The sequence below is a fragment of the Choloepus didactylus genome, chromosome 9 (assembly GCF_015220235.1).
Source record: "Choloepus didactylus isolate mChoDid1 chromosome 9, mChoDid1.pri, whole genome shotgun sequence".
Taxonomy (NCBI): Eukaryota; Metazoa; Chordata; class Mammalia; order Pilosa; family Megalonychidae; genus Choloepus; species Choloepus didactylus.
The window spans coordinates 7133510-7275543 of NC_051315.1; the positions used below are offsets into that span (position 1 = coordinate 7133510).

General features: G+C 50.0%; 1 protein-coding gene and 2 long non-coding RNA genes across 14 annotated transcripts; 2 read left to right on the forward strand and 1 right to left on the reverse strand.

The window, feature by feature from the left end:
- The first annotated feature begins 44747 nt into the window (after positions 1 to 44747).
- On the forward strand, positions 44748 to 53617 carry LOC119544026. 4 transcript variants are annotated; one of them, XR_005218733.1, is made up of 7 exons: positions 44748 to 44965; positions 46706 to 46811; positions 49162 to 49260; positions 50497 to 50555; positions 50687 to 50868; positions 51304 to 51521; positions 53433 to 53617. It is a non-coding gene; the product is annotated as an uncharacterized LOC119544026 (long non-coding RNA). The 4 variants fall into 4 exon arrangements; XR_005218730.1 differs by lacking the exon at positions 53433 to 53617 and having other exon boundaries at positions 51304 to 52639; XR_005218731.1 differs by lacking the exons at positions 46706 to 46811; positions 53433 to 53617 and having other exon boundaries at positions 51304 to 52639.
- Positions 53618 to 54786: 1169 nt separating this feature from the next.
- Positions 54787 to 113655, forward strand: BIN1 (bridging integrator 1). 9 transcript variants are annotated; one of them, XM_037849003.1, is made up of 20 exons: positions 54787 to 55338; positions 84458 to 84538; positions 91619 to 91673; positions 91953 to 92047; positions 92417 to 92512; positions 93234 to 93341; positions 94262 to 94354; positions 97862 to 97947; positions 98169 to 98244; positions 99527 to 99609; positions 102832 to 102979; positions 104295 to 104423; positions 107198 to 107305; positions 107681 to 107704; positions 109816 to 109926; positions 110593 to 110682; positions 110883 to 110993; positions 111214 to 111315; positions 112962 to 113092; positions 113252 to 113655. In XM_037849003.1, exons 1-19 carry the CDS (start codon positions 55255 to 55257, stop codon positions 113067 to 113069), a joined length of 1788 nt encoding a protein of 595 aa, XP_037704931.1. In that variant the 5' UTR covers positions 54787 to 55254; the 3' UTR covers positions 113070 to 113092; positions 113252 to 113655. The 9 variants fall into 9 exon arrangements, 1 of the variants encoding a protein (XP_037704931.1); XR_005218722.1 differs by having other exon boundaries at positions 54791 to 55338; positions 112962 to 113123; XR_005218723.1 differs by lacking the exon at positions 54787 to 55338 and adding an exon at positions 79715 to 79784 and having other exon boundaries at positions 112962 to 113123.
- LOC119544027 lies at positions 76006 to 81042 on the reverse strand. The gene is made up of 3 exons (XR_005218734.1): positions 80751 to 81042; positions 78342 to 78443; positions 76006 to 77840 (listed from the first exon to the last, which is right to left on the reverse strand). It is a non-coding gene; the product is annotated as an uncharacterized LOC119544027 (long non-coding RNA).
- Positions 113656 to 142034: the final 28379 nt, after the last annotated feature.

The following is a 142034-nucleotide window of genomic DNA, read 5'->3' on the forward strand; positions in this document are numbered from 1 at the left end:
CCAAGAAGCACATGTTGGCCAGCTGCCCTTCTCCCGGGAAACGAACTGCCTCAGATCCCTCCCTTCTGCAGCCCTCCCTTGGAGGATTTGGCCCCAGCGTAGGAGAGCTCCCAGCTGGCTTTCGTCATGTCATCCCATGGGTGACGGCTGGAGCAAAGGGGACCACATGCTTCTTATCTGCTCTGCTCCGAACACCTCGTGGGAACGTCAGGATGAAATGAATAAACAGTAATATTAAAACCCCAAATGCCCCACCGCGATGGTTGCTAACATGACCACAGACATAGGGGACTGGTGGTTTGATGGGTTGAGCCCTCTACCACAGGACTTGCCCTTGGGAAGACTGTTGCTGCAAAGGAGAGGCTAGGCCTCCCTATAATTGTGCCTAAGAGCATCCTCCCGAATGCCTCTTTGTTGCTCAGATGTGGCCCTCTCTCTCTAGCTAAGCCAACTTGGCAGGTGAAATCACTGCCCTCCCCCCTACGTGGGATCGGACACCCAGGGGAGTGAATCTCCCTGGCAACGTGGAATATGACTCCCGGGGAGGAATGTAGACCCGGTATCGTGGGACGGAGAACATCTTCTTGACCAAAAGGGGGATGTGAAAGGAAATGAAATAAGCTTCAGTGGCAGAGAGATTCCAAAAGGAGCCGAGAGGTCACTCTGGTGGGCACTCTTACGCACAATTTAGACAACCCTTTTTAGGTTCTAAAGAATTGGGGTAGCTGGTGGTGGATACCTGAAACTATCAAACTACAACCCAGAACCCATGAATCTCGAAGACAGTTGTATAAAAATGTAGCTTATGAGGGGTGACAATGTGATTGGGAAAGCCATAAGGACCACACTCCACTTTGTCTAGTTTATGGATGGATGAGTAGAAAAATAGGGGAAGGAAACAAACAAACAAACAGACAAAGGCACCCAGTGTTCTTTTTTACTTTAATTGCTCTTTTTCACTTTAATTATTATTCTTGTTATTTTTGTGTGTGTGGTAATGAAGGTGTCAGGGATTCATTTTGGTGATGAATGTACAGCTATGTAATGGTACTGTGAACAAGCAAATGTACGATTTGTTTTGTATGATTGTGTGGTATGTGAATAGTTCTCAATAAAATGAATATTAAAAGAAATTAAGTAAACAAACAAACCAGAAAAAAATGTTACATACTTTGAATGACTAGTTACAATTAGGCAAAAAAATAAAATAAAATAAAGAACAAAACAAAACAAAACAAAACAAAAATAAAAACCCTATAAATAGGAAAAAAGATAAAAAGGAAATGGATTAAACTATTAATAAGGAGGCTTTTTGGGGGTGACAAAATTGTCGATTTTTAATCATTTTCTCCTTTGTCCTTTTTTTTCTAAACTTTTCTTAGAGAACACATATTCATTTGACTATGGAAAAAATAAAAGAGAACGTATCTTTTGCATGAAGGTCAAAATAGAGAATAAATATCTCTGTATGGGTTGTCTATTGCCGCATAACAAATTAACTCAAAACTCAGCGGCTAAAAAAGACACCCGCTTACTGTTTTGCCGTCTCTGTGGGTGTGGGGTTTGGAACCAGCTTAGCTGGGTCACCTCCCCCAGGTCTCCCAAGCAGCCTTTTCTGGCCGTCCCAGCGGGGGCTCAGAGTACCCCACCCCCACTCCCGAACAGCATGGTAAGCAAATATTACAAACTGCACGTGTAAAATAAATTTATGCTAAATGCATCTAATATCTTTGAGTGTCTTGTGGCTCTGTTCTGTTTTTATATTTGGGGGTTTCATGCAATGAGGACGGCACTCGAGCCTCTTACTGCTAACCAGGTAATCTGTTCATGCTGATTTCACAGCACTGAGGCTTGTGTTGAAATGCTTGATCTTCTTGGCAGCGCTTATTGTGCATTTGGAATCAGTGGCAGGAGTGACTGGAGAATGGTTACAGAATTTCTTGGTGTAGGTGTCTTCTTTAATGGTGAGCTGTGTAATCAGGCATGGTAGTGTGGGGGAGGCCTGTCTTGTACTTTCTATGAAGACTGAAGAATGAGAATGAAATAGGAAACCCATTGTTTGGAAACACAGACACGGACTACGCAGCCACGGTCTCTTCACCTCTTGGCCTCCACTACACAGAGAAGTCCCTGGAGATATCCTCCGGGTTCCCAGCAAGGCCTCCAGGGACTTGGCTCCTGGGCCTCCCTGCCCAGTCCTGGCTCCAGCTGACCTCCCTTTGGAGCAGACGCTGGAGGGCAGCAGGAGGGCCCAGGAATGAGCTCACATTCTCCGTTGCCTTAGATTTCCAAGCTGCTATGACCAGCACCAACACATTGGGTTGGCTTGAGCCCAGGGAATCTATTGTCTCATGGGTTTGGAGGCTACAAGTCCAAAATCAAAGTCCTGACAGGCCATGTTTTCTTTTGGAGTTGGTAGCAGTCTGGTGCTGGCTTGCTGTAATCCTTGGGGTCCCTGGCTTGCATCTCATTCTTCATCACATGGCTTCTCCTTCTGGCTTCTACTTCTGCTCAGTCACTTGTGTCTCTTTCCAGATGTCTTCTTCTCATAAGCACTTCAGCGCCAGGGATGAAGCCCATCCTGATTCAATTTGGCCTCATCTACATAGGATCTCTGAAGACCCTATTTACAAATAAGTCCATGCCTTAACTAATAATAGCATCTTCAGAGGTCCTGTTTGCAAATGGGTTCAAACCATAAGAATGTAGACTGAGACTTGAACATGTCTTGTAGGGGACATGATTCAATCCCTAAGACCCAGCATCAGCTCTTTTTGCCTTTGGGAAATCCCACAGCTGTCTCTCTGGTCAGATTCCTCCTTTCTACATGCAGGAGAGCAGTTTTGCTCCAGGGCTTGCAGGAGGGTCCTGGTGTCCCACCCCTTACCAACACCATGGTGTCAAGCATGGGCCAATGTGGTTACATTTGTGAGTTCTGCTTTGAGACAAGACTTAAAGGCTCAAGGAGTGGAGGTAGGTTGTAGGGAATAAGTCCAAGCAGAGACTGGACAAACCAGCATTTTTAGACCCAAATAAGCTTTTGGAATCCAGAGGACATATATGTACATTGGGGTACATAGACAGAAACTTGTGGTGCATCCTCCTTCCCCAAAAGCTTGAAACTCCACTATTAACTCAGGATCTCACATCCTATGCCAGTGGGTTCTTGGTTCTTAATTGTTAGGGAAGTATACAAGAATGATTATAATAAAAATGGGGAATGGTCAAAGGTCTGAGAGCCGGATGAAGCACAGCAGGAGTTTGTTTGGAGAGCATTACAGGCTCAGGGAAGGCTGGGGAGGTACAAGGAGAGTGGACAAGGTGGCCAGTGGGTCTGAGCATGGCCCAGACCCTGCTGCAGCAGCCATCTGGAGAGGGCACCACTGGTGGTACCACTGCCCGTTGACCATCATTTCCTCCCCTCCTGGATTCTCAGCTCTACCTCTCTGATCAATGATTTCCCACTGGTTCTGTGACTTTGGTGAAAATATCTGCTCAGCCAATCCTGGGTAATGAGACCTCCCTCTGGCTACCAACAGGTCAATGCCTGATCTCCTTCAGCCATATAGAGGGAGGCAGTTTCCTAGGCTGCCCAAGCAAATACCATGAAATGGGTTGGCTAAAACAATGGGAATTTATTAACTTATGGTTTTGAGGCTAAGAGAGTCCAAATCAAGGCATCCTCAAGGTGATGCTTTCTCCCTGAAGACCAGCATTCTGGGGCTTGTCACATGGTGTGATGGTTAAGTTCATGTGTCAATTTGGCCATGTGATGGTGCCCAGGTGTCTGGTCAAGAAATATTGGCCTGTTACTGCAAGGACTTTTCCTGGCTGGTTTATTAAATCATCAGTTGATTGCATCTGTGGCTGATTATATCTATGATCAACGAAAGGAGTGTCTTCTGCAATGAAAAAATCTCATCAGTTGGATTTAATCCAATCAGTTGAAGACTTTTAAGGGAGAAGAGAGAACTTTCACTTCCTCTTCAGCCAGTCATCCTCTCCTGGGGAGTTCATCAAAGACCTTCCTCAGAGTTGCCAGCTTGCTGCCTGCCCTATAGAATTTGAACTTGTGCATCCCCACAGTTATGTGAGACACTTTTATAAAATCTCATATTTATGGATATCTCCTGTTGGTTCTGTTTCCCTAGAGAACCCTAACCAATACACATGGCAAGGCACATGGTGGCATCTTCTGGTCCTTTACTTCTCTTCCAGGTTCCGTTTCAGCTTCTTACTTCCTGTGTCTTTCTATCTTGGTCTCAATTTCATTCTGCTTTTATAGGACTCCAGTAATATCATTAGATTAAGACCCATCTGGATTGAGGTGGGGTCACACCCTAAACGAAGTAACATCATTGAAAGGGCCTACTTACAATGAATTTATACCCATAGGAATGGATTAATTTTAATAACATGTTTTCCTGGGGTACATACTTGGCAAAGGCAAAACACCCCCCAAGATAGGGAGAGAGCTCCCTTGGTTGAGCAACCACCAAGTATAAATGTCCACTACAGTGTCCAAGCAAATTGTGGTATTTCAACCACAATTAACCAGCATATATTTAAAATGACTGGTCAAAGAACTCTGTGGTTATATATACATGTATGTCTATGCCTACATATACATGTATACACATCCACATATATACATCCATATATATGTATATACATGTATTATATATATACAGAGACACATATAAATATGAATATGTATAATGTTCAACAATAGCAACAAAGCTGGACATAAAAGTTCATTTCTTGCTGGTTTTATAATCTTAAAAAAACACACATATGTGCTCTGGCTGGAAGGTTATTGAATTGTGGTAAGCCATTGGAGTTTACCATTCATATTGGTCTTTTGAGCAGCTGCTATTTAAGTTTAAAAAAATAAGCTGGTTGGAAATGTCCATGGAAATAGCCATTCTCTGGTCCACATGATTTTATTTCATTTTAAAAGAAATGTCTCTTCTGGTAGCACCAGAGGCTACTAACCTAGAATTTAAAGATGGTGATTTCCACCAGGAAACCTCTTAGAACTCATGGCAGGTAACACACATTTTGGGGATGACCAGTACTTATACAAGAGCTTGGAAATAAGTATTGAATTCTGTCTAGTGGGGTTATTCAGGCATTTGCCCCAGGTGCTAGTATGCTGTCCTGCCCAATGTTGGGACATTCAGATAAACAAGAATAAATAAGATCATTCATTTTTGTTTCACATTTACAGTTATTCTAGCCGCACTCTGTGCATTATAACATAATAAATATAAATACATAATATTATAATATGCATTATAACATAATAAATATAATATACATAATAAATATAAGTATATTTGGAGTATGCTGAGGGATATGAAATCCCAGATGGACTCAGTGTACCTTCCTAGCAAGTTGATTTCATTTCACACTGAATTTAAAATCTTATTTTTATATGAAAATACTAAAATATTTTGTGGGGTAGAACACAAAATACATATGAAGTGGACATCAGTGAAAATGGTGGAACAAGGACTCTGACAATTTTCTCCACAAAGACAATGAGAACATAGGACTCTAGAAATTAACCAAAGGCTTGCAGCAATCTGGGGAGCATTCATTGAAGAAAAATGGCTGAATTTCAGTAAGAATAGTGAGCTTCATAGCATTTTAACTTATCCTAGTCCCAACCCCTATGGTAGCCTTGAAAAATAACAGTCCACATGTGTGGTGAAAACCAGCAGTGGGGCAGCCACCTGAGGGAGCAGAATGGAGCTGGACCTCTCTCAAAAACTCATTCTCAGAGAACTGTCATTATTTTCCCTAGTTCCCTGGAAGACGCCACTTGCCAGGCTACCAGTATCTGACCTGATTCTGATCTTACACAGTGCAAAAAGTCACACACAGTGAACACACACACACACACACAAAACAAAAAAACAAAAAACCTCTCCCAAGGTCATTTGTTGAAAACAGTTACAGATATTTGAAAGCTTCATGGCTACCTGAGGCAGTGGATAACTGTTGGAGCAAATAATAGAGTATACAAAAGGAGCTAATGATGTAATCAAGATGCCGGTGTAAGACATTTCCATAAATGTTCTCACTTAGAGACAGCTAAATGAAAGGGCAGCTTCAACTAGTTTAGAACTCTGGAGGACAATTGAAACTTGGAAACAACTCAATGAGTGCTGACTAGAAGAAAAACAAACCTTAAAAAGATATGAGAACAATGGGACAAAGTTACCAGTCTGAACCCCTCCCTCACTCTCAGCCCTCTGTGGTTTATGTGCCTCACAGTGGTGATTCTCTGGCATGGTCACCTTCTACCATGGTCTTTGTAGATAGATTCACCCATGGCAGTAGCTTAACAACACACATGCATTCAAACACAGGGGACTGAGGCCATATTGACCCATGTTGGTGCTTCAGTGATCTGCATGTATACATTCAAAGAGGCTCCTTGCAACCAAAGTGATCCATTGTGGAGCTTGTCGTAAACTGGCACACTCCCAGCCTGGACCCTAATTGTTAGTGCACCTAAGTGAAAATATCAGATGTCTTTGTAAATTGATCCCATTTGGCTCCAAGGAGGACAGACTCAGAACAATGTCAGGAATCCCCTTAGCAAGAGACTGCTAGAAGGAGAAAAGCTGCTGGAAAAGAGTGTGTGTGGCTGCTGAAAGGCAATGCAGACTTGGGGCTGATAGCTGGAGTTAAAGAGGTGATCTACAGTGCAGAAGTAGAGCTAAGCAAATTGTTGCTGCCAGAGAGGAAAAAACTTTATTAAAAACAAAGTGAACTCCTGGAGGTGAAACAGTCAAACAAACTGTCACACAAACATCTTGAAAGTTACTGTGCACACCCAGGTGCAGAAAGACCTGAGAAAAGACAAACTTTTAACCCCTGGCTGCTCTAAAGGTTCATATAAACCAGTCCAAGCATTGAAGAAGAGCCTTAACACACAGCCAATCTACACTAAAACATTAGGCAAGAGGGAGAACATATTTGTAAAGTTATCACATCAAAATAATCAAATGCCCAGCTATCAACAAGAGATCACAAGTCATACAAAGAAACAAGCAGAGATGGCTCTTTCAAGATAACAAATCAAAACAGAGAAAGCACAGACATTGGAACAACTAATCAAAGACATTCAGTCAAATCTAAAAAAGTTCAGTAAGCTAAAGGGAAACATGGACATAGAACTAAAGGGTATAAAAAAAAGATGATGCTTGGAAAAAAATAGAGTGTTTAAAAAGGAACATAACAGAATTATGGGGATGAAAAACAAAATAATGGAGATTAAAAATACATTAGAGGTGTCCAATAGCAGATTTTAACAGGCAGAAGAGAGAATCAGTGAACTTGAAGATAAGGCAGTTGAAATCATACAGCCTGAAGAACAGAAAGAGAAAGGAATGAAGAAAAGTGAGCAGAACCTGAGGAACCTGTGGGACAACATGAAGCATACCACTATGCATGTTTTGGGAGTTTCTGAAAGAGAGGAGAAGTAAAAAGGGGCAAAAAGAATATTTGAGGAAATAATGGCTGAAAACTTCTGAAATCTGATGAAAGACAGGAAAATACACATCAAAGAAGTTCAATGAATTCCGAACAGGATAAATCCTAACAGACCAACTCCCAAGACATATAATAATCAAAATGTTGAATCCCAAAGACAAAGAGAGAATTCTGATAGCAGCCAGAGTGAAGCAATTCATCATGTATAAGGGATATTCAATAAGATTAAGTGCCTATTTCTCATCAGAAACCATGGAGGCAAGAAGGCAATGGGATGACCTAATTAATGTACTGAAAGAGAAAAACTACCAGTAGAGAATTCCATACCAGAAAAATTGTCCTTCAAAAATGAGGGAGAGTTTAAGAAATTCACAGATAAACAGAAACTGAGAGAATTTGTCACCAAAGATCTTCCCTAGAAATGCTAAAGGGAGCTCTACAGGTTGAAAGGAAAGTGTGGTAGATAGTTATTTGGAGCAGTATGAGAAAATAAAGATCTGCAATATAAGTAACTACATGGGTAAAAGCAAACCCCAGTAGTATTATGTTCTCTGTATATAACTCTATTCTTTGTTTCCTACAATATTTAGAACACAACTGGGTAAAAAATAGTCATATTTAAATATTATGGACATACAAAATATAAAGAGGTAATGTGTGACAAAACAACATAAAGAGGGGGGACAGAGGTTTGTAGGAGCAGAGACTGTGCCTTACTGAAGTTAAGTCAGTATCATAAGAAATAGTAGGTTATTTAATAAAAACCTCATGATAACCACAAAGTATTTTAAATATATACAGAAATTGAATTGAGAAAGGGATAAGTTAGATCACAAAAGATCAACTGTACATAAAAGAAGCTGCAATAAAGGAAAGAGATACAAAAAAGATATAATATATATATATAAAACAAAAGGCAAAATGGCTGAAATAAGTCCTACCTTATCAATAACTACACTGACTGTAAATAGATTAAACTGTCCAATCAAAAGACATAGATTGGCAAAATAAATGAAAAAGCATGATCCAACTATATGTTGTAGACAAGACACTCAACCTTAGACCCAAAGACACAACAAACAGGTTGAAAGTGAAAGGATTGAAAGAATATTCCATGAAAATAGTAATGAGTTAATTATACTAATACCAGAGAAAATAGACTAAGTCAAAAATTGTTACATGAGACAAAGTAGGGCACTATATATTAATAAAATGGTCAATCTGCCAAGATATAACAATTATAAACATTTATGCACCTAATCACAGAGCCTCAAAATACATGAGCAAACATTGACAAAACTGAAGTAAGAAACACACCCTTATACAATAGTGGTTGGAGACTTCAATACACCACTTACAGCAATGGATAGAACATCTAGGCAGAAGATCAATAAGGAAATGGAGAACATGAACAATATTATACACGAACTAGACCAAACAGACACATACAGAATTCTGCACCCAACAACATCAGAATACACATTCCTGACACTTGCACATGGATCATTCTCCAGACTAGACCATTTGTTAGGTCACAGAACAAGTCTCAATAAATTTTAAAAGACTGAAATTATACTAAGCATCTTCTCTGACCACAGTGGATTGAAGCTAGAAATTAATAACAGAAGGAAAACTGGAAACTTCACAAGTAGGTGGAAGTTAAACAACACACTCTTGATGGGTCAAAAAAAAAATCACAAAGGAATTTAGGAAATATCTTAAGGCAAATGAACAAGGAAACACAACATAGCAAAACTTATGTGACACAGTGAAGGCACTACTCAGAGGAAAAGTTATAGCTATAAATGTCTATTTTAAAAAAGAAGAAAGTTCTCAAATCAATAACCTAACTTCAGATCTGGATGAACTAGAGAAAGAAGAGTAAATTATACCTAGAGTAAGTAAAAGGAAAGAAGTAATGAAGATTATAGAGTGTATATAAATGAAATAGAGAATAGAAAAACCATCAAGGGGATTAGTGAAGATAAAGTTGGTTCTTTGAAAATATTAATAAAATTGACAAAACCTTAGCTAGACTGACAAAGAAAAAAAGAGAGAGGGCATAAATAATTAAAACCCCAAATGAAAGGGAGACAACTGATTCCATTGAAATTAAAAGGATTGTAAGAGAATGCTAATAGCAACTATCTGCTAATAAATTAGATAATCTAAAGGAAATGGACAAATTCCTAGAAACACACAAGTTACCTAAATGGACTCAAGTAGAAATAGAAGATCTCAACAGACCTGTGACAAGTAAAGAAAACAAATTGGTAATCAAAACATCCCAACACAGGACAGTCCAGGGCCAGGCTGCTTCACTGGTGAATTCTAGCAAGCGTTCAAAGAAGAATTAGCACAAATTCTTCTCAAACTTTTCCAAAAAATGAGGAGGAGGGAACTCTTCCTTACTCATTTTATGATGCCAACATTGTCCTAATATCAAAGCCAGATAAAGACACCATAAACCAATTTCTTTTATGAATACAGATGAAAAAGTCCTCAATAATATACTAGGAAATGGGAATCCAACAGTGTATAAAGGAATTATATGTCATTTCTAATTGGGACTTATCCCAGGAATGCAAGGGTCGTTCGATATAAGAAAATCAGTCAGTGTAATACACCACATTAACAGAATGAAGGCAAAAAATCACATGGTCATCTTAATTGATTGATACAGAAATGGCTTTTTTTTTTCTTTTTTTACAAAATTTAATACACATTCATGATAAAAAGTTCATAAAAATAGTAATAGAAGGAAACTTCCTTAACTTGATGTTCTAGTTTGCAAATGCTGCCAGAATGCAAAACACCAGAGATGGATTGGCTTTTATAAAAGGGGGTTTATTTGGTTACACAGTTACAGTCTTAAGGCCATAAAGTGTCCAAGGTAAGTCATCAACAAACGGGTACCTTCACTGGAGGATGGTCAATGGCATCTGGAAAACCTCTGTTAGCTGGGAAGGCATGTGGCTGGCATCTGCTCCAAGTTCTGGTTTCAAAATGGCTTTCTCCCAAGATGTTCCTCTCTAGGCTGAAGCTCCTCTTCAAAATGTCACTCTCAGTTGCTCTTGGGGCATTTCTCCTCTCTTAGCTTCTCTGGAGCAAGAGTCTGCTTTCGATGGCCATCTTCAAACTCTCTCTCATCTGTAGATTCTGTGCATTCTTTAAAGTGTCCTTCTTGGTCATAGAATCTTGCTACTTCTGTCTGAGCTTGTATAGTGCTCCAGTAATTTAATTCAGATTCACCCTGAATGGGTGGGGCAACACCTCCATGGAAATTCTCCAACGAAAGTCATCACCCACAGTTGGGTGGAGCGCATCTCCATGGAGACCCTCAAAGAATTACAATCTAATCAACATTGATACTTCTGCCCACACAAGATTACATCAAAGATAATGGTGTTTTGGGGGACATAATACATTCAAACCAGCACACAAGATAAAGGGCATAAACCCATAGCAAATATACTCAATGGTGAGAGACTGAAAGTCTTCTCTCTGAGATTAGGAACAAGACAAAGATTCCCACTTTCACCAGTGCTATTCAACATTGTACTGGAAGTCCTTACCAAAGCAATTAAGCAGAAGGAGGAGGAGGAGGAGGAGGAGGAGGAAGAGAAATAAAAGGAGGAAGTAAAACTATCTCTATTCTTAGATGAGATGATCCTTTACTTAGAAGATCCTAAAGAATCCACAAGAAAATCTCTAGAAATGATAAATGAATTCAGTAAAGTTGCAAGCTACAAGATTAATTCACAAAATCATTTGTGTTTCTATATACCACCAAAGATTTTTCTGAGATGGAAATCAGAAAAACAATTCCATTCACAATAGCTCAAAAACAAGCAAACAAACAAAAACAAAAACACATTAATCACCTAAGATTGAATTTAACTAAGGAGATGAAGGACTTGTATACTTAAAACTATAAAACATTGCTGAAAGAAAAAAAAAATGCCTAAATAATGGCAAGACAGCCCATGTTCATGAAGACAATTCTAGTAAGATGTCAATTTTACCCAAAGATGCCTATAGATTCAATGCAATTCCTAGAAAATTCCCAGCAGCTTTTTTTTTTTTTTTTTTTTCAGAAATGGAAAACCCAAGCCTCAAATTCATATGGAGTCAAAAGGGTCCCCAAATAGCCAAATCAATACTGCAAGCTTTGGACTTTGGAGTTGGAGGTCTCACACTCTCAAATCTCTGTGCAACTCACAAATAAGCTAACAGAACAGAGACTTTGGTTGCCATGTGTGCCAGTTTGAATATATTATGTCCCCTAAAAAGCCATATTCTTTGATGCAATCTTGTGGGGCAGACATATTAGTGGGGATTAAGTTGGAACATTTGGATTAGGTTGTTTTCATGGAAATGTGCCCCCACCCAACTGCAGGTGATAACTCAGATGAGATAATTTCCATGGAGGCATGGCCCCACCCATTCAGGGTGGGCCTTGATCAGTGGAGCCATATAAAAATAAGCTGACAAACAGAAGGAAATCAGTGCAGCTGTGAGTGACATTTTGAAGATCAACTGAGAGTGACATTATGAAGAGTAGCTACAGCCAAGAGGGACACTCTGAAGAACACCCAGAAGCTGAGAGAGGAACTGCAGTTTGAAGATGGCTGTTGAAAGCAGACCCTTGCTCTGGAGAAGCTGAGAGAGGACAAATACCCCAAGTGCAACTAAGAGTGACATTTTTGAGGAATTGTAGCCTAGAGAGGAACATCCTGGGAGAAAGCCATTTTGAAACAAGAACTTTGGAGCAGATGCCAGCCACATGCCTTCCCAGCAAACAGAGGTTTTCTGGACACCATTGGCCATCCTCCAGTGAAGGTACCCATTTGTCGATGACTTACCTTGGACACTTTATGGCCTTAAGACTGTAACTGTGTAACCAAATAAACCCCCTTTTATAAAAGCCAATCCATCTCTGGTGTTTTGAATTCCAGCAACATTAGCAAACTAGAACACCATGCATGTCAAAGAATAGAGACTATGCAGAATTAGTTCAGAAAAGTCACTAAGAAAACAAACAAAAGCAAGTAAAATGCACAGTTATAGCAAAAAGGACCTGGGGAGAGAGGAGAATCTGATCTCCAGAGGTGCCATATTATATTATTTGAAATATCTGGTTTTGTGCAACACATTATGACACATGCACAGAAACAAGAAAGTATAACTCATCCACAGGGAAAACAGTAATCCATAGAAAGTATCCTTGTGGAAGACTGGAAATTGGACTTAATAGACAAAAACTTTAAATCAGCTATATTAAATATGCTCTAAGAACAAAAGGAAACCATGTTTAAAGAACTAAAAGAAAGTATGAGAACATTTTTGCACCAAAAACAGAACATCAATAAAGAGATAGAAATTATACATAAAAATAACCAAATAGAAATTCAAGTATATAAAGAACCAAGTAGAAATTCTGGAGTTGAAGGTACAATAACTAAAATGAACTCTTCATTAGAAGGGCTCAATAGTAGATTTGAGCAGGCAGAAAAAAAAAGTCTGAGAATGTGAAGATAGGTCAATTAAGATTATTCAGTCTGAGGAACAAAAGGAAAAAAGTATGAAGAAATAGGAAAAGAGCCTTAGCGACTTGTGGGCTCCATCCAAAGTACCAAAATATGCATAATAGGGGTCTCAGAAGGAGAGGATAGACAGAAAGAGCAGAAAAATATTTGAAGAAATCTGGTGGAAAACTTCCAAATTTTCTGAAAAACATTAATCTACATATCCAAGAGCTCAGTGATCTTCAAAAAGGAGAGCTCAAAAGAATCCACATCTACATACACAATAATCGAACTGTCAAAAACCAAGACAAAGGGGCAGTCTTGAAAGCAGGGAAAGAACCAACTCATCATGTGCAAGAGATCCTTAATAAGATTAACAGCTTATTTATCATCAGAAACCATGAGTGCCAGAAAGCAGTGGGAGGACATCTTCAAAAAGGCAAAACAACAGCAAACCACTAAAGAAAAATTTTATATCCAGCAAAACTATCCTTCAGAAATGAAGGAGAAATTAATACCTCAGATAATTAAATAGTGAGAGAATTCATGCCATACAAGAAAATCTAAAGGGAGTCCATCAGGCTGAAATAAAGGAGCACTGAACAGTAACTCAAATCTACATAAAGAAATAAAAAGCACTTGTAAAAGTCATCACTTAGGTAAATATAAAAGCGAGTATAAATGTATATTTTGTTAGTAAATTTTTTTTCTATCTGATTTAAAGGACAACTGCACAAAGCAATAGTCATAAATCTTGTTGATGGGCATACAATATATAAATATGTAATTTGTATGAAAATAACACAACAAAAGAGAGTGGAGGGAATGATGCCATGTAGGAACAAAGTTTTGTACACTATTGTAATTAAGTTTGTTTTAATTTGAGCTGTATTGTTGTAATTTAAGATGTTAATTGTAATCCCCAGAATCACTAAGGCAAAATCTTGAAAATTTATTGTAAAAGAAGCAAGAGACTGAAAATGGTATATTGGAAAATAACTAAACAAAGAAAGAAGTAAAAGAAAATTAATGGAATGAAGAAGACAAAAATATAGAAAACAAAAAGTAAAATGGTAGATGAAATTCGTTATACTAATGATAACATTAAATACATGTAGATTAAAAATCTAATCAATAGATAGTGATTGTCAGACTGGGGAAAAATCCCCACAAGATCCAACAATGGGCAGCACGTCTATAGATTCAGAGATTCAAATTGAAAGTAAAAGAATGGAAAAATATATATGATGTAAACATCAAAGATAAGAAAGATGGAGTGACTATGCTAAATATCAGACAAAAAATAGACTTTAAAACAGAAAAATATAATTAGAGAGGGAGTTTTATAATAATAAAAATTTCAATCAATTAAGAAGATAAAACAATTATGAACATATGCACCTATCAACAGAGCCCCAAAATACATGAAGCAAAAATCGACATCATTGAAGGGAGAAACAAACAATTCAACAACAGTAGTTGGAGATTTCATATACTGCTTTGAGTAATAGAACAACTAGACAGAAGATCACCAAGGAAATAGAAGACTTGAACATCACTGTAAAACAACTAGACTGAACAGACATCTACGTAACTCTGCACCAAACAACAGATTACAGGCATACCTCATTTTATTGCACTTTGCAGATTTTCATTTTTTACAAATAAAGGTTTGTGATTATCCTGCATTGAGCAAGTCTATTGGTGCCATTTTCCCAATAGCATGTGCTCACTTCGTGCCTCTATGTCACATTTTGGTAATTTTTACAAGTTTTCAAACTTTTTCCTTATTATATTTGTTATTGTGATCTGTGATTAGTGATGTTTGATGTTACTATTGTAATTGCTTTTGGGGCACTATGAACCATGCCCATATAAGATGGTTAACTTAATCAATAAATGTGTGTATGCTTATTGCTCCACCAACAGGCCATTTCCCCATCTTTTTTTTTCTCTCCTCAGGCCTCCCTATTCCCTGAGACACAACAATATTGAAATTAGGCCAATTCATAACCCTACAATGGCCTGTAATGTTCAGGTGAAAGGAAGAATCACACGTCTTTCACCTTAAATCAAAAGCTGCAAATGATTAAGCTTGGTGAGGAAGGCATGTTGAAAGTTGAGACAGGCCAAAATCTAAGCCTCTTGCATGAAACAGTTAGTCAAGTGGTGAATGCAAAGCTGGAGACTTAAGTTGAAGCCAAACACTAGGGCCCCTAAGAATTAGCTAAATCTACTCTGCTTGTGCTCTATGAATAGAACAGCAAAGCCTGGATGACAGTACATCTCTTTACAACATGGTTGAGACCTACTGCTCACAAGAAAAAGATTCCTTTCAAAATATTTCTGCTCATTGACAATGCACTGGTCACCCAAGAGCTCTGGTGGAGATGTACGACAAGACAAATGCCTGCAAACACAATATCCATCCTGCAGCCCATGGATTAAGACATCACTTTGATGTCTAAATCTTATTTAAGAAATACATTTTGTAAGGACAAAGTTGCCATAGATGGTGATTCCTCTGATGGATCTGGGAAAAGTTAACTGAAAACCTTCTGAAAAGGATTAGCCATTCTAGATACTGTTAAGAACATTCATGATTCAGGGGAGGAGGTTAAAATATCAACATTTACAGCAGCTTGGAAGAAATTGATTCCAAACCTCAGGGATGACTTTGAGGGGTTCAAGATTACAGTGGAGGAGGTAACTGCAGATGAGGTGGAAATAGCAAGAGAACTAGAGTTAGAAGTGGAGCCTGAAGATGTGACCGAATCGCTGAAATCTCATGGTAACACTTGAACGGATGAGGAGTTGCTTCTTATGAATGTGCAAAAAGAGGTGTTTTTTTTTTTTTGGGGGGGGGGAATCTACTCCTGATAAAGATGCTGTGAACATTGTTGAAATAACAAAGCATCTAAAATGTTGCATCAACTTAGTTGATAAAGCAGCAGCAGGATTTGAGAGGATTGACTTCCATTTGAGAGATGTTCTACTGTGGGTAAAATGCTGTCATACCGTGTTGCATGCTACAGGGAAGTCTTTCATAAAAGAAAGAGTCAATCAATGTGGCAGACTTCACCGTTGTCTTATTTTATGACATTGCCCAAGCCACCCCAACCTTCAGCAACCACTGCCCTGATCAGTCAGCAGCCATCCACATCAACGCAAGACCCTCCATCAGCAAAAAGATTATGACTAACTGAAGACTCAGATGATGGTTAGCCTTTTTTTTTAGCAATAAAAGATTTCTTCAGAAACTCTTCAAAAAATATAAGAGGAGGAGACACTTTCCAAATCATTCTGTGAGGCCAATATTTCCTTGATACTAAACCAGACAGGGAGAGAAAACCACAAACAATATCTCTTATTAATGTGGACACCAGAATCCTAAAATGAAATCCTAGCAAAGCAAATCCAGCAACTGTAAAAAGATTTACACACTATGACCAAGTGGGATTTGTCACCAGAAGGCAAGATTGGTTTTAACATTGGAAAGTCAATTAATGTGATACACTATCTTAGTTTTACAGTTCTTCTATGACCAATACCACACATTGATTGCCTTAAGCAGTGGGAATGTTTTATCCCACACTTTTGGATGTTAGTCAAGGTATTGGCAGGGCTTGCTTTTTCCTGAAGTCTATAGTGTTCCAGCTATACTTGTCACTTGGTCCTTCTTTTCTGCTCCTTCTCTTTGTCCTTCTCTTCTGCTCCTCTGATTTCTGATGACTTCTGGCTTCTACTAATGTGCTGGTTTGGATGTATTATGTCCCCCAAAGCACCATTATCTTTGATGCAGTCTTGTGTGGGCAGGAAATGTATTGGTGTTGATTGGGTTGGAGACTTTTGCTTGGATGTTTCCGTGGAGATGTGGTCACTCAGCTGTGGGTGAGATCTTTCATTGGATAATTTCCATGGAGGTGTGGCTCTGCCCATTCAGCATGGGCCTTGATTAGTTTACTGGAACACTGTAAAAGCTAAGACAGAAGGAGCAAGCTTGCTACAGCCAATAGGGACACTGAAGAATTCACAGACGCTGAGAGAAGCTACAGCTTACAGAGACATTTTGGAGATGGCCTTTGAAAGCAGACTTCTGCTCCAGAGAAACTAAGAGAGGACAAACACCCCAAGAGCAACTGAGAATGACATTTTGAAGAGGAGCTGTGGCCTAGAGAGGAATGTCCTGGGAGAAAGCCATTTTGAAACCAGAACTTGGAGCAGACGCCAGCCATGTGCCTTCCCAGCTAACAGAGGTTTTCCAGATGCCATTGGCCTTTCTCCAGTGAAGGTACCCTCTGTTGATGGACACTTTATGGCCTTAAGACTGTAACTGTGTAACAAAATAACCCCCCCCCTATATAAAAGCCAATCCATTTCTGGTGTTTTGCATTCCAGCAGCATTAGCAAACCGGAACAACTAACTTCTGGCTTCTACTTGACTGACAGCATCCGAATTTCCTCTGCCCTATAAGTACTCCAGTCATATGGATGAAGGCCCACCCTGATTCAATTTGGCCTCATCTAAATAAGATATTCAAAGAGACTATTCACAAATGAGTCCACACCTTAACTAATAATACATCTTTAAAGGTCCTGTTTACAAATGGGCTCACACTCACGAGAACTCAGATTAAGACTTGAACATGTCTTTATGGGGACAGGACTTAATGCCCAACATACACCCTATGAGTAGATTAAAGACTAAAAGCACACCATCATCTCAACAGGCACAGAAAAAGCATTTGGCAAAATTCAACACCCTCAGATGATAAAAACACTCAAATTAGGAAAAGAGGAGAACTTCCTCAAACTGCTAAAGGGCTTCTACAAAAACCCCACAGCTAACATCATACTTAATGCAGTAACCATACAAGGTTGTCTGCTCTTGCCATTTCTGTTCAACATTAGAAAACAATCTGGTAGTTCCTCTGTAAGTTACCACATTAACCATTTTATCCAGCAATTTCACTCCTAGGCACAGACCCCAGAGAACTGAAAACCTATGTCCAGACAAAATCTTGTTCATGAATGTGTGATGCAGCATTATTCATAATCACCCCAGAGTGGAAACAACCCAAGTGCCCATCAATTGATGAATGGATAAACAAAATGTGGTCTCTCCATACAAGGGAATATTATTAACCTGTAAATGTGTACTGATGCACTCTATGACACCGATGAGCCTGGAAAACATTATGCTAAGTGAAAGAAGTCAGTCTCATATTATGTGATTAAATGATTCAGTTTTAATCAAATTCTTGAAGAGTCCAATCCATTGAGACAGAAAATATATCAGTGGTTCTGTAGGGCTGCAGTGGATGGGGCAATTGGGGAGGGAGGTGATAGCTTAAAGGGTAAAGGGTTTCTTTGGGAGGTGATGGAAATGTTCTAAAATAGGTTGCACAACTCTGTGAGTTTACTGAAAACCTTTGGACTGTACAATTTAATTGGATGACTTATATGATATGGAAACTCTATCTCAACAGCACTGTTAAAAAATACAGATGAAAATTTTTTGGAGAAAACTTGAGAGTCTAGGAAACAATGCCTTTGGGGAGGAGCCATCAATCTATATTATCCAGACTTTTTAGCAGAGACATCTGAGAATTTCTTCAGGACCCTATAACCTGTGCCAGTTGAGTGGTGACCCTGGGAACTAGGGTCCGGGCAAGTATGGTGATGAGGGTTAAGTTGCTTGTAGGGGGTGGCAGATGGGCAGGGGCACTTTGAGCTGTCGGGATGAATCAGGCTGGTCCCTCGGGCTCTAAGAGGCAGGTTGGCTGGACACACTTCCAACTCGGGAGTGTTGGGGGCCTCCTGGAGCCCCTTGGCTGCCACGTGAGTCAGGGACTAGAAGGCTCGGAGCTAAGCAGGGCAGCACAGCTGAAGGTCCAGCTCATCTTTCTCCTGGGACGTGCAGCCATGGGGATCCTGAGCCCTTCCTCAACCACACCATGCAGCTAAGAATAGCTCAAGTACAGTATTTGTGCCTCCAAAGAGCTTCCTGTGGAGTCATCAGTATTTACAGCCTTTTCTGGAACAGGTTGGTCCTTGGGCTGCAGACCTGCTTGGGGAGTGGCCAGTGGCCTCTCCCTTCAAAAGCCAGCCTTACATTTGCCTCCTCCAGGAAGCACACCTTGATTTAACCAAAACCTTTCTGGTTGGATTTCTCGAATGACTACACCTGAATTTGGCTGATAAGAAAATCAGTGCTGTTTGAGAAGGAGGTCTGTTGGGCAGCGAGGGAGGGCTCTGGCATTTCCTTTCCAGTCTATTTACCCTCTATTTGAATAAATTGATGTATAGCATGGACATTAGTTATAAATCTTTGGTTGCAAGTGACCGAAACCCAACCTCAACTTCCAAAGGCAGAGGGAGTTTGTTGACTTATTTCTCTAGGAAGAGTAGATCAATAGCTGGGAACCGGGAACCCAGTGCTTCTGGGACATTCTCTCCTTCACAGCTCCTGCTTCTCTTTGAATGTGGCCTTCATTCACTCCCGTGGCATGCTCTTTTCTCCATGTCATGGGCATGGGCGAGGCACCTTCTGGGTTTACCTCTGCCTATGGTTGCCACCTTTCAGAAAATCCCCAATCGCCCCAACCTGAGCAGACTGCTCATGTCTGAGTCAATTCCTGAGGCCAGGAAGATGGATGAGACTGCACACCTGGAGAGGGAGGGGACAAATCCTCAAAAGGCGGGGGTGACTTTTTGAGGGAAATGGGGAGCCAAACAAATGATGTGCATCCCATGGTGTGTATCAGATTCTTGGAGGCTGAAGCTGCCGGGGATGATACACCCCCGGACATCAGACTGAGGGTGATTTGCTGGATTTTACCTGTTAAGCATCCATGCCCCTTTGCCATAACAGTAGGACCACATTTCCTTTGGGAACCCCTCACTCTCTCACCCCTGGGTTTTGGATAGGACCCCCCTGCCCCAGGAGTGGAGCACCTGACCCAGGCTGGCTGACAGCACAGTTCATTCCTTCGGGCCATGGTGGTTCCTCATAGACTGGGAGCCTGCTGAGGATGGGGCGCTGTGTCACTTAGCTCTGAGCACCTCTCCCGGCAGTGGTCTCCTGACTGGGCTTGACCGGCAAATGCCAGATGTACTGAATCATCATGCTGGGTTGATCCTGGGCATTGATATTTTTAATCAGCTCCCAGGGAATAGAGATGGTGAAGTTTGGGAATCATTGCTCTGCTGTGTTTGTATACAGGTCTGGGGTCTGCTTTCTTGGTGTAATCACAGTGAGTGGTCTTTATGTTGCCCCATGACTTTGAATTCCCTATTTTTCCTCTATTGGGACAAACTGATGTACAGTATGAATGTTAGTTAAAACTCTCTGGTTGCAAGTGACAGAAACTTCGTGTGTTTGGAGGTGGTCCCGCCTCCTTTCAGCCAGTGACCGGCTCCCCCCTGTTTGTGAGATGGTTCCTGCTGATGGGAACAGGGCTTCCAGGTCCAGGAGCTGGCAGAACCCCAGACGCCTGGGACACTTGAGAAGACAGCTGGCCTGAAACGAGCTCGCCCGATTAGTTCCAATCAGGCCACCTCAGGATGACTCAGATAGAATGTCAAGGCCTTCTAAAATTAATCGGCAGCTACGTGTAAAATCAGCATCTCGTGTAAAGCCACCGGTCCCCTCCTCACCCCACCAGGGGGGCTGGGGCCTCGGGAGCTGGGCCTGGCCTCTGTCCATCTTTCAGCCCCTCAGACATTTGTCTGAATTTAGACTTCTCACAGACAGTTTTCCTTCTGCTTTTCCTTTTTCTTTTTTCAAATTCTCTGCCTTTTAACTGCAAGCAGAGGCTATTTTTGTGACCAGGGGTTTCATTTCTCAAAAGGAGCATGACAGGAGGTAGATATTTTAGTAGTGTCCTTAGCTCTTGTTAATGGAATTTGGGTACAAATTTAATCCAAAATGTTCAGGGATTTTTTTAAAAGATGTTTTTAAAAATTTCATTACTTAATTTATTTTTATTAGAGCACTTGTAGGTTTATTTAAGATGGTTTTTTTAAAAAAACTATTCTGATTATAAGTTTGAATATGATCATTATAATAAACTTCAGTGAATACAGAAAGCTCTAAAGAAGCAAAAAAATAATCATTGGAAATCCCACCATACAGAAAGAAACACCATTAACAATTTCGAGTATTTTCTTCTAATGCTTTTCAACAGATCTTAGATATTTAAAACAAAATAAAAATGCTTAATTTGCATATGTGGAAATAAATGTCAGTGGTTAAAACACCAGGAATTTCCTTGGATTCCTTGTGATAAGACAGGCATTCAGAGGAAAGAAATTAGCTATTTGGAATCCCTCCATCAGTGTTGCTTCTAAACTGTCTTTCACTGTCATGGTCTTAGTTAGATTATGAATTAAAACCTCTGGAAGGCAATCTGTACTTACATGCAAAAAGTCAGACTTGCCTTTCGACTCAGCAAATACAATTATAGGAATTTATCCTAGAGCAGAGTTTCCCAAACTTTTTCAGTCCTGGGAAATTTTTACACAGCCCCCTCGGCCAAAAGCAGCACCTGATACTTCCATTCATTAAATAGTTACATCCCAACCATTTAACAACTTAATAGCTGTTTGAAAACCTAATACACATAAATTGAAAGAAATATGTTTATTTCATGCTTAAATCCTACCAGACATCCCAACAGCAAACCTTGGCAGCTGGAAGGCAATGAAACAATGCCTTCCGCATCCTGAAGGAAAACGATTTCCAGCTTGGGATACTAGGACCTGCCAGACTTTTCATCCAAGGTCTCATCTCTGTATTGCCAGCTCCCAGCCAGTTCTCACTGTGTCTGTGTTGAATAAATGAATGAAAGAACAAATGGACAAATGAATGAACTTTAAGGGCACATCACAGTTTCCAATTTTTCTTCAAAGTCCTTGGAGAAAAGGGTATCTATCATTGAGTCCTGAACTTCAGAAAGGCTTCTGTGCATTGGCTGCCCTGGGGTGTGGTGGAGGTGGGGATGTCATGTGCAGAAAGCCCCAGGGGGTGTCCGATGACAGTAAGGGGAGGGACCTGAGTGGGCAGTTTCTTCAGGGAAGTTAGGCCCAGGAAATGAAGGGCTCTTTGCTTTCAAAGCCTGGTTTGGAGGAGAGTATGAGTCAATGGTCAAGGAGGCTACAGACCCAGTTTCAGATTCTCCCTCTTAGTTAAACGAGTTGTGGAACAGGGGTGATGACAATATCTGCTTCCATAGTGAGAATTAAATGAGTTTAGCAGCAGGCATCCTGGCATATGATAGTAGTTTATATTCCTGGTTAATCTCCTAGAATGACTTTCTCATTGCTAAAACGGACACGGCCTCTGACCCAAGGTGAGAAGTCCATGCTTGTAAAGCACTGGAAGTTTCCTGGCTCACAGCGGGTGCTCACTCCTCACCCCTCATTTCACTGTGGGGAAACTTGCTGTGGCTCCCTTGTGCTTCCTCTTCCTGGCTGTCTCTCTTGTTTACTTTCTCTCCTGCCCCTCCTTCTTTCCACACAAAGAGGAACAGGAAGTGAAAGCAATAAAAGTAGAAAAAAAGAAGAGTCTTTTCCTTTAAATTAGGGATGTTGTCTTTAACACTTGGCTCCCTGGGAATCAGTCCTGATCTGCAGCCTGTGGGCCTTCCCGGTGTCCTGAATGGAATTTCCTGGATAGCAGGCTTGATCAGAGGGAGCTGGCTCCCGTCAAACCCCGGTCCTGGCCGACCATACTCACTCCACGCACACTGGCTGCTCCCTTCCGGAGATGAAGGACTTCTGCAGGGCACTGGGCTGATGCCTGGGAAGCTGGTGACCGAGGACCCCTCTTAGCCTGGAGCTGGCTCTGTTTTGTAACAGCCCCCGACAATGGGTGCTCACCAGCTGATTCCTTTGAGGGATGTTTGAAGGAGAGCAGAGTTCTCATTATTTATCTCTTCTACACTGGACAGGACACTTAGGAGATAAAGCGGCAAATCATAATCATCACCATCATAATAGCAACTGTGCATTTAGCACATACCATAAAACAGGAGCCGTGCCAGGCCGTTTATAGACCTTATCTAATGCAATAATGATGAATATTCTGTGTCATGTATGTGATTTTTCTCATTTTACAAATGAGGAAACTGAGACAGGAGGAAGTTGGGATTTGTCCAAGGTCACGTGGGTGGAAAAGCTAATATTAAACCACAGTCTTTCTGGCTTGAGGTTAATATGGAGAGTTAGGAGAATATTAATTGAAGGGTTGATCTGTAATAGTGAACAACAATTAAGAATGATGTTGTGGCAGTATTTATTGACATAGGAATATTTGCACAGTATTTTCTTAAGAAGATACATTATATATAGTGAGATCCCATCTTTATAAAATAAAAACAATGTAAGACCTAACAAATATTGCTAGGAAAAAAATTACATGTGTGCATAGGAAAATGCTTAGAAAGATAAACGTCAAAATGTTAATCCTAGACCTTTGCAAGGTGAGATTATGGGTAATTTTCCCTCATTTCTTTATGCTTACCTGTATTTTTAAATTTTTCAATGACATCCATGTGTTACATATTTAAAAACATGAGGGGGTTAATGGGTACTGGACTGAGATTAAGGAGATTCTGTTTCTAATGTCAGTTTTGACCCTGACTGTGTGATCTTGGGCAAGTCCTTTCCTCTTCTTGGTTTGGCCTCTTCATCTGTAAAGTGAGGGCGTTCCAGGTACACTGGAACCACAACACAGCATGCTGGGGATCCATGGGGCAAGACCTTCAGAGACCTGGGAGAAAATCATTTGAATTGGCCAAACTATCATTTAAGTGTGAAAGCAAAATATATAAAGACAATTTTAGATATCCAAGGATGAGAAAATGTAGCACCCTCAATCATATCTGCCAGAGGATATACTCCAACAGAGTGGAACTAAGCCAAGAGAGTGGGTAGATTGAGGAAGCAGTGGTGAGTAAGGAAATCAGCCAAATTCATTGATAAGTGTAAATAAGTGTTAACTGAAAAAGAAAAAATTCCCATTGGGAGCTGAAATCCCAAATAGTATTAATATTGCAGGTTTGGAGGCAAAGAGAGGAAGGAAGCACACAGGACCAAGGTTTGTGCTTTGTTCAGTGGGCAAGGATGAGAGAAGCTGTCTAAGTGTAGGCTGTGAAAGGAAAAAGTCAAGTTCAAATACTGGAGTTAAAAATTTAGAGGTGCGCATTTGGACATCAGAAATTTAATCAAGGAGAAGGAATCAATTGATAAAGGTGGAAAAGTGACAGAAAAATAAAAACTATGATAAATAAAAAACACAAAATAGGATGGCACTAATGAGTCCTAAGTTATCAGTAATCACAAGGAATGTGAATAAGTTAAATTGCCCTATTAAAAAACAGATAGCAAACCATGAGGAAAAGAAATCTCCAAAATACAGCTATGTGTTGTTTATAAGAGAGATAGCTAAAATAAACTAGCACAGAAAAGTTGAAAATGGAATGGAAATAACATATGAGTATATGTTAACAAAAAGCAAGAAATTATGATATTGATGACAGAAAAACAGATTCAAGGCAAAACAAACATTAAAAAGATAAAGAAAAGTATTTCATAGTGATATAACAATTACAAAGTTTTATTCACTTAACAACATAGCATCAAAATGTAGAAAGGAAGGCATGTACTAAAAAAACTAAAATCATAACTGAAAAGGATTTATTTATTAAATGCAGTATTTGTTAATGGGTAAAAACTTTTTAAAATTATAAGAGCTTTCTTGTACATGCTGAAAAGAAAGTTTCATATTCAACATTCCTTACTGATAAAATAATTTAATAAAATAGGAGTAGATGGACAATTACTTAACATGATAAAAGGCATACACATACACATACACACACACACGATTCCCAAAAAAGGGAAAACACTAGAAATGCTTTTCTTACAGTTAGGAGAACTCAAGGCTGTCTTAGCACCAACATGATTTGACATTGCTCTGGATATATATAGCCAACATAACTGAATTGGAGAATGAAACAAGAGCTCTAAAAATGGGAAGGAAAGAGGTAATTTTATCATTATTGGTGTACATTATGGTTGATTCTTGAGAAAATTCAAGATAATCTTTTGGAAAACTATAACAAATGAGAGAATTCAGTAAGTTGGCTACATACCCAATTAACATAGAGAAGAGAAATCAAAATCTTCTTAAAATCAAACAACAATCAGAAGATATAAAGGAAGAAATGGCCCCGTTTTCAGCAGGGATGAAGAGATGAAAGGCTAAGGAATAAACTTTAAAAATTTGTAAAATGTAGGAGAAAAACTTTAAAATGCTAACGAGGGACATGCAAAATGATGAGCAGATCGAAAGGCGTATTGTAGTTTGGCTAAGAAGTCCACGCCCCTCAAATCATCTGTAGTTTTAGAGCAGTCTTGGGGTTGATGACACTAGTTGCTGCCCCAGTATCCATTCTTCCACTCTTCCTTAACTGACAGGACCTAGCTTTGTTCAGAGAGACCGTGTGTTCAGTTTAACACACCCTCCCAGACTCCCTTGCAGCTAGGATAGCTGTGTGTCCCAGGTCTGAAGTGGCTGGGTGGGGCTTTTTGAAGAGTTTCTTTTATAGTTGCAAGTCTCTCTTTTGCTTTTTGCATTTCTCTTTGTTCCTGCTTGGAGTGAAGACTGGAGGCCTGTGGGTAGAGCATCACCTTGACACCGTGAAGATGAACCACCAAGCTAAAGATGGCAGCACAGAAGACCAGAAATGGTCAAGGTTCTTGATGACTTCCCTTGGCTTGCTTACCAGAGGAGAGTTAACTCCCCATTTTGCTAAGTAGTAAGGTGTTTGCTCCCTGCAGCTAAATTCATCCCTAACTGATGCACAATCAAATCAAAATGCCACCAGAATATTTTTGAAAAGTAGATAAGATAATTTTAAAGTCTGTAAGGAAAACTAGTCAAGTAAGGATAGCTAGAAAAATTTTGAAAAAGAAGAATGATAGAGACCTAATTCTACTAGTTATTAAAACATATTATAAAGCAACAGTAATTAAAATGGTGTGACATTACCACATGACTAGTTCAAAGGAACTAAATAGAAAGTGCAGAAATAGAACTAACTCCACATGGGGATTGAGTATATCGTCAAAGTGGCATTTCATACCAGTCAAGAAAATATGGAATATCTAATAGAATTTTTTGTTGTTGTTGACTGGGGGGCTTTTGGGAAAAAAAGGAAGCTGGATGCTGACTTCATAGTTATACTAAAGTAAATTCTAAATGGATCCAACATTTAAATTTGAAAACTAAAACCGTAAAGAAAGCATAGGAGAATATTTCTAAAACTTTGGAGTGGGAAAGTCCTTCTCAGTGTGACACAAAACTAGAAGTCGTAAAAGAAAACATTAGCGTCAGCTATATAAATATAAAAACAAAGAATATTTTAGTTATCTATTCCTGTGTAAAAAAATTACCTCAAAGCCTTAGTGCTTAAAACACTAATAATTTATTACCACTCATGGATTCTGTGGGCACAGCAGACTTGGCTGCTCCCTTGCTGGGCTGAAGGCTCAAGAGCTGGGGCTGGGGTCACCTGAACGCTCCATCAATGGATGGCTGCCTGGTGATGCTGGCTGTGGGTTGGGGGCCTAGTGGGGCTGTTGGCCAGAACACCCACATGTGGCTTCTCTGTGGCCTGGGCTTCCTCATACCATGTGGCTGGGTTCTAAGAGCATCCGTCCTCTGAGGGAGAAACAGCCAAACGGAAGCCAGATTTCTTCATATGGCCTAGATCTGGAAGTCATGCCATATCCCTTCTGCTGCATTCTGTTTGTTGAGGTAAAAGAAAAAGGCCCATCCAGGTTCTAGTGGAAAGAACCAAGACCCCACCTCTTGACAGGGGAATATTAACATCACATATTAAGGAGAGCATGTGGGGCAGAAAGGGGATATAGATATATATATAGTGGTCTTGAAAAATACAACTTGCCACTTGTGTCAAAAAACCACCATGAACAGAGTCAGAAGACCATGAATACACCGTATTGTAACTCACATCCCAGGCAAAGAGCCAATATCCTCCATCTATAAAGAGCGCTAATCATTCAATAAGAAAAAGACCAACATCCCAACAGTGAAATGAGCAATTCACAAAGAAGAAAATACAAAGGACTCTTGAACATTTGAAAAGATGCTCAGCCTCACTCATGATAAGGGAAAAACAAATGAAAACTACAACAAAGTTCTTATTCACCTACCATATTGGTGAGGATTAAAAAGTTCAGTAACACGCTAGATTGGAAAGAACGTGGGGAAGCAGTCGCTCTCACATGCTGCTGGTGGGAATAGAAATTGGTGCAGTCCCGGTGGAGAGCAGTTTGCCAACATCTATCAAATTTAATTATCCTCCAAATATACTTGTGGCATGGGAAATGACATGTGGGCAAGGACATGCCTGGTAGCATAGTAAGGATAAGCATTTAGCCTTGTAAGGATATGCATTTAGCCTTGTAAGGATATGCATTTAGCCTTGTAAGGATATGCATTGTGGTGTTGTTGTGAGAGTAAAAGACAGAAAACAGTGCCATCAACAGGGACTGGTTAAATAAAGCACAACACTTTCTCACAATGGGCTACCGTGCAGCTGTAAAAAAGAATGTTATCCCCATATCTTGGTGATATATTAAGTGAAAAGATATATTAAGTGAAAAACAAAACAAAATGTTCGGAATATTGTGATAGTTTGCTACCTCGGATGGTTTAAAAACATGGCCACCAGTTCTCTGATGCTTCTCCCCTTGACCTATGCCCCACCCCCTGAAGCTGAGCAGAGCTTTCTAATCATCTCCACCAGAGCGATGCTGTGTGATTTCTGAAGGTAGAGCTTAAAAGGCTGTTCTAGTTTCTCAGCTGCTGAAACAAATACCAAACAATGGGTTGGATTAAAGAATGGGAATTTATTGGCTCAGATTCAGAAGCTAGAAGGCTTGCTTCCTCCTGGGGTGCGAACCTTTCTGGCTGGGCAGCAATCTTTGGGGTTCCTTGGCTTTTCCAAGGGGTCTCATGGCAATGCACAAGGCAATGTCTTCTCATCTCCCAGGTTCTATTGGCTTCTGGTTTCTGGCTGCTCCCTGTGGCTTCTCTCTCCATCTGGCTTTCACTCTCCTATAAGATAGGACTCCAGGCATCTGGATTAGCACCAACCTGATTCAGTGGGGCTGCACCTTAACTGACCTCACTTCTTGAAGGGATCTTATTTACAATGAGTCCACACCCACCAGAAGGTGGCCCAAGACCAAAACCATGTCCACACTGGGGTCCACAGTTCAATCCCCAACAAAGGCCATTCAGCCTCTGCCTTGCTCACTGTAACATTTGCTCTTGGAGTCCTTTGTCTGCATGCTGCAAGGAAGCCCAAGTCACCTGGCAAGCCCATGTGGAATTCTGGTCTATAGACCCAACTTTGAGTCATCCCAACATTGGGGCCACGCATGTGAGCAAAGAAGCCTGCAGACCCAGTTGAGATCTCAGATGTAGTTGGAGCAGAGATAAGCCATCCCCCAAAAGCCCTGACAAATTCCTCACCAAGAGTCTGAGACACAATAAAATGGTCATTGATCTATGCCACTCAGCTTGTGGTGTATGTTACCCAACAACAGACTACTTTATGTGTATGTGTATGGGGGTGATGGGAGGGTAGAATACATACCTGTAGGTGTTTGTACATGCATGGCTATCTCTGGAAAGATTCAAAAGAAACTGGGAACAGAGGCTGTTTTGGTTTGTTAAAGCTGCCAGAATGCAAAATACCAGAAATGGGTTGTTGGCTTCTACAATGGGGGTTTACAGCTTACAGACTCACAATTCTAAGGGCAAGAAAATGTCCAATTTAAGGCATCAAGAGTAAGATACTGTTCCAGTTTGCTAATGCTGCGATTTGCAAAACACCAGAAATGGATTGGCTTTTATAAAGGGGGTTTATTTGGTTCAGAGTTACAGTCTTAAGGCCATAAAGTGTCCAAGGTAAAGCATTAACAACAGGGTACCTTCACTGAAGGATGGCCACTGGCATCCAGAAAACCTCTGTTAGCTCGGAAGGCACGTAGCTGCCAGGTGGCGTTTCAAAATGGTGTTCTCCAAAGTGTTGCTCTAGGGGCATTTTGTCCTCTCTTAGCAGCAGCTGCTCTTCAAAATATCACTCTCAGTTGCTCTGAGGTCCTTTTGTTTGTGAATTCCTTTATAGCACTCCAGTGATCCAATTAACACCCAACCCTGAATGTGTGGGGTAACACCTCCATGGAAAGTATCCAATCAAATGTTTCACTCACAGTTGATTGAATCACATCTCCATGGAACACTCAATCAACGGATTCCAATCTAATCAACACTAATAGGTCTGTCCCCACAAGAGTGCATCAAAGACAATGGCATTTTGGGGGATGTAATACATCCAAGCTGGCACAGATACCTTCTCTGAGGAAAAGGCCGATGGCACCCAGGACACCTCTGTCAGCTGGGAAGGCACATGGCTGGCATCTGCTGGTCCTTCTCTCCTGGGTTTTGTTGCTTTCAGCTTCTAGCTTCAGTGGTTTCCTCTCTCAGATTCTGTGGGTGTGTCTTTGTCTCTCAGCATCTCTGGAGCTTCTCTGAGCTTTCTGGGTTTCATCTTTTTTCCTCTGTTTGTGTTTTATCCTTTTATAAAGGACTTCAGCAAGAGGATCAAGACCCACCTTGAATGGGCTAGGTCACATTTCAGTTGAAATAACCTGATCAAAAGGTCCCACCTACAATAGGTCTGCACCCACAGGAATGGATTAAAAGAACATGGCCCTACTTGGCAGGCGAAATCACTGCCCTCCCCCCTACGTGGGATCAGACACCCAAGGGAGTGAATCTCCCTGGCAACGTGGAATATGACTCCTGGGGAGGAATGTAGACCCAGCATTGTGGGATGGAGAACATCTTCTTGACCAAAAGGGGGATGTGAAAGGAAATGAAATAAGCTACAGTGGCAGAGAGACTCCAAAAGGAGCCGAGAGGTCACTCTGGTGGGCACTTTGATGCACAATATAGACAACCCTTTTTAGGTTCTAGTGAATTGGAGTAGCTACCAGTAAATACCTGAAACTACCAAACTACAGCCCAGAACCCACGAATCTTGAAGACGATTGTATAAAAATGTAGCTTATGAGGGGTGACAATGTGATTGGGAGAGCCATATGGACCATACTCCCCTTTGTCTCATTTATGGATGGATGAATAGAAAAATGGGGGAAGAAAAAAAAAAGGCACCCAGTGTTCTTTTTCACTTTAATTTTTAGTCTTATTATTTTTGTGTGTGTAGTAATGAAAATGTCAAAAATTAATTCTGGTGATAATGCACAACTAGGTAATGGTATGGTAAACAATTGAATGTATGCTTTGTTTTGTATGACTGCACTGTATGTGAATATATCTCAATAAATATGAATTAAAAAAAAAAAAAAAGAACATGGCCTTTTCTGGGGTACGTAACAGCTCCAAACAAGCACAGTGGCTGTGATAGTTAAGTTCACATGTCAACTTGGCCAAGTAATGGTGTCCAGTTGTCTGCTCAAGCAACCACTGGCTTGATTGTTACTGTGACTGTATTTTGTGGATTTAAATCAGCAGTAAGTTGCTTGCATCTATGGCTGATTACCTCTACAATTAAAAAAAAAAAAAAAAAAAGAGCTTGCCTTCAGTGATGAGAGAAGTCTCATCCAATCAGTCAAAGGCCTTAAAAGGAGAACTGATGATTTCAGCAGACAGAAGAATTTCTATCTCTATTTCAGCCAGCCATTTTCTCCTGGGGAATTCACCAGCACCTTCATTGGAGTCCCCAACTTGTGGCCTGCTCTATGAAACTCCGATTTCTCAATCCCCGTGGTCATGTGAGCCAAGTCCTAAAATAAATTTTGAAATAGTCCCATATATTCATATATGCATATATTTACATATATATCCTGCCAGGTCTATTTCCCTGGAGAATCCCAGAGAAGGGGACTGATTTGGGTGATAGGGAGTTGGGAAGGAGAGCCTGTCCTTCCACTGTCTACCCTTTGACACCTCTTAAAATAGACATTCCTTTGACCAAAAAAGAAATAAAAGACATGGGAAAGATAAAAATAAATAGATAAATTAAATGTACTGGAAAGGAAGTGACAAAACTCTTTTTGTTAGTACACAGTGCAACCATCTCCCTAGGCAACCCAAGAACATTATTTGATAAATGATTAAAATTAAAAAGAGACTTCGGTAGGCTGGCCAACTTATAATATCATCAAGCTAACAGAGGTGTCTTTCCCGTGTTCCTGTAATAACCAAGTAGAAAATGTCAGGACAACAATCCACCATTAGTGGTTTATTTTCTTCACCAAGCTGCCCTTAGAACATTAAATTCTCCAAACAAGTAAGCTTTAATCGCCTGTCATCCCAGTTTAATGTCTTTTTTTGCAGAGTGGTGGGAACAGCTGAGGGGCAGAAAGCCCAGGGTGGACAGCAGGGAGGATGGATGAGGAGAGAGGGGGTGGGGCTAAGGAAGGTAACCGGGGTGTTCCCCTGAATCTCCCCTACCCCTGAAGAGTTGCCATTTCAGGGAGGACCAAAGCTGGCAGCGCAGAAGAGCACTTGGCCAGCAGAGAGCCGGCTGGGAGGCCCCAGAAGGAAAGAGAAGAGGTTAAAGGACCGGGGGCAGGTGTGCAGCAGCGCTCCAGTCACCCGCCTCGCTGAACCTGACTCCCCCAACTCCATGTTTTAATTAGTGCCGCGGGGCGGTGAGGCTGTGGGACCCTAAATGCGGGGCAAGGTCCCAGGAAGGGAAGGCGCGTCCAACAGAAGGGTTAATGCCAAAGCCGTGGTTCTCAACCTTTGGTAACCGCCCCAGGACGGTCGGGGGAGTGCACCCAAAATGCAGATGCCTGGCTTGCATTTCCTGCACCCCTTGACCCTAAAGGAGCTCCCTGGGGTTCCCGTGCGCAGCAAAGCTGGGCAGCCCTGACCCTGCACTCGTGCGCAAAGCAGGTTGCTTGAGGCCAGCTGCGATCTGGGCTTCTTCCTGCCCCACCGGCTTCGGGAACGGGCTGTGAGGGGTCAAGCCGGCAGGCAGGACTCAGCAGCCTGATGCTGGACTCTCCTGTCCTTCATGTGACATCTGTCTCCTCTCTCCTGCGGGCCCACCATCTGGTTCCTCCTTCCCCAGGCTCCTGATTTAATCTTCTCATCATTTTCTCATCAGCTCCAGCGTTACTGGTGGCAACGACCCCCATTTTAAAAAACCCCAGCACCCCGGGACGCCACCCCGGCCCACCACCCGGGTCCACGGAAAGTCAACCCTCTGGGGGCGGGGCCCAGGCCCCAAGGTTTTTATAGCTCCACGGGGCACGTGACCAAAGCACCGCCCAGAGAACCACGGGAGTGTGACCCCGTCTCCCTGGCCAGCGATTGGCTGGTTCAGAGTGGGCACGTGACTCAGTTCAGCCCAATGAGACATGAGGCACCTCCTTGGGGGTGGGGCTTCTGAAAAGGACATCCGTTCTCTGCAGAGACCCTGAGGAGACGGTTCCTGTCTAGCTGTGAGCCTGGGCGCTTCAGGGTTCCCTGAGGGGAAAACCACCCCTGAGGATGGCAGAGCAGAAGGACGGGACACACCTAAGGCTGAGACGACAAGGCCACGCTGCCGGCCCGCGCCTCCAGGCATCCCGTTAGACCTGATGATAAATGTCCTTATGGTGTAAGGCTCTTTGGGTCAGGGTTGGACAGCAAATGCTTTAAAAGGTTTATCTCCTCGTTTGTGGGTGCTGCTGCCTGATTGGGCTCAGTCTGCCTGCTGGGCGATACGGCATTGAACCCCGAGGCTAGTTCGTTGGACTTTGACATACTCCCTTGCCCAGGAACTTGGAAAAGCAGCCATCCTCTAAGAGTGAAGCTGATGAAATCCCCCAAATGAGTGAGGTCGTCCATCTGCAAGTGTGGCTGCTCCGTGCAGCCCGTGCCCCAAATCTGCTGGCATGGGCTGAGCATGGCCTTGGAGCAAAGGGCCTGGAAATGAATGCTGCCCAGACAGCTGATGTGAATTACCCCCTCAAACTCTTGTGCCTCAGACACTGTCATTTTGCAACAATGCTGAAGGAGGCCTGTGTCGTCACATGGGCAGTTGGCAAATAGGGTCCGATGGTGAAGTTTATTAGTGAGATTTCAGTACCTGCATCCAGGCGGGGCCTTGGCCCACAAGCCTGCCTTCGTGGTCCTTATGGCAGGGCCAGGCTAAGGGGGGCATCAGGAGCTGGAGCTGGAGGACAAGGGCCATCACATTTGATCAGCCATTTCTCTTTGCCGAACTTCTGAGTGGGCATTTGGCATCCCATAGCAGTGCCCCACAGGCCTGTGTGGCCCCTGAATGCCTGAGTGTCGCATCAGTTGGTGTTGAACTCACTGGACCTGTCCCCTGCGGTGGTTAACATCCTGGGCTTCTGCTCCTGCCAGGCTGAGACCACCCCCAATTCCCCAGGGACCACTTCCTCTCTTCCTGCTCTCCTGGGACAGCATCACTGTGGGCTTGGGGCTGGGTCCTCCAGGGGCTCTGAAAAAGGAGGGCATACCAGCCCCCCAATGGATGAGCAAGCACGTCCTCAAACTGCCTCCTGTCTTTCTGGAAGAAGAGCAGCTGCAGCCGGATTCCACAGAAAGAGATTATTAAAGTGTCAGTGACTTTGACGCCTGAAAGGAAAATTGCTGTGGCCTCATGACCAACTCCCAGTCCAAATGAGGCCTCATTGGTGACCTGTCAACTTGGGGAGCTGCAGGCCTGAGGCTTTCAGACATTGCCAACACTGTCCTGGCGTTCAGACTAGGAGTGCTTCCTTGCTACCCCAGGTTCATCCTGGGAATCAGCCATGGGTCCCCCACTTCCCTGCTCAGCTGTCTACCTCCCACACTTTTCCATAATGACTGAGCAAAGTCCAAACCCTGCAGGGCACCCGTCTGCCACATGTCTCCAACTCTATGCCTTCTCCCTCCACGTTGGTGCTCATGTCCCCCTCTCCTGCCCTCTCCATCCTGGCACCTCTGGAGCTCCTGTTCTGTCACCAAGATGAGTCTACGTCATTAACCTTTCTGTGGCTTCCCCATACCTTCCATCCTTTAATGGATGGAAATGGACACCAGATGGTATTTATTCCTTTTTCCCTTCAGTCCCTTGGTCCTCTTCCCCCATCCAGTTCCATCTTGAGTCAGTGGTCTCCCAGCTTCCTTTGTGGCCACATTCAGGCCTGCACTCTTCCTTCTTCATTATTCCCCACACCCCTCTATCTTCCCAGCTCATCCCACTCCAGGAGCCCATCCTCTTTCCATCTTACCCCCTTCCACTTACCTGTGTGCGGTCGCAGTTGACTCGTCTAGGGGGGGGGTGGCAGCCGGTTGCTAAATCCTAGGCTCTCGGGATTGCTCGGAGGGTACCGGCGGCGGGGGCTCTTTCCCGGAGGCGAGGGCGAGGCGGGGGACTGGGCCCGGTCCCCGGCAGTGGCGTGCAAGGTGTGGAGGGCGGCGAGAAGAAACAGGCGGGACACGTTTCTTTGAGGGTGAAGAAGCCAAGAGAGTTTATTAGGGGAGAGTACAAGCTTATATCGGGCGGTTTAGAGGGCGGGGTAGCTGTGGGGGTTAAAGGCTTGGATTGGTTCTGAGAGGGCGCGGAGGTTGTTTGAAAAGGGGCGGGAGTTGCTCCGGTAACGAAGAGGGTGGAGGGTGCGGGTAAGGCATGGGGGGGGGTTTTCTCCGGCAAGCCCTCCCCAACGGTTGTACTTTGGGGTGAGGAAATGGGGCCTGCATTCGGCTCCACTTTCTCAGGCCTGGGGGGCCGTGGAGGGCGCTACCACCCGTGCCCCACTACCTTTCCTAGGGGCTGATCAGTTCCCCTGGCCCAGGCCCGCCAAGTCGGAACTCGATAACAGTGTCCCGCACCTGTGCCTCCTCTGCTCACTGATGCCGTGGTCCCTGTCATTTTACCTCTTGCCAGCATCTGGGGTCAGTGCGGTGTCAACTCCCATGGCCCATCTGACACCTGATCTCATGGTTCCCTGACTTGTATTAGGCACTTGCCCTGGGCCAGGTACTTACCCTCCTCTTCTCATTTCATCCTCACAACAAATGTATGAGGTAGGTATTGTTTGCATTGCCCAGCTCTCCAATGAATGAAAGAACATGTGACCTTTCTTATAGATGAGGCTTTTTCTAGGATCTCCCTGTTCCCAGGCTTTGGCACTGCGTGGCTGCACCAACTGGGAATGTTGAGCCAGGGTAAACATTTCTGTGGTAGGGGGGCTCTTAGTGCCTGGGTTTGCAGGGGAAGGGTAAGAGTGGCTAGGCTGACTTGTTAGGATAGACATCCCGGAGTATGGTTAAGGTTTGTTCATTAGGTTAGTGCCCATAGATACCTCCTGGGCAGGCAGCTGAGACCCATCAAGCCCTTGTCATCCTTCCATCTGTCCATCCACGAAGCCATGTGGCATGGTGCAGGGGCAAACACCCAGTTGGCCACAGGAGTCACGTGGGCACCATGAATGAGCAGGACAGACCAGGGGGATGATGATCAGTGGCCTGTGAAGTGGCTTGTTGTGTTGGAGATGCGTTTGGGAGTGGTGGAGACGGTGGCAAACTTGAGAGCCAGGGTCTGATGTAAAGGGGTCAGTTGCTACCTTGTTTCAGCCAGTTATTGCCAGTAGGAAATGCGGGTCCCAGTGGGGACTGATATTCTAAGTTTTCAAGACAATCCAGAAACTCTCCTGATTGTTGGATATTAACAACTAACCAAATTTAAAACACAGGAGAGGCCATTGTGTGAATCAGCAAAACGTGTGTAGAGGCCGGAATATATGGTCCAAAACACAAGGCTTTGGAGTCAGACTTAGAGCCAGGCTCTGCCACTTCCTCTCTGAGAGATTTGGAGCAAGTCCCTCAACCACTCTGAACCTCAGTTTTCTCCTCTGTGAAATGGGATGATATACCTACCCCACACAGTTGGTGTGAGGGTTAAATGAGATGGTGCATGAAAAGCACTGAGCAGTACCTGCTTAGAGCAAATGTTCAAAATGGTGGCTTTGATAATTGTTTTTATCATCAGAGCGAGTGTCTGGTGTGGGGTTGGGCCAGTGCAAGGCATGGCTAGTGCTGATGCTTCCAGGGTCAGGCCTGGCGGGTGCAGTGTTTCCAGCTCCAGCAAGCACCAAGAACTGGGGGCCTCATAGTCAAAATGCAGACTTCCTCTTCCTCTCTCCTTCCACCTTCCCTTGGTAACCTGTCTTGTCTTCCCTGTTACTTCTGCTAAAAGTGAAAAGGGGAAAAAGGAATTTTAAAAAAGGAGAACAGAGGTCTTTTTTTTTAAGTTATTTGAAGTTGAAGTCCCAGTTTCCAGAGAGGTTGTCATAGGTCACTGGGGTATACTTCTGGGACAAGTGTAGGGGGTAGAGGAAGTTGTTTTAGTGGGGCTTAGGGGACTGGGTGCTGGGGATCCCCTCCTCTCACAGAAACGCTCCTCCATGCCACTGCTCAGCGCTGTCCTGGGGGACGAGAGGTGGGGGGCTGAGGAGTGAGGGGAGGGGTGAGGTGAGCACAGGGACACGAATATAGATGGAGTGTTTTAGTTTCCTGGGCTGCTCAGGCAGTGGCTTGGCTTAAACAATGGGAATTTATTTTTGCTCATGGTTTTAAGGCTAAGAAAATGTCCAAATCAAGGCATCAACAAGGCGATGCTTTCTTCCCGAAGACTGGCATTCTGGGGCTGGCTGCAGGTGAACCTTGGTCCTGGGCTCCTCTGTCACGTGACGAGGCTCATGGTGATGTCTCCTGGCCTCTCCGTTTTCTTCCAGGTTCTGTTGATTTACAGCTTCTCTCCCTTTCTCTCCCATTCTGCTTATAAAGGGCTTCAGTAATGGGATTAAGATCCATCCTGATTGAGGTGGGCCACACTTGAACTTACATGACCCATCAAAAGTCTTTCTAAAAATGGGTTCACACCCACGGGAACATGTTTTTTTCTGGAGTATGTACAGCTCCAAGCCATCAACAGAGGCCTCTTCGATTTCCATCAGAATCCACATCATATATTTACCTTGTGGCTTGAGTTGACTTGAGTTAGTAACTGTTACTCGCTCCCAAGATGGAGGCGATTTGGTTTCAGGGAGCAGTGACTGGCCTTTGTTCTGACTCCTCCCAAGGGGGTGTCCACTGTGGCTCCCCACACTTTGGGCTCAGCTCTGGGTCTAGGCTCCTATGAGTCTCTTCGTCTTGTCTCTGTGGTGCCCCTGTGGGTGTGCACTCTCTCTGTTTTGTGGAATTTGTATTCTCCCACTTCTGAGGTGTCTTTATCTCATGACTTCTCACTTCAGTTTCCCTTATCAACCTGCCGATTTTCTCTGTGTTTTCCAATTGTGGGGGATTGAATCACGTTCCCCCCAGAATGCATATTCAGGTCCCAACGCCTGGTCCCATGGGTGTGGACCCATTGTAAATAGGATCTCTGGAAGATTTTCTTCAGTTAAGGTGTGGCCTAATTGAATCAGTTGGGTTTCAATTTGGTTTGCTGGAGTCCTTTATAAGCAGAGTGAAACTTAGAGGAAGCCATGAGAAATAGCCAGAAGCTGGAAGTCAGTGGAGTGAAGAGAAAGGAGAAGACACTGCCATGTGCATTGCCGTGTCACAGAAAAGCAAAGGACCAAGGATCACTGGCAGCCAGCCCTAGAATGGCACAGTCTTTGGGAAGAAAGCATCGCCTTGCTGATGCCTCGATTTTGGACTTCTCCTAGTCTGGAAACTGGGAGTCAATAAATTCCCATTGTTTAAGACAACCCTTTGCATGGTATTTGTCTTAGGTGTTAGGAAACTTAAAACACCAATTCAAAGAAAAAAGAAACTGGGGGATGGGGGTGGAGGGTGGTACTCTGAGAAGGTTTCTGGTTGATTGCTGTTGAAAATCATGTCCTTGGTTGCAGGCCTGCTTATGGGCTGGTTGTCCATATGGATCAGGTGTCAGCTGCAAGTACTGTATAACCTTAAATAAATCCCTTCACCTCTCTGAGTCTCAGTTATTCCATTTGTGAAATGGGAACACTGTTATCTTACAGCACTCTATGGAGAGCAAAAATAAATTCCCAGTGCTATTAATTCCTTGAGGTCAGGGGCCGTGTCTTATTCATGTCTGGATCCTTAGGTTCAGTTTCTTGATAATCACTAAGTAAATATGTGTTGGATTAATCTTTTTGTGAGTGGTGTATGTATATATGTATCGATTAGGAATGCTTTGTGCTGCAAGAAATAGAAAATCTTACTTATTGAGGTCTAGTTGTGTAACAAGACATCCAGAATCGGGTACCTGCCTGCATTGGTTCAGCAGCTGGTGATAAGAGTGCAGGCTTATCTGCAAGTCTCTTGGACTTTCCCTCTTGTTTGTTGCCTCATGGGCATAAGATAGCTGCTACAGCTCCAGGCATTTTATTTGTGTTCAAAACAGCAAGAAGGAGGAAGGAAAGTTGCCAGCAGCACATTTCCCTTTAGGCAAAGGAAGCAAAAATATTCCCTAGTTCCCAGAAGACTTTCATTTAAGTCCCATTGCCCACAACTATGTCACATGTCCCCTCTTAGTTGCAGAGGAAGCTGGTTTAAATTATTTAGTTTTCCCAGGATCTTACGTGGAAGCTGCAAGAGACTAGGGAGGAGGACTCTTGGTTGTGTTAGCTAGCCCCAGTTTGCCCCAGTTCATGCATCAACTGCTCTCCTCTTTTTTTTAAAATTCAGTTTTATTGAGATATATTCACGTATGATACAGTCATCCATGGTATACAATCAGCTGCTCACAATTCCATCATATACTTGTGCATTAATTACCCCAATCTATTTTTGAACATTTTCTTTACACCAGAAAGAATAAGAATAGGAATTAAAAAAAAAAGTAAAAAAGGACACCCAAATCATCCCCCCACACCCTATTTTTCATTTACTTTTTGTACCCATTTTTCTACTCATCCATCCATACACTGGACAAAGGGAGTGCAATCCACAGGGTTTTCACAATCACACTGTCACCCCTTGTAAACTACATTGTTATACAATTGTCTTCAGGAGTCAAGGCTACTGGGTTGGAGTTTGACAGTTTCAGGTATTTCCTTCTAGCTATTCCAATTCACTAAAATCTGGAAAGGATTATCTATATAGTGCATAAGAGTGCCCACCAGAGTGACCTCGTGATTCCATTTCTAATCTCTCAGCCACTGAATCTTTATTTCATTTCATTTCACATCCCCATTTTGGTCAAGAAGATGTTCTCAATCCCACAATGCCAGGTCCAGATTCATCCCTGGGAGTCATATCCTGCATTGCCAGGGAGATTTACACCCCTGGGAGTCAGGTCCCATGTAGTGGGGAGTCCTGCCCTCCTTTTTTTTTTTTAACAGAATAGTGGGATTCATGTGTTTTGTCAATTTACCAGGGTTGTGCCTAGCATACACAAGGAGTGGAAAGTGAAATACAGAACTCAGGCCTGGGAGCAGGGGTCTGTATTACTAGACGTGTGGCCGTCAGCTAGTCCATCCCTGCCATGGGTCTCGGCTTCCCATCTCTTGATGAGGGGGTTAGATGCCCCAGCCCCTGAGGACCCTCCCAACTTTTATGGTCTAGCTTCATGAAGTCACTGTGTGAAGCCTGCAGAAGAAGGAAGAATGGGGGGAAGGCAAAGAGTTAAAAAAATATACGTATGTGTGCATGTATGGACAGAGATATTTGTAGGTGACAGGAAGTGAAACGTTGGAGTGAAGTATCCTGCGCGGCATCAACCAAGAGGGAAGTGAGAACGCCGTGGGGATGGGATGTGCAGCTGTGCCAGCCACGGCGGGCATGGGCAGCGTGCGCCTGGGGCCGGCTCCGCATGCCCCACTGATGTCCCCATCTGCCCCGGCCGGACCTGGGTGTGTGGAGAGAGGCGGCCTGGGCTAGCGCTGCCTTTTCTGTCATGGAAGAATGAATGAGTCAGGGCATCGCGTTGCCCTCCTGCCTTTTCTTACTTAGGGGGAGCCTATTTATTACTAGTTCTAGTATTAGGCAGTCATAATCTCTACTGTTTTTTGAGCTTGTCTGTCTTTTCTGATTTTTTCTCAAATTCCTCAAAAATGAAAAAACAAATAAAAAATGGAAAACAGAAAAAAACAACATAATTTTATCGAGATATATTCACACACCATACAATCCTTCCAAAGTATACAATCAGTGGTTCACAGTATCATCACATATTTGTGTATTCATCATCATGATCATTTTTAAAATATTTGCATTACTCCAGAAAAAGAAATAAAAAGATAAAAGAAGACCCCAAACATTCCATACCCCTTACCCCTCCCTCTTACTGATCTTTAGTATTGCACTCTTTAATTTTAAGTAGCTTGGTTTCATTATTTTTTTTTAATTTGTGAGAATGATACAGTCTTCTTAGAAAAAATTAACTCTTTGTAGAAAACACAAAAATGGAATTTGTGAATTTTGGCTGTTTTTTTAAAGTAACTATACATTTTCTTGCTGTTCAAGAGTCGTCTATAGCTGACTTCACTGGGAGACCTTCATCTGTACTACAATCTAAATAGTTTTGATGACAACACTTCTTAAATATTTACAAATAAAAAATTAAGCATAAACTTCTTATACTTATAGCTTTTGTACTACCATAAACCCCCCAAATTTAGAAATCATACATAATCAACACTAGAAAACCAATAACATTTAAAATAACATTGGCATGAGAGATGATGATGTTTTCTGAAAATGAATTACAATTTACCATGTAACTATGGGAGGCATAGTTTTTATTTTTGTGTTTCGTTTTTATTTTTGTTTAAGTTCAGCATGCCTGTACTTCCAAAGACTAAAGAATTAAAAAGAAACCTTAAACTTCACCTAATAGTTTTAGTGCTCCAAGTAATATTAGTGTTGTAATTTTGAAACTGTTCGGTGCATGTTGTAGGAAAAACTAAGTTAAGTAAATGTATTAATTGAAACCACTATATGCAGTTTGAGGGGGAAAAGATGCAAATATAAAATCAAAGCCGTAAAGAAAAAAAATCCTGGAATATTAAATTTGAATTGGAAATTTCAGTAAGACATATGGATTTTTCAAATGAGAATATTTTAGCTCTGTCCCCTGAAAGGGCCTGTGGCAATGATTATCTTGGTAGTAGTGAACACACCAGCACCCAGATGTTGGTTTCCAAATCTCATTTCCCCTGGAAGAAACTAGAACTCCTTGGAGAAATGGCTGATTTTAGGAATGGAGAGGCAAAGTCCAAGGTGAGCCTGGAATATCTCATGCCAGAAAGCAAGGAGTCCTTCGATGGGGACATGCCTAAAGGACAAAGAGCCAGCTCAAAGGGCCTGCCACAGCCAAATTTGGGACAATTTGAATAAAGAAGAATAAAGACTTAAGAAGATTGGAAACATTGAATAAAGAAGAACCCACGAGTGCATAGCCGTGTTTAAAAAGAAAGAGAAAGTGGGGAAAACCATGCATGACTGTTCTGCCATCATTGATGACTATTACACCAATTCCTCATTCTAGAAATAAAAAAAAAAGAAGTAAGCATTTTGACTGTCTGTTTTAGTTTCCTGAGCTGCTCAAGTAAATTCCAGGAAATGGGATGGCTTAAACAATGGGAATTGATTTGTTCATGGTTTTGAGGCTAACAGAAAGTACAAAACAAGGTGTCATCAGTGTGATGCTTTCTTCCCAAAGACTGTGGCTTCTGGGGCTGGCTGCCAGCGATCCTTGGTCTTTAGTTTATCTCATGGCAAGGCACATGGTGGCATCTCTGGGTTCTGCTGATGTTCAGCTTCTGGCTGTTCAGTCTGTAGCTTTCTTTTTGCCTCTGAATTTCATTCCGCTTATAAAGGACTTCAGTATTGGCATTAAAACCTATCCTGATTGAGGTGGGCCACACCTTAACTGAAGTAGCCTCATCAAAAGGTCTGCTTACAATGGTTTCACACTGATAGGAATGAATTAAATGTAAGAACGTGTTTTTCTGAGCTACATACAGCTTCAAACCACCACACTGTCTTTATAGCAAGAACTATGGAGGGGATATTAGAATTAGAAAGCCCCATTTTGCAGTCCCCAGTGAAATGATTGATTGGTAGATGGATCATCAATGAATGCTAAAACCATTAGGAGAAAGGTGGTTGGGGATCTGGATGGCTGCTTGGAGCCCAGCCACTACCCCACAGTTTATCTGCTCCTCATAAGATAAAAATATCCTTTTACAATGAAGAGAGCTGGCTGCCACCACCTAAGTGAACTGAATATCACCAATAATGGGAAACCTGGACATGTGGTACCTCCTGAGGTACAGGAGTGTGAGGTACACAGCATCACCAATGAAGTATTCCTGTGGAAAAGTGTTTAGGTGTAACATCCAGTTTATAGTAAATCCAGGTGATAAATAAACAAGTGAAACCAAACCCCGAGGAAACAAAGTTCAGAATAAGGACATGGTATAAGACAACTGACCTGGTTTTCTCACACAGACAATATCATACCTCCCTCCCCTCACAAATAGTGGTGGGGGTGTCATTCAAAATTGACTACAATGACCCAGAAATAATTAAATGTAATGTGCGAGCTATATATAGTACATAGTTTACATTACGGATCAGTTTGTGTTGTACAGTCCTATGTTTCTTTTTTTTTAAATTTTTATTCTAGTAACATATATGCAATCTAAAATTTCCCCTCTTAACCACGTATAACTCGGCGGTATTAATTATATTCACAACGTTGTGTTACCATCACCACTGTCCATTACCAAAACTTTTCCATCAACCCAAACAGAGACTCAATACCAATTAAGTATTAACTCCCCATTCCCCACCCTACCCTCTAGTTACTTCATATCAGAACGATCATATGATATTTATTTTTTGTGTGTGTATTTGGCTTATTTCACTCAAAATGATGTCTGCTAGGTTCATCCAGTTGTCCATGTATCAAAGCCTTACTCCTTTTTATGACTGAATAGTATTCCATTGTATGTACACACCACATTTTGTTATCCATTCATTGGTTGGTGGACACTTGGGTTGCTTCCATCTTTTGGCAATTGTGAATAATGTTGATAAGAACATTGGTGTGCAAATATCTGTTTGAGTCCCTGCCTTCAATCCTTTTGGGTCCGTCCCTAGAAATGGGATTGCCAGATCATATTGTAATTCTTATACCTAACTTTCTGAGGAACCACCACAGTTTTCCACGGCAGCTATATCATTTTACATTCCTACTATCATTGAACAAGTGTTTCTATTTCTCCATGTCCTCTCCAACATTTGCTATTTTCCGTTTTTTCAAATAGCAACCCTTCTAGTGGTTGTGAAATGGTATCTTGTTGTGGTTTTGATTTTCACTTCCCTGATGGTTAATGATTGTTGAGCATCTTTTCACGTGCTTATTGGTCATTAGTGTATTTTCTTTGGAGAAATGACTATACAAGTCCTTTGCCCACATTTTAGTTGGGTGGTTTGCCCTTTTGATGTTGAGTTGTAGGAGTTCTTTATATGTTCTGTATATTAAACCCTTATCAGATATGTGATTTGCTACTATCTTCTCCCATTCTGTAAGCTTGTCTTTTCACTTTCTTAGTAATGTCCTTTGATTTACAGAAGTTTTTACTTTTGAGGAAGTCTATCTTATCTGGTTTTTCTTTTGTTGCCTGTGCTTTTGGTGTAAAGTCTAAGAATCTATTACCTAATACAAAGTTCAGAAGATTTTCCTGTATGTTTTCTCCTAAGAATTTTATGGTTTTAGCTCTTATATTTTAGGTCTTTGATCCCTTTTGAGTTAAGTTTGGTATGTGGTATGAAATAGGGGTCCGTCTTCATTCTTTTGCATGTGGATTTCCAGTTGTCCCAGAACCATTTGTTGGAGAAACTATTCTTTCCTCATTGTATGGACTTAACTCTCTTGTCAAAAATCAACTGGCCATAGACGTGTGGGTTTATTTCTGGACTCTCACTTCTATTCCACTCGTCTATAAATCTATCTTTATACCAGTACCATGCTGTTTTAATTATTTTAGTTTTGTAGTTAAGTTTTAAAATTGGGAGGCAAAAGTTCTCCAATCTTGTTCTTATTTTTTCAAGATGGTTTTGGCTATTTGGGGTCCCTTGCAATGCCTTATGAATTTGAAGATCAGCTTTTCCATTTCTGCAAAAAAGGCTTTTGGGCATTTGATAGAGATTGCATTGAATCTGTAGATCCCTCTGGGTGGATCTTAATTTTAATGTTGTCTTCCACTCTATGAAGACATTTAGGTCTTCTTCTCTTAGGTCTCCTTTAATTTCTTTCAGCAATGTTTCCTAGTTTGCAGTGTATGTCTTTCACCTCCTTGTTTAGATGCTATTGGAAATGGAATTGTTTTCTTAATTTCCTCTTCAGATTCTTCATTACTCATGTCAAGAAACTCACCTGGTGTTTGCACAACCCCTACATGAGAATCACACGTGCGGGTGGGATGGATTCCCATTCTTTGTGGATCTGTCTGGTCGCTCTGAGGGTACACTGATGAAATCAACAGTGCTTGCCCCAGAGGAGGGCTTCCCCTAATCAGAGACTGTACAAGGAACAGAAACCTCTTCCACTATCTACCTCCCACTCTTGTTCTCTTCTTCCCCCGAACACTTGAGCTCATTACACACCAGATGCTGTTGGGCCCTGGTGTGGGCTCCCTGGTTGGGAGAGGCCGATCCTGATACGGGCGGGAAGTGCTGTGCCATCTCGGAGAAAGGGCACTGGTCCAGCTGGCAGGCTTCGGGGAGACTTCCTGGATGGCTGAGTCTCCAACCCAGCCTGGAAAGATGAGCTGGAGCCCTTGAGGCAAAGAAGGGGTGGTGCTGGTTCAGACAGAGGGTGAGCCTGGGAGCTGCAGAGGCTGGCGGGGGCCCGGCCAAGGGGGCTTGTGGACTAATCTAAGATATTTGAAACTTATTCTAAAAATCTCCAGTGGGGCAGTACAGGGCAGGTGAGTGATGTGGTCAGATGAACGGTTTAGGAAGTCTGTCCTGGGCAGTGTGGAGGCGCAGGGTTGGAGAGGGCAAGGCCAGGGTCAAAGAAGAAGTCGACACTGTGAGAGGTGGGGAGGCCTTTACTTGGGCAGAGACCAGTGGGTGGAGAAGAGGACTCTAAGGAAGGGTGTGTTGGGAAGCAGGGCTAATCAGGGCCTAGAGATAAAGGGTGCGAGTGTGCGTGTGGGACGGCAGGCATGTATGCACCCTCAAGGGCTAGTTAGTGGTGTTGGCTGGGGTTGGTGTAGACAGAGTGCAGCAGTAACAGTCTGCTTGTTGGAGACAACTCTGGGAGCTCAGAGCATCTCTGGAACACGGCATCCTCCTGGCTGCCAAAGTGTCCCTGCTTGGACCCTGGGGGAGGGTGGGCCCAGCCTAGCTCATCCCTCCAGCTCCTCTGAGCTGCCGGGCCAAGAGCCTGCTCACTGCTCTGGAACGTCTTAGTCCCTGCAGAGGACCTGGGGGGCAGGACTTTTAGAATGGGAAGGTCAAGGTTTTAGCTCCAGGGACCCCATCCCCCACCCCCTTAAGGAGATGCAGCTCCAGTTAATGAGGCCCCAGAAATTAGGGCCCCACATGGGGCAGTTGTTTCTTCCAAAAGTGTCTGGGTGTGTGCGGTGTCTGCAAAAGTCTGTTCAAAAATTTCTACCCTTGTTAAGGTTTCCCTCCCACTTGTAGGAGTTTCGGCCACAGGCCAAATTTTGTGCTCTTACTGACCACAGGTAGTTCCCAGGGGAGAGTGTGTCTCCTTGCAGACTGGGCTCCCTGTGCCTGAGCAGGAGGCTGTCTCTCTGCGTGCATCTCCACGTCCAGAGCTGCCAGGCTGGGTGCCCACTGCTGAGATTTCTCTACCTGGGTGACAGAATTCACCAACAGCCTGTTTCTGCACTTAGAGGGAAGCTGTACCAGGGCCTTGTTAAATGCAAAAAATCACAGTCCTGGTTCGTTTGCATGTGTGGAGTTGGCACAAACCATCACGTACATATCCAAAGTCCATATCCATGGCACAGGCTTGTGTTTGGGGTGCTGACCCAGGCCTCTCCCCTCCACGTTGCCCGTGAGCCCACCCTCTCCTGTTCCAGCAGTGGACGGGGCCCTCTGCTTTCATTCCTTCAGGGAACGGACCCAATGCTTGGCTTTGGGGAGTTTATAAAAGCCGGGACAGACGAGGGGCAGCACCTACCTGAGGAGTTAGGCCAGGGCAGGGCTTCCTCTCGCCAGACCACAGAGTGATTCTCAGGGTGGGACTGCAGAGAGCCGGGGGAAGTGAAGAGGATGGTGATGCTTCTAGGCTCCTGGGAGAGGTCCTGACCCTGCTGCTGGGAGCAGGGTGGGGGTGACAGGACGCCCAGCTAGGTTTGGAGAATCCCCCAGTCCTCGTGGAGAGGGCAGGGGGATGTGGGTCCGTTCTGTGAGGCCAGTGGGCCTAAGGGAGTCCTGGGCAGTTCCCCATAGGCCCAACCTGGTAGGAGGAGCACAGCTGTTCCTTCTGTCTGTCCACTCGCCCGAGAGGGCCACCGCAGAGGGGCCTCCCAAAACCCAAATCACAGGGAACACAGGATGTCTCTCCCATGCCCTGGAACAGACCTGAGAGGCAGCTGTGTGGGGGACACAGCCCGAATGAAGAGAGCAGGGCAGGAGCAGGCCGCCGTGTATGGAAGTGACCAGAAGAAGATGCATCTGAGGACCAGGTACCCCCTGCAACTCCAGTACCACATGCTGGGTGGGTCTGGGGAAAGAGAGGGGGCCCAGGAAGGGCCTACTGGTGCAAGAAGGGCTTGAATGAGGAGAGAGAAGGAGAGCAAGCCTTTTTTGCACCCCAGGGCTGTGGATTGACGTTTTTCTGTCCTCACTACTTATGAAGGCACTTATTTTCAGCCATTTCTTATTTTGAGGAAGCATTGTTGTGTTTTGTGGGCAGAGCCCATTGAATTGGACATTGTCAGATGTTTACTCAGAATGAACAAAACCTATTATGTTCTGTGTCCTACTCTTGTCAAATGTAAAATGCGAGAAACATGATTTCATTGCCAGAGTGCGCTGGCCATCTGCACTCTTGTCAATGGGCATCCCAGGCAGCACCGGGCCCCCTGAGGCACGAGATCCAGCCAGCCAGGGCTCAGCCAGGTCCTGGTGCTACCCCTGGCTCCCAGCTCCGGGAACCAAGCTGGGGTGGTAGCAGCTGGCTCTAGAAGCAATACAGGTTAGCAGAAACCAACTGGAACATCGTATCCATACCTAACGCAGCCAATGTCGGCTGGAGAGAGGGAGGAGGGACAAGGGTAGGGCCTGCAGGAAAAAGAAGATCAGGGAGGAGGTGTTGGTGGAATGCACTCCACCCTCCTTGTCCATCCTGGGCTGGCCCCGCCAATAGCCTGGTTCAGGGGCTGTGTCTAGCGTTCATTCTCTGAGCACCTGCTCCGATCCGGCCTCATGGAGGCTGTCGGGGTTAGAGCTAAGCAGACCCAGGCCTGGCCTCTCAGGAGGCACTAGTTAAAGGCTGTGGTGCTCAAACTGAGCCTTGCGTTTGCTCCTTGCACAGGGACTTAGCGTTTCTTAACTTAGAGTCTGAACAGGAAATGATTCTTGCCCCCAAAATGAGTGTAACCTCCTCCATCTCTGATCAGCACAAGGCAAGGGGGAACACAGATATCGGTACTGTCAGAGGTTAAGGATTGGTTCCCAGAGTGCCTTTCCCCCTGTCATGATGGGGGAGGATGGGTGTGTGAAAAAGGCAACCCCAGGAATCTGGGGGGAGACAGAGGAGGGTCCCTTAACCCCACCCAGGTTGATGGGACAAAGAAGAGCCTCCAAAGGAGGTGACATCTGAGCTGGGTATTTAAGGGTGAGGAAGGTTGCTGAGTAGCCAGGTGAAGAAATGAAGGGAGATGTGTTGGGGTGTCCCGTATGTGTGCACATGTCTTTGGGAAGAATATATTCAAAGCCCTACTATGTGTCAGGGCCCATCTGGGCTGGGCTGAGATGGAGACATGTCTGCCCTGGGCTTGGGCAGCCCTTTCCACCCAGGTATATATGTGCATAAATAAATATTTTACACACACACACACACACACACACACACACACACACACACACACACAAAATGAACTTGGGGTGGAAGAAGAGATGAGAGAAAGAAAGCTAAAAAGAAAAGGAATCACAATTTGCCTCTGAGGAGAATTGTTCATAAGGAAGAAAGGAGGAATCTGGTATGAGGGAGGAAGCGGCCTGGGTGAGTTCCAGTTGCTCCCCATTCGCACATTTGGTGTTCTCAGTTTTTGTAATTTTAGCCACTCCTGTGGGTGTGGAGTGTCAACTCATTGGGGTTTTATTTTGCATTTCCCTAAAGACTAATGAAGCTGAGCACCTTCTCATGTGTGTATTGATTATTTGTATATCTTCAAATTGTTTGCCTTTTTTGTTTTTAATTGGGTTGTTTATCTTTTTGTTATTGAGTTAGAACAGCTCTTTACATATTATGGATTTGAGTCCTTTGTTAGATGTATGTATCACGAGTATGTTTTACTGAGTGGATGGCCTTTTTGTTTTCATAATGGTGTCTTTGGAAGAGCAGATGTTTTTAATTTTGGAGAAATCCCACTTATTAACTTTTAGTGGTAGTGTAATATTATGGCATACCGAAATGCAGAAATTCACTTACTTAAACAATCTGTACTTAGATATTTAGGCTTTTTCCAACTTTTCACTATTTTCTGCCCCATTGGGAAGAACATCATTGTACTCAGGATTGTATTCTCAGGACCAAGTCTCAGATGCCTCTCAGGCTGCAAATGCTTCTAAGGCTGTTGTTACGTGCCGTGAAATTCCTTTCCAAGGGCACTGGGTGTGCATTGCACTCCCCCCAACAAGCAGGCACAATAACTTGCAAATGAAGCTGTTTCAAGGAACCAACCAGTTCTCTCAAGGGTCCCCACAGTTGGGCCTGTTTGTTTGTATATAAGTAAACCTTTATAGGAATGCTTAAAAATGTCCCTGTGTAACCTTTGGCCACTCTTTGTTTAGCAAACTCTTTTTTTATAGATCACATAAAGAGGATTACTGTAAGTTCCCAGTGACCAGTTCCAAAGAGTGGATCGTACTTCTGGGAGAACTAAGCAGTGACCTGTTGAAGAAAGAGTGGTGGGTAAAGTGCTGTTGGCTCTTCTGCAGCTCTATTCACCCATCTGTAAAACTGGCAGCTGCCTCCTGGGTCTCACCAGCAATCAGGGGCACACACCAGATTAACTAGGAGACACTTCCTGACCATCAGGACTGGATGTCACAACAATAGCTCCCATTTACTGAGCCACCACCTGCTGAGCCTGAGGCCAGAGACTGCCCCAAGTTACCTCTTACTCTTAACAACAATCTCGCCTAGTGAGTGTCATTGTTGCATTCAAAAGACAAGGGCAGTGACTGGCCCAAGGGAACTCAACTAAGACGGACAGAGCCATGCTCTAAAGCCTGTGCTGTCATTGCTGTTGTTTCCTCTGTCTCCTGCCTTTTAGCAATATCGTAGATGACTCAGAGGTCAACACAGATTTAAAGATGTGGGGGAGAAACACAAGCAAGATGGTTATCATAAAAAAAATTTGCCCTTGGAGACTAAATCCTCCTTTTACTGGTGGCAAAAGTGACCGGTTAACTTTCTGCTGGAAGCCTTAGAAATACCCTGAGACTAGTTGATGGCCCAGTTGGAATTGAACTAGTTGGAGTTGGGCTAGTTGGAGTTGGACTATTTGGAGCTGGGCTATTTGGAGCTGGGCTAGTTAGAGTTGGGCTAGTTGGAGGTAGACTAGTTGGAGTTGGACTAGATGGAGCTGGTCTAGCTGGAGCTGGACCAGTTGGAGTTAGGCTAGTTGGAGGTGGGCTAGTTGGAGGCCTATGCCACAGGCCCCTCTGGTTAAATTGGATTAAGGCTGGAGCTGAACATCTGGTCAGCAGGTTTTGGAGGTCAGAAGATGCAGAGAGAGCGCCTTTCAGAAGACCTTCTGGGAGGTTGCCCTTCCATCTCTGTAAAGATCACTGAGGGGAACCTGGACAGGCTGCAGAACAGGTGGCAAGACATCTGTGTTCAGCCCCAGGCTGTGCACAGGTTGTGAACTGCATTCATTTTGTTCTTAGCCCCTCTTCCAACTTTATTCCAACTCTCACCCCTAACCTTGCCTACTGTCTGGGTGTAGTTATTTTTCCCCCTTTCTGTCTCACCAGTGTCCAGGTTTGGGCACTCAATCTTAATCCTGATGAGTATGTAAAGGCTCTCAATAGAGGCTCTAACCTGAAGATACCTGTTGTATGAGGGATCCATTCGAGTTGCCTCTTACAAGGATGTTATTATGATAACAGTGGATTAATCATGCCCTCTTTTGGTTGCAGCTGACTTCAAATTGACTTCAGCAAAAAGAGAATATGTTGGCTCAAGTAGCTGGATAACTGTGAGTGTGTCGGGGGGTGGGAGGTGGAGGTGGGGTGGGGGGTGGGATTCAGGCATGGCTGGAACCAAGTTCTCAATCATTATCAATACTTCTCTCTTCCTCTCTTGACCCTGGTTGACCTCATCTTCTAGGCAGGATGTTTCCAAGTGGAGGGCAGGCTGGCCTCTGGAGACTCTAGACACCCTCCCTCCTTAGCAGCCCAAGCAGAAGAGGGATCTTCTGCCTCTTACAAGCAGGACTCAGTGCAGGGAAGGCTCTTGTTGGCTCTGCTTGGCACATGGGCTCATTCTTGAGCTGGCTGTTAGGACCCAGGGTAAGTGTGTACAAGTTTGGCGGGATGAGGCAATCCCACACGAGGGCCTCACCAACCACACCAAGAAACCAGGACAACCGGCCAGGCAGACAAAATGTATAGCATCTGCCGTGCACTAGATACAGCCACCCTTTATGAAGTCACTTCTAATACGCCAGGGGCTTCTCCTCAATAACCCAAAGGGTGTAATTGACTCCTGTATTACAGGGGCTTGAACAGCTTAAGAAACATACCCACAGATGGAAAAGGAGTAAGTGGAGGGGTTGGTTTCTGACCCCAGGTCTGTCTTTCCTTCCCACTATATCATGGCATGTTACCCGCAAGAGGGAGTGAAAACAATTGAGTCAGGGGCCCTTCTTGGATACCCTATCACAGATAGGCTGCCATGAAATAATGCTTCTGGAAAGCCAAGACCCCTTCTGGTTCTGCCTGCAGATTCTTCTGGATGCTGCGCGAGACAACCCCAGCCTGTCCCTGTAAGAGGGGATGCTTGCTGTCACTGAGGGAGGTGCAACGCCAGTTCTGTTCCAGAGCCCTCATGGGCCAGCGCTAACTGACTTCGGCTGTGTTCCTTTAGGAAAACCCATCTGCTCCCAGCCTCACTTCCTCCAACTCTGAAAGGACGGAAAAATGCCTGCTTCTCTTGAACACAGGTTCTTCTGACAGCTAAGAGTAAAAGCAAAATCTTATGATGATGATGAGGAGGAGGCAGTGGTGGTGGCTCCGGCCCTCTTACTCAATTCTATAATGACAGAAGGAAAATATGGGGGCCGGGCTCTTTTCTCTCCCTTTGCTTGTTTGTGCTCCTCATGGTTTAAAACATCACTTCCCCAATTCCTCACAGTTTAAACGTGGCTGGTCGGAAGGAACCGCTATACACCTTGCTCTCCCTCTCTCTCTGTTGTCTCTTTCTCCTTTCCCCCATTGTGGTTTCCCAAACTGTTGTCCTAGCAGACAGTTTCCCCATTTCAATTAGTACTTTTAATAACATTTCTTCTGATTACCAAAATAGTACATGTATAAAATTTGGAAAATAAAAAAGGAAGATGCAGGGGTAAAAAACTATCCAAATTGTTCTACCCAGGGAGATCAACCACATTTTGGATTTGACCCCATGCTATAAACAGTAAAATTGCAATTTAATGTCCTGCATTATTGTATTAACATCATGTCACAGGCATTTCCCCAACACAAAACCCTTCAGGAACTTTATTATTTTGGTAAACATTTCATGTGTGGCTATACAATAGTTAATCAGTCAGGTGGTAATTTTGGGTGCTTTCTGTTTTGCACTATTGTAAAGAATGTGAAGAACATTGGTGTTGCTGAAGCTTTGTTAAGGTTTTGAATTATTTCCTAGACTTGGGATTATAGGGTTAAAGAATATGAATATTTTGATGATTCTAAATACATACTGCAAGACTGCTTTCCAGAACCTTCGTATACATTTACACTCCCAGGGGCAGTATTTGAGAGTACCTGTCTCTCTGGTTTTGTTGAGTAGCATAATTTAAACAACAATTTGCTGATTTGATGAGTGGTAATTCAGTAATTTAATGAACACTTATTTCTGTTAAGACTGAACTTTTAACCTATTATTGATCATTTGAATCTCTAATTTTGTGAATTATCCATTCATACATTTTCCCATTTATGTATTGGGCTCAATGTTTTTCTTACGAATTTGTAAAGACTTTTGTTTTAAAAAATATTTCTCCTAGTTTTTTTAACTAATTTTTTATGTCAAATTTCTTTTCAAAATGGAAATAGCTGTATTTTCTTCTAAGAAATAATGGATTATCTTAAGTTTTAAAATATCAGATACTATAGAAAATCTTAAAAAAGAAAATAAAGATTGCCCACATTCCTACTGCATGGACTTCACCCGTATTAGCATTTTGGAGCATTTCCCTCCAAACTTTTCTCCTGCATTTGTGGTATTTTTATTTTTAATTAATGAAAATAAAAAATTTAATTTCTATGTACCCCAGAACTAGCATTTTTAATTTCATTATATCCTCCAGTGCTTTTGTGCTTAGGAAAGCTTTTCCTATTTAGAGATAGGACAAAGATCAGCTTACTTTAAAAATACCTTTGTTTTTCTTTTTTATTAGGAAGCCAACATAGTATATTACAGTATATTTAGGAAACTAAGGGGAAAAAATCTGCCATAATCACTGAATCTCAGCACATCTATTTCCTTTATGCCTTGTTTCTTCCAGTCTTTGATCATGAGCGTTGATTTTTATTTTTATGTGGTTGCAAGCAGGGCACTTGCACAGTTTTCTCCCTTTTCTTTTCCTCTCCTAATAATACCATAAGCCCCATTTTTGTCTTGCTGTGTAATCTCTGCCATGGTTGTTTCAGATGCTCCCTAAGGGTCCCTCTGGCCCCGGGCTGTCGCATAGCTGACCCTCTTCTGCTGAGCCACCTTCAGGTTGCTACCAGCTTTTTTTGTCAAGTGATATTTTCAAACACCAGAGTCCAGAGAAGCAGAATTTCCCTGTTCCCTGGGGGCAGAGGGTAACACAATTTAACTTCTGCCCATTTATTCCTTCCCTCAGTGGGGATGCTCCTAGAGAACGCTCAGAAGAACAACCAACATGAAGAAAGGACAGACACCGCGAGCTGAAAGGATGTTGAGCTTTCAGGAAGAAAGTTGCTTTCGGATGTCAAGCGGCTCCTGTCTGGGCTTTGTTTTTGTAACACGTGAATCGGACATGAGCTTATAATAATAACAATTACAGATGCCTTCCATTCCTGCAGTGGTGCTTTTCTGGGAGGGAATTGCCTGTAATGGCTGAGGGCTTCCGTGACAGGAAAGCTTGGGTCTGGATTCTCGGCTTGTGGTTTGCTCAGTGTGGCCTTCAACAATGATAAAAACAGACCTGGAGTGACAAGATCCCTTGGGGGCGCTAGCTGTGATGGGGAGAACCAGCAGGGTAGCCAGGAGCCAGGAGGGCCTTGTGGCCCAGGGAAGAGAGACCCGGCTGCAAGAACCCAGGAAGAACGTTTTTTTTCCCAAGGGCCTCAGTTTCCCCATCTGTATGAGGGGTCTGGTGTCTGTCTGCAAGAGCCCTTTCTGTTTTGGCATTTTGGGGTTGAAAGACTCCTCCAGGAAGCCTCCCGGGAACCCTCGCCTGGGGAGAGCTCTGCTCTGCTACCCCCACCCACACCCCACCCACAACCACCCTTGGTTCAACTCAGCCCACCTTCCCTGAAGCCAGAGTTGGTGTCCAGGTCGGCTATGCTCCTGACTTCAAGGGCAGCAAAGGGCCGTGGCCTCCTTCAGAGCCCCTGACAGGTTTGGAGGGGGTCAGCAGTCTCCATACTGTTTTAATTTAGAATACTTGCGTTGGTCCGTTGGCGAAGCCAGTTAGCAACACCCTTGTCTTGTCTATGAATAATGACCACTGGTCATTTTCATTTTCTTTCTTGCACCCACCGGGAGGCAGCGCAGCGTTCAGTGGTTAGGGGCCTGCGTGGTGGAGGCAGACATCCGGGCCTCATCTGTACATTGGTGATCATAAGGTGCTAATGCCTGTCAAACCGCAAGCGTTCGGTGATGTTGAGTGTTGTTATTTTAATAGTAATTATTAGCAAACTCGGAGACTGCGCGCCAGGTTGTCGGGGACTAGGCGCCAGGGACAGAGCTGGGAGGCGCCCGGAGCACCCAGGTGGAGCCTGGTGAGCACACCCGCCGGGAGGAGGCGGAGCGTCGGGCGCCGGGCCTGGAGCGAGGCGGAGGCTGGGGGCGGTGGAGCCCCGCGGGGAAGGAGAGGGGATTCCGCCTGGGCTCCCAGATTTCACCGGCGCGCACCGATCGCAGTCCGGGATCAGGGAGCTTTGACAGCGCCCCCCCCTCCCCCCTTCACCGCCAAATCTGGTCTCTCGTGCTGGGCTGCGGGAGGTGACTGCTGGGGAGCAGGACTAAAGCGCCAGGCCCGCGGCGGCACGCTGGACCCAGGAGTGTCGTATTAGTCCCCGCCCCGGGGTGGTGTTACCGGAGCGTCCCGGGAGTCCCGCTCGTCGCAGCCCGTGCACCCGTGCGCTCTGCTCGCTCCTCGCCTGCCAGGCGGTTCCGGCGCCCGGGGTGGCCCCTTTAAAAGGCAGGGTCTTGCCCGGAGGGGGCGGGCGGGGGGCGCTGACCGTCGCCCGAGGCCCGGCCCCTCCCTCCGTCCGTCCCTCCCTCCCTCGGTCCCCGCGTCGCTCGCTGGCTCGCCGCTGGCCGGGCGCACACTCCGCCTCCGTCAGTCGGCGCCGCCGTGCAGTGCGCGGCGTGGAGCGGGAGCCGGGGCCGGGCGCGCAGCCGGGACTGGGGGTGGGAGCCGGCGCGCACGGCCTCCGCGCCAGATCGCCGCCGCCACCGGCGAGGCCCGAGCCGCGATGGCCGAGCTGGGCAGCAAGGGGGTGACAGCGGGGAAGATCGCCAGCAACGTGCAGAAGAAGCTCACCCGCGCGCAGGAAAAGGTGAGCGAGCTCGAGCCGTCCCGGCCACCTGTCCCCTCCCCCGCCCCCGCGACCGCTCCTCGCCCGGGTTTGGGGAGCTGTCACCCCCGACCGCTGCCTAGGGCCTTCGGGGTCTCCAGGAGGCGCCCCCTGCGCGCAGGCGCCCTGCTTGGCCCGCGTCCTGTGTCACCACTCCCGGCGGGGACGGGAGAGGGCGCAGCTGTCGCCCCCTCCCCCCCACGCCCCTGGCTTCCCCCTCCCCCGGCCGCTAGATACCTTCGCGGCTTGTCGCGGAGAAGGGCGGCCCATGAACCGGCTCTAGGCGGGATCGCGAGGGCCAGCTCACCTCCCCTGGAGGCCGAGGGCCGGGAGACGAGGAGACCACTCCCAGCAGTCCAGGCCAACGCGCGGGAGCCAGGCGGCGCCGGGACTGGGGATGGGAGGGAGCCCTGTGCTCCCCACTCCCACGGCCACTGGACCCCGGAATCCCGAGGCGGGTCGCCAGGGTGCTCTCCAGCCCCCTGGGCTGCCCGTGAATCCCTTCTGGCCCCCTCCTTCTCCGCCCTTTTTTCCCGGCGGCCGAAGGCCGGGTCGGGTTTCCTCTCCCGAAAGGTGCCCGTGGCCTGGACGCTCCGGCCGGGCCCCGCGGGAGCAGAGCGCCCCTTGGGGAGGTGCCCGCGCCGGAGCAGGGGCTCCGGGTTCCGGCGACTGGGCACGGAGCGTCGGCTCAGGCGTGGGAACCCTCCACCCGGGAGGAGGGTCAGCGGCCGGCGAGGGGTGCGGAGAGCGCCGCAGGTCCCTCCTGGAATCGCCGCCTGCGGGTCCTCGACCCTCCCCGCGGCGCTAGGGAAACCCGAGCCCAGGGCGCCCAGAGCGACTCCCGGTGGACGAGGGATGGAGCCGGGTTTCCCCCGGGCACCCTGACTGTGCAGGAAATGCAGAAAGGGGAGGTGCGCGGGGGTCCGCTTTCCAGCCCCGGCCACCTCGGGCTGACTGAATTGAATTACGCCAGCCGCTGACGCCACTTCCCCTGCCGACTCCGATCTGAAATCTGAGATTGCAGAATCTGCTCTCCGGCCCTGGGTGGCCTTGTGGTGCCCCCCACCGAGGCCTGGCCCTCTCCTGTCCGTCGCGCAGCCCGGAGCGGACCCAGGGATGGGCCGGCCTTCCCTTGCCCAGTCTTGTGGCTGTTTATAAACAATGACTTTTGCAGCTGGGGCCTGCGGGTTCCCTAAGGATGCAACCACGTGATGGGGGGGGGTGCAGCGGCGAGAGCTTCCCCTGCGCCTCCCTCGGAGCCCTGCTGCTCATCCCTGCGCTTCCCCGCTAGGAGGTGGGTGGGGGTGCGCGGAGGGTAGGGCCTCAGCCAAGCTCCAGATTTGGCCAGCTCTAGCTCCTCCCCCAACGGGGATGGAATTAGAGACCCGCTGATAGCAGGCTGGGGGCTGGGAAGGCTGGGAATCGCTCAGGGGGTGGAGGAAGGCGCCTGTGCCCTGCCTCTCTCACCCCCACCCCCATTTCTGGGTAATAATCCCTGTAGGCGCCTGAAGCTGGAAGCCTGACTTTCTTTCTGCTCCTATAGGGCCAAATGGGAAGCCCAGGGTTATGGGAGAAGGTTCCCTGTCCCCACCACTGAAGGCCTAAACCGTTGTAGCTCCCTAGAGCTCTTGCTGTGCTCCTTTACCCGGCCACAGCAGGCATTGGCTGTGTCCCCTCCTTGTAAGTGGCCAGGTGTCATCGCCGACCCCACTGAGCTGAGCTCCCTGGCCCTTCAGCCCCTGCTCAGTGGCGGAGGGCAGTTGGCTGACAGCTGGCGAGCCAAGGATGCTGGCCTTGGCCAAGGGCTGGGCCCTGCCCGGGCCTGGCTTCCTGGGACTGACGTGGCTGAGCACCACAGCTGCTCTGCCCGACGGGCACTGCTCGGGAGACCGCCACCCACCCCCCGGGAGCCAGAGTGGCAGAAGGCGACTCCCTGAACACCGCCTTCCCTCTTGGCTCTGCTTCGGGACTCCCTCCCAGGAAGTTTGATGCTTCAGCCCACCCTGGCCTCTCCCCTGTGCCCTCCCACAGCTCAGGGTCTGTGTCACAACCTGCCACCAGCATCACATGGCACTCCCTTTGTCAGTGGGACCGGAATTCCCCGTGCCTGACAGCCTTCCTTGCCACTGCACCGGCCTGCCCTGGTCAGATGGATGAGTTGTGGGGCCATTCCAGTTTCCTTCAGCCAGTCTTCCTGACAGGGGGCAAACAGGAGTTTTCTGGTGGAGAGCCCAGGCTGGCGTCTTCTCTCCTGCTCTCTGCAGACATCCTGCGAGACCCAGGGTAGTAAGCATGGTCAAAAACAGCCTGCTCTCTGGTGCTGTGGGCTCTGGGGGATCCCCAAGTCTGCCCTCCTCTGTACCTGCAGCCCAGGTGTGTTCCCCTGTGGATCCCGGGTCACGCCCTGTGTCAACGCCGCCACTGACCTGGCCCCCAGCTTGGGCTTGGTGAAGGTTTATGAACAGGCCAAGGACATTTGGGGGCTGGCTCGTGTCATGAGCTCCTTTTGCATCTCCTTGTTCAAGGAGTGTTGCTGTCCTTGTGCCACGTGTCTGGTCCTGCACTGAGCCTTAGGGTACAGGCACAAGCGGGTTGGCTGTGGTCTGGCCCTAATGGACTTATGGTTGGAAGGTTGCAGAGCTCTGGCCTTGGCATGAGGAGGGTCTGAGAATAAATGAGGAGGCTTCCCTGCCATCCCCGGAGCGCCGAGCTGCACGGTGCCTGTCTGTGGTTTGTGCCCGCAGGCGCCATGATGTCACCTTACCCTTGTGTCCAGCTTGTCAGACCCTCTGTAAATGACTGTGTCCATTTTTGGGTCTCTGAAGCATGGCTGGGCAGAACACACTTAGGGTGGAGCCTGGGTCAGATGACAAGGGATTAGAGATTGGCGAGCTGAGTCCCTCAGGGGGAAGGGGTGGCAGGGGAGAAGGGACAGCTGGGAGGGCAGGCAGGGGTGGAATCTGGCCTGCTCGCCCAGGAAGGTCCACCACCCAGAAGTCCTCCTGGCAGAGCCGGGAAACTGTGAGCACAGGAGGAGGCCCTGCAGACCTGGGCAAGCGGGCCCAGGGCAGGCGGGCAGCGGGCAGCCCCAGGCCCGGTCTGGCGTGCTAGATGCTTGCTATCGGGAAGGTTCCTTGGGGATTATTTATAGAGCCCTGGCACGTGACCCTGAGTCCTCCATTCTCATCCAGGGTGTCAAGGTCTCACAGGAGAGCCATGCGTGCCGAGGAGGCCCAGACAGCCCAGTAGGAGCTGGGCCTCCCATCAACCAGTCCTCGTCCTCAAAGGCGACCTTGAGAGGGGCGGCTGCACCTGGGAGCAGGTGTGCTGGCCCCTTAAGGGGAGATGAGGCTGGGGCTTGTAGCCCTGTGTCTTTACCCATCCACACCCAGGCCACGCTGCACCTGGGTGCTGGAGCTGGGAACCCCCCCCATCTGCACCCAGGCTGCTGCCACCTTACCTCCAGCCCCTGGGCTTCCCTTGGCCCAGCAGGCCCTGCCCACTAATACTTGCACACCCACCCCCTCCCAGGCCAGATTCACAGCTTCTCCGCTCCACCTGTCTTCCCTGCCCCCCGCCTGGCCTCCTTCCCTCTTCTGTCTGTCCCTGTGTCCTTTCCCTGTTCCTCTCTCTTGTCCACCCCCGTGTGGTCTTTCCTCAGTCTCTCTCTGTCTTGGGCTCCGTGGCTGCTTCTGCCGCTGTGTCCTCAGAGCTGGCACAGGTTTGCCCCGCGCTTCTCTCCAGACTCTGATCAGCTTCTCCCCAAACCTGGGTTATTTATGTCGATGGACGGAAGGTTCCCCAGTGAGCATCAGCTCTGGGTGGGGTGTTTGGGGGTGCTCCGTGGACGTATGGCTGAGAGATGTGGGCCTGGAGAGTTGGAAACCTTCAGACTTCCCTGAGCCCCTGGAGGGCCCTGGTGGGGCAGGGGACCCAGGACGAGCGGGTCCCTGCTCCTTGGAGCCTGCTGGCTCGTACACAGCGGAAGCTGGCAGAGGCTGTTATGCCCAGAGGGCTGGGTGAGCAAACCCACAGGACTGCATGTCCTTCTCGGAGAAGGAGGCGTTCCGACGAGGACCCAGGGGTGGGGGTGGCAGTGAGGATAGTGAGGACACCGGTTTGGCTAGAGGTGGGTGGGTGGGAGGGTGGTGAGCTGGGTCGAGAGATAGAGTTGGGCCAGTTGGGAAGGCCTTGGGTGCAGGCAAATCTGACTTTCATGGATGTTCAGAGAAGAGGAGGTGGGACCTTCTCTTCCACCTCTTCAGATAACCCCTCTCATCTTCTCCCGTCTGCCTCAGGGCATCTGACCTTGCCTTTGCCCCTGGGCCAGGAGGAAGCCTGAGGCCCCAGCCCTGCTTGTCCCTCACCGGCTGTGTGACGTGGCCAAAGCAAGGAGGATGCTTCTGTCTCTCCCTCCTGCCTCCACCTAAGGGTGGCCTCAGATGGCTCTTTTTCTAGATGGTTCTAGAATCCCTGGGTCCTACCACACAAGAAAAGGTGGAAGCGTCCCTCCCTATCAGGAGGGGCAGCAGAGAGAGCGTGGGCTGGGAGAGTGGCGGGCCCTAAGCAAGTTGCGGGACCTTCCTGGGGCTGGGTCCTTTGTGTCTAAAATGTGGATAACGGTGGTTCCTTTTCTCCTGTTTGCTATAAAAATAAAGCCGATAAGTGGCGGCACTTAGTAAGTGCTCAGTAAAAGCCAGCTCTGCGGAGCAGAACAGTCCAACAAGCCCCCATGGAACCCTCCCTTCCTGAGGGTCCGTCTTCCTGACCCACTCCGGGACCGTCTGATATGAGCCTCTGTAGACAGCTAATCTCTGCTGATCCCTTAGCCAATAAGGGCTCAAGATGTTGTCACAGCCCTGGGGTGTGTGTGTGTGCGTGTGCGTGTGTGCATGTGTGCGCAGGGGCAGCCTGCAGTGGTGGGGAGGGCTTGGACTCTGGAATCAGACAGTTCTGGAGTGCATCTTGACTTCCGCTACATGTCACCTCAACAGCTCTGGGGGTTTCCACCTCCGTGGGCCAACAGGCAAGTGGTAGTGGGGTTGGCCATTTATTCACTTATTCAGGCAGCAGGTCCCCAGCGTGCATTATGTGCTGGGTGTTGGGTGAGAGCGGGACTCGGGTATAAAACGGCATGTCCCTGCCCTCATGGAGCTGATGTTCTGGCTGAGGCGGCAGAGAGCAAAGGGACAGCTAAGGTGCCGGGTTGGAGAAGAGCAAGGGGGGCAGAAGGTGGCCTTGCTTTGCCCCAGTGGGGACTGATTGGCTGATGGGTGGGGTCATCGTTAACTGGGCATCTCCCGTACGTGGGGCCTGGGCTGGTGCTAATAACGTGTGCGTGGGCACTTGCCAGTGCTGATGGTGTGCACGTGGGTGCTGGCACAGCGGAGACCCTGGGTGGGGAAAGGCCATTCTGAAACTCCCAGCCTCCAGGTGAGGGTCCCTTGAGGAGGACACCTTCCTAGTGGATGCCACCTTGCTATGCCCTGTTTGTCTAAAGCTGCCTCTTTGGCACGTCTCCTTTTGGGATTAAAAGTATAAAGAAAAGAACACCAGCCCTAAAATAACTTGGCAGGACAGCAGCTGAGGGTGGCACTGGGCAGAGAGGCAGCTGCCATAGGGGCGCTCACCTGGCTCACTGTTGTCCTTAGGGTGGGGGACACTGGAGGGGTGCTGCGAGAGGAGGAGGAGGGAGGCACCCAAGCCGGCCCAGACCAGGGAGGGCCGCCTGTGAGATTTTCATTCCTGGCAGCGATTCTGCATGGTGGAAACCACTTGGGCTTTGGAGAGCTGGGTTCCAATCCCTCCCCACTCATTGCTAGCAGCTGTGTGCCCCTGGCAGGTCTCCTGGACCTCTCTGAGCCTCAGCTTCCTCACCTGAAATACAGGGCAATGCTACCTGCCGTGTGGGCTGTCCTGCAGGAGGGGCTCCGAGCTCCTCCAGGGTTCAAGTCCTTCTCCCACCAGCAGGACTTTTCTTGTTGCTGTTCTTTTGCTGTGAGAGGCAACCGCCTCGTCGCCTTGTAGGAGCCAGCACCCGGACTCCTGGGGCCTCCCCAGAGGGGTTGCTACCCGCTAAAGAGGCCATGGCATGCTGGAGTGGGCAGCGAAGCTGGCTCCGTGCCCAGGGCAGACCCAGGGGTCAGGGCTGGGGAAGTCAGAAGAGAAAGGCAGGCTTTTCTTGTCCAGGGGAAGCCTTTGTCAAATATTAACTTAACAGTGATAGCTGTGGTTTATTGCCTAGCCCCCTGGGGGCCGGGCATATGTACAAACTCATCTTCACTGCAACCCTGCGAGGGTATCCTGACTCCCACTCACCAAATGGAGAAACCAAGGCACAGAGCAGCGACGCTGCCACGCAGGCCTGATGTCCTGACATGGGCTGCCCTGGGCTACTGCCTGGCTTTCCATCTCTGTTGTGATCAGTGAGCAGGGGCCAGGCCTTGGAGAAATGCAAATGAGATGCAAATCTACCACACTGCCCCCTGGAAAGTCCTGACTGACAGGTGGCGCCTGCTACCCTGAGGTCCCCAAGATTCTTCTCCCTCCCCCATGGAGCTAGATTAGGGTGCCCTACCCCATCTTCTTCCAGGACCCCTACCCTGGGGGGCCTAGGGTTCCACTTGGTCATGGGCCCTTCCCTTTTTGGGCTGTGTGGTGGGCTCTGGGGCAAGGCCAGAGCCTGTGGTTTGCAGAGGTGAGCTGGGGGGCTTGTTCCTTCCAGTGAGGATGGACAGGCACTGTTCTGCAGTATGTGTATTTTCAAATAAAAACAATCTTCAGTTTTCTCAATAGAAAGAAACGTTCTTGGTTCTGGGATTCTCTTCTGTCTACGTGTGTTTTTGCAGCTGCTAAGATATTTCTTCCATGCAGTGATGGTCAAATGCTAGCTAGTTTTTATTGCTCTAGGGGAGAGGGATAGTCAGTGCTGCCTGCACATACACCCGCCCCTCGCCCCACTGGGAAAACTTCGTGGTGTGGAATCCAAGAGCCCGGAGCCCCTGCTCTGGGGGACGTCACTGCCGGCCCCTGTGGCTGGCAGCTGGTGGCTGGGTGGGTGGGGAGGCGGCTGGGCCCAGGCTCGAGGCGGGCCCTGGAGCGTCTGCTCTGCGTAGGCAGGGCCCTGCGCCCCGTAAGTGCTTGTGCATGGTTGTTGCACGAACGCATGGGCTCCTCAGGCTGTAGGGAGGAAGGCCACCCCCTGCTGCACCTTCCCCAGAGCCCAGGTCCCTGCCTTAGCAGGTCATGGGGGGGGCCTGGCTGGCGGGCAGCATCCTTGGATGGAGAAACTGAGGGCCGTGTGGGGAGGTAGTGCTGGGGGCTGGCAGAGGCCTGGGAGGCCCACCATGGTTGTCAGGGAGGGGGCACTGGAGCTGGGGATGCAGGATTTCAGGCTCTAGGAGAGGCCTGGAAGTTGGGGGTGCAAATGCCACTGCTGCCACTGGCTGCCCCAAGGTGACCCTCCTCCGCCCACAGTACAATGGTGGTGGGCGGTAGACCGCTGAGGGCTGTGTGAGGCCCATCCTGAGCGGGTGGCTGCCACCTGGTGCCCAGAAACCGGGGGTTCCCCGTGAGCAGGGGGTGCAGCTTGGCCTTGCCTCCTCCTCTGCAGTGGGGCATCTCACAGGCATCCCCTTTCGCCCAAGAATGCTTTCCCTTGACAGGGGTATCAGGGAGTGCTGGCCAGGGGCTATGGGATGGGCCAAGGCTGGGGCAGGGGACGCTCTGTGCTTGTCCTTCCCGTCCGGCTCCACAGCTGCTCTGACCCAGATCCCGAGCGTGACAGCAGATGGGGTGGGATTGGGGTCACAGCGTGAGGCGGGAGAGGGGCCTGGGGGCACCTGGTCCCGCGGAGCCCCCAGCAATGGGCACTGTGCCCGCCCTGCTGTCCCTGAGCCTGGGTGACAGCCCTGCTCTCCCCGCCCGCCTCTGCCCTCTGGAAGGGCAGCCGTGCCCACAGCCACCTGGCCTCTGCAGTGTGCGTGGGCCGCTGCGTCGTGTGCCCAGGGCCCAGGGGGCGGCAGTGAGTGGGCGGCTGGCGGACAGCAGCTGCCACAGACGGGGGGTGGGATGGGATTATCGCTGCCAGGGCCTGGGCGGTGGCTTCCAGGCCTCCCCGACCACCGCAGGCGCCCCCATCTTCAAAACCCCCACAGCACCTGTGTCCAGAGTGAGCGCCCTGCCGGCTCCCGAAACGCGCTCCTTGTTTTCACTCATCAGGTGCCCCGAGGAGACGGGAGCTCCTGAGGGGGAGAGGCCGTGATGTCTTATTTCCCAGCACTGGTCATTCATTCGTTTAGGGTGTGTCCATCCTGGGCCAGGATGCTGAGGGGCTGAGAGGACCCAGAGGAGGACAACCTGTCCCTGCCCCCCAGGGGTTTCAGCCTCTGACACAGTGTCCACCACAGACTGAGGGTACCCTTATGCCAGGCGCCTGGGGTGCTGGGGCCCTGAAGATCTTTCCACCCATCCTGGGCAGTCAGGGAAGACTCCCTGGAGGAGGTGGCAGCTGAACCAAGTTTGCAGGGTGGAGGAGGCAGTCGTGGGTAGGGAGGAAGGTTTCTGGCAGTGGGAACAGCATTTATAAAGGCTTGTTGGGGGACTGGCTGGAGTGTGTGGGTTTGTGTGTGGGGGGCAGTGGCATGGGGGGGGGTGGGCAGGCCAGTGTGTAGCCCACGGTAAGAGGCCAGCTCTGCCTCGTCCCCCACAGTCCCCTCTGTGCCCCGGGCCAGTCAGCCTTTTCCTCACATGTTGCTTGAACTTCCCTCTGCCTCCTGCATAGGGCCGGGCAGAGGACCCAGCATCTAAATGGCTGAGGCCGGGCATGAGGGAGCGAACCCAGGGTCCCCAGCCATGCCCAGGAAGGCACAGGGGTCTGGGACAGGGCTGGGGGTGCCCTTCCTGGAGCCCACCCCCATCCAGTAGGGCCTGCCCAAGGCTGGCGACCCCTGCCCCAGGCTTCCCAGAGGGGCTCTGGGCACTGTCCAGTGTGTCCCCCATTTTCTCCCATCATAGGCACTCACGCTCTCCACCTGCTTTTTTTTTTTTTTTTTTGTAAATTCAGTTTTATTGAAATACATTCACACACCATACAATCATCCATGATATACAGTCCACTGTCCACAGTATGATAACATAGTTATGCGTTCATCACCACAATCCATCTCCGAACATTTTCCTTACATCAGAAAGAACCAGAACAAGAATAAAAAATAAAAGTGAAAAAAGAGCACCCAAATCATCCCCCCATCCCACCCCATTTGTCCTTTAGTTTTTATCCCCATTCCTCCACTCATCCATACACTAGATAAAGGGGGTGTGATCCAGAAGGTCTTCACAATCACACTGTCACCCCTTGTAATCTACATTATTATATAATTGTCTTCAGGAGTCCAGACTGCTGGGTTGGAGTTTGGTAGTTTCAGGTATTTACTTCTAGCTATTCCAATACATTAAAGCCTAAGAGGTGTTATGTATATAGTGCATAAGAATGTCCACCAGAGTGACCTCTCGACTCCATTTGGAATCTCTCAGCCATGGAAACTATTTCGTCTCATTTTGCATCCCCCTTTTGGTCAAGAAGATATTCTCGATCCCACAAAGCCAGGTCCAGATTCATCCCCGGGAGTCATATCCTGCACTGCCTGGGAGATTTACACCCCTGGGAGTCGGGTCCCACGTAGGGGGGAGGGCAGTGAGTTCACCTGCCAAGTTGGCTTAGTTAGGGAGAGAGAGGGCCACATCTGAGCAACAAAGAGGTACTCAGGGGGAGACTCTTAGGCACCATTACATACAACTTTAGACTCTCCTTTGTGGTAATGAGCTTCATAAGGGCAAGTCCCATGATCAAGGGCTCAGCACATCAAACCGCCAGTCCCAATGTTTGTGACGACATCAATACCAGTCCAGGTGAGGAAGTCCAACACATCTGCACCTTCCCCCAGATCCTCGGGGTTGGGGAGGGGGAGGCTGTAAATATATTTTTTATTATCTGCCCAAATTACTCTGGGATGTGTCACTATTTCACTCTAACCTATACTAACCTGCCGTATCTCACTTCCTATTCAAAGTTCCATGTAATTATGGTGTTTGAACAAACCGACTGCAGAGTTACACTGTTTAGAAAATATAGATCCTGCACCAAATGGACATCTCTTCCCTTGGTCTCACATAGAAGTTGAAGTTTTAAAACACAGTCAGTTTCGACCTTTACCCTTTGGCCCGGTTTACCCTAGTCTTAACCAGACCTGCTTCATTCATACCACTAACTGAAGTCTTCTCCACCTGCTTTTGAGGGGCACTGCAGGGCTGAGAACTTGAGTGGTTTCTCCATGTGGGGGCTCTGGCCAGGCTGGGCCAGGGGTCCCGTGGCTGGGGTGGAAGTGGGGGTCCCGGCAGCCGGTGGGAAGTCCTGCTCCAGCCACGGATCCCCGGGGTGGGGGATGGGGCATGGACAGGGGTGCGGGGCATGGTGAGGGTCCCCCCTGTGTGGGGATATGGGGGCCGTGGCTTCTGGAGCGTCGTGGAGGCTGGGGGCCGGAAGGGTGGTGGGGTGACAGGGAGGCCTTTGCCAGCCTCTCCCCGTCCCTCCCTGGTGCCCGCTCCCAACAGCTGCGGCTGCTTTCTTTGGACCCTTTGCTCAGCTCAGCCTTTCCCTGGGGCTACGGCCAAGATACCCGAGCCCTGGCCAGCTTGGGCCCACCACTGGGCACTGGAAGGGTCCTGGCCCCTGGGAGAGACCCCTGGAGGACCCCCTGTCCTCACGGCCAGCCGTGGCTCCTCAGTTCTCCGGGCTGAGGTGGCATCAACTCTAAGAACGTGTCCCCCAGCCCCAAGCCCATGGATAGTTATCTCGGGCACCATATACAGGGGAGGGGGCCCTGGGAGCTATGGTCAAGTCTGGGACCCCCGGCCAAGTGTGGGACCCCCGGCAGGTTGGCAAGGAGGGAGAAGAGAGTGAATGGGGAAAGCGGAAGAGAACCCAGGGGTGTGGGGAGGGGGAGACTCACTAGAACAGGGGCTTCAGTCCTCAGAGAGGCAGCAGTGGCCCAGCCCAGCTCCCCCGGCCCTGAGCCCCCTGGGAGCCCCAGTTTCCTGCTCTGTCAAAGGTTCCTGTCCTTGCCCTTTCCCCAGCCCGAGAATCCACTGGTGGGTGTTGACATGTCTCGCTTGTGCCTTTCAAGCTATTTGTCTCTGCTCACGATAGGGCCCTGGAACTGTGCTGCACATTATTATTTTTTGTCCCTCCTGCGTAAGCTGAAAAAGCTAAATTTGGAAGGGGGTGGTGTCACCTCCCAGAGGGCAGTTAGAGCCCACCCTGGCCAGAGCCTGATTGAATTGGGGTAGGGGGTGGGTGCAGAAGTCTCCTTGCAGGGCTGGGCGGAGGGGAGGGGGTCTCCTGTCATTCATTCATTCATTCAATCATTCATTCGTGGAGGAACCTGAGGTGGCCCACGAGCCTCAGTGGGAGTGACCTCATGGGAGCTGGGAGCTCAAGACCCCACGGGGGGACGTGTAAGGATGATGAGGGTGGCAGGCGAGTTCCCGCTGGGAGGCTGGGCTGGGCCTGGACGGAGCTGGACGGAGCTGGACAGAGATGGACGGCTCCGGAAGGAGGGTGACCTCAGCATCCCCATTGCGTTTTGTTGTTTACGGAAAACTGTCACCCCCTTTCCCCATTTCCCACATTTCTTCCCGTGACCTGTGAAGCTGGCAGGACCCAGACATGGCCCCGTCCGATAGACGAGAACACCGAGGCCCAGGGGAGCCTGGGGATTTCCCCCTTGGATGTGGGACGTGACCCTGGGTGGCCTCTACCAGGTGCTGCCTGGTGGTACCAGGAGGAGCCAGGTGGTGCTGCGGGGGCGCAGGGGGTGGCTGCTGACGTGCAGCTGAGGGCTCTGCCATGTTCTCCCAGGACAGTCGGCATGTGGGGGCTGCCTCTGTCAGCAGATGAACCCCTGGGTGCGGGGGCGGGGGGCAGGCTGGGGAGGCCTTCTACATGGTCCTGGAGCCCCACAGGGGTCCTCGGGGACCCCCTTGTGGAAGGAGGCCGGGGAGAGCCAAGGGACCCTGAGAGGCTCTGCACTGCCCAGGGAGCCTCGGGGTGGGGTGCGAGCTGGGCACAGATGCCAAACCTCCCACCTCCCGCCGCCCACACCACATGGCCGTGTTTCCCTGGGGGTGGCAGGGGCGGTGGGGGGAAACAGGGACGAGGTGAGACTGGCAGGGAGCCTGAGCTGAGACGTGCTCTAAACCAAGATGCCGAATCCAGTTAATTGGATGCATTTGCTGAACCGGGGACGGGAGCAGATAAGGTTGTTTTCCTGAATATGAACTAAGCCAGGAGGATTCTTTTTGGCCCGAGTTTCCCTGTGCGTCCTGCACCCCGTCCCCCCTCCCCCGCCACGGACTCAGCGAGGCAGCAGGCCCGGATGAGCTGGCAACGTCACCCCACCTTTCCCCGCCCGCCCTGGCTGGGGCTGGGGGCACCACGGGGCCGGAGGTGGGCCCAGCCCAGGGCCGATCCTGGCCATGCCAGCCCAGTGTAGACTGTGGAAGGTGCCCCAGAGGTGGGTGCTTGCTGCAGGGCCCACCGGGGAGGGCTGAGAGAGCACCAGGGGCAGAGCTGTGGTCAGTAGTGAGGACGGAACCTGGCGTCTGGTCCAGCTTCCTGCTGCTGTGCAGCGAGTGTGTCACCTTGCCCGCCCTGGGCTGCTAGGCCAGAGCTGCTCCCGCCACCCACAGCGGACTTGGCGCCGCAACTGAGCTTGCAGTTGTGCCTCCTGGAGCTCCTGCACCCAGGGGCCAGGGACTCCTGTCCCTGCTCTTTGTCCACGGCCCTCTGGGACTTGGGCTCATGCCCCTTGTCACATGGGGGTCCCTGCCCTGCCTGCCATGTCTGTCTGGCCCCCACTGTGGTGGGGTTTTCAGGCTAAGTGCATTCAAGGCAGCGAGAGGCTTCACAGGGCACCCCCTGGGGCGGCCGGGGGGGAAGGAGGCACAAGCATCTCCCAGGCCCCAGTTCGCATCCCGGCTCTGCCCCCTGAAGCCCTTTGGCTCTCTGGGATGTGCAAGAGGGGACCCCAGCCCTACATGGGAAGATGAAACAACAGAACGGGGGTCTCCACTGACCCATGAAGACACGGGCAGTGGGGTCCCAGCTTGTGAACCCCAGCCCACCCTGCAGTGGGGGTGGCAGTGGCAGTGGCACCTCAGGGACACGTGGGGTGTTCCCCCTGCCCGTGCCCTCCAAGTGTCCTGATGGGCTGTCCTGTCCCGGGTGGAGGGCATCTGGGCCCAAATTAGGGTGCAAGTGGGGTCAGGGGGGAGTCTCTGAGGCCTCAGGGCTGCCCAGGGGAGCCCCAAGGACAATGCCTCCCATGAGCCCTGCAGAGCCAGAGTCCCAGAGCCTCTTGCAGCCACCAGGCCTTCACCTCCCTCCCACTGTAGGGGTGGGGGGAAGATGGAGGGCCGTGCCTGCCTGGGGTCAAGGGTCAGGGAGAGAGGTCCCTCCTCCCCACCGCCGCGTCATCCCCTGACCCCGAGGCCAGGACGGCTGAGCCTGGTGGCGCCAGGGGCTGTGGCCCCAGGCCTGCAGGGCCTCTCTCCCCTGCTGGGCAGTGGCTGGCCTCCCCGAGCCCTTCCGCTCCTGTTCCCCACCTCTGGAGGTCAGCAGGAGCTGGTATGGCCCAGAGAGGGTCAGCACACTGCCCACGTCACCCAGCTTGGGGAGGGTGGCAGAAAACCCCAAGGGGCTTCTCGGAGGCCCCTGCTTGCTATACGCTAACCTCCGCCTTCTAACCCTTCGATCCCCCACCCCCTTTGGCAGTTGGGAATCACAGCGGGAAGCAGCAGAGCCAGAGAAGCCCTCGTCTCCAGGCCAGTCATCCTGCTGTCTGGAAGGGCAGGCTGGGGCACTTTCCCCAGCTGTCACCCTTGATCTGGTTACCTCCCCTGCCCGGATCTCCTCCAGCCTTGGCTTCCAGGGTGGGTGGGGGGCACTGGGAGTGGGTCCCCCTCTGTGGAGTGGAGGGGCCCTGTGGCACCCTCCTGGGCCCGGGTGCTAGTGGCCAGTGCTGGGGCCAAGGGGGAGGCTGTTAGAGCCTCTGCGCCCAGTGGTCCGGGCAGGGTGAGGGCTATTTAAAGCTGGCCCCGTGGGCCTTCCCTCTTCTAGTAACACCGATAAAAACAAAAAAGACTCAGAATGGTCACCATAAGGTGCTTTCAGAAAACACACACCTCCTCTCCTTTAGGTCCTATTTAATAGTCTCAGTTTTACAGGCACAGAAATGGGGGACTCCGACTGGGAAAGCGAGTCACTGACCTGGGTGCACACTTAGGTTGAGGTTGCCCGAAAGGAACAGAGCCGGGCTGAGGGCTGATGGCGTCTGGAGGGACACACGGGACCCCCTGCCTGGGCTGGACAGACAGCAAACTGTTGGGGGAGGTGGCATGAGGGGAGTGCCTGTTGGACTCGGGGTGTGCTGTTCCAGCCCCCGGCGCAGGGAGCAGGTGTCGGGGCTGGTGGGTGGCGGGTGGGTGTCAGGAGCCGGACTCTGCCCTGCCTTGGCCAGCGTCCGGAGCCTGGGGCTGAGAATAGCACCCACATGTGTGCCCTGGGGACAGGTGGTGGGGCGGGCGGCGGTGCTGACATCTCTGAGCAGGGCTGTGGCGGGCAGGGGCCCCGGTGGCCACAGGGACGCGTGTGACAGAGCCCCTCTTGGAACCTCCTTGAAGCTATCTTTGGGACAGGCTTGCGGTGTACCCCTGGGCTGGGGTGCCCCCCTGCGGAGGCCCTGTGGGGCTCTATTGCTAGAGGGTAGCCGGGCTGGGACTGGATCGCACTTTCTCCTGCAGCCTGGCTAACTTTTGTGGGGCCTTTTACCATTGTGCCCTTTTACTAAAGGCCACCAGGGAAATGGGTAGGGTGGGGGGCTTGCAGGGTCCCTGTGGAGCTGTGGGGCTGGGGCTTGCTGAAAGCAGCAGAGGAAGCTGGGTGAGGCTGTCTGTATAGGGTGCCATGTGTGGTGGGAATGAGTCATGGGAGCAGGTGCCTGGCAGCAGGAAAGGCGTGTGTGGGCTGGGTTGGGGAGAGCAGGCCAGGGAGTGAGGAGGTTGGAGGAACCCAGGGTGAGATGGGGGTCAGTACTGAGGAAGGAAAGCAGCCACCACTTTTACACTGGACCCCCTTGGCTATACGGTCACATGTCATCCTTGAAACCACCCTTGAGGGACACATCTTGGCTCGATTTTACTGAGGAGGATCTGGGACTCAGAGAGGTTGAGTTGCCTGCCCAAGGTTGCACAGCCTGGGCCTGCCCCTGCAGAAGGGACCTTAGCAGTAAGCACACCTCCCTCTCTCCCCGTCTCTTAGCCAGCTGTCAAACAGGATGCTCTGAGCTGGTCACCTTGAGTTGGTCACTGCCCTGAGCTGTCACCCTGAGCTGGTTGCCGCCCTGACTTGGTCACTAGGAGGTGGGGAGACCCCAGGGGTGTGAGCTGGGGAGTGGCAGAAGCTGAGGATGGGGTCCATGTGGCCCTCTTAGGTTTCTGGGCTAGTTGTGTCTCCACCCACTTCCTGACATCTTCTCTGGACGCAGAACAGGCACCTCAAACCCCCCGTAAATCCCGCCGTGCCCATCTCGGATGGTGGCAGCTCCTTCCCTCGAGTTGCTCAATTCCCAGAATCCCTTCGCTTCCCTCTCTGACTCCCCTCACCCGACTGCTTGTCTCCATTTCCTCTGCTGCTGCTGCCCTTGCCCACAGCCTGGCCTCCCCTGGGTGGCCCTGGGCACCTTCCGAAGGGCTCCTCTGCCCCTGCTCCTGCTGCCTGTCCCCCTGCTGGAGGTGTGCACAGAGCTTGCCGGCGCCGTCCGTCTGTCCGTGCTGGGTTTTCAGAGCTGCACCTTCCGGCTGCGAGGCCGTGCTGCCCAGTGGTTAGAGCGCAGCGTCTGCGCCAGGCCTGGGGTGGATCCCGGCCATGCCGCCTGCTGCCCGCGTGCCCTGGGAGGTTTCCTCCCCAGTGCTCAGTTTCCCTCCTCTGCCAAGTGGGCGTGATGATGGCATTTCCCTTGCGAGGTTCCTGGGGGCTCAGCGTGGAGCAGGCACCTGGCTTTTCAGGGCGTCCTCTCGCACCGCCCTCCCTCTTGCCCACTCTCCAGCCACACTGGACCCCCAGTGTCCCCATATCAGGGCCTCTGCACTTGCCGTGTCCAGATGGCCCCCTCCTGCTCATCTCTGTGAGACCCTCCCTGAGAGCTGAATGCCCCTCTCCGTGGGCCCTGCTGTACTTTTGTTCAGGGGCCCCCATCACCGCTGCCCTTGCCTCCCCCGTGAGCCTTGGCTCCTCGAGGGCAGGGGACGCGGCTTTGCCCCCAAGACGAGTGTCTGGCACCCAGGGCACTTTTACTGTGTGCCAGGGGAGGCAGAGGGGGCGGGCCCGGCCCTGGCTTTGCCTCTGACCCCTGGTGTTGCTTCAGGCCCTCGGCTCCCCCTCCGTGGACACCTGAGAATTGAGGGGCTCGTGCATTTGGCCAGCTCGCCCACGGCAGGCCAGCCCTGGGGATGGGGGTTGAGAATGAGTCCGAGACCCAGTCCCCCGGCCTCCAAGTCCAGGGGCCAAGTTCAGCTCCTGGGGTGGGAGCTGCGTGGGCTCACTGCATGACACTGGTGACAGGTTCCTTCTGCCCGCTGTGCAGTTGGGTGTGGAACCGAGTGTGGACGGAGCGGCCACTAGTCCTCCCAGAAGCCCTCCCCACGGCCGCATGGCTGGTTCTGCTGCTGACCCAGAATGGGCTCTGCCAACCCCACAGGGCTCTAGTGCTTCTGAAATCTCTCTCCTTTTACCCGCACAGCCTCTTGGCGGGCTTCTCCCATGGAGGCCCAGGTGAAAGACTGAGGGGTGGCCCTTAAGAGCCCTGGGTTTGGGAGCAGATGGGCTGTGTTCAGATTTCCCTCCCATATCCTTAGCCCTGAGATCTTGGGGTGAGCCTCAGGTTCTTCATCTGCGAAAGGCCTCACTCTTTTCCCAGGATTTGAGAACATTGTGAAGTTTTAGACTCCAGGCCGGCCCTTGAGTGGCTGCGCTGTTCTGTCCACACACCCAGCCCTACCACCTGCTCCTAGCTTGCCCCGTCTCCACGTTCCCACCCTGACTTCCACCAGTGGCCTCTGCTCCTGCTGTGCTATGTTGGGGACCACCCAGCACACCCTCTGCTTACTCGGGTGGGCTGGCACCCTGGCCACGGCCTCATGGGGCTGGAGTATCAGCCCTTGGGAGTGGGGAGGGAAAGACATGTTGGAGGGAGGGGTGACCCTCCTCTCCCTGGGGGTCGGGGCCTTTACTCTTGCCTGGAGAAGGGGCATGGTAGCTGGTCAGGCCGCCCCAGTGAGGGGATGCTCCCTACCGAAAGGGCCCTCAGGGCCCAGGCCTGGGGCTGCATGTTGGTGGGGGAGTGTGAGGGTTAGCTGTGCTAACTGCACCTTGTTTTTTTTTTTTTTCCTTGCAATTTTATTGAGGTGTAGTCACTTAGCATATCATCATCCAAAGTGTACAATTGTTCACAGTTTCATCATATAGTTGTGCATTCATCATCATGATTTTTGAACATTTTCATTACTCCAAAAAAATAAAAAAATAAAAATAAGAATAAAAATAAAAGTAAAAAAGAATACTCCGCACAACCCACCCCCCACCCCCCACTATTCATTTATGTTTTTGTTCCCATTTTTTCTACTCATTTGTTCATACACTGGTCACACCATGTAAACTACACAGTTATACACTTGTTTTCAAGAATCAGGGCTTGCAGTTCAATGTTTTTAGGTATTTCCTTCTAGCTATTCTAATACAGTAAAAACTTAAAAAGGGATATCTATATAACGCAGAAGAATAACCTCCAGGGTGACCTCTTGACTCCGTTTGAAATCTCTCAGCCACTGAACCTTTATTTTGTTTCATTTCTCTTCCCCCTTTTGGTCCAGAAGGCTTTCTCAGTCCCACGATGCCAGGTCCAGGCTCATTCCCGGGAATCCTGTCCCAAGTTGCCAGGGAGATCTACACCCCTGGGAGTCGTGTCTCACGTAGAGGGGAGGGCAGTGAGTTCACCTGCTGAGTTTCTGTGCCTTGGTTTTTGACTGACCTACCTCTCGAGGCAGTTTTGGGGCTGATGTAGGCAGGCAAGTCTTTCTTTAGCCAATTCAAGACATGAAAAAGAAAACCAAAACTCTACTCTTCGCTCTCACCAGTATTTTGTAAAAGAAATCATTAAAAGAGGAAGGAGGTGATTACTTTTGAGTGACAGTCTTTCCCAAGGGAAGCCAGGCAGTCTTCTAGCTCAGCTGTTCCTACCGGGCCCCTTGGAAAAGGAGGACGAGGTCTTTGTGGATCACTTCAGGGGACAGGGACTTCTGGAACACGAGGGTTTGTGAAAAAGGCAGCTCTCAGGCCTCCCTGCATTGACTGGACAGGGTGGGGGCGGGGAGGGAAGCTGGGCGCAGCATGGGGACGTGGGCAGACCAGCCTCATTCACTTGTCCAGTGGAAACCTGGAAATGTTCTCCTTGTGTCGCATTTCATTGCAGTAATCCTTGCAAAGTTTGCATCCTATTCCACGAACTGTGGTGGTTGGGTTACAAAAGCGTTTCCTTTGCCACTTAAATCCATGGCATGCAGCAAGACGCAGCATGGATGCCCTGTAGTAAACTGCAGGCCCACTGTGCGCTCCTCCCGGGTGCCACGTACCCTGGTTTGAGAATCACACCCTGAATTTGACCTTTGAAATCAGCCAGGTTTGGGTGCAGCCGTGCCTCACATCAGCAGTGAGATGGGACCTGTGGCTGCCACCTCAGGGGGTGGGAGGTCCCAACAAGGAGGTCCTTGGACCAGAGGCCCACTGTGGGGGTCCTCACCTTCAGTGTGACCTTTGTGGGGCTCAGGGGTAGGGGCTGATGCCGTGTCCCCAGCTGTCATCCCTGGGGCCGCTGGACTGGGTATGCAGCTGCGAGATGGAATCAGGGGCCGGGGGTCCTCCAAGGAGTACGAGCCTAGCGTGGCATTTCCCCTGGGAGGAAGGCAGGCTGGCAGACACCCCTTCCCCAGAGCCCACCCCTCCTGCTGCCACCTCGCAGCCAAGTCCAGGGAAACAGGCCTCGAGGGCCTGGGGCTGGAGCCCTGGGCTCACTCTTAGTTCCCCTTCCTCATTCTGGATTCTTCTGCCAGTTTCCCTCCGGCTGCCACACTGCCTTTTCCTGGCTCCCAGGAGGGGGGAGATGTGAGTACGTGTGCACATGTACTCACACATGGCCTCCTTGTGTGCACACCATGGGTGGGGAGCCTGAGTGTGAGCCCTGGCCCGAGCCAGCTCTGTGGGGTACCAGCGTGGTGGCAAAGCAGCTGGGCCTCCTGCCAGCATTTCGACATCTTTCTTAACAAGTCATGGTGCCTCTGGGAGATCGTAAGGCCAAGCCTGAGGTGGGGCCAGCCTGGCGGTGTGGAGGGTTATGGGTTTTTATTGCCCCGGGATGCTCTGCTGGGTGTCCTGGACTTACTTTCTGGGACTGAGTTCCCAGGGGCCTTGGGCTCTGCTCCAGCTGGGAAGACGAGCCTCCTTCTCCCCTCCGCTGGACACAACCGGGGCTGGCACAGGGCCGGGGGCCCCAGTGGCCTGAAGCTTGCCTGATGATGGGGATGGGGGGGCAGGCTCCTCATTCTAGCCCCTTCCTGTCCCCCTCCAACCCACAGGCTCAGCCTTAACTCGGGGTCTGCTGACCGAGCTTAAACCGCCACCATTAGTTTTACCAGCTCCTCCCCAGGTCACCTTGGCACTCTGAGTCTCGGCTTGCTCCCCTTTGGAAGAAGAAGGGGGTTGGAAGGAGTACTGGGCAAGAAGAGTCTCCGACTGCTGCAGAGATCCAAGAAGGGTTGGGCTGGGCTGGGGGGGCAGCACCGAGCCCCAGTTGCCTGTTGCAAGTGTACCCGTCTTGCCGGAGCAAGCCCTCCTGGGTGCCCCCACCAGGCTCGGTGACTGGCCGAGAGCACCCCTTGGGTGGTGCAGCCTGGCAGGAAGGCAGGGGTGGATGCAGAGGGCGGCTTGGGGGCGGCAGGCAACCTCACTTCCTGTGGCAGTGCCACAGAGCCACAGATGTGGGTTTGAATCCTGGCTCTGCTAATTGGCTGTGAAGCCTTCCTTTTATTATCTCTAAAAGTGGGGATGTGTGCTGGCTTGGATGTATTATGTTTCCCCAAACTCCATGTTCTTCGATGCAATCTTGTGGGGGCAGACATGTTAGTGTTGATTAGGTTGGAATATTGGATCAAGTTGTTTCCATGGAGATGTGACCCACCCAAATGTAGGTGATAACTCTGATTAGATCACTTCCATGGAGGCGTGGTCCCATCCATTTAGGGTGGGTCTTGATTGATTTACTGGAGTACTTTAAAAAGAGCCACACAGGCCCAGATGCTTGCTGCAGCCATGAGGGACACTTGAAGAACGCACAGGAGCTGAGAGAGGAGCTGAAAGGCAACCTGGGAGCAAGCAGATGCCAGCCACGTGCCTTCCCAGCTAACAGGTTTTCTGGATGCCATTGGCCATCCTCCAGTGAAGGTGCCCAATTGTTGATGCATTACCTTGGACACTTTATGGTCTTAAGACTGTAAATGTATAACCAAAAACACCCCCTTTATAAAAGTCCATTCATTTCTGGTGTTTTGCAAAACGGCAGCATTAGCAAACCGGAACAGGGTGATAACATGTAGCACACGGCATGGTGTGAAGATGAGCAAGGACACCCCGTAGCCATGAACACAACCTCCCCACTGAAAGGGACCAGAGCCCCTTGGAGAAACGGCGGATTCCAGGCCCAGAGCAGGGAAAAGCACCACAATACCATCAGCACATCCAATATATTTAATATTTAATAATATTACTTAATATCCAGTCCATAGTAAAATATTCCTATCCTCCCCACAGTGTCCCTTATTTCTGGGTCAGCCGGTGGTGCACCTTGTTATGCAGAGAGCAAGGATGTGCTCCGAGAAGGATGGGGACGTCCAAAGGCTCCCACTGGCCAAACGTGGGATGATTTGAGCATCAAAAAGAATGATGGTAATAGATGAAACACGCTGAACCAGAAACAAAGCCATAAGTCTGCAGTGACCCCTCTGCCCTGCATGCCACCTGACATCGAGGATGTGGCAGAATGAGAGAGAGCACCTTCTCGTGAGCCCTGCACGGCACTTGGTGAGGCCCAGATGATCAACGCAGCCCGTCTCTGGCATTGACGTGCATCCAGGGCACCAGCGGAACTTGTTGAAGCACCAGGGCTGAGTCAGAAGGCTGAGTCAGCGGGACTGGGGTGGAGCCTGGAATTCTTTATTCTCCAGGAAGCTGCTGGTCCCTCGGCCACACTTTGAGTAGCAAAGGCTGAATGGCTATCGAGAGCACTGGTGAGAAGTTGTCAGACTCTCGGACTGGGACCTCCGGCCCTCAGCATGGTGACAACGCCTGACCCCACCTTGTGACTACTTAATTGCAAACAAGCTTAGCACAAGTAACAGGACGAAATGACTTCCGATACCTCCCGGCGGGAGGCAGTGGAAAGGATGCGCCAGTCCCTGTGTGCCGCTTTTGCCAAAGGAGTGTTGAACTGAATCCAGTCATAAGGAAATAAACGAATCCAGAATGGGGGACATTCTCCAGGCAACTGTCAGTATCACGAAAGATAAAAAATAAATAAAATAAATAGGTGTGTGTGTGGAATATTCTGGAATAATGGAGACAAGAGACATGGCAAGCAAAAGCAACATGTGAACGGTGATTGGTTCCTAGGTCGAGAATCAGCCAGCCAACCCAGGAAAGAGGGACACCGTGGGGATGGCTAGGGATATTTGACTATGGACTGTGTATCTGGTAATAGTATCAAAATAAATGTTGAATTTATTGAGTGTGCTGGTGGTATTACGGATAGTTAAGAAAATATTCTTGTTCTTAGCTTCCATAACTAAGGACCACAAGCTGGGTGGCACCAACTTAGAGATTCATTGGCTCACAGTTCTGGATGCTAGGAATCCAAAGTCAAGGGTGGGTAGGGTGGGGCTGCCTCTGAAACCTGTAGGGGAGGGTCCTTCCGGGCCTCTTCTGGCCTTGGGTGGTTGTCGGCACTCCTCGGCACTCCTCGGCACTCCTTGGCTTGCAGCTGCCTCACTCCATCTCCGCCTCCATTGTCACATTCCCATCTTGTTGGATTAGGGAATGTGCCAGTTTGGATGTATTATGTCCCCCCAAGTGCCATGTTCTTTAATGCAGTCATGTGGGAGCAGTTGTATATTAGTGGTGATTAGGTTGGAATCTTTGGATTTGGTTGGTTCCATAGAGATGTGACCCACCCAACTGTGGGTAATGCCTTTGATTAGATTACTTCCATGGAAGTATGGCCCTGCCCATTCAGCGTAGCGTGGGTCTTGATTAATTTACTGGCACCCTATAAAAAGTCATACAGAAGGAGCTCAGTGCTGCAGCCAAGAGAGACATTTTGAAGAGTGCACAGGAGCTGAGAGAGGAGCTGGAGCACAACCCAGGATGAGCAGATGCCAGCCACATGCTTTCCCAGCTAACAGAAGTTTTCTGGATGTCATTGGCCTTTCTTCGATGAGGGTATACTCATGTTTTATGCCTTGGTTTGGAAACTTTTATGGCTGTAGAACTTTAACTTTGTAACCAAATAAACCCCCTCTTTAAAAGCCAATTCATTTCTGGTATTTTGCATAATGGCAGCATTAGCAAAACAGAACGTCTTAACTCACTACATCTGCAGTGACCCCATTTCCAAATAAGGTACCCCATTCTGGGGTAGCAGGGGTTATGACTGGAAGATATCTTTTTAGGGGGACACAAGTCAGTCTGCCCTCTGCCTCCCCAAATTCATGTCCTTCTCACATGCAAAATACATCCACCTATCCCAACATCCCCCAAGGTCTCTCACCTTCCAGCCTCAACTTTCCGTCTGGAATCTCTTCTACATCAGGAATGGGTGAGACTCTGGGCACCGTCCATCCTGGGCCCCCATTTCTCTCCATCTATGGACCTGTGAAACCCAGAAAACAAGTGAGCTGCTCCCCTGCTCCCCGAATGCAACGGTGGGACAGGCCTAGGGTAGACATTTCCACTCCAGAAGGGAGACATTGGAAGGAAATCCAGGGTCCTGGGTCCCAGGGAAGTCCATAACCCAGCGGGGCCAACTCCACGAGATTCCAAGGCCCAAGGAGAACAGGGGTGAGTCCGAGTGAAGGGTCCCTGGCAGTTCACTCTACTCCTCTTCCAACTTTTTCTGAAGTTTTATGTTTTCAAAATAAAAAGTAGGGAGGGGCATATGAAATGAGGCACCGAGTAAGTGCTGGGCCTAGAGGGGCTTCCTCTGCTCCCCTCCTCTTTGCCCTTGTCCCAGCTGCAGCCCTGGCTGTGGTGGTCCCTTCGTTAGCGGAGACCACCCAGGCTCTGTGCATGACAGGCCAAGACCACTGCACGTGGAGACCTTGCAAAGGGGACAAAAGTCACTTATCCCCTGGGCAGGGAGAGGCAGCAGTGGCCTTGGAGAGAGAGGCTGGGGGTGGAGGGTGGGGGGCTGGTGACAGTGGGGGGAATGGGGATGTGTCCGGGGTCACCTCCTGTCCCTGGTGATTCAAGTCCCCTTGCACACCGCCGCTGTGGTACTGCCACCAACTTGCTGTCACTGGGCAGGAGACCCCTTCCCTGGCCCTGCCTGGGCCCCTTACTGCATGTCCCGTGGGCCCTGGAGCCCAGTGTTTTTTGGGGGTGGGGGCCTCACTGAGAGTGCTAATGTCCTGGGGCTCCCCAGCCACTTCCCCACCTCCACTGAGGGGTGCAGATCCCCAGGCTCCATGGTGCCTGGCAGCCCTTTCCTCCCCTGCCTTCCCCGGGAGGCCCCATATTGTCTGCTGCCACCCCAGTAGCGTGGCTGATTGGAGCAGCTCTCTGGATGTGGGAGAGAGTGGGGAGGGGGAGGCCGTGAGAGACTCAGAGAGAAAAGCCCCGTCTGTCGGGGAGCCAGCCAGGCACCCAGAGGCAGGCGGGAAGCCGGGTGTCTGCTTGGGGGGCAGCCCTCGCTCCATTCGGGGTGCCCCCTTGACCCCCCGGCTGCCTGGTCAGTGGGAACACCGGGCCTGGGGCCCACGGCGGCCTGTGGTCGGCCTGTCTGTCTTTCTGTCCGCCCCCACATGCCCGGGGAGCATCTGTGTGAGAGCGTGAGGCTGTGCATCCTGTCTCTGGGGGCCCCCGACCGCAGGCCCTGCTGGGGAGGAAGAGGTGAGGGGGGGCCATCCCGCTGGCCCGGCTGGGCTCAGTCTGTGACCTGATCCAGTCGGGGCGGCCAGCGGGCAGGGCCGGGACGATGCTCAGGAAGGTCAAGGTCAGATGTGTTTTCTGAGGTCTCAGCTGGGGGCTGGTGGGCACCTGGGAGGGGACACGGCCGCCCGGATCCAAGCCGGGATGTGTGGGTGGAAGGTTGGGGTGTGGGGAACTGCCCTGCTCTCCTCGCCCCATCTTCCTCAGGGCCCCCCACCTGGGCCCCAGCCCGGCTCTTCCCACCTGACTCCCAATGGTGGCTAAATCCCAGCCCGGCCCTGGGTTCTAGAAGGTGCTAAACCTACCCTGTGCTATGCCGCACATCCTGTGGGTATCTGTCCTCATAGACGCAGGGGCCCAGCCGCTTTTGGGGCTGAGGGAGGGGATCGGAGCCCCCCAGGCATTTGAGCACATCCTGAACTGTGGGTACCAGGGGCTGGAGGGGTGGGAAGTGGGGAGAGAGCAGAGTTCCACCCGGCCGCCCACCCCAGGTTGGGAGCTTTGGGGCTCCTTGGCTCTGTGCCCCTGACCCCTGTGACCTGGGGCTCAGTGTCCTGATGTATCTGTGCCCACCTGCCGTCTTTGCCGGGGAGGCAAGCCCCTTGTCCTGGGGGCTGGGGCCCTGTGGAGTCTGGAGTCCCTGGTTCAGCCCCCCTAAGGGACTGATGGCTGCGAGGGGGCCTTTCCCTCCCTTTGCCCGTGGGGAGGCCTTGCCCTTGCGTGGCCCGCAGTTGAGTGGGGGCTCACACACTGTGGCAGCAACCAGGAGCTGGGGGCCCCCTTGGCTGTCAGCTGGCCGGGGGAGGGGAGGGCTTGTCAGAAGCCCCCCAACCTGGAAATCTAGAGTGAGTGCTGACCTCAGAGCCAGTGTCCAGGGCAGCGAGCAAGGCCATGGGGGGGGGGGGGCCAGGAAGGGGGGCCTCCCTCCTCCTTGGCCCCAGGCAGTGCCTGCTGGGCCTCGGGGGCCTGGAATGACACCAAGAGGTGCCCAGGTCCACCCGAGAGGGGTGCTGGGAACAGCAGGGCTGACCTGTGAGGCTCTTTTCTGCAGAAGGTCCTGGAGCCGGCCGAGCGGGTGGGCGGTGTCCTGTCGCTCCTGCCACTTCTCCTCCCCGCTGTGCTGGAAGTGTCCCCTTCAGAGACACTTCAGCGCCACTCGGGAGTCCTCTGGCTGAGGATGTGGTGAGAGGAAGCTCTGATAGGCACCGCGGAGTGGCACGATGAGGCTTCCGGGACTGCTGGCTCTGACTCCCTGGGTGGGCCCGTGACGCCTGTGCCAACACAGGGCTGCAGCGGGACACGCTCCCGACCTCCACCTAGGTTATTAGAAAGTTCCCCTTTGTTTATTTCCGAGCGGCAAGCATGAGCGATGCAGGTGTGTCTGCACTTCCCCCTCCGGACAGATGGTGCGAATCCTGTCCCCGAGCCACCAGGCTTTCCTCCTCCCCAACTCCTGCTCAGCCTTCAAAACCCAGCTCTGTTGTCCCGCCATCTGCAATCCCCCCACCCGCCGATACCTGGAGCCCCTCTTCCCTCTGCAGTCTCTGAGCTGACCCCCCCCACAAAATTGGCATCGAAGGATGCACGAGCTGGGTCCCCCAAGGCCAGTGGCTTCTTTCTCGGTCTGTGTGTGTGTGCCTGTCTGTGAGTGTGTGTGGGGCTCCTAGGTGAGCTTGGCTTCTCTGCTCTGAGCAGACATGATGGGGCTGAGGGAGCTCGTGGCCACCCCATGGTGGGGGGTGTTCTGTCCTTCAGATGTGGCCATGCTCCGGGAACCCGATGTCCGGGATGCCGTGTGTGTGTGTGTGGAGTGAGGGCCATAGAAAGCCAGTGGTGGGCTGGGGTCTTACTGAGGGGCTCAGAACCTGCTGCCCTCTGCCCACACTTGGTTTTCCTGCAGTTAGCCACCCAGGAAGCAACTTGAGGACGCGGTCCCTCGTTCATAAGACGGAGGTGTGTGCAGTGAGGATTAAATGAGGCCAACTTCCTGGGCTTTCTGTGAGCCCAGGCCTCCCTGTGGCCGCCACGCTCACCACCGTGCTGGGGTGGGGACTGGGGGCAGAGGGAGGTTAAGCAGTTAGCCAGAGGCCACTCAGCCAAGTCCGAGCTGGGATTCGTACCCGGGTCCCCATGCCCTTCACCCCCTCCTCACTTTCCTGGCTGGGAGCGCCCGCAAAACCGAAACTAGCTGGGGAAGGGCCTGAGGCTGCTGTGAACATTAATTCTAATGCCCCCCACTTCTGGGTGCTTTCTGGGTGTCAGGGCTAAGTTCTGCAGGTGCCTAATCGTCCCCTTCTGCAAAGGAGGAGCCTGAGACTGCCCCTGGCTCAGATGAACTGACTGACCACTGAGGCATGTGTGGATCCGCCCTGGGTGGGCACGGGGGATGCAGGGGTGCCTGGGACATGGTCCCTGACCTCAGGCTGTCCGTCTGGGTGGGGTCTCACTATCCTGTAAGTGGGTGCTGATATCGTCATCTTGCGGATACACACTGAATCAGTGAGGGGGGTTCCCTGTCCTCCAGGGTCTCCCCATCCAGCTGGTCTCCGTCTCTCAAGCCCTGGAGGTGGCCCCAGTGGCCTCAGCTGGGTGGGGAGAGCGCACAATCATGTTTGGGACCTGGGGCCGGGGGCTGTGCGTGTCCCACTCTGTGTGACACCTGGGACATTGGCGCCCTCGGGAGCCCGATGACAGGCGCGGACGGGGTCCCTTTGCTCTATCCTCCTGCCTGGAGGGGCTGCCGGGCCCTGATCTGCCATTTGGGATTGTGGGAAGCACCGAAATATTGTTCATGGTGTTTTGTTTTAGCTTTCTCCTCTCGCCCTCGTCAGCCCTGCTGTCCGGGAGCTGCCCTGGCCCAGATGGTGCATGTCCCAACTGCTGTCACACAGAGTTGTTGGTGGGGCCGCCTCCCCAGCTCCCATCCCTTCCCTGCTGCCTCTCTCACCCTCTCTGTTCACCCTCCCTGAATTGTAGTTGCCCTGGGCAATTGGAAATGCCCCGGTGATGTGCTTCTACTCTCTGGTCTCCTCACTTTGGCTGCAAAGTTCTCCCCTCTGGGCTGCCACCTCTCCCGGGAAGTCTTCCCTGACTGCCCAAGTTGGGTAAGGCCTCCACCCCAGCTTCTTTCCATTCCGGAACTGCTTCCCCAGCAGAGATGCCCAGGGCCAGGCCCAGAGCTGGTGCTTGGTGGGACAGCGAATGCATTAAACCACGAGAAAGAAGGGCTGAGCCACACTGCGCCCTGGGCTGGGTTGGGGGAGGTGTAGCAGGGTGGCACAGATACTCTGAGGGTGAGTCATGGGTGTGAGGGGTCCGGCTCCATGCCAAGCCTGGGCACCCCTCAGTCCAGGACGCTGGGCTGGGTCCCAGGTGGGCAAAGCTGGGGTTTGAGGCAGTGGGGCCCGCCGCAGGGTCTTAGAAGGGAGGATGTATCTGGGGGGGCGCTGGGCTCTGACCCTGACCTGGCCCCATCTTTTTTCCCTCCTCCACCTTCTACCCCACCCACCACTGCTTGTTTCCTTCTCCCTCTCGTTGGGTTTTGGCTACTTCCTCTCAAGAGCCCTGCTGAAAATCTCAAAGCTGTACTTTCTGCTTCCCCTTTAGATATGGGTGTGTCCTGTCTCAGTTTCTGCCTCCCTCTCTGCAAGCCCCACCTGCATCTCTGCCTCAGCTTCCCCATCCCCCTGGCTTTCTCTCCTCTGCTCTCCCCCATCTCCCGCTCCCCTCCTTGCCTCATTATTTTGCCCTCCCTGCTCCCTGCCCTGCTTGCTCGCCCTCCCGTAGAACCGTGAGGTTGGAGGGAAGGAGACTGAGATGGGGGCGGGGGTCTGGGAGAGCCTGGTGGGCCAGCCCCCTGGTTAGCGCTTCTGCTCCGGCTCCCTGTGTTTTCTAGTTCTTTCTCCCTCTCTTTCTTTAAGTTTCCTCCCTGCCTTTCCCCACCCATCTCCCCACCTCCTGGCCCCTGCCTTGGCTGATAATGGCAGCTGTGACTCACCAGAAGGCAGAGCCCCCCAGATTTCCACTTGAGACAAGGAGCTTGTGGCTCTAGTCCATGTGTGTGTGTGCCTCTGTGTGCCTGAGTGTGTGTGTGTGTGAATGTGGGTGTTCATCAGTGTGTGTCTGGGGGCACCTGCTGAGGGGGGCTGCCTAGGCATTGCCTGCTGGGTCACTTCTGAAGCTCAAACAGCTGGGCCGGGAGCCGGCTGTGTGACGCAAAGGGTCTGGCCCTAGCTGCCCCTCAGTTTGGGGTGTCACCTCCATGGCCTGGGCCCACTCTGCTCTCATTTCTGGTATTCATGGGTCTGGGGTCTGGGGAATGGAGTCAGTTGGGGAGGTGGGTGGCCCCTGCCTGGCCTCCTCTCCTGCTCAGCTCACTTTCAACAGCCAGGGTGGTGGGGGTGACGAGGAGGCTGCCTTTGAAGTCTCCCCCCACTCCTGGTTTCTGTCCCTACAGCCCCCCTGCCCCGAGCTCCTTCTCTTGGCCAAACCCTGGATAGAGGGGTGGGGGTGGGGGGTGTCTCAAGACTTGATGTACTCATTCCTGCCCTCGAGGATGATGCATCCAGGGACTTGCTGAAGGTTCCGGAACCCTGGGCTGGGTGAAATTGTGGTGTACCTCTTGGGCCCTGGGTTAGGGGTGGGGAGGGGGTTCTTCTATGGTTCTGGTGACTGGGCACTCTCGGTGCTGCCGCTCCCCCACTCCAGATAACATTCCTCCCCCATCTCCACTCACAGGTCCTCCAGAAACTGGGGAAAGCGGATGAGACAAAGGACGAGCAGTTTGAACAGTGTGTCCAGAATTTCAACAAGCAGCTGGTGAGTGTGAGCGGCCCTTAGCCCTGGGGAGCTTGTGCAAATGGAGCAGTGGGTGCTGGGCGGAAAATGTCAAAAGCCGATCAAGTGGAGGTAGGGGAGCTTGGAAGGGCGGGGTCAGCATGGGCTGGTGAAGTCTTGGAAGCCTTCCTGGAGGAGAGGGTGCTGGAACGGGGCACAAACCATGGGGAAGAAGTGGGAGGGGGGTGAGGGGACACTTTAGGTCCTTGGTAAGACATAGGAAGGGTGGTGGAGAGTGGCCTGCTCTGCTTAGCCTTGGACTAAGACTGGGGGGGCTGTGACAGCTTTTTGAGGAGAGTCGCCTCTGCGGTTTAGGGTGGCGGCAGAGTAGGTGGGATTTGGTTCCGGCATCAGCCTGATGCTGTTGCCGGCTCAAGGCGAGGCTGTTTCTAGATGGCTCTTGGGTGCCTCTCAGCAACCTGTCAGGCACATTGTGCCGTCACTTGCTTCCTTCTTGTAGGTGAAGCAGTCAAGGCTCAGGGAAGTTGGGTAACTTGCCCGAGGCCATCCAGCCTTGGACGTGGATTTAGACCCATACTCGTCCGGTTCCAGAGCCTGGAGGGGACTTTCAGCGCAACCTTACCAAGGCACGGGGCTAGTGACAGGACAGAAGGGGTCAGTCATTTCAACAGCCTGGAGGCACTGGTTAGATACGTGGGGAACTTCCCGACCTAAGGGCTCCAAATACCCTTACTAGGCTACTCCTGAAACCTTTCTCCAAAGAGGTCGGCTAAATCTGCCATCTTAGTTTGCCGGGGCTGCTATGACCAAACACCACATCCTGGCTGAAACAACAGGAATTTATCGGCTCATGGTTTTGGTAGCTAGAACTCCAACAGCAAGGTAGTGGCTGTGCCTTCTTCAAAGTCTGTAGTGTCTGGTGGTGGCTGGCTGGTGCTCAGTCTCTCCTCTGTCACATGGCCATCTGTCTCTTTCTCTCTCCTCCTGTGGCTTCTAGTCTTTTGTCCAAATTTCCTTTGCTCCCAAGGCCTCCAGCCATGCTGGATTAAGCCCACCCTGATTCCATTTGGCCTCATCTAAATGGGATCTCCAAAGATCCTATTTACAAGTGACGCCACACCCACAGGATTGGGGGTCAAGACTTGAGTTCGTCTTATGCTGCGTTGAGAGCATGCCATTGGTGTGGCTGGTCTGAGGACGGTCGGAGGGAGTGTGAGCTGGTCCTGGGATTTCCCTCCCTGGGAAGGGCTGAGGTAGAGGAGGGCAGGGAGGGAGAGCTGGGCCACTGCCCAGAGGCAGGTGGGAAGGGAGGCCAGAGAAGGAGGCCACGAAGAAGGGGATGGCAGTGCGGGCAGATTCTAGGCTCTGCTGGGAAAGGGCACGGGGCTGGCTGGAGCCGGCCTCTCCCGACTCCTTGTCTATATCTGGGGCCTTGGAAAGCACTGACAGCATCTACCCACCAAAGCCTTTGTAGCTAGCCTGGAACCTGGGGGGAGGGGCCTTCTGTGGAGAACCCTGAATACCCACTGGCCAGGGCTGGCAGCCATGCTGGGAAGGGGCTGAAGAGCATGCTGGGAAAGGGTGGGAACATGCTAGGAAAAGGCCAGGGAACAGCTGGGAGAGGGCAGAGGAGCATGCTGGGAAAAGGCCAGGGAGCATGCTGGGAGAGGGCTGGGAGCATGCTGGGAAAAGGCCAGGGAGCATGCTGGGAAAAGGCCAGGGAGCATGCTGGGAGAGGGCTGGGAGCATTCTGGGAGAAGGCCAGGAAGCAGCTGGGAAAGGGCAGGGGAGCATTCTGGGTGAGTGCTAAGGAGCATGCTGGGAAATGGCCAGGAAGCAGCTGGGAAGGGGCTGGGAACATTCTGGGAAAAGGCCAGGGAACATTGTGGGAAGGCCTCAGGGCCGAGTCCCCTGGCCTGCTGGGGACTCAGCCAGAGGGGCTCCCCAGGGCAGGAGGGGGGCCGCCATGGCTGCCAATTCTCCAGGCCAGAAACGGGAGGTGTTTTGAGGCCCAGGCAGGTGTCCTGCAGACTTCTGCTCCCTCTATGGCCCTGGGCAAGCTCCTGTCCCTCAGGCCTCGGTTTCCTCATCTGCAAAATGATAGACTTAAAAGACAGCCTCTGATTTTGTCTCCTGGAAGCCCCGGTGTGCCCTGGCTGGGCTGGCTTCCCCTGGTTATGGGCTGCTCTGAAAGTCTGCTAGGGAATGGATGTTCCTTGGGTGCCAGCTGTGGGCCAGGTACTGCTGCGTGTTTTACAGGGACAGACCTCACAGTCCTTGAAGTGGGCACTGATGATATTACCTTCATTTGCCGGCAAGGCTCAGAGAGGTCAAGCAGCTCTTCCAAGGCCACACAGCTGCTGTGGGAGTTTGGGAGTTTAAACTCAGACCTGCCCACCCTCAAGTTCCCTGTGTGATGCTGACTCCCCAGTCCTGGGGGCAGCTGGTTGGCCTGGGGAGAGTTGTGAAGACAGCAACCCCTCCAAGGCTGCTGTGACGTGGGTGACCCCTGGGCTCTGGCCCTTGGCTGGGGGTGCGAGGGCCTCCCCAGAGCAGCCTGTGCTCTTTGGCAGTGGGGGGTGAGGAAAACAGAGGGCTGGGAATTGAGGTTCCCTGTGGCCTGGTCCAGAACTGATCCTAGAATGTTGTTCTCCTCGCCTGTCCCTCAGTCACCCCTCTGGGTCCCTGGCTCCCTTTCTGCCTGGCCCTGGGCAAGGAGCCACTCACTGATCCTTGGGCAGAGGGGCTGGCGCTAAAGATAGCCTGGGCTGGCCCTGCCTGGCGGCAAACAGGGGAGCGGTCACTTCAGACAGGGTGTGGCCGGGTGGGGTGGCTGGCTTTTCAGGGGACCAGGGTGGCGTGAGGGGGGTGGGGTTGCTTTGAGGTCTGCTGTGGGGCTCTGGGGTAACCTTCCCTGGAGGTTTAGGCAGCTGGGCAGTTCGGGATTGGATTGGTGTGTAGGGATGACTGGGGCCTGGGTCGGGAAGGGTTTGGAGGCTGCTGTTCCCGAGGGAGTGAATTCAGGGAGGTGAGTGGGCATGGCCTCGGCCAACCTACAAGGCTTGGGGGACCCTGGAAAGGTTCTGGAAGCTCTGGTAGCTAAGCTCTCTCCTTCCTGCTCCTTATCAGTGAACATCCAATGTGGTGGGGGCAGGGAATTTGGTCTCCAAGGAAGCAAATCTGCCAGGCCCTTCCCATGGGGCTGGACCCTAGAGGAGGGCGTAGGTCACACATTGTGTCCCCTGCCCTCACAGGGACCCAGGCCCTGTGCCTAGAAACCCTGAGGGTCTAGTCATCCCCCCTCCCCCACTTTCCCCAGAGAACTCAAAACCCAGCTCAGCCATCCTGCCAACATTCCTGGATCCTTCCAGGTGGGCTGAGCACTTCTTCTGAGGGGCCACTGGCAGCTTGCTGGGTCCCCAGGCTCACCGCTGTGTTTGTTTGTTGGGGGCGTGGGTGGGTGGGTCTGATTCTCTTCTCATCCCCAGGGCCCACCCAGAAGGATGCTTGCCAAAGCAGCCTCAGTGCTGTGGAGGGAGAATCTCCTGGCATTGGTGACACAGGGACAAGCAGGTGGTCCACACAGGAGGTGTCCCTGCCCCCTTAGACACGCTGGGAAGATGGGGACTTGGGTCTTCCAGGCCACTGGTGGGGGCTGATGCTGGGGGAGGTGGAGGAGCAGGGCCCTTTGGAGGGTGGTATGGCTGGGGCTTGGCCATGCTGGCCCCCCAAGACTTTCCAGGTGTTGGCCCTGGGCCGATCGTGCCTCGCAGGGTCTTGAGTCCTGGAGGGGTGAGCTGGCCAAGGAGGCCTGGGGTTCCTGAGTCTTGTCCTCCCCCCACTGGGCTGAGCAAGCAGCGTAACCAGAACACCAGCCACCCCAGGGAATTGGTTCTCAGGCTTCAAAGCCCTGTTCGGGGGTCCAAGAGGTTGTGCAAACACAGACCATCCAGGAGGCTGCTAGCTGGGGGCCCCCAGTGGGGGCAGCCGTGTGTCCAACCCTGGGGATGGACTGGGGAGGGCGCCAGCTCCTGCCCATCTGCCCACCAGGGCCTGCTCACAGAGCTGCCTTGTGTGGACAGCGCAGGGGACCCTGGTACGGCCTGGAGCCTGGGCGAGCACAGCCACCTGCCCTGCTGGGGATCCTTTCCTTGGGGTGCAGTTTGGGCAGGTGCTGGGGGGCAGGGAGGGGAGGGATAGAAGGTGGGAGAAGGCTGGGAGAGCAGCTGCATCTGGAAGATTCTGTGACATCAGACGAACACAATAGCTTCACTTCAGCCCAAGAAAGCTTGGGATGTTAAGATTTGGGAGGCTGGGTGGGAGCTGGATAAATCCCTCCCCTTACCATTCCCAGAGGGCCCAGTCCAGATCCCCAGGATGGAATTCCAGAGAGGCTGGAATGCTAGTGGATTGTCCTTTTGCTTCTTCCTTTAATCTTTGGATGGGTGGGCCTTGAACTTCGATGTTTGTAGGCATATGTGTCTGCGATTGGATGGTATAATTTTATGGGGGATTCAAAGAATTTTAGAGAGGGATTTTCTTTTTCTCTGTTCACCTCCAACTGCCTTTTTTTTTTTTGGTCATACATCATCTTATGTGCCAACCTTATACTCTCCCTATACTGTCTCTCCTGTATGTGGAAATAGTCATCGTATAAATAGGCTGATAGGTGTTCCCCTGTAGGGCATTTGGCTGCAGGTCCTCACACTACACCCTGAGGCCCGAGGTTCTGGTTCTCATCCCTGTTCTCCCAGTTTCTGTCCCTGTAACCCTGGGCGAGTCACTGCCCCGCTCAGCTTTCTCGTTTGTCTGGTGGAGCATGGAAAGTGGCAGCCCCAGGGGCAGCTCCACCAGGGGACGCCCGGAGTGGCAGGTGAGAACAGGTCCTGGTTATGAGGAAGGAGTGCTGTTTGGGGGGCACAGGAGAGGTTTGGGGGTACCTGGGCCATGGGCCGGGAAGGTGGCTGCCCCCTGCCTCCCTTCAGCTGGAGAATTGAGCTGCAGGGGTGGGGTGGCTTTCCCCGTCCTGTGGAGCCTGAGGGCTGGCCAGGAGGACGTGCTGCAGGGCTCTGGGTCTCCTGGGACTGTGGTACCAGCCTGCTCCAGCCCCTGTGCTGGGGTGAGGGAGTCTAGAGCAGGGGAGTTCCAGGGCAGGGGAGATGCCAGGGGATGCTCCCCACCCCCTGCCCCGGAGAGCAGCACCACCGCGTCCGAGGCTCTCCCAGAGATCCCGTTTCCTGTGTCCCCTGTCTAACTCCCATGATGTCTTCAGCTGGTGCCGGGGCCCAGCCTGCTGCTGTCAGCTGCTCCCAGAGCACATCTGCTTGTGTGGAGTTCCTGGTCCCCAGGGAGCTGTCATCCCAGGTGACAGATGGGGAAACTGAGGCTCAGAGAGGCTCAGGACCTTGCTTAGGGCTGTGCGCCTAGGAATGGACAGGGCCGGGTGTTCACGGCCCCAAAGCCTGTGTGCGCTTCCCTCGTTTACACACGACTTCTGGAAACATCCACATCTTGCTGTTTGCCTCTCCTCACACCCAGAGCTCGGCCAGCCTGGCTCTTGCCTTCTCAGGGCAGCCCAGGGGGCACTCAAGGCCTTGCCCCAGTTCCATCCTCCCTGATGGCTGGCCTTCTCCGGAAGCCCCAGCGTACGCTCTCTCAGCTTGGGGGGCGTCTCCTGCTGTACCCTGTCTCCAACCTTCTGCTTCTACACTCTACACCTGCCCTCTCTCTGGGCCAGTATCCCTCGAGTCCTGGACCCGATCCCCACACTGCACACTGCCACCCCTGGTGGAGGGCTCCTCTCCTGCACCCCATCCATCAGAACCCTCCTGGCCCCGCAAAGCCTTGCCCCAGGCTCTCCTTCCCTGTAGATGCAGTGGGAAACGTCCGATCTTTGCACCACCTGAGCTTATGAAATGGGGTGCCTGGGTGTTCACGAGTCTGCCTGTCCCTCACTCAAAAAGCCTCGTGGGCCACTCAGTCCACAGCATGGGGTGTGCCTGTGTGTGTCATGAGGCTGTCGTATGCATGTGTTGTGATGTGTGTGTGTGTGTCGTGTGTGTGATGTGTGTGTGCACATGCTTATGTATCTGTGTGTGTATGCAGGTCTGTGCATGTGCTTTATGTGTGCAAATGCATGTCTGTGTGCATCTCTGTGGTGTGTGCATGTGTGTGTCAGGATGTATGTGTTGTGTGCATGTATGTGTGCGTCTTTGTGTGCATTGTATGCATGTGCATGTCTGTGTGCATCTTTGTGTGCATTGTGTGGGTACATGTACGTGTCTGTGGTGCATCTTTGTGTACATTCTGTGGGTACATGGGTCTGTGTGTGTCTTTGTGTTCATTGTGTGTGCGAGTGCATGTCTGTGTGCATCTTTCTGTGCATGTATGTGTCTGTGTGCATCTTTGTGTGCATTGTGTGTGCATGTGTATGCCTGTGTGCATCTTTGTGTGCATTGTGTGTGCCTATATGTGCCTGTGTGCATCTTTGTGTTCATTGTGTGTGTGCATGTGTGTGTCTTTGTGTGCATTGTGTGCACATGTGTGTCTGTATCTGTGTGTTGTGTGTGTGCATGCACATCTGTGTGCACCTTTGTGTGTGTTAGGTCTGTGCATCTGTGTTTGAGTTGTGTGTGTGCATGCACATGCCTGTGTGTATTTGTCCATGTGTGTGTGTGTGTGTGTCATTGAGTGATGTCATTTTCAGGGCAGAGGTGGTCTTTCCCACCTCACGGGGCCAAGAGCAGTGCAGGAAGAGAGGTGGTGCTGGCAAACGCTGGCAAGAATGAATGCACCCTACGAGTCGGGTGGGAGAGGGTACCTGCCTCTCTCCCTCCTCCCTGTGACCAGTGTGCGGTGGGTGCTCAGGGGTGTGGACAGAGAGGTGGCGGCCACACGCTTGGCTCCAGTCCCAGGTCCTGTGTTGGTGCTTAGACACACCCCATCTTCCCAATTATCCCTGTGACTGGTGAGGCGTGTAGTTTGCCCCCTCTGTGTTTTTAGAGGAGAGATGGGCTGGCTAGCTCAGGGGAGCAGCAGGAGGGACAGGGTCTGGGAGGGGTGCACCCCAAGCTCTGAACCTGCCTCGTCTTCTCTTTGCAGACCGAGGGCACCCGGCTGCAGAAGGATCTCCGGACCTACCTGGCCTCTGTCAAAGGTGAGGGGCAGGTGGGCTCTGCAGCACACCTGACCTGGACCTGGACACGCCATGAGGGTGTCCCCAGGATGGCACTGATATGGCACGGAGCTGAGGGTGGGGTGAGGGGCACGGACAGGTCAGTGTTGGGGGCCGGGCTGCCAGCAGAGGCGGCCCCACAGACCTGGGCCTTTGAGGGTGACAGGGCACTTCACCCCAAGGAGGGGAGCAGGGTAGGTGGGCAGCCCCATCCTGGCTCTCCGCCCGTGGCCCTGGCCGCAGCGTGGCCTCTGCCCACAGCCATGCATGAGGCCTCCAAGAAGTTGAACGAGTGCTTGCAGGAGGTGTACGAGCCCGACTGGCCTGGCAGGGACGAAGCGGGCAAGATCGCTGAGGTGAGTGGGCGCGGCCTGGGCTCCCGTCCCCAGCTGCCTTCATCCTGGGGACAGGCCTCTGGGGCTGGGGGCTCTCCCTGCCTCTGACCCTCACTCACCCTCTGGTATTGCATGAAATGAGGGGTTACGAGGCCCCTCAGCTGGGTGCTGGGTGTCTCCTGTCTCGCGGAGGCCTCTACTATCCCTCCAGACCTGGGTAGGTCTAGCCCTCGAGGGGCTGTCATCCCCCATTTGTAAGTGAGAAAACCGAGGCTCCAGGAGCCAGGGAGCCAGGCCCGGGAAGGCACTGGGGCTGTGTCTGGGAGGCAAGCGCCGGGGGCTGGCGGCCAGGAGGTGTGAGCCCCCCTGACCGCCTCTGGCCTCCTGCAGAACAATGACCTGCTCTGGCTGGACTACCACCAGAAGCTGGTGGACCAGGCCTTGCTGACCATGGACACCTACCTCGGCCAGTTCCCCGACATCAAGGTGAGGCCCCTGGGCAGATCCGCCCTGTCCCTGCCGGGCAGCCTGTGCCAGGAGAGCCAGGAGGGTGCATGGGGCTGTGGCGGCATCAAACCGGTGTGCTCTTTCATGTACCCACTGCATCCAGCCCACCGGGCCCCCCGGCTCCCCGAGTCAGGGCCTTCCAGGGTCTCAGGGCTGGGGGTTATGCCCGTGTGTCAGTTGCTGTGGAACAGGTGCACGGCTGTGTAGGTGTGTAAGAATGTGTCAGGCCTGGGCTGTGCGTGCCTGAGGTTCCCTTGGTCGACACTGCATGTGTATGAAAGGGAGGCCTGTGGCTTTGTGGGTGCCATCTCTGGTTGGGGTCTGTGCATCTGTGTGTGTGTGTGTGTGTGTGTGTTTGTGTGTGTGTGTTCAGGAAGCCAGCACTGGGGATAGGGGTGAGCAGAGCCCAAGGGTCCCTGTGGCATCCTTGAGCAGCTGAGGACTCAGGAAGGGCACTGCCCACCCAGGACCAGCAGCCCAGGGCAGGGGCTTGCCTGGATCCTGGGTACAGGACATGGATTAGCCTTGTAAGGCCCTGGTTGACCGGGGATGGGAGGGCTGCCCTGGGGGGCTGCCATGAGATCTCCCGTGAGTGAGTTGCTCTGGGCCCTCGGCTTCCTCGCCCAGGATCCCTTGCCCAGGACCCAGTTCCTCCCGGGTGACCCTGGGCTCAGCCCCCTCCTCCCCATCCTCCCCTCAGTCACGCATCGCCAAGCGGGGGCGGAAGCTGGTGGACTACGATAGTGCCCGCCACCATTTTGAGTCCCTCCAGACTGCCAAAAAGAAGGACGAAGCCAAAATTGCCAAGGTAAGGGCCGGCTGGCAGGTGGGTGGCGGGGGGGAGAGTGGCACACGGCTTGCCTCTCCCCCTCCCTCCGCCTGGAGTCCTGAGTGTGCAGTGCAGGCAGCGGGGAGCGGAATGAGGGGCGGGATGGGGCAATCGGGTGTCCCCCCACCTCGGGAACGAGCTCTTCCCTCTGCCCTGCCCGCACCCACCCCCTCTGCATCTCTCTGCCCCAGGTCAGGGCCCTGCAGGGATGATGGGTTCTTTGCAGTTTCGGGGTCACTAGGTCAAGGTCACAAGCTTGAGGGTCAGACAAGGGGTGCAGGTGCAAATGTGGAGGTTGGGGGGTGCTGGGGTCCGGGGCAAGCGAGTGGGTGAAAGGCCCTGTGGGTGCTGGGGGAGGGTGGGGTGGGACAGGGAGGGGTGGGGGGAGGGCCGAGCACTGTCCCTCCTGTGGCGCCCGCCCCACCCTCTGGCTCCACTCCCTGCCCCCTCCTGCCTCTGCCCTTCGGCCACTTTCCAGAATGAGAATAGCCCTGAGCTCGGGTTTCACTGGAACGGAGCCCCCAGCCTGGCCTGGCCCTCTGGAAGCTGGAATCCTCCCCGGGGAGCGGGGTTAGGACCCTCTCTGCTGGCACAAGCCCGGGTGTGGGTGGGTGGGTGGGTGGGGCAGGGCCCTCCTTGCTGAGCCCCTATGCCCTGCTAACACTCACAGTTTGCCTTTCCTTTGGAGATCACAGCCCCCTCCTCTCCATGGGCCCCCCAATACTCCTCCCAGCCTGGGGGCCCCTCACAGGGAGGTGACTAGCTCATCTGTCCGTCCGTGTTCGGGGCGTTTGGATTTCACGTTTAATCTCTGTCTCTCTCTCCTGTCTCCCTCATGCCTCTCCTCTCTTCTCGGCCTTGACCTTCCTGCCACCCCCACCCCCACCCCCACCCCCCAGCCTGTCTCGCTGCTTGAGAAAGCTGCCCCCCAGTGGTGCCAAGGCAAACTACAGGCTCATCTCGTAGCGCAAACTAACCTGCTCCGAAATCAGGTGACACCGGCTTCTAACCTTGCACGTGCTGGCGCCTTCCGGTCTGTCGCCCTGTCCTGCACTGAGCGCCTGTTGGCCCATCCGCCCTGCCTGGGGTGGGGTGGGGAGGAGTCGGGGGGGAGGCAGGGCCGAGCCGGATCCTGGCTCCTGGGCTCGCAGCTGCAGCCAGGCACATGTCCAGTGCCTGAGCTGGGGCCACTGGCTTCCAGTGAAGCCTCAAATCAAGTGCAGAAGGCAGAGAGTAGCTGAGGGCCTGGGTTGATGTGGATGGGGGCTGGGGTCTGTCTCCTCTAAAATCTGACACTCTCGGGATTTGGGGCCACCTTTGAGTCATGTGTCCCCTGGGAGGGCTCCTGAGGGCAGGGACATGATGACACAATGGCCCTTCAAGCCTCGTAAGAGCTCTGGTTATCCTGCACTCACCGAGAAGATAAACTGGTCCAGAGAGGCTAAGTCAGCAGCCCAGAGCCACAGAGCTGGAGAGTGGCAGAGTTGGAGCTCATTTGCCCCTTGGTTGTTTTCCTAGCTCCCTGGGTTGGCCCCTACCACATTCACCAGACTCACAGGGACCTGGGCACCCCAGGTGCCCCTGGAGGGGATGACGATGTGGTCTGGGAGGTGTGCTGAGCAAGGCCTCTGCCCCACAGTGGTCCAGGAGGGCCTCCTGGAGGAGGTGGCTGTCTGTACTGCCCAGCTGTACTTAACTCTTCTCAGTCCCTTGCCCTCAGCTGATTCAGGCCCTGGATGAGCCTGGTGCGACTAGGGATGCTGGGGATAGGGGGTCTCGTGTTTATTTCCCTCCTGTGAAACCGACTCAAGTGTCAGGCCAGCGTAGACATGGCCTGGACGCGATGGCAGCACCCCCTCCTCATCCCAGGATGGGGAGGGTGACCAGTGAGGATGCTGGCTTTCTTTCTGGGCAGCTGCTCCATTTTTTCTGGGCCGCCTCCTGATTTCATCATCTTCAACCCCCATGCATTGAGTGCCTGCGAGGTCCAGAGCTCTGGGCCAGGCATAGGCTCGCCGCCTCCATTCTTACCTGCCCCGCTGCCTGATTTCTCTTAGAGCACAGTGGTGAAGGCTGGTAGTGGAGGCCGGGGTGACTGGGTCTCCAGGATCTGGGGGAGGTGGCCTAGGGGTTTTCCACTGACCTCAGGTAGAGATTCGAGTGGGGGTGTCTTCTCAGATGCCTTCCAGCTGGAGGGGAGATAGGGTTCCTGCCCTAGAGCCAGCATTTTTGCACAAATTTGGCCAGAGGCCAGGTTCCTGGTTTTGTTGGGTGGGAGGAGCCCCTGGATGGTCTGCTGCTGCTTGGGGGGCTCCTGGGCAGAGTGTGGTTGGCGATCCAGCTGGGGGGGGTGCCCTGCCCAGCCTTGTGGGACAGCCACACACACGTCATGGCTGGCGGACTGCAGATGTTCCACATTTGGCCAACTTGGCTTTCCCTCTTGGCTCTGGTTTTTATGTGATTATGTCCTCCTTCTGCCCCCGCTCCTGCCTCGTGCTGACTGAGCCTGGAGAGCCTCTAGTTAACCTGTGGGCGACCAGCCAGTGGGGGGTCTGATTTGACTTTGGGGGAAACTCTACGTCCTCTCGAGGCTGCCCTCACCAGGTGTCCCCAGGGGCAGGTCCCGAGCTGCTCCCCACTTGTAGCAGCCCCTCCTAAGCCTGCTTGCAAGATCTGCTACATTGCTGGGGGGTGGGGGGTGGAGGGCTGATTTCAATTTCGTGTCTGCTGTCCCTGCCTCCAACGTGGAGCCCAGCCCTAGGGCCTCCGAGACCTCCCTGACAGTGGCCAGCTCTCCCCTCACTCCCTGCCAGCCTGCTTCTGGAAAGAGTGGAAACGAGGCCCATGACTGAGGGAGGAAAAGTCACAGGCCCTGACTTCTAGGAACTCTACAATGGAGGCCACCCCTGGCTCCCTTTCTGCAGGGTTTCTGGGATGAGTGAGCAGGGCTGGTGTGCAGGGGCCCTCGGTGGACAAGCTGCTGGGCTGCCTCCCGTTTTCTTCACAAGTGTCCCTCTGGAGATCTGGGACCGGGCCTGTGGGTGGTGGCCCTCCTGGGGAGGGGGGTTCTTAGCGGGTGTGGGAGCCGGGTGGTCCAGGCAGGCCTCGGAACATGGGGGGTTTGAGTCAGACTCAGCAATTGAAGGTGGCAGGTGGGTGGAACCCTGCGAGATACTCGCGTCCCAGTGGGCTGGAGGTCACTCAACTTTTTGATGGTTCAACAAACCTTTGTTAGCTTTGCTAACTGCCAGGCACTGGCATCCCTGAGGAAAGTCCTAGAAGGAGAGAAATCTGTGTTTTCAACCCTGGCCGAGGGGTCAGGGGGCTGAATGTCCCCAAGGGTCCCTTATATCTGATCCTTTCCAGGAGAGGCCAAGGCACGTGGGTGTAGACAGATGTCATTGTTCCTAGTCTACCTTTACATTTATCAGGCTTAAAAAAGCCAGGCAAGGAACCCGTGCTCACTCTAGCAAGTTCCACCCGCCCAGAGGTAAATGAGGTCAGAGAGAGGCCGTCTGTCACACAGCTCTGGCTGGGGGCATGGGGTCTCAGGGCTGACTGGGGCTGGTCCTGGGGCCTGGTGCTGGGTGGGACAGCTTGGAGGGGAAGGGGCCCCGGCAGCAGGCGGCCCCAGCCCCAGCCTCTGGATGGGAGGCCTCTGGCCAGGACTCTTCTCTGGGCGGGGCCGGCACGTTCCTGGGCTCTGACTCAGGCCCCGAATCCAAGTCACCCTGAGTCACCGTTTCCAGCTGCGCCTTCCAGAAGTGAGCAGAGCCCCTTCCCCAGGGTCTGTGACTCACCCTGCCTCACCGAGGCCCTCCGCCCACTTCTCCATCCCTCTCGGGTCTGTGCGATGGCAGCCTTGGCTCCACGGCCTGGCCACGCATGAGGAATGGAGGATGCAGGGCTGGGCTGGGAAGGGGGCCGCACTCATGCCCGGAGAGAGGCTCTGGGGATGGGGTCCGGCACCCACCCGGCTGCCCGGGGCCCTCCGTGCCTGGCCCAGCATGCTCCCCTCACCTCAGCACTCCTTTTCTGGAGGTGTCTGAGTTGTTTCCGGCCTGTGACTTGGAGGGGACAAGGTGACAGGAGGGAGAGGGGTTCCTGGCAGGGGAAGGGGTGTTTGTAGTCAAGACTCCCTGAGAGGTGACGTGAGGGCTGGTTGCTGAGGCTGAGTGGGGCTGGCCCTAGGAAAGGGGGAAAGGCATGTCAAGAACAAGGGTCCAGAGGGCTGACACTTCATCTGAGAGCCGCCTGGGCCTGGGTTGGGGGCTGCCCCCTTCCTTGCGTCTCCAGCCCCTGGCCCCCTGGCCCCCTGGGGAGCGGGCGGTTCTCCTCTTTTCAGTGGCTGCCCTGCCCTCCTTCAGGGGCAGCCCCACAGGCCTGGCTGCAGAGGGGCTGAGCTGGGTGGGAGGTGGGTATTTCAGCCCCCCAGAGCCTGGGGCTGGCGGGAGGGGGCTCAGGCCCCGCAGAGGGCAACGAGCCGTCCTGCCCCCCAGGCCGAGGAGGAGCTGATCAAGGCCCAGAAGGTGTTTGAGGAGATGAACGTGGACCTGCAGGAGGAGCTGCCCTCCCTGTGGAACAGGTGAGGCCCAGGAGGTGGCCCCGCTCCAGGGCTGCCTGTCCCCGTGTTGGTCCCGGGTGCCTTGCGCCCCACCCTCCCCACGCCCCAGCATCCGTGTGTCCCAGGTAAGGAGGGGAGTATACAAGTGTGTGGTCCCACGGGATACAAGGGGGCTCCCCACGGGGTCCCGTCCACCCCAAACGGGAGGCTCACCTTCCTCTTCTCCGCTCCTCCTCCTGCAGCCGCGTGGGTTTCTACGTCAACACCTTTCAGAGCATCGCGGGCCTGGAGGAGAACTTCCACAAGGAGATGAGTAAGGTGGGTGTTTGCCACCCCCCCCGGGCCACGCTCCACGTTGGCCAGTGTCTACCCTGGGGAGCCCCCCTTTCTCCATGCGCACACTGGTGACCCCGGTGCCCCTCGGAGCCCTGGGGACGAGCAGACTCGCCCCTGCCTTCACACCGCAGAGTGTGCCCAGGCCCGGCGTGGAGCTGAGTGGGCAGGGGCGGCTGCGGCCCGGCCTCCGGGACAGACAGGCTTGGGAAGATGCAAGCAGCCCCTCTCCGACTAAGCCATATTCTCAGCGAACCTTGGACCAGGGAAACCGTGGCTTCCCAAAATGTAGGAAAACAATATGTAAATTACAAGAATTTTCTCAGCTTTCAGTTTTTCTCCCATGTTTCTTAAGATGTTGACAGAGGTCTGCTTTCTCTGCTGCAGTCTGGTACGAGAGGGGTCTGTTTAGCTTAAATTCCCAGATCATCTTCTTTTTGACTGCACTGTCAGTTAAACTGTGAAGCTGAGTGGTAGCAGCCCAGTGGCGGCAGCTGTCTCCCTCTGCACGGTTAGTGGCTCTGACTCTGTCTTGGGCCCAGAGGAATGAAATGCTGATGGTAGAATCCAGGCCCGGGCCAGCAGGAGGAAAAACCTGCTTGAGGATCTCCTGACTCCCCACCCTGAGTGTGGCTTTACCTTTCTTACCTTGTTCCCTTACTGTCAAAGAATTAAAGCAACTTATGACAAGTTTAAAAAACAGAGAAAGGTGTCATGGGGAAGAAACTTTTGTAAGGTTAGTCCCTAGAAGTATATGCTGTAAGGCATGATTGTTTACATGTGGAAGGAAAATTCAGCTCTGAGTTTCCTGGTGGCCAAAGCAAAGAGGGAAATAATCTCAGTAACAAGTCACCACATATGTGGGATAAACCTCTTCTCTTGCCTGTGCTTTAGGTAAAATCTGGGAGCTGTGGTGTGGGCTGAAAGCATCTTTGCAAAATGACCTTAGCGACTAGAACCAACTAGATTTTAAAGCAGTACAAGTTTATGTGGCATTTTAGGAAATCCCTACAAGTAGGAAAAAGAGAAAAGATGGTCCCCTGAAGTAATAACTTAGCGATGCTGCCCACTCCCCCTGTTTTTTTTCCTCTTCATTTTTTTGGGTTTGTTGTGCTGGTTCCCAGCTCTGACTGATGGGGAAGGTGGAGCTTGTTCCTGGTGGGGGACAGAGGTGCTGGAAGCTGGGGGTGTCTGGGATGTCCCTTGGGAGGTAAGGCAGTTCGGGGGTCCTGGCAGGCCCCCAACTCCTTGCCACCCCTCGTCGCAGCTCAACCAGAACCTCAACGACGTGCTGGTCAACCTGGAGAAGCAGCACGGGAGCAACACCTTCACGGTCAAGGCCCAGCCCAGGTGAGTGGTGCGCGGGGTGGGGGCAATGAGGCTGGGGGTCACCGGCTGGGGCTCCTGCTCACACTGGCCGGCACCGAGGCAGGCGCGGGCCTTGTCCACGTGCCCAGGTCTGTGTCTTCCTTGATGCCATGTGGGTTTGGATCTGGGGGGTCCAGGAACCTTCCTGCTCAGCTGCCCTGTGCTCAGGGGGGCAGAGTCCCCACTCATCGGTGGTGTCCGTCGTGGGAGAGGCCCTTCCTGGGCAGGAGCCGCACATCACCATGTCCTTGTTTGTGCGGCAGGAGCAGCCAAAGGTGGGGGGCTGCTGGGTGACTCGCGGGTGTGGAGCCTCTGGGAAACTGAGCCGTCCTTTCAGAGCAGGGAGGGACGCCCCCTTTCCTCTCCTGGCTCACCCTGGAGGGTGCAACCTGCACCTGTGAAGGGGTTCTGCTTGCCTTCCCACGGCCCCTCCCAGCTGCTTCCGGAGGGGATCCCTGCTTCCGGAGGGGAAGCCTCTCGCTCCTCTGGCCTCAGGGGAACAATAGCAGGCTCTGGGACTTCCCTTCCTTTCTGGTCGCGCGCGTTTGTGTGTGTGTGTGTGTGTGAGAGATACTGAGGGAATGTGTGTGTGAGCATGACTTGAGTGCATGAGTGTATGTGTGTGTGACACTGGCAGTGTATGTGAGCATGTGAGTGTGACTTTATGTGTCTGTGTGTGTGTGTGACACAGAGAATGTGTCTGAGACTATGAGTGTGAAAGGGTGTAAGTGTGATACTGTGGAATTGGGTGACCCTGTGTGAATGTGTGAGACTGTGTCTGAGTGTGAAATGTATGACTGTGTGTGTGTGTGTTGGAAAGTGTGTGAGACTGAGTGTGAAAATATGTGTGAGTGTGATACTTTGGAAGTGTATGTGTGATCCTGAGTATATGCGAGACTGTGAGTGTATGTGTGACTGTGTGTGTGTGACTGCACACGAGAGTGTCTGAGAGTGTATGTGAGATGCAAGTGTGCACGTGTGTACCACAGCCAGGTGTGGAGAGCAGCTCCTGAACCTGGCTCTCCTGCCTGTAGATTAGGGTGAGCGGGGCTCTGGCCTCAAGAGAAGGTGGTGATCAATGAGTGTCATGCACCCCCCAAAAAAACCCTCGCCAAGTGTGTCAGAGGGGGCCTGGCAGCGTGCCCTCTTCCATCCTGCTGATTCCGTCCGCGCCACCCCAGAGCCCGTGGCAGCACCCCGAGGCCGGCCAGGACAACCCGTGCCTGGGTGTGGGGGGCCTCTGCAGGGCGGGGGGAGGCCGTTTGCCCCCGACCCTCCTCTGCACAGAGCTGCCTTGTGGGGTCCCATGGTGAAGGCCTCCTGTCCGTCCCCACAGAAAGAAAGCTAAACTCTTCTCCAGGCTGCGCCGAAAGAAGAACAGGTACCGGCACCGAGTGCTGAGCTGTGGGGCCCCGAGGCCAGCCCTGGCCTGGGCCAGCCCCCTGCATGCCCCTTGTGCCTGGCTCCGGGGTGCCACTAATCCTAACAGCCTCTGAGTGTGACGCAGCTGCCTGGGGGCCCGGGAGGCAGGGGGTGGGCTGTGTGCGTGTGTCGGGGAGTGGGCTGTGAGCGTGTGCACGTGTGTTCTGGGGGACGTGCTGTGTGTGTACGTGTGTGCTGGGGGGTGGGCTGTGCATGTGTGTGCTGGGGTTGGGCCATGTCGTGTGTGCGTGTGCGCCCGGGTGGCAGGAGGGGGAGGGAGGGTGTGGCTGGGAGGTGGCGGGGGTGGGCAGGGGTCTGCGCGACCACTCGGTTCTGCAGATCCCCGATGCAGCCCTGGCGAGCCAGGCCCTGGCTGGGTCCTGGGGTCCCAGAGTGGCATTTAGAGGCGTGGAAGGGGGCGAAAAAGGAGGCCAGAGAAGGGCCCCAGGGGATGGAGCATCGCAGTGGTGTTTTTCATCGTGCATGTGTGTCTTCTGTGTATATTTATGTATATATGTGAGTAGACAGACACATTCACCCGAAACACAAGTTCAAAGAAATGAAAAGGTCACGGCGATGTCACTCGCACATCTGCTGGGTCCCCGCTGTTCCCTGGCTCCTTTGGCATCCCTACCCACGTGGCCCAGCCCCAGGGCCGCTGAGTGCCCAAAATGTGGCTAGTGTGGCTGAGGAGCTGAATTTACAATTTTATTTAGCCGAAATTAAATTACAGCTGGGTAGTCACCTGGGTTTACTGTGTGGGACGGTGGTATTCTGGAGTTTCTTTATGCAGGGACAGATGCGGCTGTTTATTCTCTGCCCTCCCCTCACCAAAGCGGCCCACCATGCCCGCCGTTTGCCCCTTTGCTTTCGGGCTCTGAGCCGCCTGCCTGTGGTCTCCCCTCTCGCTCCTCGGCGAATGCAGGGCACCGGCCTTGGTTCGGCCAGGCCGGACTGATGGCCTTTGGAGCAAAGGGGCAGAGGCCAGGAACAGTGTGTGTGTGGTGGGGGTAGGTTGGCATTCCACGTGCAAGTCGGGGAGCCCACCGTGGGGCCCTTGGGGCCAGGCTGAGGTTGGGGTCTGCCCTGAGCCACGGGGCCGCTGCGGGATGTGTGGGGTGGTGTCTGGCTTGCTAGTGCTGTCTCAGGCCCCGGTGGCAGGGGGCAGGGAAAGGCCCTGTGGAGCCCCTAGGGATGCTGGGCAGCCCTGCTCCCCTGGGCACCCCAGCCTTCCCATCCTCTGTGCTGTGTCCTGTGCTGCCACTGTCCCCAAGGCAGGCCCACGCTGGGAACACGTGTGGTCTCGGGCCCCCGGCCTTTCATTCCCACCCACCCCCACGCACACATGCACACTTGCATACACAGTTTCACATGTAGCTATGCATGGATGCACACTCAGACATGTGCACACACAATTTTACACACAGATACATGGGACACATGGACACACAATTTCACGCATGGATACATACACGTGCACAGTTTCACACAGAGACACATGGTGCACACTCACATGTCCACATACATTTATGCAGGACACATCCAGCCATGTGCACGCACAACCTCATACCTGGTTACACACGAGCACACGTCATCACACATGGACCCGCTTGAGCACACACACACACACGTGTACATGCACATCGTCCCCAGGAGTCCTTGGGGGTACACGTCTCTGTGGCCCCCCATGTGCACACACCCTCCCATGCATACCTGCCTATCTGCCCACCCTCAACGCCATGGCCTCCCTGCATGGGACTCCTCTCTCGTCCTGCCCCACAGTGACAACGCACCTGCCCAGGGCAACAAGAGCCCCTCGTCGCCTCCAGACGGCTCCCCCGCCGCCACGCCGGAGATCAGAGTCAACCACGAGCCAGAGCCGGCCAGTGTGGACACGCCTGGGGCCACCCTCCCCAAGTCCCCGTCTCAGGTGGGCATGGGGTCTCCGCCGGGGGCCTGACCCCTCCTCTCCCTCCCTCTCCCCCCACTTCCAGGCCAAGTTCCCCTTCCCGGGCTTGGACCTTGCCCCGCCTTGGGTCCCACCAGCCCAGGCTCCCCTCGGTGGCCCTGGTCCTCTCTGGGGGCCTCTGGCTGTCTGTCCCCATCCCACCCCAGACCACTGTGGCTTCCTCCCTCTTCTCTCTTCCTGACTTTTCGGCCACTCGACTCTCCCTCCCTCTTCCTCTCCTCCACGGGCAGGTGCTCTGGGACCCTTGAGCATCCAGTCTCCGGATGGTCACCTTCTCTCTCTCTCAGGGACTGAGGGGCAGCCCCAGCCAGGTGGCTGCGAGGGACCTTGGAAGGGACAGGAAGAACGAGGGCTCGGGGACAGGGCTGGGAGGGGGCTGGGGGTCCTAGGCTCTGGGCTGCCTCCTCTTGGTCAAGCCCAGTGGCCTCCATCTCCACCCCCGCCACGCCCAGCTGGGTGTCCCCAGGTGTCTCCCGAGCTGTCGGAACTGACCCGTTGGAGCCTGGTGAGCATTATTCCCAGCCCCTGGCTCTCCTGGCTGTAGCCCATTTGACGCCGAGGCTGGCAGCGATGTCGACCCCAGCGGCAGAGCCGGTGCCCGTGTATAGCACGTGCTCTGTGCCTGACGCTGTGCTAGCCCTCCATGTCCGTTCATTCATCCTCAACCCCTGTGAGCCAGGTACCCCGGCTACCACCCGCGTTTTACAAATGGGGACACCCAGGCTCAGAGGGGCTGTGTGATTTGCCGGGGACCTTGCATCTCGTGGCCAGCGGTGGGACCTTCCCCCAGCCCCTCTGCCAGGGCTCTGGGCTCCGTGTTGGCTTCTGGAGATGACTGAGGCCATGGCTGAACTTGAGCTCAACCTGGGCAGGCCAGGATGCAGGGGGAGGTGGAGAGAGGGGCTGCAGATAGGGGCAGAGTAGGCTCTCCCTGTTTCTCAGCTTCCTCTCAGCTCCTGTTTTTCTCCCCAATCTTCTCACCCAGGCCACGCCAGCTCTTTTCCTCCCTTCTCCTTTTCTCCCTTCCCTTCTCCTCTCTTCTCTTTTTTTCTCTTCCTCCCCTCTGCTCGTGTTTCCGACCACCCCCAGGGGCTGTCCAGTGCTCCTGGTCAGTCTGAGAGCAGCGTCGCCGCGTTTGTCTCATTTTCCCTCGGTGGCCTGGATGGGCTGTGTCTTGGGAAGGGACTAACCATGGCTTTGTCTCTGTCTGTTGTCTCCTCCGACCCCTCGCTCCGCTGACCTCCCCGTGTGGCCCCTGCCCACTGCCGGCCCGCAGCTCCGGAAAGGCCCACCCGTCCCTCCGCCTCCCAAACACACCCCGTCCAAGGAGATCAAGCAGGAGCAGATCCTCAGCCTGTTTGATGGCACCTTTGTCCCCGAGATCAGCGTGACCACCCCCTCCCAGGTCTGCTGCTTCCCCCCCAGCATGGCTGTCACCCCCACCCCCTGTCTGGGGCCTCTGTCTTGAGAGCCAGGGAGCTGGCAGGAGAGATCCGCTCTAAACCTGCCTCTCATCTACTCATCAACCCATCCCTCCATCCCTCTATCCATCCTTCCTTCCATCCGTCCATCTGTCCATGCATCCATCCATCCATCCATCCGTGCATCCATCTACCCATCCCTCTATCTATCCTTCTTTCCATCCATCTGTCCATCCATCCGTCCATCCATCCATCCGTCCATCCCTCCCTCCATCCATTTCTGAGCATGGGCTGCAGCCAGCCACAAGGGCCCAGGTGAAGCTACCTGCCTGCCATCCCCAAGGAACGATCAGACCAGCGATGTGACAGAGCAGGGAGGGGGTGCAGGGGAGGCTGTGGGAGCATGGAGGAACTGGGGTGGGGTGGGGTGGGATGGCAGCTTGGAGCAGGTGACCTTTGCCAGGTTGGTGAGAGCAGAGAGGGTGCTTTAGGCCAAGAGGCCAGCTTGCACATAGGCCTGGAGGGGTGGGAGCCAGGGGTCTGGGGCGTCTGGTAGTTCAGGGCTGTGAGAATAGGGGGCAGCTCCTGGCCAGGGCAACTGGGCTTTGCTCCCTGAGCTGCTGACGGCACTTGGAGGTGGAGGTGGGCTGCGGAGCAGAGCCGCTGACCACGAATGCCCCAGAGGGCAGCAAGCACCCACTAGGTGGGTGGAAGTGAGGAGTCCCTGTGGTTGCATCATCTCTGTGGCCCTGGTCAGCATGGTGAGGCTGCTTGCCCAGCGTTGTACTGTACAGCGACTGCCAGTGGCAGGTTCTCAGATCTCAGGGCCTCTGCCTTGTGGAGTTTGCCTGATTCCTGAGCTCGGGGTGGTTGCTGGGCCTGCGCATGGCGAGCTGTCAGGACCCTGGCCCTGCTGGGGCTCTCTGGACTTGGCCGTGTGCTGGCCCCTTATGCCCTAGCTCAGAGGCCTGCAGGGCACAGGGCCAGCTGCTTACCTGTGTGAGTGTGCTTGCTTTCTAGCCACCTCCTGGGAGAGCCACTGTCCCCATTTAGTCGGCGAGGGGCCTGCGGGCCGGCCTGCCCAGACACTGGCTGTGCCCCTTGGGGTTGCCATGTGCACTAGTGCTGCTGCCCCCCCCTCACTGCATGCTTCCCTCTCTCTGCCAGGCCTGGGGGGCACACCTCGGGCACTGCTGCCCGGCACGGAGGGCAGGGAGGAGAAGGCCCCCCTGGCATGCCCTCTGGACCTGCTCGCCCCTGTCTCCTTGGAGCCTGAGGTGGGGCGGCTGTGCGGGCTTGGCTGACTTCTGCAAAGAGAGTGGGGGGTGGGGGTCATGGAAGGGGCAGGGGGCTGGGGCTCCTTGGGGTGAGCAATGTCACCTGCCCTGTGGTGGGGGTCCCCTGGGAGCCAGGCACCATGGGAAAGTCAGTTGTTGGGGCCACAGGTGGGTCAGGACTTGGGCTGGGGCCCCTGTTCCCAGGAAGGGAATCCGCCCTGGCCTGGGCTCCTGAGCGCTGGGGCTTGGCCCAGCTTGGAGGGCCTGAGGCCCTGTCCCTGAGCTGTAAGGTGACTGGGTGCCCTGAAGACTGACAACTCTGGTCTTACCTGGCAGGCCTGCAGCTCAGGCCCCCGTGCCTGGGTCTTGGGCCTCTCTGGCTGGCACAGGGTCCCGGAGGGGGCTCTCCGCCTGTGCTGCCGTAGTTGCCCTCAGTGTGGCTCCTCAGAGCTCCACCCCGCCCAGGACCCCTCTCTTCTGATGATGCTCGGGCATGTTGTACGGGGGCTTCTCACAGCGGGGGCCTGTGTCAGTCTCCTGGGCAGTGCCTGCTCCATGCGTGTTCTGGCTGCACCCCAACCCGCTGCACCGGAATCTCTGGGTTTGGGGCTGGGGTCTGCCCCTGGTGGTTCTGCAGCCTGCTAGTGTTTGGGACCCCACTTGGAGATCGGCCTCCCGGGCTCAGCCCTGGAGCTGGCAGTGGGTGGGCATCTCCAAGGGGGGCTGCCCTTGTGGGGAGGTGAGGGGAAGCTAGGGTGAAGCCCCTGTCCTTGCGGCCTGTCCAGCTGGAGGACCTAGAGGTCGTCTTGTCCACCCTGCTGCTGGGGCCAGGAACTGCTGCTTGGGTGGGGATTGGGGGTGAGGGTGGGTGGGCTCATGGGGCGGCGAGGTCAGCGAGGCTCCTGGGGGTGAGGTCGGCAAAACTGGGGGTGAGGTCAGCGAGGCTCTTGGGGTTGAGGTCAGCGAGGTTCGTGGGGGGGCAACGTCAGCAAGGCTCCTGGGGGTGAGGTTGACGAGGCTTCTGGGAATTAGGTCAGCGAAACTCATGAGGGATGAGGTCAGCGAGGCTCCTGGGGGGGCAACATCAGCGAGGCTCCCGGGGGTGAGCTCAGTGAGGGGCATGGGGTGCAAGGTCAGGGGGCTTATTGGGGTGTGAGGTCAGTGAGGAGCACGGAGAGGGGCAAGGTCAGCGAGTCTCCTGGGGGTGAGATCAGCGAGGCTTTGGGGGTTCGAGTTCAGTGAGGGGAGTGGGGGGCTCTGAGGAGAGGTGGTCTCTGGAGCAGGTGGTGCAGACGTCTGTCACTGTGGGAGGCCGCTGGCCGCAGTGGCCATCGCTGTGCCCCTGCAAGTGTGTGTGCACATCCGTGTGCCCCATGCCCGTGCGTCCACCTGTGTGAGCACCTGCCTGCCAGGTGCCTACTGTGGGGCGCCCCCACCCCCACTGCTAACTGCCGCCCTCCTCTGCTGCTGCGGCCGCCCAGTTTGAGGCCCCCGGGCCCTTCTCGGAGCAGGCCAGTCTGCTGGACCTGGACTTCGACCCCCTCCCGCCCGTGGCGAGCCCTGTGAAGGTGCCCACGCCCTCCGCTCAGGTTGGTCTGTGCCCAGCATGCCCACGGGCCACCTGGCCATCTGGGCCTCTCACTGTCCCTTCCCCTGGCCCAGGATGAGGGCAGAGCCAGGCCAGCCTGGGGGTCCCCGGGGAGAGGAGGGTCTGCTCAGCACTCCCCTGGGCCTCTCTGAGCCCCGGCCTCCCCTGTCAGCGGCCTGGGCTGCGCAGCCCCCTGCGGAGGTGGCCAGGACCCCGGGTGGAGGTGTCCGCCTTGCCTGCCCCTGTGCCCGCTGGGTCGAGGGCTGGGAGGTGGGGGGCTTGGAGGGGTGGCCCTGGGCTCTGCTTGCTGCCGTGTCTCTAACGTCTCTAACCTCTGTGCTAACTCTGTCCTTCTCGCCCGCACCGCTGCGCTCAGGCTGTCCCGTGGGACCTCTGGGAGGTAAGCCTGCGCTCGCTCGGGGCCACTGGCCCGGCTCCCCTGTGTGGGCCCGGGCCGCTGGGCTCCCCCTTAACGCTAACCGTAAGGAAACGCCACACGCTGACAAGCTGGTCTCGGAGGTGTGAGTTTGAGGTGTTGGGGAGACTTCAAGGAGCAGAGGTCAAGACAAGGCTGGCAGCTCAAAGACCACCCAGCCTTTTCTTAACCCAGCCCATCCTGCTCATGGTCATAAACGCAGGACAGCACACATGCGTGCTGAGTGCGCTCACAGCCACACACACACACCGGATAGCACATGCTTGTACGTGCCTGTGCATACTCATGGCTGCGTAAATGCGGGGCAGCACACACATGAACCTGGGCACGCTTATGGCCACATACACAGGACAGCACACGCATGTGCCTGGGCACACTCATGTCTGCACACACAGGAAAGTACACAAATGTACCTGGGCACACTCACAGCCACACATACACAGGATAGCACGTAAACTCATGACTGCCAAATGCAGGAAAGCACACACATGTGCTGAGTGTGCCCACAGCCACACACACACAGGATAGCACACACATGTACATGCCTGTACACATTCATGGCCACACAAATGCAGGACAGCACACACACATACCTGGGCATGCTCATGGCTGCACACGGGCAGGATAACATATACATGTACCTGGGCACACATATGACCACACACACACACACCGGGCAGCATACACACCTACCTGGGCACACTCACAGCCACACACAGGCAGGACAGTACACACATGTACCTGGGCATGCTCACAGCCTCACACACAGAGAACAGCACATGTGTATGCATGCTCACAATTGCACACACACAGGAAAGCACCCATACGTGCCTGTACACACTCACAGCCACACATGCAGGACATCAGACGTACGCCTGGGCACACCCATGGCCATGCACACAGAGGAAAGCACACACATGCCTGTGCACTCACAGCAGCACGCACTCACGTAAGCACACATGCCAGCACACATCACAGCCACACACACAAAGCATGCACTTGCCTGCACACCCATTTGCACAAGTGTGTGCGCACATGCCCGTGAAGGCGACCTGGCTGCCCTCATTTCCAGCAGTTCTGCTGCTTCTCCCTCTGGGGAGGTACCGGGCCTCTGCCAGGGCCGTGCAAAAGCGGCTCCTTGGTGGGCTTGAGCAAAGGGTGCCTGTGACGCCGGCACAGTTGTGAACCCGTGATGTTTGGCCATAGATGGTCATCAGTCACCCGGATGGTCCACATACGTCAACGAGGGCAGGGCCCTGCAGGGCAAGGCAGGGAGGGCTTTGGGGTGCGGGGAAGAAGACAGTTCTTGTCCAGTTGCTGTCTGTCCACTGGAAGCCGCTGGGAGGTGGCGTCAGGGCGGGATGACATGGGAAAAGCAGGAAAGGCTTTTGTGTGCAGGGCTGGGCCGGAAGGGACAGGACCTGGTCAAGAAATGGGCCTGGCCCGCAAGTAGCAGTGGTAGAGCTGGAGTTCAGATCCCAATTTCCTGGGCTCTGAAGCTGGGGGCTCCTGCCTGTAGGCCGGGTGGGTGGGCAGGTGGCTGTGACCACCCCAGGCCCAGCCTTCCAGAAAATGCCCTCCCCAGCCCCTGGAGTGGGTTCCAAAGTCCCAGGCCTGACCGCGGGTGTCCCAAACCTGTGTGCTCTGGTGACCTGCAGGAGCTGGGAGGATGAGACCCTGGCCACTATCAGCTCCCAGAGGCTCCGTGAGCTGGGCCTGAGCACGAGGGCTGGAGGGCTGGGGCTTGGCAGGGCACATGCCTGCTGGGAGCTCGGAAAGCTCTGGAGAGAAGAGGGGCCAGAGAAAGCCCATGGTGTGATTTGACAGCTGGATTTCAGTGGGGGCTGACTCGGTGGGAATGAGGATGTGGGAGGTGGCGTCCTTTCTGGGGTCTTCACCCGTCTTTTGCCCGGGCTCTGGCAGGCGGCCTCACTCAGGACCCCTCCTGTCCCATTGGTGCTCACTGCCCCCTCTGCCCACACAGCTGCTCAGGACTCTTCTCTTATTTCATTCCCTGCCCACACCTTGCCCCCACCTCCCCTGCCTCCCCCTTCTCTCCTGGTGGCCGTCACTAGCCCATGGAGAGTCCGGCGGGCAGCCTGCCTCCTTCCGGGGAGCCCGGTGCGGCCGAGGGCACCTTTGCCGTGGCCTGGCCCAACCCGATGGCCGAGCCAGGGCCTGCCCAAGTAAGTGTCCCCCTGTCCCCTGCATGGCCCTGGTCCCTGGGAGCCTAGCACGAGAGAAGCACCCGGAGGAGGGGACAGAGGAGGGTCAGGCCACTGTGGGCCTCAGCATGGCCAGCCTGAGCCCAGAGGCTCCGGGAGGGGCTTGTTCTTTGGGACCATGGTGACCTCAAGTGCTGGGGTAGCTGAGTTTTCTCACCCAGTCTGCACCATGACCTTGAAAAGTAGACATTTGCCCTTTTCCAGATGAGGAAATGAAGGCTAGGAAGGTCCAGAGCTTGGAAGTGGCCAAGTCTGAATGTCAGCCCAGGTCGGTTTGACGACAGCCAGGCAGTGCCCACTTTGTCTTGCCTGGACTGCGCCCTCCTTCTGGGGGAGAAGGCGGTGTCCAGGGGTGGGACGGACACACACTGCTGTCCCCCAGTGCGGGTCTCATCTAGGGAGCAGGTCCCAGGGGCCTGTGGGGGCTTCTCGGTGGCACATCGCCCGGCGTTGTGGGCTTCCAGCACCTTCTCCGCAGCTGCTTCCCTTGCCCACAGTGACGTCGGGGCTTCCTGGAGGCCACGTCCACCCGGGCCCATGGCCCTGTGCTCCGGTGCTGCCCCTGCAGCCCGTCTGCTGTGTCCTGCCCTGTCCTGTGTCTGACCCAGGCCGGCCTTTGTGTTGCAGCCAGGAGAGACCTCGGAGGTGGCGGGGGGCACGGAGCCCGCGGCTGGAGCCCAGGAGCCTGGGGGGACGGCGGCCAGTGAAGCAGCCTCTGTAAGACGACAGGGGCCAGGCCCTGTCTTTTCTTCCCTGCTGTCTGTCTGTCCGTGTGACTGCCCAAGCTCCCCGCCCCGTCTGCCCTGTCATCCTGGGCTGCCCCGGGCCTCATTCCTGCCCTGGGGCCTGGAGGCAGGCTGGTCCCCACCAGGCACGGACCCCCTGACCCCTGACCCTGTGCCCACTCCGCCCCCCAGAGCCCTCTTCCCGCCGTGGTGGTGGAGACCTTCCCAGCGACTGTGAACGGCACGGTGGAGGGCAGCAGCGGGGCTGCCCGCACCGACCTGCCCCCTGGATTCATGTTCAAGGTGAGCACAGGCTCCGGCCCCACGGCCTGGGAGGTGGGGTCACCCCCGGAGCAGATGCAACCCGGGGATCCTCACTGCATGCCACGTGCGCCAGCCTCCCAGGCGAGGCCTCCTGCAGGGCTGGGGGATGGGTGGGTGGGGCGCGAGGGCAGGGTGTGTGCGTGTGTGGGGGGCACCCTGTGCCTGCTGATGCAACCCCCCCGCCTCTTGTCCTCTGCAGGTGCAGGCCCAGCACGACTACACGGCCACTGACACCGACGAGCTGCAGCTCAAGGCTGGTGACGTGGTGCTGGTGATCCCCTTCCAGAACCCCGAGGAGCAGGTCTGGGCAGGGGTGGGGGGCACCTGGTGGGCGGCGGGGGTGGGGCCATGGCCGTGGTGGTGGGGCTCGGCCAGCAGGGGCAGCAGAGGCCCGCAGGTCGCGGGGACCCCGGGCTCAGCATGTCCTCTCTGTCCCTTCCCTCTTATTTGCTCTTTGTGCTCTCTTTCCCATCTCCTAACTTCTCCTTCCCTTAGCCCCCTCCTTTCTTTCTCCTCTTCCCTCCAGCACCCCCTCTCCAGCCCCCCACTTCCTCCGCCACTGCCCTTTGTCTCCCAGTCTCGGTTCTTCCGTGTCCTCACTTCTTTTTCTACCCTCGCTCTGCTTTCTTCACTCCATGCTCTCCCGTCCTCCAGCCCTGGCTGTCCCTCACCTTTTGTAGCTGAGTTTTCCTCCCCTTGTCCTCTTTTCCTCACCTCTGGCCTTTGCTGACCCCTAGGGGAGGCTCCCTGGGCAGCCCCTGCTTGAGCCCTCCTGCTCTGCAGCCGGCCCTGCCCCCTGCCCCCTGACTCCCCCCAGCGGTGTCTCCCGCTGATTCGCACCCCACACGCCTTCCAGACCCTTCTTGTCTTGTGAGGCCTGTCCCGTGAGCCAGGCCCAGCCCGAGTGTGTTCTGCCGGGTCCGACTGCTGCTCTAGTGGGGCTCACTGCCATGTGGAGTGAGCCCGCGGTGGCCGGGTTGTTAGTGGGGTGTGGGCAGCGGGGCTGAGGGGGCGGCCGTATTCATCTCAGGTAGACAACCCAAGAGCACACAGGGCCATGGGTGGATGGGCTGAGAATAGGCCTCTTCCTGCTTCCAGGGAATCCCCTCAGTCATCAACACATCAGTGAACGAGATGTCAGAGTGGTTGAGGTGGGGAGAAGGGTCAGGCAGGTTGGGGAGGAGGCCACCCTGGTGAGTGGCGGGGTCCTCGGTGGGGATTTCAGGGCAGTACTTAGTGAGGCCCCATGTGGGGAGGGGATTTGAGTAACAAGTATTTCCTGGGCCTGTGGTTGAGTCGGTCAAGTCTCCTAAGCCCCAGGTCTCCTGAAGAGCCAGCCTGTGCTGGGTGGAATCTCAAGAAGCAGAATCCTGGTCCCAGCCCACAGTGGGCTCAGACAGGACACATGGAGGGTCCGTGGCATGGCAAGAATTAAACAACAATGACATGCAGTTAAATACCAAAGACTCAGGAGGCCCTGGGCCAGGCTAGGCCGGCCACCATGGGGCATACGTAGCTCAGCCACAGGGCAGGGGCTTAGGGCCACGACTTTCCAGGGGTCAGGGCTGGGGCCTGGGCAGAAGATCCCCTTCTGGGCCTAGGTCGGAGCTGTTAGAGGGCTTGTGGGGCAGCTTTGGGCCATTATAGCAGTTTTCAACTGATCACAGCTCAGCAGAACCTTCCGGCATTGTTGGTAGGAAGTCTGACAGCCTTGAAATACAGCTCTTATGTCCGCTGTGGGCTCTAGACAGTGGCAGGCTCCTTGGCTTGGGGCTGAGGGAGTTTGGACCTGCTCACAGCAAGGGCAGGATGGCTCCTGGGGCGGGTGGTGGGGTCTCGGGAGGCTGCCTGGAGGAGGCATTCTTAGCAGGGCTTGGGGGGCTGAGTGGAGGAGCCTCCCCACAGCAGTTCCCAGGTGAGACCCGGGGGCTCCACTTTCCCATGCAGGATGAAGGCTGGCTCATGGGCGTGAAGGAGAACGACTGGAACCAGCACAAGGAGCTGGAGAAATGCCGGGGCGTCTTCCCCGAGAACTTCACCGAGCGGCTGCAGTGAGCGCGGCCTGTCCCCCTCTCCGGGTGTGTGAAGACCCGTCTTTTCCCGAAAAATGTGTGTTTTCTTCTTCCTCTTTTTTTTTTTTTTCGTTTTTCTTTTTCTTTCCTGTTGTTGTTTTCAGACTTTTGAAAAGCAAAGGGAAATCGAGAGGAGAGGCCTAAGTGAGCGGTGCTCTCCCCAAGATTTTAGGTTGTCCCTGAGAGCCCGGTTTCCAAGAGCCCAGTTTCCTGCGGCCGGTGGAACTCCTCAGTGTTGCTGAAGCTGCTGTGTCCCCTAGTTGAGTTCCTGGAGCCCCCGGCCCGCTGCCCGCTGGGTGCCTGAGGCCGCATGAGTGCCCGGAGCGGGCCGGGGGTGTCCTGGCGGACGTGCTGGCCTGGGCGCTGAGCCACCACGCTTGCCTGACGCTCTGGCCGGGCCCCTGGGCCAGGCCCTGCCCTGGCAGCTGCTGGGGGTGGCACCCCGTCTTTCCAGTGACCGCGTGGCCAGCACCAGCCCGGCAGGCCCTGCCTGCAGACTGTCTGTGTGCCGTTTGAAAATAAACCTTAGTGTTCAAGAGAAAGCGAAACAAACAGAACTGACAAAAATATGCAGGCAATGTGCGTTGGTTTATTTCCTTCCTCCCGTCGTCTGTCTGCCAGTGCAAATGGAACTGTGATTATTTGTGGCTTTTGTACTGAAACAATGGAGGGAAAAAAGCACGGCGGGACAGGCTGGGTTGTGAGCACCTGCTGGGGACCAAGGGTCACCCATGTGGCAGGGCTCCCTCCTGCCGGTGACGGCGGTGCTGGGAGCTGGCCCCTGGCAAGCCCGTGCTGCTGGGCCGCCCGCCAGGAGCGGAAGACAGAGATTAAAGTGATGTGGAGGGAGGCGGAGTGATTGGTCTGGAGGGGCTGGAAATCCTCCCAGGGGCCCGTGCTGGTGGGCAGGGAGCTCCTTAGCCAGTTTCTTCCCTCTGGGTTCCATCTGTCTGGGTCCAGACCTGCCCAAGGGCTTTTCCCCATGTCCCTGGTATTTGCGTGTGGGTGTTTGGTGGACCTGGGGTGATGGAAGTTGCCAAGAAGTCTGTTGGGTACTGTGGCCCCATTTCACAGATGAGGAAACTGAGGCCCTGGTGAGTGGTGGAGGTGGGATTTGAACCTGAGCATGGGGCGTTGCAGTGGGACCATCCGGGGGCTTCCCCTCTTCTCTGCTTTCCAGCCTCCAGCCGCCGTGGCCCCAGCCCCGGGTTCTCCAGCCTCCATCATCGGAGGCTGCAGGCACAGGCGGCAGCTGTGGATCATTCCAGAAGCTATGGGGGTGTTGTGCTCCGGGACAGGGACCCTGGCCTAGAAAACTGGCCTGGACTTCCCAGGTGGAAGGCATTTATCTTACATAACTCTGGAAGGCAGTAGGAACGAGTGAATGGGGTGGGTGCCTGACCCTTAGCTTTACTTGGGGAAATTCCCTGGGCTTTGCCATATGTGGGTGGCAGGACTGTAGTTGCGGCCCCGCCTTGTCCTTGTGCCAACGGTAATTGCCGAGAGCAGCGGAAGTTCAGTGGGGGCGAAGGACGCTCATTTCCAGTTACCCTGGCTGGGAAGGCTTTAGCTTTTCGCCCCGGCACTCCTTTCATTCCTTCCGCATTGACTAAGGCTGAGCTGCCTGCACAAGGCGACCCAGCTTGTCAGCCAACAGAAGCTCAGAGCTGTGCCCTGGGGGGACGTGGGCACGTGCTGGGGTGTCCGTGGCCCGGTGCCAGCGTGAGGCACCTTCACATTTTTACAGTGATATAAAAGTTGTAACATTTTCATTGAAAACTCAATGTCAAGAAGAAAGCACCTGCATTAGGCTTAGTCATAGGATGAGACACAAAAGAGCAGAAGGTGGCTTTGAGCTTTGCCCCTGCCCCTGGAGAGCATCCTACCGTTGCAGCTGGGGTCGTTTGGGGTGGTGGGGTGGGGAGAGACCTGATCAGCACCACAGGTGTCCTTTGCATTCTCTGAGCACCACTCAGGGCCTGCAGGGCACTGAGGGAGAGGCAGGGCCAGGAGCCAGGTCTGGGGTGCTGGTGGCTCAGAGGAGGCTCCAGGGACAGCTCCCAGGGTGCAGGGGTGCCAGTCCCAGGGGAACTCAGAGCCGGACACAGGGAACCAAAAGGGCTGGGCCAGAAAACCAAGGCTGAGGTGGGGCCAGAATTGAGGAAGCGGGCAAGAGGCAGGTGGGAAGGCGGGGAGTGGTGAGATCTGGGAAAGGAGCAGGTTGGTTTTCCGTGCCTGGTTGCTGGCGATGCAGTGCCTGGGAGGGTTTGGCACAGCCTGACTCCATTTGGGTTGCTGGGAGGCCAAAGAAGTCCAGGCCTCTGGGGAGGTTTCCCGTGCACAGACTCCCCAGGGCTGCAGCTCTCCCCACAGGTTCCCTGAGTCTCCACCATGGCTGGTGGTTCTCCCAGACTCTGCACTCTGGCACAGAGGCTGCGCCCTGGGGAGATGCCTGCTCCAGGCAGCCTTCCTTTCTTGGCTCCCCTCCAGCCTCCAGGAGCCAGGGGATGGTGGGCAGGACAGTTCAAGGCATGGAGCCAGGACTGGGAGAGCAAAGCCTACAAAAGGCCGATTACTTGAGATATGGAGGGAGTGGCGGGCACAGCGTCTCCGGGTTCCCCAGGGGAGGCATCCACCTGGCTGGCTCCCAGCTTGCCGTCCCGGAAGGCATGGGCTTCTTTTGGAATCCCATGAAGAGCTAGAAAATATTATTTATCACTTGCCCAGAAATTATGAACCAATTTGCTGGCAGGAAACAGGATTTTAGGTTGTGGAATAAGGCAGTGCCAAGTGCCCCTTCTTGCCTCTACCTGAGGCCACAGCCTCTGCACAGGTAGACACAGAGCATCTCAGACAGAGGTCTGGGCCCAGCTTTGGGAACCAGGAACCAGGAACCCCTTGGCCTCCCCTCCCTCCTGCCTGCTCTCGAGACCTCACGCCAGGGCCCAGACACTTTGACCTGTTGAGTTGACCCCTTGGCTCCTCGTCCTTGTGTGCATTTGGTAACCGTCCTGTGGTGCGTCTCTGGGTTCCGCTGACCTGCCTCGGGGTTAGAGGTACTTACACCCCTGCTGTCCCCCACCCCTATCACGGGGCTCTATGCAGAGGCGAGTGGGGTGCACAAATGTGGGCCCCCTCCCCCCAGCCTGACCCCTCCGTGTCCCGGGAGAGTGGATATTCAGGCCCTTCTGCAATGCCCCTGGGTGCCCCGTCCTCTCTCTGGGACAAGGAAGCATCCTTCCCAGGGACCCCAGCAAATTTCCTTTAGCTCACTGGCCAAATTGGGTCAGATCCCTATGCCTGAAACAACCGCTGTGGCTGGGGTGGGACCTGCCAATTGGCCCAAGACAAGCAGGGCCTGGAGCTAGAGGTGGGCTGGGTGGGGAGGGGCAGGTACCTCAACAAAAATGAGGGGCTGGTTCCCAGGAGAAGGGGAAGATTCTGGGAACTTAAACCAGTGAATGTCCACTCCACGGTGACTTCCAGAAAGAGCTGTGGGTCCAGGGAACTTTAGATGGAGATTACCAGTGGGTGGGTGAATGTGCTTGAGTGTGTTTTGGGGAAATATAATTAAAAACAAAATCTGCTCCCAATCCAGAAAACCTCCCCACAAAGGTAGAAGAGAAAAGAAAACTAGTTTATTATTGAATAAGCATTACACCAGAAAGCAATGCAACAGGTAATCTGCGAAAGTGATTGGGTGGGATGAAACCAAAACCTCTCGTAGATAAGGGGACGGGTCCATGCCTTCCCCTACTGTCCTGGCACATGTGAAACTTCACTGGAGATAGTCTGACTGGTGGGTGTGCTTTCCGACATCCTGCTCACACCCAGGGTGTATCTGTCCCTGGCAGGGAGGGAGCAGGGCTCCTGCCTTTAGGCAGACACACAAGGGGGGTGCTTTGCATAGAACACCTCCCTGCATCGGCCACAGATTGCGACCCGCTGGTGCTGGGGAACCGATGCCCACTAGTGAAGCCAACCCCTTTCGTTTCCTCTCCATGTGAGTAAACGTCTTCTGGTCACAGCCTGTGTGAGTTGTGCCTTTGCTGGATGGGAGTGGGTTGATGTTCTAGTTTGCTAATGCTGCTGGAATGCAAAACACCAGAGATGGATTGGCTTTTATAAAAGAGGGTTTATTTGGTTACACAGTTACAGTCTTAAGGCCATAAAGTGTCCAAGGTAAGACATCAGCAATTGGGTACCTTCACTGGAGGATGGACAATGGTGTCCGGAAAACCTCTGTTAGCTGGGAAGGCACGTGGCTGGTGTCTGCTCCAAAGTTCTGGTTTCAAAATGGCTTTCTCCCAGGACATTCCTCTCTAGGCTGCAGATCCTCAAAAATGTCACTCTTTTGCTCTTGGGGCATTTGTCCTCTCTTAGCTTCTCTATCAGTGGCTGTCTTCAAACTGTCTCTCATCTGCAGCTACTCTCTCAGCTCCTGTGCATTCTTCAAAGTGTCCCTCTTGGCTGTAGCAAGCTAGCTCCTGTCTGATCTTATATAATGCTCCAGTAATTTAATTCAGACCTACCCTGAGAGGGCAGGGCAACACCTCCATGGAAATTATCCAATCAGAGTCATCACCCACAGTTGGGTGGGGCGCATCTCCATGGAAACACTCAAAGAATTACAATCTAATCAACACCGATACATCTGCCCACACAAGATTACATCAAAGATAATGGCGTTTTGGGGAACATAATACATTCAAACTGGCACAGTTGCCATCTCTCTGTTTCTCTCCTTCTGACCTACATGGCCCACTCCATGCGTGTTCTCAAGATAAATGGTCACCGTGACTGGTCCTCCAGGAGGGCTTGGCACACACCGTGCAGCCTGAGTTCCCCTGGTACTGGAGGGGACTTTGTGCTTGCTGGCTGCCTCTATCCAAAGGAATCCTAAGACGTCTCACATCTCTATGACAGGTGCCTGGTTGCAGTTTGGAGCCACACTCCCGAGTTAGACTCCCACAGAAACAAAGAAAGGGGCATTATCTTCTTGGCTTTTACATTCCAGAGAGATGGCTCCCAGGTTCCCGGGAAAGACAATCCTGGGTTGTAAAGCCGGCAAAGGGCTTATTTAGCTTTTAAAAACATTGACATACATCTCAAAGGGGCAGAGAAAGAATTCACAAGGGCATGTTTTCTAAAGAAAATGCTCCAAGGAGAGGGAAGGGGTGGGGAGTGTTTTTCCCTTTTTGCACCCCAGTGAATAATTTTATTTTCAATTTTTCACTTTGCATTTGCCCTAATGTATGGATGTGCATGTGACGCTCGGGAGAGCTTTGCTTCATTCACTCCTTCCAGTTGACCTAGTGCTGGGCTCGAGAAGGTCATCAGTGAATGGCTGGCAAACATGACCAGGTCCGTTCCAAGACTCCAAGGTGCATCTGACACCCTGTCTTGGTTTTCCAGGGCTGCTAGGACAAATAGCACACAATGGATTGGCTTAACGAACATGAATTTATGCCGCACTGTTTCAAAGGCTAGAAGTCCAAAATTAAGGTCTTGACAGGCCATGCTTTCTCCCGGAGTCATAGCGTTCTGGTGCTGACTTGTCACAATCCTTGGGGCTCCTTGGATCTCATCTCTGCTTCCATCACATGGAAAACTGTCTCCATGGTCCCCTTCTGTGGCTTTCTGTGACTGTGTCCAAATTTCCTCTGCTTCTAAGGCTCCCAGGCATATGGGTTAAGGCCCACCCTGATTCAATTTGGCCTCATCTTAATAGGATCTTGGAAGACCCCATTTACAAATGTGTCCACATCTGAACCAATAACATCTCAAAGGTCCTACTTAGAAATGGGTTCACACCCACAGGACTGGGGGTGAGGACCCGAGCATGGTTTCTGTGGGGGGCACGATTCAATCCATAACGCACCCCCATGCCTCCGTGTCCCAGGTCTCATCCCACTGCTGTAGACAATGCACACAGCATGTGACCTTCCTCGGTTGTTTGGAGATGTGGCCGAGCATGCTCCTGTGTCTGTGTGGACCCAGTCCTCTGAACATACTCCCATTTGTTCATTCTTTCATTCTCTTATTAGTTCATTCACCATGTTCCCAGAAGGTGCTGATAAAGGTTACCGTGGGGCTCCTGTCCCTGATGAGCTCCAGATTTGAGGGAGGCAGACAAGGATGGTTCCTCCCCAGCAGGTGCTGTCCCAGTGGGGTGTCCAAGGTTCCAGAGACCGCCAGGGCTGGCTCAGCTGAGATGTGTAGAGCTCACAGAGTTCCTGAGATGCTGTGCATGGGAAGCCCACTCAGGCAGAGAGGAGCAAGTGTGGGGTCCACAACCTACAGGAAAAGGTTGGCTGGGCTGGAGAGGCCTGTGGGGGTGTAAGCTCTCGCTGGGGAGGGGATATTTGAGCCTGGAGCTCAGGAGAGAGGTTGGGCTCAAGGGCATGGAGGTTGGGGCTGGAGGGGGCCAACAAGGGTGTGGGAGCAGCGTGTGGAGAAGGGCCCAAGATGGCGGCCTGTGGGCTCCCACACAGAGAGGAGGGAGGAAAGTGCATTGACATTTCAAACAAATGACCGTAATAAATTGCCCTTATTGGGCTCTATGTAATTAACTCTTGTTCCTGGATCTAGGGTCAGCAGCCAGTTTTCCAGAAGCTTCTGCTCTGAAATTTGGCAGTCCTAGAAATTGTGACTTGGCCTGTTGGTTTTGTCCAAGAGTTGTCCAAGCCACGTCAGCTCGCAGCCTGTCCTTCGGGTCAGCAGCTCCAAGAACTTCAGTCCTTTCCATCAGGCTCTCAATCTGCCCTTCTTCGTTGAAGAAACAGCCTCTGGCCTGAAGTTCATGGGAGAGCTTTCGGCCAAACATCAGAGTAAAATCAAAACTGTTTTTAAATGGCAAAAACTGCAGTTAACTTAACCCCATAACCAATAACAAAAATGGGGGAGAGAACAATTCTTTCCTGGGGAATAACTGCGTCATAAGTTTTGATCAGTGTTTCCTTGAGGGTCAAAACAAACTATGGCCTTCCCATAAAGTATGCAATATCTGAAATATTTATATTAATGGCATTTTACCAATACAACCTGAATCTGGAGAAGGCTGAGTAGCTACTGATTTCACAGCTCTCCCCAGGCAGCAATGACAATCGAGGCTCTGATTTTATGGAACACATCAGACTTAATTACTTCTAGCATCTCTCTCTCTTGTTTTATAAGGTAGGAGAACAACTCTGTGAGTTTCCAGGGGCCCGCTAGGAAATTTCAAAGAAACTTTTAGTTAAAATTTTATTTTCCTGTCTCTGTATATTTAGGATCTGCTCTTGGGAAGGAAAATCAAAAGAGTAGTCAGAGAAGACAGTTGATTAAGAGGGTATCATGGGTGCCTGAGAGAATCCCTTCTCATCTATTTACCACTTATAAAATAATAAATAAGTAATAATAATAAAGCAAAATGAGCATAGAAGGTGACATGATCTTAAAGAAATTTATCTTTCACAAATGAGGAACTTTGCTCTTGGTTTTGTGTGTGTTTTGTTTTTTAATAATCAAGGGCATAATATAGCCAATGTAAAGCACAGAAAATTATTCCAGTAAGACACAGAATATCTGCTATTGAGGCAGATTGCACGGAAGATAAAGAATAACCTTTCATATGGTAGCAGAAGGAGCTCATCAGTCAGCCAAGGAAACAGGCCCATCAAAATGGAATGAACTTTGCCAAAATTTTAACATATTTCATGGCTTCTTTTCAGACTCAGGTATCGTAAACCAAGGCACATAAAATTCACTTTCCCAGTTTTGTCCTTCACTGTGTTCTTTTCTATTCTGGAGCCAAACTACTATTTTAATGCTCTGCAAAACAAAAGCACATACACGCTTGTCTGTCTGCCACCATTGCTTTGTGTAGAGTATCAACCGCCCATATTAGTTATAACTTAATCCAAAGTAACCAACTTGCATTTCACAGAAGAAACTGGGAGGTGGATAGAAAATTGAAAGCTGTCTCACACAAGCAGTTCAGCAGGCTAGCAAAGCTCAGGAATGCACACACACACAGCGATCTGCAGCCACACGCATTCCTTTTACTCCTCCTTGAAGTGACACACCCAAACTTGTTAACATGCTTTTCTTAGTTTGCCAGTCTGCTATGACAACACACGACGGGTTGGCTTAAACAACAAGTGTTGATTGGCTCACGGTTTTGGAGGCTGGAAGTCCAAACTCAAGACCTCGGCAAGGTGAAGGTTTCTCCCTGGTGTTCTGGTGATGGCTTGGCACACTCCCTGGGGCTCCTTGTTTTGCATCTCTGCTTCCCTTTACATGGAACTGTCCTCTCCTTTCCTGTACTGTTCTGGTTTCTGCTGATTTCCTGCTCTGGCTCCTTTTGGCTTCTGGTTTCTTCTCTTTGTGATGCCTCCAGTAAAAGAGAGTAAGACCCACTCTGGTTCAGTTAGCCAGCGTCTTAACTAAAAATAACATCTTCAAAAGGTCTTATTTACAATGAATTCACACCCACAGGAATCTGGATTAAGATTAAGAATGTGTCTTTGTTGGGGTACACATTCAATCTATCATAATGACCCAGAGATATAGGCTCTCTGTAGCGTATGAAAAGAAGAAGCAAAAGTATAAAAACTTAAAATTTTGCTTAATAACCAGTAGTTTGGTCTTAGAAATTATATCTTAGAAATTACTTAGGTATCCAATGATTATCCATTCAATATCGGTTCAAGGTTTTAAGTTATCTGAAGATCTTGGGAATTTATTTAATGTGATATACTACAAAACATAGGTTAATATTCTAAGTTTACATAATGATTCAATTTAGCTGAACATCAATTTATTCTTATCATAATTGTGACATTATATAAAAGCAGTGTTAGCGTTTTCATCAATAAACCTATTTAGGAAGTTGAGATTAACTGTTCTCATGAGAAATCAAACCAAATAAAACATGTGCTTGGATTATACTTAATAGTGATAAATCAGAGAAAACACCTAGCTGGTTTATAAAACCAAAATTATTAAAATAATCTGTTTTGCCAAAGATTTACCTTAGATTCATTATGTGAACTTAGATTCATAAACTGTTTCCGAGCTAGCAGTTTCTGTGTGAGGGATTTTTCAAAGTCTAGTACAGTTAAAATATTAGAAGTTAGGAATAATTGATTTATGTACATGCCTATTTTTTTCTCTTGGCCTCTGGTCAAAATTAAACACAAAAACCCAGATCTCAAAGAACTGTTCTTCTTCCCAGTGGGCACAAATTTCTGAACTGATTTGACCTCAAATTAGACAAATGTACAATTAAGCAAACAAGGACTAACAGTTTGGATCTTCTGTTGTCACTCATCCCAAGGAGATAGAACTCTATCATCCATCTAAAAAAATTGCCAAATGGTTGGGCTATATAACCAAATTCCCACTCATTGTTGCCACCGATGGGGAGTAACTTATTGGTCATGCATGTGTCAGAAATGAAAATACAAACACAAAATCAGTAAAGATGAGAAACGTAAAACTAGAGAATCAGAGGGTGAGCAAAGGTAAAATTCTGTTATCACTTGGGATTAACTCTGGGAGCCAAGGAAAGATAGGCCTTGGGCCAAGCAGTCATGAGGTACCCTTCCCCTGCCTTGAGATTTACCTGGCTCTGCCAGGTGGATCCACAGGAGCCTCTAAAACTGCTAAAGGATGATTTTCATAGACTCACCACTCTCATAAATATAAAATGAACACGTCACAGATTTTACTTAACTATTAATTAATAAGGAAACCAGCTCAAGTGTTAATTGGGTTTATAGAGATTTATATTCTCTATTAGACAAATTTCAGGTGAATTGCCACAGACACCTTTTGCATTACTCTAGACAGGAAATCTCTCAGCCTCACCATCGGTCCTTCACAAGTTAATTTTTGCTTCTACAGAGTTGCAAAATAGCCCAACTAAAACAATCAAAGACGCACGTCCCCATAGAACCAGACAATTCTTGGAGGGTTCACCAGACAACAGCCAGAATTCCGTTGAAAGGGTGCCCTGTAATCTTTTTTCCCATTTCAAAATCTTGCACAATTTTCCAGACAGAAGGATGCAGGAAGTGCGTCTGTCACAGAGCAGAGTCCAGACAAATGGCACCTACTGCTATTAAGTCCAGCAACAAGGGGTGACCAGCTGTTGAACAATTTTTTTAGGCAGGAAGGAGCTATGTCTGCGAGAGGTATTTAGGGTTGCCTCAAAGCTGGCTTCTCTGAGTCGACATCTTCCTTCCTGGTTAGAATGGGGTCAGGGAGGGGGACATCTAGCGAGGTCACGGGCTTACTAACTCCGTGCAGGGGTGTCCAGCTATCCCTCTAGTCCCCCAGTTTATCTGGGAAGTTGCATAAAATGCTCACAAATAAAATCGTATCTTGAATGTGTCGTGGGGGGAGGTGTTGCTCAGAATTGAACACCATAATGATGATTAAAAAACAAAAATTATTTTTCCTTATTACAAAGGTGATTCTAAGTGTTAATAGCTGCAGTGGCACAGGGCAATGAAAATGCAGCCCGAAGGCTGACCAGCGAAAAAGATGTGCGCTGTGACCCCACTGCTCCTATTAGACCACACCAGTTTCTTCCTGCTGAACTTCACCTTGCTCATTACAGAAAAATCAGGAAATGCCCCAAATGAATACAGCCTCAGTTGATACTTTGTGTATATTCTTGGAGGCCTTTCTACTTATGTCTGTATGTGTATATATATGTATATATGTATATATACATAATATACCTATGATGACTATGTCTACATTTTTGAATATTAATGCTAGCTGTAGTTTTGTAATTAAAAACAATTTCAGTAAACACCAGCTAAGCTATATGTTTGCTAGAATACCATTTTTAAGGGTGTGTGGATGTACCATAATTCACCCATCTCATCCCCCTGTTATTCCAGTTTTTACTGGAATTTACAGTAATTGCTATTATTTAAATTGTTTCCAGTTTTTACTATTACAAAGTTCACATCTGTAACTTATTCTCTATTTACTTCCTTATTTATTTCCTCTGCATAAATTCCACTTTGTGGAATTTATGGGTCAAAGGGCAAATGGTTTTTTAAAAATAAACTTTGTGAGAACCGTTTCTGCCCTACAGAAACAACAGTAGAGAGTTTCCATATATACCACACCCGGTTTTCCCTATTATTATTTTTCATTAGGATGGTACATTTATCCAATTAATGAACCAATATTGACACATTATCTTTTTTTTTTTTAAATTCAGTTTTATTGAAATATATTCACATACCATACAGTAATCCATGGTGTACAATCAACTGTTCACAGTATCTTCATATACTTATGTATTCATCACCACGATTTATTTCTGAACATTTTCCTTACATCAGAAAGAATCAGAATCAGAATAAAAAATAAAAGTAAAAAAAGAACACCCAAACCATCCCCCCCATCCCACCCTATTTTTCCTTTAGTTTTTGTCCCCATTTTTCTACTCATCCATCCATACACTGGATAAAGGGAGTGTGATCCACAAGGTTTACACAATCACACTGTCACCCCTTGTAATCTACATTATTATATAATCATCTTCAGGAGTCCAGACCGCTGGGTTGGAGTTTGGTAGTTTCAGGTATTTACTTCTAGCTATTCCAATACATTAAATCCTAAGAGGTGTTATCTATATAGTGCATAAGAATGTCCACCAGAGTGACCTCTTGACTCCACTTGAAATCTCTCAGCCACTGAAAGTATTTCATCTCATTTTGCATCCTCCTTTTGATCAAAAAGATGTTTTCAATCCCACAATGCTGGGTCCAGATTCATCCCCGGGAGTCATATCCTGTGTCGCCAGGGAGATTTACACCCCGGGGAGTCGGGTCCCACATGGGGGGAGGGCAGTGAGTTCACCTGCCAAGGTGACTCAGCCAGAGAGAGAGAGAGGGCCACATCTGAGCAACAAAGAGGTACTCAGGGGGAGACTCTTAGGCACAATTATATGCAAGTTTAGCCTCTCCTTTGCAGTAACAAGCTTCATAAGGGCAAGTCCCACAATAGAGGGCTCGGCACATGAAACCACCAGTCCCAATGTTTGTGACAACACCAACACCAGTCTAGGTGAGGAAGTCCAACACTTCTGCACCTTCCCCCAGCTCCTTGGGGTGGGGGTGGGGGGGAGGCTGTAAATATATTTTTTATTCTCTGCCCAAATTACTTTGGGATGTGTCACTATTTCACTCTAACCTATACTAACCTACCGTATCTCACTTCCTATTCAAAGTTCCATGTAATTGTGGTGACATTATCTTTTAACTCAAGTCCATATTTTATTCAGGTTTCCTTAGTTTTTATCTACTGTCCTTTTCTGTTCCAGGATTCCATCTGGAATCCCATATTGCACTTAGTTGTCATGTCTCCTTAGGTCCTCTTGGTTGTGACAATTTTTCAGATTTTCCTCATTTTTGATGACAGTTTTGAGGTGTACTGGTCAAGTATTGTTTAATTTCCTAGGCTGCTTAAAGTAGACACCATGAGATGGGTTGGCTTTTAATGATGGAAATTTATTAATTTACAAGCTTATAATTTTGAGCCTAGGAAAATGTCTGCATCAAGATATTATCAAGGTGATGCTTTCTTCCTGAAGACCAGCTGCTGGCGATCCTTGGCTCCTCTGCCATATAGCAAGGGACATGGTGGCGTCTGCTGGTCTCTCCCTTCTCTTCTTGGTTTTGTTGATTTCAGCTTCTTGCTTCTGTGGCTTTTTGTCTGTATTTATCCTGTTTATAAAGAACTCCAATAAGAGGATTAAGACCCACCCTGAATGAGGTGGGCCACACCTTAACTGAAGTAGCCTCATCCAAAGGCCCTGCTTACAATGGGTTCACACCCACAGGAATGGATTAACTAGAAGAACATGCTTTTCCGGGGTGCATACAGCTTCAAACTACCACAGGTATTCTGTAGAATGTCCCTCAATTAGCATTTGTTTGCTATTTTTCTCAAGATTAGACTTGGATTATGAGTTTTGGGGAAGAAGTCGACAGAGGTGAAGGGCCCTTCTCATCATGTCTTATCAGGGAACATAAATCAACATGACTTTTTGCTGTTATTATTGACCTTGATCACCTGGTTGAGGTTTTGTTTGTCAGGGTTTCTCCCACTGTAAAGTTACTCTCTGTTCCACTTTGCTAAAGCTGTCATTATGCAAAATACCAGAAATGGATTGGCTTTTTTAAAGGGGATTTATTCAGTTACAAATTTATAGTTCTAGGGTCATAAAAGTGTCCAAACTAAGGCATCAACATGAGGATACCTTCACTTGAGAAAGGTGATGGCATCTGGGACACCCCTGTCAGCTGGGAAGGCACGTGGCTGGTGTCTGCTGGTCCTTTGCTCCTGAGTTGTGCTTCAAAATGGCTTTCTCCAAAATGTCTCTGGGCTTCTGTCTCTCTTAGCTTCTTTCAGCTTTCTTCTTGGTTCTGCTGGAGCCTTTCTTTCTAAGCATCTGGGAGTCCTCTCTTAGTCTCTCTGGGGCAAACTCAGCTTCATCTTTTAGCTTAGTATCTCCAAACATCTTTCTGGCTGCATCTCCATGTATCTGGGTCTGTGTTGGCTCTCAGCTTCTTCCAGGGGCAAACTCTGGATTACATATCTTAGCTTCTATCCAAAATTGTGTCTTTCAGCTTCTCTGAGCTCCTTCTTTCTCTGAGCTCTCTTACAGGACTCCAGTGATCTAATTACGACCTACCCAGAGTGAGTGGGGTCACATCTCCATGGAACTGATCTAATCAAAAGACCTCACCTACAGTCGGGTGGGTCACGTCTCCGTGGAAAAAACCTAATCAAATGGTCCCACCCTAATCAAAAGACTGATAAGTCTGCCCCCACAAGATTACATTAAAGAATATGGCTTTTGTGGGGGACATAATAGATTCAAACCAGGACACTCTCTTTCCCCTCATCAGTACTGTAGTCTTTGGAAAGAAGTCATAATGCACTCCCCATACTTCAGGGCTGGGGAATTGCACTTCCCTTCTTTGAGGTCAGTGTATCAAATAAATTATTTGAAAGTCTTCTGCATGGGAGATATGTCTCTTCTCCCTTATTATTAATTTATCCAGTCATTTATATCAGAATGGGCTCATGGATATAGATTTTTTTTCTTTTTTTGTGCAATTTTATTGAGATGTAATCACATACCATACAATCATTCAAAGTGTACAATCAGTTGTTCACAGTATCATCATATAGCTGTGCTTTCATCACCACAATCAAATTTTGAACATTTTTATTACTCCAAAATATAAAATTAAAATTAAAGTAAAAAAGAACATCCAGAACATCCCATCTCCCTCCTCCCCCCATTGTTCATTTACTTTTTAAAATACAGTTTAATTGAGATATATTCACATATCCCAGTCATCCACAGTGTACAATCAATAATTCACAGTGCCATCATATAGCTGTGCATTCATCACCAGAATCAATTTTTGAAACTTTCCTTACTCCAAAATAAAAATAAAAGCAAAAAGAATACCTAGATCTTCCCATCCCCTCCATCCCACTCTATTTTCATCTAATTTTTGTCCCCATTTTTCCACTCATCTGTCCATACACTGGATAAAGGGAGTGAGAGCCACAAATATTTCACAATCACAGAGTGACACTGTGCAAGCTACATAGTTATACAATTGTCTTCAAGAATCAAGGTCTCTGGGTTGCAGTTCGACAGCTTCAGGTATTTCCCTCTAGCCATTCCAACACACTAAAGACTAAAAGGTGATATCTATATAGCACATAGGAATACCCTTCAGAGTGAGTTTTCAACTCCATTTGAAATCTCTCAGCCATTGGAACCTTCCTTTGTTTCATTTCTCTTCCCCCTTTTGGTCAAGAAGATCCTTTCAATTAATGGATATAGATTTTATACTCTGGGTTATAATCCAATCTATTTTGTTGCTTAAATTGTTCCAGATTCAGTCATTGGGGACACTTTCAAAGGGCTCCCATATCCCTTTGACATACTCCCCTCACGGTGGGTTTCTTTTTTCTGAGCACTTTCTGACTCTCTGGCACTATGAGATGTTCCAGGATCATCTCGTATATTTCCTGTCCCAGTCACAGAACTAGTAAAGTTAGCACTGCCTTTACAGTAATTACATTGAATGTTAGTGGGTTAAGCTTCCCAATTAAAAGACACAGATTGACGGATAAAAAAGTATGATCCCACTATATGCTGTTTACAAGAGACTCAGCTTAGATCCAAAGACACAAGTAGGTTGAAAGTGAAGGTTGGAGAAAGATATTTCATGCAAACAGTAACCAGAAAAGAGCTCAAGTAGCTATACTAATATCAGATAAAGTAGACTTTAAATGTGCAACTGTTATAAGAGATAGAGAGGACACCATATATTAATAAAAGTGTCAATCCACCAAGAAGACATAACAATCATAAATATTTATGCACCTAACCATGGTGTCCCAAAATGCATGGGCAAATACTGGCAGAACTGAAGGGAGAAGTATATAAACTCTACATTAATAGTTGGAGACTGTAATATACCACTCTCATCAATAGACAGAACATTGAGACAGAAGATCAAAAAGGAAACAGAGAACTTGAATAACATGATAAAGGAACTAGACTTAACAGACATATGCAGAACATTGAACCCCAAAACAGCAGGATATACACTCTTCTCTAGTGCTCATGGATAATTCTCCAAGATGGACCATGTGTTGGGTCACAAAACAAGTCTCAAAAAGATTGAAATTCTACAAAGTATTTTCTCTGACCATAATGGAACGAAGATGGAAATCAAAAACAGGTTGAGAACTGGAAAATTCACAAATAAATGGAAATTAATACCACATTCTTAAACAATCAGTGGATCAAAGAAGAAATTACAAGAGAAATCAGTAATAAGTATCTTGAGATGAGTGAAAATGAGAACACAACATATCAAAGCTTATCAAAACAGGAAAGGCAGTGTTGAGAGGGAAATTCATATCCCTATCTGCCAACATTATAAAAGAAGAAAAAGATAAAATCAAAGACCTAAGTGCACACTTGAGGAACTAGAAAAAGAACATCAAACTAATCCCAAATTGAGCAGAAGGAAAGAAATAACAAAGATTACAGCAGAAATAAAAGAACTTGAGAATAAAAACAATACAGAGAATTAACAAAAACAAAAGTTGGCTCTCCGAGAAGCTCAATAGACTTGACAAGCCCTTAACCAGACAGAAAAAAGAGAGAAGATGCAAATAAATAAAATCAGAAATGAGAGGGGCCATTACTACTGACCCCACAGGAAGAAAAAGGATCATAAGAGAATGCTGTGAACAATGGTATGCCAAGAAATTAGACCACTTAGATGAAATGGACACATTCCTAGAAACACACAAACAACCTACACTGACTCTAGAAGAAATAGAAGACCTCAACAAAACAATTACAAGTAAAGAGGTTGAATCAGTCATCAGAAACCTTCCCACAAAGAAAAACTCAGGACCAGATGATGGCTTCACAGCTGAATTCTACCAATCATTCCAAGAATACCAATCCTGCTCAAACTCTTCTAAAAAACTGTAGAGAAGGGAACACTACCTAACTCATTCTATGAAATCAACATCACCCTAATACCAAAGCCAGATAAGGATAAAAGAAATATCTTTGAAGTAAAGATACTTCAAATGAAAGGAATATAGGGAAACTTCCTCAGTATGATAAACAACATACATGAAAAGCTCACAGCTAGCATCGTATTCAGTGGTGAAAGATGGAACACTTTCCCTGTTAGATCAGGAACAAGACAGGGATGCCCACTGTCACCATTGTTATCCAACATTGTTCTTGAAGTTCTAGCCAGTTAGGCAAGAAAAAGAAATAAAATGCATTCAAACTGGAAAGGAAGAAGTAAAACTTTCCTTGTTTGCAGATGCCATGATCCTATATGTAGAAAGTCCTGAAAAATCATCAACAAAGCTACTATAGCTATAAAATGAATTCAGCAAAGTGTTGGGGTTCAGGATCAACATGCAAATATCAGAAGTGTTTCTATACACTAGCAATAAGCAATCTGAGGAGGAAATCAAGAAAAAAATTCCATTTACAATAGCAACTAAAAGAATCAAATATCTAGAAATAAATTTAACCAACAATATAAAGGACTTGTACACAGAAACTACAAAATATGGCTAAAAGAAATCAAGAAGACCTAAATAAATGGAACAATATTCCATGCTCATAGATTGGAAGATTAAATATCATTAAGATGTCAATTCTATGCAAATTGATTTACAGATGTAATGCAATCTCAATAAAAATTCCAACAGCCTATTTAGCAGAAACGGAAAAACTAATTTCAAACTCTATGAGTTTTCTTATTATAATTAGTTCCTATTTGTGAGAGCATACAATATTTGTCCTTTTGTGTTTGGCTTATTTCACTCAACATGATGTCCTCAAAGTTCATCCACATTGTTGCATGCATCAGGATCTCATTCCTTCTTACAGCTGAATAATATTCCATTGTATGTATATACCACATTTTGTTTATCCATTCATCGGTTGATAGGCACTTGGGTTGCTTCCATCTATTAGCAATTGTTAGACTCTGGAATATAAGTTTCCAGGAGATAGAATGGGGAGTTGATGCTTAACTTGTATAGAATTTCTATTTAGGCTAATGGTAAAGGTTTGGAAATGGGTGGTGGTGTTGGTAGCACATTATTGTGAGTGTAATCAACAGGACTGAACTAGATAGGTGAATGTAGCCAAAAGAGGAAACTTTAGGATAAATAAATAAAAATTAAAAGGAAACATAGGACTGTACAATACAGTGAACCCTATTGTAGACATTGGGCTATAGTTAACAGTACAAGTTTAAGAATGTTCTCTCATGGGTTCTAACAAAGGTATGATACTAATACATAGTAGTAATAATAGAGTGGTATATTGGAAAAAGTACACCTAATGTAAAGTAGTAATAATAGAGTGGTATATTGGGAAAAGTACACCTAATGTAAATAATGGATGATAGAACTATTTTAATAACCTTTCATCAATTGTAACAAAGGTAACTGCTGTTAAAAAATACAATTATTAAAAAAGTGCTATCATCAATAGTAATAAATGTTCCACACCAATGCAAGATGGTGGTGGTGGAGTGGTGTATTAAATCCTGTATTTATACATGATTGTTTCGTAAACTCACAACTTCTCTAATTAAAAAAACCCCACAAAATCTAATTACAAATTAAGGCAGAAGAAAAGAGATTAAGACTAACCACAAAGGTTGAAAACTATACAATATTTATAAGCCAGAAGTATGGTGGTGAGATGGTATAAAAGATGAAATATACTTTAATTTAATGCACTAATATCTTATAGCTACATTAATCTCTCAAAAGTGGACTAATAGAAACCACTTAAATCTTGTGATAGAAAAATATCTGACATAGAAAATATTTAATTGTCATTGTTGAAGTTAAAAAAGAAGAGCTTATCAGTATAGCAGCAATCTTTAATCTGCATTCACCACCTGTTTTAGTTTGCTAATGCTGCTGGAATGCAAAACACCAGAGAAGGATTGGCTTTTATAAAAGGGGGTTTATTTGGTTACACAGTTACAGTCTTAAGGCCATAAAGTGTCCAAGGTAACACATCAGCAATCAGGTACCTTCACTGGAGGATGGCCAGTGGTGTCCGGAAAACCTCTGTTAGCTGGGAAGGCACGTGACTGGCATCTGCTCCAGGGTTCTAGTTTCAAAATGGCTTTCTCCCAGGACGTTCCTCTCTAGGCTGCAGTTCCTCAAAAATGTCACTCTTAGTTGCTCTTGGGGTGTTTGTCCTCTCTTAGCTCCTCCAGAGCAAGAGTCTGCTTTCAACGGCTATCTTCAAACTGTCTCTTATCTGCAGCTCTTGTGCTTTCTTCAAAGTGTCCTTCTTGGCTGTAGCTCCTCCTCAAAACATCACTCACAGCTGCACTGAGTTCCTTCTGTTACGTCAGCTCGTTTATATGGCTCCACTGATCAACTCAGACCCACCCCGAATGGGCGGAGCAACACCTCCATGGAAATTATCCAATCAGGGTCATCACCCACAGCTGGGTGGGGTGCATTCCAAAGAGACACTCAAAGAATTGCAATCTAATCAACACTGATAACGTCTGCCTATACAAGATTACATCAAAGATAATGGCATTTGGGGGACACAATATATTCAAACTGGCACACAACCTTACTTACCATTCTTACCTGAGTAAACTTTTAGTTATCAAGATTGAAAGCACAATTCACATAAGGAAATTTTCTAAGTGTTGTAATGTTTGATCTTGAAATATATCCAGTAAAACAGTACATGAAATGTGACTAAATTCCTCAAAAATCTTATTATCCTACAACTTATTTTAAATTTGGCTTGCATGGCTAACACAAAATTGACACATCTCATATTCACAAAACCTTTAATAGATATTGCTGCTACTTGAGAATAGGAGATTAGAGGAATAAAAAAGATAGTTCCAACTAAGCCAAATACAATTATACATTTAAAATAATACAATAAGAGAAAATTTGAGGAATTAACATATATTTAAGCAAATAAGTGAAAGTAAAAAGCTTGCATCCTAATTTTTTCTTTCTGATGTATGGAAAACAACACAGAATAAATTATGTACTTAAAATCTGCCCCAGGTAGCTGAACAGGACTTGCTAAAGAGGACCTACATATTATATACTCTGTGTTTATATAATATACACAATAAAAGACTTTTACACTGCAGTCTGGTTTTCCATATTGTTTTACATCACCATAATTAAATTCTGTGACCAAAGCTTCATACAATAAAGGTTTATAATAGTAATTTTTTAAAGCCCACAAAATAATTAAAATACTTAGAAGCATGCAAATGTAAACAATGTCTTTAACTCCCAGTTTGCTTTTAAAGCTTGATAAAGAATATGGGTTTATGACAAGGGAAATTATATGACAATTCAAAACTTAAATGATAAAATTATTATAAATAGCAAATATGTTTATTTTTACCTTTCTGGGTTTCCTTCTGGATCTTTCATGATCTAGTGTCCTAGATCATTATGTCCACAAGTTTACACTGTTGCATCATCCAGAACAAATACAAAATAAAAACTAAATAAGTCACATTCACAGAAGTCTTGTTTTCATTGCTGTCCCCTCCAACATGTTTCTTTTTTCTCCCAATAGAAAACCATTTCTAAAAATTTTGATTTTTGGTTTATTTTTCCATTTTTTCTTTTGAAAATATAAGTAAGTCTCTGTCTCTATCTCTGTCCATCCATCCATCCATCCATCCATCCATCCATCCATCCATCCATACAATCTATCATCTCCTCCTTTCTTACATAAAAGGTAGAATATTATAAGTGTGGTTCTGCTTGCTTGCTTCTGTACTTTATGTCTTCTTCATATTAGTATATAGAGCTATTTCTCATTCCTTATTACAACTGCACTGTATGCCATTATGTGGCTGAAACATAGTTTATTCGGCTAGTCCACTATACACCTCAATCCTTAGAATTTTTATGACAAATAGTGATGAATTGAATAGCTGCCTGTATATGACATTTTGTATTTTTGCCAGTGCAGTATTCAAATAGAGTCCTTAAAGTGTGATTGTTGAATCATAGGGTAAATGCACACGTAATTTTGTTAGATATGGCCAAATTCTCCTTTAGAGGGCTTGTACCACTTTGCATTCCCACCAGCAATGCATGAGAATGCCTCTTTTCCCACAGCCTTGCCAAAAACTTTTGCAATTTTTGCCTATCTGATAAATGAGAAAAAGCATGCTAGTGCAGCTTTATTTGCATTTCTGTAATTATGAATGAGATTTAGCATATTTATATGTTTAAGGGATATTAACTTTTCTTTTTCTGTGAGTTATTTATATTTTCTTTTTATCTTATCAAATTTTAAGAGCTCTTTAGATAGTTGAACTATTAACCCTTTGTTTCTGATATAAGTGATATAAGTAGGAAATATTTTTCCGTGATTGTCAATTGTCTTTTAAATTTGCATATGTTTTTTTTTTTTTTTTGCTGTATGAAATAAATTTTGATAATCAGATTTATCAATACTTTATTACTTTTGGATTTTGAGTTTTTGGTAGGAAAGGTATGCACACTTCCAGGTTAAAAAGGAATTTTAAAAATATCTATATGGTTTCATTTTTTGCATTTCTATCTGTAATCTATTTGGAATTTTTCCTGGTATCTTTTGCTATGTAGTTATCCAGTTGTCCTGAAACTACTGAAAAAAAGTCCACATTTCCCCCTAAGATTTTAAACGCTGCCTTCGTAGTGATGGTTCCCATCTCCATACATGGTGGGTGTATTTCTGGATTTTTGTTCTGTCCATTGGTCTGTTGGTCCATGAATTCACAAAGTCTTCCCTGTTTTATGGGAGAAATTTTCAATAGACTTCTTCAGGATTTGGCAGGCTTTTGTTGGTTTCTTCTCCCATATGGATTTTATAATCACCCTATCTTAATCTAAATCAAACAGAAACCAACTAACCAAACAACCAATCAAACATGATGGTACTTTTATTAGGATTTCAGTAAATTTCTAACTTTCCCAACTAGAAATATAATATAATAGAAATAACTCCCCATTCTTTCTCCCCTCACCCCAGCCCCTGCTAACCTCTATTCTAGTTCTTTTTTTTTTATGTCTGAATAATATTCCTTCATATGTATATACCACATTTTGTTTATCCATTCATCAGTTGATGGACACTTGGGTTGCTTCCATCTTTTGGAAATTGTGAATAATGCTGCCGTGAACACCAGTGGTAAGTATCTGTTCGACCACTGATTGCATACTTTGGATAGATTGTGTGGTGTGTTAATATATCTCAGTAAAATACACTAAAAAAATCTGTTCGAGCTCCTGCTTTCAATCTTTTAGGGTATATATCCAGTAGCAGGATTGCTGGGTTATATGGCAATTATGTACTTAACTTTCTGAGGAACTGCAAACTGTCTTCCACAGCAGCTGGACCATTTTACATTCCCACCAACAATGAAGGAGTGTTACTATTTCTCCACATCCTTGCCAACATTTATTTTTCATTTTTCAAAATAGTAGCCATTTCAGTATGTGTGAAATGGTGTATCAATGTGTTTTTTTAAAAAACATTTTTCTTTTGTATTTATTACAATTTAGGAAGATAATTATTCTCTGTACATCATAATAAAGTTGATACCTTACTGAAAATTCATGATCCCTCATGTATATTTTTCAATGCAATTTTATTATGATATATTCACATAAACTACAGTCATCCACAGTGTACAATCAATTGTTCACAGAATCATTGTATAGTTGTGCATTCATAACTCAAATCAATTTTTGAACATTTTCATTACTCCAAAAAAAAAAGAATTAAAAATAAAAGTAAAGAAGAACACCCAAAACATCTCCCCATCCCCCCCAATATTCATTTAATTTTTGTTCCCACTTTTCTACTTATTTGTTCATACACTGGATGGTTCTCTGGGGGTGACTCTTAGGCACAATTTTAAACAGGCTTAGCCTCTCCTTTGCAGTAACAAGCTTCCTAAGTGCAAGCCCCAGGATCAAGGGCTTGGCTTACTACAATGGTGGTCCCCAATGCTTGTGAGACTATCAGGAATTCCCCAGGTGGGGAAATTTAATATTTCCACATTTCCCCCCAGTTCCTCAAGGGGGCTTTGCAAATACATTTTTATTCTCTGCCCAAATTACTTTGGGATATATTGGAATTTCACACTAACCTGTACAAACCAACAAGATCTCACTGCCTATTCAAACATCCATGTAATTACCATGTTTGAGTAAACTGACAGTACAAGTTAAATCATCTGGTGTGCTACAGAAAATATAGATTTTGCATCTAATAAACATATCTTCCTTTGGTCTCACACAGAATTTGAAGTTTTAAAACACAGTTAATATTATCTTTTACCCTTTAGTCTAACTTGCCTTAGTCCTAACCAGATCTGCTTCATTCGCATCTCTAATTGAATTCTGAACTCTTTTTCAGCTTTTTAAACAGTTGCTGTATGAGATAATACTGACATTCATAGCTGCCAAACTCTAGCTCTGAGTCTCAGATGTCATACAGATACTTGAAGTTCTAGGGACAGACCAGGTCATACACAAAGAGCTCAGCATGTCAGAATTCAGAGATAGCCATTACAACTCAGGAATTCATGTGACTGCTGTAAGAGCTTGCAATTTAGGGACCTTTACAATCACCCTTCCTCTGACAACCTGTGCTCTAAGATTCAATTCTCAGAGTTTGCACATTATAGTTAGTCCATATTATTGAGGCAATATAATGTTTGTCTTTTTTGTTTCTGGCCTATTTCACTCAAATGTTGTCCCCTAGATCCATTCACCTAGTTGCATGCCTCACAACTTCATTCCTTTTTACAGCTGCTCGACATTCTATTGTATGCATACACCACAGTTCACTATTCTATTCATCAGTCGATATATCCTTAAGCCACCTTCATCCATTGCAAATTGTGAATGAATGCTGCTGTCATAAACACCAGTGGGCAAAGGTCTGTTTGTATCCCTACTCTCAGTTCTTTCAACTATATATCCAATAATGAGGTTGCAGGATCATGGCTACCCAATCTCTTGTGGAACCACCACACTGCCCTCCAGCTGGGCTGTGTCATTTTACTTCTCCATCAACATCGAATAGGTACATCTCCCACTCCATGTTTTCTCCAGCACTTGCATCCCTCGTTTTTTTCCCTTGCAATTTTATAGAGGTATATTCAGATACCATAGAATCATCCATGGGGTACAGTCGTTCACAGTACCATCATATAGTTGTGCATTCATTACCACAATCAGCCCTTGAACATATTCATTACTGACAGTGCTCTTCTTCTTCAATTCAGCATCTGTAAGTCCTTTTCCCATTCATACCCTCCTCCAGAGTTCTGAACAAGTCAGACTTATCTCCCATTTTTTTCTGAATATCTGGGGAGAAGTCTTCCACAGATGTTTACATTGCCATGTTGACAGTGTCAGCCTCATCTCTCATTGTGGTTTTGATCTGTATTTTTCTAATGGCTAATGATTTTGGGTATCTTTTCATGTGTTTTTTAGCCATTTGTATTTGCTCTTTGGCTAAATGTCTATTCAGGTCTTTTGCCTATTTTTAAATTGGGTTGTTTGTCTTTTTGTTGTTGAGTTGTAGGATTCTTTATACGTTCTGGATATTAAACTTTTATCAGATATGTGATTTCCAAATATTTTCTCCACTTCTGTAGGTCATCTTTTTACTTTCATGATAAAGTCCTTTTAGGAACAAAAGTTCTTAATTTTGATGAGGTTCCATTTATCTATTCTTTCTTTTGTTGTTCATACTTTTGTTATAAAGCATAAGAAAATGTTACCTAACAAATTTCTTGAAGATGCTTCCCTATATTTTGTACTAGATTTATGGTTTTGGTTCTTTTATTTGGGTGTTTTATCCATTTTCAGTTAATTTTTGTGTATGGTGTGAGGTAGGGGTTCACCTTCATTCTTTTGCATATGACATCTAGTTTTCCCAGCACCATTTGTTGAAGATACTTTGCTTTCCCCATTGAGTGCACTTGGAACACTTGTCAAAAATCAATTAGACATATTCATGAATTCTTAGACAATTAGACATATTCTGAACTCTTAACTTGATTCCATTGGTTTATATAACTGTCCTTGTGCCAGTACCATGATATTTTGACTACTGTAGCTTTGTAATGAGTTCTGAAGTTAGGAAGTACAAGTCATCCAACTTTGTTCTTCTTTTTCAAGATAGCTTTGACTATTCAGGGCTCCTTACCCTTCCATACGAATTTAATGATTTACTTTTCCATTTCTCCAAAGAAAATGGCAATTTGATTTGGATTATGTTGGATTTTGTTGAATCTGTAAAACACTTTGTGTGCTTGTCATCTTAATGATATTTTGTCTTCCAATCCATGAACACAAACCATCTTTCCATTTATTTAGATCTTCTTTGATTTCTCTTAGAAATATTTTGTAGCTTTCCATGTGCAAGTCCTTTACAAGCTAGGTTAAATTTATTTCTAGATATTTCATTCTTTTAGTTGTTACTGTAAATGGGATTTTTCTTGATTTCTTCTTCAGATTGTTCCTTACTGGTGTATAGAAACACTACTGATTTCTGCATGTTTGCCCTGAGCCTGCCACTTTGCTGAATTCATTTATTACCTCTAGTAGATTTACTGTGGCTTTTTCAGGATTTTCTCTATATAGGGTCATGTCATCTGCAAATTGTGAAGGTTTTACCTCTTCCTTTCCTATTTGGATGCCATTTATTTCTTTTTCTTGCCTAATTGCTATGGCTAGCACTTCTGGCACAATGTTGAATAACAGTGGTGACAGTGAGTATCCTTGTCTTTTTCTATATCTTAGAGGGAAAGCTTTCAGTCTTTCACCTTTGATATGATGTTAGCTGTGGGTTTTTCAAATGTGCCCTTTATCACATTGAGTAATTATCCTCCTACTCTAATTTTCTAAGTTTTTTTTTTTTTTTCTTTTTAATCAAAAAGTAGTGCTGGATTTTCTCAAATGGCTTTTCTGCATCAGTTGAGGTAATCATGTGGGTTTTTTCCTTTTGTTCTATTAATGTGGTGTATTACAGTTATTGATTTTATTATGTTGAATGACCCTTGCATACTTGGGATACATCCCACTTGATCATTGTGTATACTTCTTTTAATGTGCTGCTGGGTTCAGTCTGGTGGTATTTTGGTAGAGGATTTTTGCATCTATATTCACAAAGGATATTTAACTGTAATTTTCTTTTATTGTGGAATCTTAATATGGCTTGATATTAGGATGATCTGACATCATATATCGAGTTAGGAAGTATTCCCTCCTCTACAAATTTTTGGAAGAGGTTGAACAGTATTAATATTAATTCATCCTAGGATGTTTGGTAAAATTCACCAGTGAAGCAATCTGGTCCTGGGCTTTTCTTTGTTGGGAGGCTTTGATGACCGATTCAACGTCTTTACTTGTACTTGTTCTGTTGAGATCACCTATTTCTTCTTGAGAAATGGGCAATTTGTGTGTTTCTAGGAATTTGTTCATTTTATCTAGGTTTTCTAATTTATTGGTGTACAGTTTTTTAGTGTACTCTCATAGTCCTTTTTATTTCACTGTTGTAAGTCAGATGTTATTTAATGTAAGGTAAAATAATGTTATTTTTATAATTTTTAGTTTTATTTTAAAGTCTAAATATAAGCTTTTCTCCCCACTATTTACTTCCAATTTTAATTTCTATCTTAAGTGGATTCATTTAAGTTGCACTTTTTTGATGTCAATAAGCTTTGGACCATAAGGACAGCCTTTATACCTATATGCAGTGTTTATAATCTTTAGAGTAAGAATTATATATATTAAAAAATCACTTTGGAAGTGGGAAGGGGTGCCTAAAGGTCTAATTTTGCCTATTTTTTACTTCATGGCCCAATGACCACATTGGGCTATATCCCTGGGTGAGTCACCTTGAGTCTGAGCTCTTCCCTTGCACGTGGTGGTACCGGGAAGATTCCTTTCTTCTTGGTGCCTTAACCCCTTGTCTGTAAATGCAGATAGGCTGATCTCCCAGGTAGAGTGAGTATTGGGCTGGTCCTGAGAAGGCCCCGATGAGGATGGCTGCCTCCTCGGATGCTTCCTTCACCCCTCACATTCCTTTGGGGCACTTTGAACATGAATGCACAGCTGGTAGAATTTCCAAGAGGAGATGAACTAGGGCTGGAGAGGTCTAGGCAGGTGTGGGAACAGTGGTGGTCTGTATAACTGAGGAAGACTCACTGGTCTGAGCATATAGAAAGGAATGGAGCATTTGAAGAGATTAATAGGAAGGAAGGAAGGAGATTATTTCGGTGGGTGTTCTAGTTTGCTAATGCTGCTGGAATGCAAAACACCAGAATTGGAATTGCTTTTATAAAAGGTTTTTTTTTATATAAAGTTTTTATAAAAAGTTACACAGTAACAGTCTTAAGGCCATAAAATGTCCAAGGGAACACATTAACAATCCAATACCTTCACTGAAGGATGTCCAATGGCTTCTGGAAAACCTCTGTTGGTTGGGAAGGCACGTGGCTGGCATCTGCTCTGGAGTTCTGGTTTCAAAATGGCTTTCTCCCAGGACGTTCCTCCCTAGGCTTCAGCTCCTCAAAAATGTCACTCTTAGTTGCTCTCAGGGCATTTGTCCTCTCTTAGCTTCTCCGGAGCAAAAGTCTGCTTTCAAAGGCTGTCTCCAAAATGTCTCTGTAAGCTGAAGCTCCTCTCTCAGCTCCTGTACATTCTTCCAAGTGTCCCTCTTGGCTGTAGCAAGCTTGCTGCTTCTGTCTGAGCTTATATTGTGCTCCAGTGAACTAATCAAGGCCCATGCTGAATGGGTGGGGCCACACCTCCATGGAAATTATCCAACCAGAGTCATTACCTGCAGCTGGGTGAGTCTCATCTCTATGGATACACTCAAAGAATTCCAATCTAATCAACACTGATACGCCTGCCCCCACAAGATTGCATCAAAGATAATGACATTTTGGGGGGCATAATGCATTCAAACTGGCACAGTGGGTAAACATTTCCTTAACTTCCAAGCAATAGTCCCTGGGCCAGCTGTATTTTGGGAAAGGCCTGAGTCCAGACTCTAGCCCCATCCTTGACAGAGGCTGCCATCTCATAACCCTGCACTCTGGGTGCTGCTATAAAATGCAGTGACCATGTACCTGCCAATGACTCCAGTCTCCTGTTTTCCAGTCTCCAGCCTGGACCTCTCCAATGAGCTTCAAACTTGAATATCCAGCTTCTTCTATGACTTCTACCATGGATTTTTCAAAGGCTCCTCAAATATGGCCCATCCATTTAAAATATAACATGTTTTGAGACCCTCAAATCTGCTCCTCCTCCATGGAAAGGCACCATTTTCTACCAAGAATCTGGGAGCAATTTTAACCCTCTTCCTCCCTCTCTCCTCTCCCAAAGCCAATCCTAATCATGTCTGCTCAGGGTCACCTCTTTTACCCATCTAAGTATACTCCTGACCCACTTCAATACCCGTCATCTTCCAAAAACACAGCTCACCTTTTATCACTCCTCCCTCTGCTCACAGTTTTTCAGTAGCTTTCCATTGCTCTTGGGATTAAAAACCAAAATCAAGCCTTACATGTTCCGACCTTTGCCCACCTCTCCTGCCATAGCTTGTCCCACTCTCCACTCTGACTCTAGTTCTACGGAGGAAAATGAATTTGGCCATGGGTTTAGCACCAGGCTTGGAGAACACAGACCTCAGTAGAACAGAGAGTTTGTCTTGGGTTGGCTTTCATAAACCTATTACTTTAAATACATGATGGTCCTCATTAATGGGAACATCAGGTTTTGACAAACTAAACTGGTGCATTTGGCTGCCAATCACCTTCTTTCTCTGGTTTGCAAAACCCAGGAGCCGCAGATGCTTTAGGGTAGATTTGTGGATTAACATTTGTGGCAGTACTGACTTGGTTTTGAAGTCTATTGGCTCTAAGTTGCTCCTTGAATCTGGGTAATAGTTGCATGGTGTGGTAGAAAGTGCATGGGTTTTGGAGTCGCTTCAATCTTAAAATCTCAGCTCCTCCATCTAGTAGGGCAGGACTATATCTTCCAGACCTTCAGTTTCTTCTGCTACAAAAGAGGGATAATCCTACCTGTTCTGCTTACCCCAAGGGATTGCCTTGAGGCTCACAGAACTCCTTCAACTGCTGTGCATGGAACCACAGTTTACTGTCCAAATTGGGCCACTTTGACAGTGACAGGCTATGCTGTTCATAATCACAGTGGGAAACATGTGTGAGCTGGGACTGTCCTGAGCAAACAGGGATGCCTGGTCACCTTGTGTATGGAGGGCCGTCTTCTGCTATACCTTGGCTTTTACAGAAAATCA

What these genes read in the sequence shown, in the direction of transcription:
- BIN1 (XM_037849003.1), top strand. Translation starts at nt 55,255, where the DNA reads ATGGCCGAGCTGGGCAGCAAGGGGGTGACAGCGGGGAAGATCGCCAGC. An exon ending in ACGAAGCCAAAATTGCCAAG is followed by an intron (nt 93,342 to 94,261) that starts GTAAGGGCCGGC and finishes CCCACCCCCCAG; the next exon opens with CCTGTCTCGCTGCTTGAGAA. An exon ending in CCCCTGGATTCATGTTCAAG is followed by an intron (nt 110,994 to 111,213) that starts GTGAGCACAGGC and finishes TGTCCTCTGCAG; the next exon opens with GTGCAGGCCCAGCACGACTA.